Raw genomic sequence first — 108,869 nt, forward strand, 5'->3', positions numbered from 1 at the left:
TTAAAACCTTCGTATGGTAGCAGAGAGTGACGTCATCCTTGTAAAAATATATATATTTATAAAACAGTCACTGATATTAATTTGAGATTGTTTCAAAATGAATATGTGAGATTAAACTTTAAATAGTGTGAGTACACTATAATTTAACCGATAAGAAGTTGACTGATGACTCAAACACTAAGTCATCATATGTGACCAACATAAATTTAGGAAAGTTCTTGAAAAAGATTAAATCAAAAATTTTCAGTTTCAAGTAATACACAAACAGCAGGTATTAGCCGGCATGCCAGGAAATATAATCATGGAGCATGTTGGGATGTTGGGAATACATGTATTTTTCAGCATGCGAGGGGATTAGAGTCACAGAAAACTCTTAAATATCTGAATTCTAAAAACTGATTGAATTGGCTGACTTGTAGGTTCTCTGAAATTTAGGAACCTTTCTATTTCACAAACTACACACACACAATGCAGCTAGTTTGAATTTTGTTTGCTTCTGCTATTATAAATCTTAATTTATTTAAAATTTTGGATACTAAGCATATTAGTTTGCATAGGTTAGGCGAATTAAATAGAAATATAAATAGATTGTCTTTTCATAAAACTGGAATAAGTAGAGAAAAAAATTAAAGAACTGCACTGCAAAAAAATTTCTTAATACAAAAGCAACAGCATATTTCTGCAATTTGAAATACTCTTATCAGATGTTTCTTTTAGATTGGCTGTATTAGATTGTGATACACAGATACTCTATTTTTAACTATAATCAAATTACTGGAAAAACACACTTGCAACAGTGGAAACTATAATTAAATTTTTATTCACTTATTTACTCAGTATTTAATGTAAACTGATACCAAGTTTCTTAGACACTCATTGAACTTCCCCGTTCCTGGCATACCAGGAATGGACCAGACACCTGCATTCAAAAAATCTGGTGCCCCCTCCATTTTTATGGCATGCTGGCTAATATGAGGGAATACGATATTGGTCAATTGCATCAAACAACTGTGAATAAATTTTAACATACAATAAAATGTGAACCAGTAAGATATAGTCAACAGTTTTGACTGTGTGTGTGTGTGAAAGCATATAATTTTATTTCAAACTAAATCTCATTTCGTGTTTCTTTTGCACGCAAGTAAAATGAGGGAAAGTTAAAATCATTTTTAACTTAAAAATGAGGGAAAAAACAGAAGGTAACTTGGTTTTATGGTCTTTTTTAACTATAAAGCACTCTTTTTAACAGTTAACATGACAATATTTCAAAAACAAGAGCCAACAAAACTTTTTCATGGTGATATTAATGTTCAGCAGATTAAAATCATTCAGAATTGTATATTTTTGTGCCAGATGCAATTTCATTTCTATTCAGTGGTATCAATAATAAGATACTTGTATATGCATAATTTATATATTTCATTTCTTCTCCATTATTTTAATAGAACAGAAATAGTAAGAATAATTCTACATTAAAAACATAACAATCTAATAATAATTAAAAACATAACAATATAATAATAATTAAAAACATAACAATATAATAATAATTAAAAACATAACAATCTAATAATAATTAAAAACATAACAATCTAATAATAATTAAAAACATAACAATCTAATAATAATTAAAAACATAACAATCTAATAATAATTAAAAACATAACAATCTAATAATAATTAAAAACATAACAATCTAATAATAATTAAAAACATAACAATCTAATAATAATTAAAAACATAACAATCTAATAATAATTAAAAACATAACAATCTAATAATAATTAAAAACATAACAATCTAATAATAATTAAAAACATAACAATCAATTGCTATCACGTGTAACTATACTTAAATGTCTTTGGTTTCTAATAAAAAAATAGATCAGAAGTTCGATAAAATTAAGCAGTTCACAAACTTACTTCTGGCAAATAAACATAAGAAAGAAAAACCATAGTTTAGTTTTTATTATTTTGTAATATAGTTTTTATACTGTTATTAAAAATTCAACTATCTATGCATAAAAAGGAATGAAAATAATACAAAGTCAATAACATAAAATTAACATAACGATAAATGTATGAAGCATTGCATAAAATTGAACTTCTTGTAGCTACACAGAGTTCAATATTAACTTTATGCAAACAAAGTTAATTGATGATTACCTACAACATAATGAAGACGAATACAAATAAAATATGAAAAGAATTTCCTTCCACCAAACACACAGCATGCATTTCAAAGCCAATACAGTGATATACCCTGGCTTATCAATTTTTCGGCTAATGAAGATTTTTTTCACAATACTTTTACCTTGGCTAATTAACATGGATTCGGCTAATGAACATTTTAGTGGAAATAGATGCACACACTCATATAACGTAGCAGCGTTATGAGCCGAATTTCCGCACAATCATCATCAGACTTGTCTTTAGAGCATGATTAATGTATATCTCCCTCTCAGAATCACTTTCCATATATACTTCTATTTCTCTTCCAGAACGATTTTGAGCCGTTTTGTGTTCAATAAATAATTGATCAAAGCAAAAAATGCATTAAAAAATAAGAACTTAGACTCCAATTTTTCTATTGCACATGTTTTTTTGGTGCAAGACTTTTAATATCAAACTGATCTAGACATTCAAGGAAATTATTTTTTCCATCTGCATGTATGAGACAAAAATGAGCTGACTGCAACACAAAAGAACACTTATGAACCCGACTGGGTTGTGTACAGTGTTAAAATAATTCAATCTTCAGTTTCTGATCTTCTTGCAAATTCTCTTTCGTCCAATTGGAAAGTTAATTTTGTCAGCTTTGTCTTTTTTTACAATGCTTCTCATTTTTTTAGAACTTATCGTCAAATTTTTGGCCATACCTGGAACAAATTAAACTATTATATACAGAAACCTTGCTTCAACTAATGAATGTGACTCCAGAATTATCTTTGCTACTCGAGGTATGACTGTAAAAGGTAATGAAGAAATTGAATCAAAACTCGATACTGATTTTAGATCACTATAAACATCTATGATCCAGTACTGGATTTAAATCTAGCTTTGTTAAATGAAAGTTTTTGCACTGAAAATTTTGCTGCCATCTAGCAAACATAAAACGTAAAATCTATTTTTCATACTCTCTATAAAGAAGAAATTTCTTTTACATTCCAGTTAATAAAATTATTTCAGTCACATTATAAATCCTCCCTGCATCACATGAAATCAAAAATAAATACATCACAATTAAGGTCTCAGACTAGCTTGCTTGTCACTTTTCTATAAAATGGTAGTGGAGTGAACTTAAATAACATTTTTGATAAAAAGTGTCTCAAAATGGTGAAAACAATTATAAATTTTTCACTATATCATTTTCTATGAAAAAGTCTGTCAAATCTTAAACAAAATTCATGTAATATTTAAAACATGATTGCAAAAAATTCTATGAATGAAATGTTTTGAGATTTTCACAGTACATTTAGCTAGTAATGATGCAGTTTATGAACCAAAATTTAAAGGATTGTATAGTATGCTCATAAGAAACACCCAAATCTGTTGCTGTGTGTGTGTGAATTTTTTGAAATTTAATTTTACATATTGTATATAGAACACTTTAATTAGACAAATACATGTGATAAACCTTCGATTTTGGTACAAAACCTTAATGAAATATGGCAGAATATCATATTAAAATTTTGGAACGATACAATCAATAGATTTTTGGAAATTATGTTTCAAACTAAAAAAAAAGTCAAAAACAACATTCTTTGTAAAACATGTTCCGAGTATTTATTCACAGATTAATTGTATGTTAAAACAACACTAAAGTGGACATAACTTTGGTTCTAAGTATCAGGTAAAACAAAACAAGGTCTCAATATGTATGGAAAACTGGCTGTATGAAGAGATATTGATGTTTTCTGAAAAATAAATTCATCTCTTCCACAGGGATTTGAACCACGAGCAGAGATAAATTTTTCTTTCCTAAAACATCAATATTTCTTAATACAGCCAGTTTCTCGCATATATTGTACTAACATGGGAGAGGACGCTTTTCTCTACATAAAACAAGGCCTGTTTTGGAACCACAAAAATGGGGCTTCATAAAAAAATAAAAATTTATATTTCCTTCCAAAATCACATTTTAAATGTAGTTGAATATCTTAAAGTAACAAGGAAAATATTAAACTTTTCTTGGTGAAAAATTCATGGGATGAATGTCCCAGTTCACTGTTAAAACCATTTTTAAAAATTAATTTTGACTCTGGCTAATCTACTCGTAGATCACAATATAAAGAGATGTGTACTACACACATTTAACTCTATACAACTTTTTCTACACGGAATATCAAATTCTGTAAATGAAAAAGTGTTAAATGTTTGGTATATCAAACCAAAACATACGTGGCTATAGTTCCCATATACAGTACAAATGTGTGGCACATGTTGACATGTATTCAGCATCCATGATGAAATAAATGCCTGTATATATATATATTCATTATTATTTTTACTTCAGATTAATATACAGTCGCCACTTGAATTTACAAACTAATTTATCAAGTCTACTTTCGTAAAAATGAGCATAGACTGCATTTTGTATTACAGAGGTTACAAAATTTATCTAATTTTTTAATGAAAAGCCGTGTGATTGTAAATAAGGTATAACATCAAATTATATGAAAAATATATTAAAGCACAAAAAAAGTCAGAAACATTGAATAAATTCATAACATTTAATAATTTCTTTACGAATACAAACCCCTTCATACATATCTTTATATTAGAATAACATTTCCAATAGAGCCATTATTCTGTCAATTTCAATATAAAATAAACTAACGAAATATTATATAGCAAAAAAATAAACTTAGTTTTCCGATGGCAGGAAGTCTTTATGTATCCTCCTATGCGAACAGAGCTCATCACTGCTCTTGAAATAGGAAGTGCACATCTTACAATAAAAGAGTTTCTCATGGGGATGAGTAAGGTAATGACTTTTCAGACCGTCTCGTCTCTTAAAACTTTTGAAACAAACCGGACAGCCATGATTTTTTTCTGTAGAATGCACAAGCTTATGACGTCGGAAATTAGATGAATCCTCACTGGTATATGGACATTGTGGACATTTATACCCTCCTGATTTTTTGGATTTAGGAGAAACGCTGTGAATGTTCAGGTAAACTTCAATATCTAAAAAATAAAAAAAACACAGCTGAATATAGTCCATCTCCATCAGATTCAATTATATACTTTTTAGAATGATATACAAACACAAAATATAGGAAAATTCATTGACAGATTCAGAAGCTTGTCAAAATATATCTATACATAAAAAAAAATTAGCGAAACTTTGAATAAATGATCAAAGAGTGGATTTAATTCTTTTAAAAGTTTTGTTTTTTTTTGACAAAAATACTTTCTCTTATTAATAACAAGTTAGCATATGACAAGTGTCAAATCAATTGATATATAATGCTAATGAAATAAAAAAAATTCATTTTTCATATGCTACTTAAGAATGAAATAACATATAGGTCCACAATATCTTCAAAAACTAGTTTATTTCACAATTAACCCATTAACGCCGGTTGGTAGGAAAATTTGCCATTCTAAATTTTAAGTTTTTTCTTTGCCGATAAATGGTGGAAGTGGTTCCACTCATTATTTTTTGTTTTTAAAAAACTTGAAGTCGTCGTTAATGGGTTAACATCTAACACTCAAATTTTTGAACACAAATTGCATGTGTCTAAATTTTTCGATTCCAGTATTTCAAACAAATTAAAACAAACAGAATTAATGTAACATTGTCCTAATGAGCATCGATAATTTAAAATACTGTATATAAATGTACACATATATATAAACCATAAAACATGACCAAGATAATTATTCTCTGTAGGTAAAAGTGTAGTTGGTGTCAAATGTAAGTGAATTATAAATGATTTGTTTCCTATGATTTATAATCAAGTGAAATCCTATAGTTTACTGGAGAAAAACTTTTTAATTCACTAATGAAAAAAATAAAACCATTGCTCATAATTTTGTTGAAAATTCATTTGTTTCGACTGAATAAATTTAACCAGAATACTCAGAGAATATTAATAAGTTAAAAAAAAAAAAACCATGATTAGATTAAGCGATGAATTCATTTTCATTTCTATATAAATTTGAGCTTATCAATCATGCCCAGAAAGTTGACCAAAAATTTAGAATCAAATTAAATTGAAATAAATCTAGAATTTGGAATGATTTCTTAAGCCTTAAATATGTTGTGATATGCTTAATTTTATACAAAAATTGCCACCAGACTAGGCTCTAGCTTAATTTTGTTGTAATTAAAAAGCCATCAACACCCATTTCATTTTCAGGTCATTCTATATACAGGGTGTCCCATCAAGACAGCCGAAATTCTACACAGCCAGATTAAATGCTTGGAATACCTAAAACATGCCCAAAGAACTGTACCTGTATGACCTATAGTTTTTGCGAAAAATGTGAAAGTATGACGTCATATCCAATGCAAGGGAAAATTTTTTTATTGGAAATATGAACATCGGTATTTGCATATGTTTACATAGGAAGATGTTCAAAATGTCCACCTAGTATATCGAGATATGCATGCGCTCGCTGTGCATGTACTATATATAAATTGTTTCCAATAAAGTTTTTTTTTTCTTGCACCGGTACATCATACAGGTACATTGGGCATTTTTTATGTATTCCAAGCAAGGAATCTAGCTGTGAAGAGTTTGGATAATCTTGATGGGACACCCTCTATATATACCCACAAACTAAACTTGTTTTCAAAACAAGTGTTCATTACTTGGATTTATTTTTCTTTCAAAATATGTCTCTGGTATCACTCATTCACCCCCCCCCCCACCCCATAAGGAATTAAATGTATTCAAGCATCTGTATATTTCTATACAGGGTGCATAGGAAAGTCCCTTTATCCTGGAATAACTCTCATTCACCATAAACGCAGACTTCCAATTGGAAGAAGTAAGCAAATAGCGTGTGGATTTCACATACGTCATTCATATAACACTACTGGGGGGTAGAACTTCCAAACTCAAGCCACCTGCCAGATCAGGCTCCCAAAGTACCTGGGTTACATGAACACGGGATGGTTTGCAGCCCGTCATTCATATAGCAAGGGGGTTGTGCAGTTATTAAAAATATAAAAATCAACTTTCTATTTGGTCACCTTGCCCTCGTCTCTCCAAGCCTAACAAAAAGTTCCATGTCTCTAAGTGCAATATTCACCAAGATATTCAAATTTTAAACTCGCTGAAAGTGAAGGAAAGAATACATAAACTAACAGAAAAGCAAATTCTATGCTTTATGTGTTATTCTTTCCCCCATTTTTATCTATTTCTAAATTCAAATATTTCGGTGATTATAGCACTTAAAAACAATTTTTTATTGAGCTCAGGAGAGACAGGGCAACAACTTTCTAATTGGGTGTTTTAAGACCATCAGTATAAAAAGGTACATTTCGCTTCTTGTGTCCATCCTGGTAAGAAGTGTATGCGAGTGTCTTATTAGCATGAAAAAGTTTTTTTTCAGTTTAACATCTATATAACCAGTGCAATATGAATGACATGTCTTATATAATATATCTACATGTTGTTTGGATACTTTTAAATTAAAATGCTTCTATAGGATCAATGGTTTACGAGTTATTATAATCTATAGACTTTCCTATGCACCCTGTGCGAGTATAACAATACTCAAGGGACCAGGGAAATATATTATGAAGGATTTATCATTACAAATAGAATATATCAACAATATGAAAAGAGCGTCACACCCAAGAATAGAATATCATTATATGAGCAATTATCGTTATACAGGATATATCCGTTTTTTCCCCCCGTATACATTTAAATACACCATCAGATAGAATCAAGTATATTGTAATATGAATCAAATATACGGCTCTCACAATTTACACTTTCACCATTGAAAATATGAACTGAAATGTTCCATCAGAAAAGCAGTATAAAAATGTTTTATTGCTTTCTAAATATTGGGGAGTTGTTTCAACAATATAAAATTAATGCATGTGATTTTGCTTATGCTGGGACAATTGAGACAGGTGTCTGAAACTTTGAGAGCATTGGTCACATGAATATCCATGGACATCAAGGTGCACCATCCCATGAACTTTCAGATGATCTTTCCTCTTGAAAGACTTTTGACAAATTGGGCACTGATGTGGCCTTTCATTTGTATGTACCAGTTCATGTCGCTTGAAGTTTGTTCGATCAAATGTTTCGTAAGCACAAATGTTACACTTAAAAACATTCATAGGCAGTTCCAAATGGTGCAAACTCCAGTGGTTATCATATTCACCTTCATCATAGAAAACTTCTGAGCATAATGTACATGAATAAGTATCTGAAATAAACAAATGCAATAAGAGTCAATAAAAATATTGAATATCATAGTGGTACGAGAACTGGAATTATCGCTGAACAACCTCCTTTATCCTACGTACATTTTTCAAGAAAAATAAAAGTTCTGAAAATAAACTTAATTTTGAATCTGAAAAATTAAGTAAAAAGTGACAAAAGTAATGAATTCGGCAGTTACTATTCTTATCAGCATTTATCTGGACATGTATAATATTTGGAATTTAAAAAATGGGCTGTTTCACACATAACTTTCACAAAAAAAAATTTATGCGAGTGAAATATGAGAATACAGACAGCTTATTTTGCTTAATTCCATGACTTTACATTGCAGAAATGAATCAAGTACATATTCTGCCATTAGAAACATGTTAATTATTCTGAAACAGGTGTACAACCCCCAGCCCAAGAAATATATTAGTTAAAAAAAGATCCGCACACAAGTGTTTTTGATCAAAAACTTCTCAAAATATTGCACTTGTCGTTTGTATAAGTCGAGAATAGTTATGTTTTTTTAAGCTTACTTCAATCAAATGTCACAGGCATATATAAAATTATGAATCAATTCTAGGAGTTATCATATTCACCTTTATAACACATCATGTAAATTATGTTTTCCTTTCCCCTAAAAAAATAGAAATTTTAATGAATGAAATGTATGCAGCTTACAGGTTGCTAGGCCGTCCAAAAAACTTAAGTCCAAATGTTTTGCAGACATCGGTTGCAGAAATCTTCTGAGGTTTTTTTGTAACGAGTAGGTCTCTGCAGCAAGCAAAGAATAACGTCATACATCTTGGTGCCGAGTTGTTCTTTAGATACATGCTTGCCGTTAGATCAGGTTAAGGAGAGTTGCATTAGCTAGTTTGACTATGTGTGGCTCTTACCTCCCTTTTTGGCCACCAATCAGATCCAAAGATGCCCACCACAGACATAGGTGAAGCATCTTAGACAAACACATAAACTTACTGAACCATGACATTACAGCCCGAAAGCTGCAAATATTTCACTGAACACCAGACAAGAAATCCTGAAACAAGACAAATGATACAAAACTGAAAAAACTAGCAATAAAATTTAAACCGGGAAGGGGGAGGGGGACTGCTGATTGATAGAGAATAAATAAAAGAACCGAGAGAAAAAAAATTACAGCTGCAAAAACAATTAAAATTATTTTTCATACATATTATAGCTTTATTAATCAATACTTTCAAACACACAACCAAAATACTAATTACATATCCAATACCAAAATGCATGAAAATAAACAAAAACTTTTGTACTTCAATTAAATATATTGTTATGCAGGAATGCATACAATGAATATGGAGGTAGGGGACTAATGAAGGGGAAAAAAGGTGGGTGATGACTAGAAATAGAAGTTATTGAACCAAAAAAAAAAGAAAACTAAAAAAAAACAGAGGTTATTTCAGAAATCATAAACAAAACTAAATAACAGTTAAATAAAATTGCAGTACTGCAAATGTGAAATGTATATTGATGGTAAATTTAACAAGACATATATTGACAGTAAATTAGACCAAATGTTGATCAGTTGCAAAATAAAATATACTCAATAACACATACAGAGCAAAGATACAAATGAGTGGAGATTTCTATGAAAACTATAATATTAATTCCAGGATAAATTATGTTCAAATCAATGCCCAAGTCATAAATTTTCATGCAAAGAGCTGGTCAAAATGCAAGATTTATTTGAAACTTTTCACTTGATCGATTTCATGAAATTAGAACGAACCGTATGATACACGCCTCAAGAAGCAACATCGATTCATTACTTAGGCCGGTATTACACTATAAAAGTTCGATAAAAGTCCTATAATAAAACTTGAAAAATGCAACCAATAAGGTCAACGGTTGCATTTTCTAGAATGTAACCAATAACCTTATTGGTTAGATTTTTCAAGTTTTATAAAATGGATTTTATCAAACTTTTATAGTGTAACACCGGCCTTAGACATAGAGCAAAATCTCCACTTATTTCACACTAACAAAGTATTAAGCAAAATAAAATATCATCAATGAACCTATAAAGCAAAAATATACATTAATCATATCTTTATATAATCTTTTGTCAACAGACAGTAAATAGCCTATGTTATAAATACATATTGAAATGCATTCAGTTATTTTTGAAAATGTTCCTCAATACCTGTTTTTGCTCAAGCATTACAATTGATGGAAATTCTGCCAATTTCTATTTCACAAACCATGTTAAAAATATCAAAGAAAAAAATATAAATTAATGGCAAATTATTACTAAAACAAATTTTGCCTAAAACAAAACATATATATAAGGTCGTTCCAATAAGGGTAAATACATGATTGCATCACAAAGATAGACTTGGCACAAATTGATTGAAAATGTTTTCTTGCAATAAAGCCTTGATTAACTAGGTTAACATGATTAGCTTCTATCAAACAAGGAATGTGATGAGACAAAGTTTCACCATCATCTACACCTCTCAACGGCACATAAAGAGTAAGGTAACCAACCATTCAAACCAATTATCTGAAATATTTCTGCATAATTTTCATTGTTAATATTATATGTACTTTTTTTCCCCCCAACCATTCACATTATGTAACAAAGTTCAACAAGACTGTAAACAAAATCACCTGTGACTGACACTAATTTTCAATTTTCTGTGATTGCTTTTACTAACTGGGAATCTCATTACATGAGGCGACTTTTTCTCTCTCCGGACTCATTACCCTCAATTAATCAAGGTTCTACTACTCTGTATAAGTTTACTGCTCTTACAAGCAACATCTGAAGCAAGAAAAAGCATTCACATCAATATCAATGTTGTACTATCTCAAGAAAATGAAACTATAATACCAAATTATACAAAATGAACACAAGTTTGCAATGCATATATGTAACAAATAATTTAAACTTTTCAATTAAACGTGCAAAAAATAGGTTAACGGGAAAAAAAAACAGGGCTTTTTCATGAGTTTGGACTTTTTTTCAATTTCCTAAAATATCGCTCTCTACTCTGGTTCATATAATACAGAGCAACAGCCATATTAACCCGAGTTGGCATGTTAGCTCTCAGCCATTCGTGTACAGCACCTCTTATCTTGTGGGCATAATAACCGAAAGTATAAGTCTCCAGACCTACGGTACTAATTGCGCTAGAGACAAAAGTTTCGGCCGAAGGTATTTCCAGACTGATCCTGCGATTCGACATTTTCGTAGCGACATAACCAGGAAGAACAGATTGCACGACGATGCCTTTGTTTTTGTACTCATAGCTCAACGCCCTAGAGAAATAATCGACATACGCTTTGGTGGCGGAATAAACATTCAGTAATGGCATCGGATACAGCGCAGTCAATGAAGATATGTTAATTATTACACCCTTGCCTCTTTCCTCCATACCAGGCAAAACCATCCGAGTCATCATGGTACAGCTTACAACGTTGGACTCGATTAGTTTGTCCATAACATCTAGACCATCTTCAATGGCATGAAAATATTCGGTATGATTGTAGCTCATTCCAACGTTGTTTACTAGGACTCCTATCTCATACCCACCTAGAGAGCTTTTGATGAGCTCGTACACATTCGGGCCACCAGTGAAATCGGCGCAAATCACCCGGCTCTCCACCGAGAATTTCTCGCTTATTTCTTGGGCCACACACTCGAGTTTTTCACGTGTCCTACTGATGAGGATCACGCTAAAACCTTTAGCGGCCAAAGCTTCGGCGTAAGCTTTGCCAATGCCGTCCGAGCCACCGGTAACAAGGGCCCATTTACCAAGTTGTGACCATTTTATTGAGTCCAATTTGAGCAGCCTCCTAAGAAATCCAGAGACCGAATTCAAGATGCGCAACAGCCATACCAACGCCACGATAACACCAACGGAGACAAGCATAACTTTAAACTCAAAGTTCCTATCCATGTTTATTTGTTTGAAAGAGAGCAAAATTCAACGACGAATTCGGATTTATACAATAAAATTTAGCAATTGATTAGAAAAAAAAAGGAAGAAATTGAGAGAGAAAACAAAAAAAATAACCGTTTCAAAAACTTCTGACGAGGATTGCAGATCGCTTTTGAGAACCATTTCCATTTTTTGCATTTCCTGGGATATGATTCTCTTGCTCTATGTACAACGACGTCACGAACTTCTGGAGGAAGATTTGAGGTTGTTGTCAATCTTGCCAGAGAAAATTTCTTAACGAGCTGGCGTATCTCATAGTCAGGATTATTCTTTCATGGGCAAAAATTATCTATTTATCTATATCTGGAAAAAACTCAACATCTTTTCTGTATTTACGAAATTCACGCCAAAAAAAATAACACCTACTGAAGTTCATGGGCGGAGATACGGGGGGGTGTGGGACTACGTCAAAGGTGGAGTGGACTGATCTAATGTATATATGTATATACGAATTGACATCATCATCATCGTGAGCCCCCCCCCCAGACTTCCAAGTCTATCTCCGCCTATGCTGAAGTTGTCTATATTTTCGAATTCCGAAGGCAGATAGCAGCACTTGGCAAACAACAGTACCTTTACAGCTAGGGTTACCAGTTTCGAAAACTGAGGAAGGAAGACGCCTGCACACACCCTCGGTGACGTCTCTTTTCACAACAGATGGCGTCACTATTTCGATCATTAAAACCAGCCACAACAATATTTTTTCCCAACTCTAAAACAGAACCGCAAAAACAACAAAATTCTGTGAATTTTGACGGCTATTGGTCAATAAGAAAAAAAACACAAAAACACTGATGTCAATGAAGGGATATGTTTCAAAGGGGAAAAAAATTTCCTCAAGAAAAATAATTCCGGAACCAGAAGAGGACAAAAGTACGAATTTTCCAAAAAGTAGAACACTTGAAATTACATTCTATAGGACGTCTGGTGACCCTACTTACAGGGACAATCCTGAAATACCTAGTCTAACTTGATCCGCTTTATTTTGGCAATCCCGAAATATATCAGGTTCTTGACACCCTCTCATTGCGGCATTGACGAGCCTAGATGGGCGAGGATGTGAGGGGTATTGGAGCTGACTGATCTAATGTAATACGCAATGCATACGCATACATCTGAATTGACATCATCATCCTCATGATGCCCCACCAGACATTAGAGATTATCTCCGCCTATGTCAGATACCATTAAGTTTTCATCTCCTGATATATCAGAAGAAAACTTCTCAACAGATGGAACTTCAGTGGCATCCTCAGGAGTTCATTGCCCTTTGCCCTCTACCTGGTTATCATAGGCGGAGATACGGGGTGGCGTAGGGGGATTCCTCCCCCCCTAGCGTCAAAGATGGAGTCGACTGATCTAATGTATATATGCATATATAAATTGACATCATCATCATCGTGCCCCCTCCCCCAGACTTCCAGGTTTATTTCCGCCTATGCTGGTTGTAGATCTGCTTGCAGATTTTGCAAAATGTACTATATGTTCTTTAACAGGAATGAAGGAACAGATGTTCCTGCCCCCCATCTTGTCAAATCAACTGTCAGTGGGCTGAGTCAGCTTTTCTTCAGTCTGATAACAGAATGATGTTTTGCCTCTTTGAGGTAGTTACATGATTAAGCGTAGGGTATATAAGTAACAAAAAATCATAGCGTTTTCCTTTTCCTTGGTTTTTTATTATTATTTTGTGTTGGGGGCAAAGTGCATGCTCACACAATCAGGGAAAAAATATTCTTCTAGAAAATAGATGGCAATTTCAAGAAGACTAAGTGATTTCCACTGTTCGAGTTATATAATGGGTAGCTCGTTAAAGGGCTAATGAGATGGTGTTTCACAGTCATGAATATTCATTCTTGAGAAAGAAATAATACATTTCCTCTACTGAAGATGGAGGGGGTTTGGAGTCTGTAAACCTTTTCTGCAGTTTCCCAACTTCAAGGTGCGAATGTGAGCCGATCTTCCATTTAAAAATTCTTTCTACAGAGAAAAATCAGGACTGCAGCATTTAAGAAATCCACGCATGACAAAAATAAAAATTCTAATAATAACCTACCAAAGTTGTCTGTTTTTGAATTTGGATGACAGAAGGCAGCACTTATCAAGCATTCCTCAGAAACAAACTTCACGTTAGGTTCATAACACATACATGCGACATGTACCCATAAAATTCTACACAGGATTGATTACAAGTGATATGAATGTGTAGTTTAGTAGTAGTAGACTGTAGACCAGACAGTCCAATCAGGTAGAAATTCTTTAGAATATGAACTGGGCCACTGTTTGATTGGCCAGCTTGCTGCACGCTAGAGCAAGGCCATAACTGGCTTTTTTGGGGAGGAGGTGGAAATGTGATTCTGTCACCACCTCCACTAGAAAATTTGATAACTTCATAAGTTTTTTTGTTCCAACCTAAAATTTGGCACCCCTTAATTTCATTGCCCAAGACAGTTGCCAGAGGATTGATCTTGAAATTTTTACACTATAAATTCAGTAGAAAATCGATATAAGGGATCTAATAAAAAAAAAATTCTGGTTCGGTCCAACTCTCTCTCTTCCACTTAGAGATCTATTTTGGTCATGAAGAAACCCATATATATGTGTGTATATTTTTACTTTTTTTTTCAAACTTGGTACTCATATAAAATATCTTTGATGTAAAAATAAGTTCCCTTCCACTCCATTAACCCAGTACATATTTGGTTCAATACCTTCAATCAATACTGAGTGCTTGAATCACGAACTTTGAATAACTTTTTGAATGATAGCTTTAACTTTTTCTAATAGATATGTATATTTTATATTGCTATAACTCAGCACAAACCAGTTGAACAGGCAATCTGATCACCACAACCTTTTTTTGTCATTTCCGAATATAGTACAGAGAAATAGAAAATCAAATAGGCCATTATTTTCAAAAGGTTCAATTGATTGATTATTTTGTCAATCACTAAGGCATCCTTAAGAGCAGACAGCACTGTCAATCCCTATGCACTAAAAATAAAAATCAATGATTTTTCTTTCATCATTATAAAGGATAATTTCTGAGGATTGATCTGCTCCAAGGACATAATCTGATACCACAAACTTCTAACTTTGCTAAATATATTCAACAACAAGATTCTACATTGTATAACTTTACTCTCCTAGCACTAATTGAGTTCACCATTTATGTTGCGGGATGTTCATTCACCCTTAAATCTGAAAATTTAAATTATATTCTGCTATGATAATTTCTCAGTACAACAGAATAATAGGAGATATATTAATTTATATATATCTTGAGTGCACTTTATTTGCTGAAAGTACATTCTTCATCACCCTAAGGCAGTGATTCTTGAGCTCTTTATCAGGCAGCACCCCTCAGTCAAATTCGATTGAAACTCTCGAACACCCATGTACTTCCAATCAAAATATTTTGTTTCAATAACTTGCATCATGAAATATACATTTTCTCACCTCCCACTTCCATTAAGAGCAAATGCAATAAAAACATACTTATTTTGGGATACATCCGACAGGCGTTTTAGTTCTTAAGGTTGATACTGATGATATAATGCTATAATTATACTCTGAGCTTTGGCCAATAAATATTTTGTAAATGAATGTAATGGATAGTAATATTCCCCCCACAATGAAAGTGAGTAACACAGATGAACACCATAAATTTTGTTTCAAGCACAGTAAATATATACCATTTATTGTAACTGAGTCTTCATCTATTAACAAAGGGTTTTTCAAGATGAACCAGTTTGTGTTTTGCCAAATTGCTCGAATCATTGAACTGACGGGAACATATTTTACATTGAAATGGTTTTTCCCCTGTGTGGATTCTCATATGTCGAATCATATTAGATTTATTAGAAAATTTACGATGACAGACTCGACAATAAAAACAATTATTTCTAGCCTGAACAAATTCAGATTTTTTTGAATAAAGTGACCATTCACTGCAATCATGTTCGGATAAATCAGAATTTTCTTCACCAATCATTTCAGAGGACTCATCTCCATTCAGAACTACACAATCATCACTGTAATCCATACCTGAAGGAAAATATGAAAGAAAATAATAAACAAAAATAATAGTTGATTTAGAAGTTTTTTTTTCTTCCACACTATTTTCCCAGAAATAACAACAGCAACAACAATGAATCAAATATCAATTTTTGAAAGAAGAAAGGTATAATGATGACGAATAATCAATGAATGACGACATTTCCGATTTGTGGGCAAGCAATAATAATAATACTGTAGACTCATACTAATCCGGAACATATCAAACCAGGGCATGCTGGCTTACCAAAATCGCAGGATTACTGGAAGTTAGTTGAAGCCCATATAAATAATATAATCTGTGGCACAGACATGCAGTGGTACGTTTTCCTCCTTTATGCCCAAAGAAAATATGCCAGATTTATATATATGGACAGGACAGAGCAGCACATGATTATCAAGAGTCTTCTGTATCATGATTTGTTTAAAGTTTTTGTTATAGGAAATAGTCTTGATCCTGTCATGAGGTGGTTATAAATGATTGCATGAAAGATAATGATAAAGGAAAACTATTGTGTGTGTGTGTGTGTGCAAGTAAAACACATTTTTGATGCAAATATGTATAAAAGTATAAAAATGAAAGTATGCTGCAAAAAGATAATGACGTCAATAATGATAAAGACTCATTTAATTGATCATTAGTTATATATATTGTAATTGTAGATTTACAACAACAAAAAAATTCTAAGTTGATCTAAGAAGGTAAAATAAAAACATGAACCAGATTGAAACTTTTGTGAAATAAAATAAAAAATTTGTTCGAGAAACAATATATTAAAAACATTCAGACCTAAATTTACTATATCTATGAGATTATGCTTTGTAAAAAAACGTTTTGTCATTTCTTTATCATAGATAGGATTTCAACCAAGCACCACTGGAGTAATTACTAAAGGCCATGTCCTATGTCTAAATTTAGGCCAGTTTGCAAAATGGCTGAAACTCATCAAACATGCAATAGTGAAATCATGTTACTAAGAGAATGGAGTGAAATTAAGTATGTATAATCAAACCTTAAGACCAAATCGCTTACTGTGAATTTACACTTACTACAAAATAGAAGTTTTAAATCTAATCAGTTGAATCAGTCAGCATAAAAGATTTTGTGTTTTAAAAACTGCAATTTAGCAAGGTTTGGTTGCCATTTAGTGGTGCTGGAAAAAATATGTTTGTGACTGTTTTTCTGAAATTTTTGCTTCTGCTCACAACTTTTAATGACCATCTATGCATTAAAGTTTGAATTTTTTTTCAAATTCACAACAAACCACAATGTCAAACACTGATTGTGGCTGAATTCATAATTTTTTAAATGTGCTATGAACTTTTGCCTACCCTGTATGTTTTACAATAAAACTTTGGAGTATCTACAATGTAAATAGTGGTGAATCTCTAATGAAAAGTGGTGAAAATATTTCTCATAAAATACTGGAAATAAATATTTCAATTGATGATGATTTAACAATAAAACTAGCGAGAAAAATGTCTTACTACAGAGTATTTGTACTCGAATTTATAATGAAACTAAGTACAATAAGCTGACCGATTAAGCTAAATGTTAAATTATATATTGTAGGTTCATAGGAGAAAAATTGTTTTGTGAAATGTCGTTTGAATACAAGAACTTCTGAGTCAGCAATTAAAAAAAAGGATACATGCAACAATAGCACGGGGAACTTTCATATTTTTGTGATTTATATTATTACATTGACTGGATACTGTCGACGCTCATTATAATGACTGTCCATTCGTTGTAGTGATTCAATAGTATGACCCAAATATTTCCCTATTTCAACCCCACAATATTTTTTATAATATGACGACCATTAAATACCATTCAATCCATTACAACAATCAAACTTAATTCCCCCCCCCCTCCGTTTTATTAAAGAAATAAGCAAAAAATATTGTTGAGTATTTGACCTTGACCTTTATTTGATACTTGAAAGAAAGGTTATGAAACATAGATGGGTTTAACGATAAAGTGTTGTCACTTCTACGTAAAACCCTGTGATAAACTAGCGCCACCACATCACTAGAAACAAGGTTAACCATAGCAAGAGTCAAGTGGATTGTGTTGATATTTCTCCCCCCCCCCCCCCGATTGTGCCTCATTCCCACTTTACACGTGGTTGATTATTTTACCTTATTCTAAATTCCATTGCACAATTTTACTTGATTTCTCAATTGGAGACTATATGGGCAAGGAACATATTATTTTGCTGCATGTAATAAAAAATAAATGTAGGTTTTGGCTATAATACAGTATTTTTGCAAGAACAATATGCACACTGTATTTAAATTTTTTTCCAGCGAGATACATTTTATTGTGACATAATAACAAAATGAAAGAACTTGTATTTATTCAGTCAATACAATAAACAATTTTTCAAAGAGGCTAAACTTAAATTTTTTTTTGAAACAATGGATATAACGACAGCCAATATGATGTCCCTTTACCACAGAATGAAAGGGGGTAGCGTGACGAGCGTCGACTGTGCAATAATATATACTCAGGGCCTTAGTGTGCCTTCTCAGGGGCCCGGGGCAGACATTTTCCTTAGGGCCCTTGAAAAGATTATTATTATGGAAAACAAGTGTACACTTTTTGTGAGGACCAATTTGGCTTGAGGCCTTAGCTGCCCCGGCCTAGTTATGGGCCTGTGTATACTGCAGGGAAGGGCAAATCTATTTGCTTTAATGTCCCATGTATATTCTAAAAATGGTAATTAAAATACCCAAAAATTGCAGCTTGTTCACAGTATCAGAAATTAATCACTCAAAGTATACTAATGAAAACTATGTCTGCATTTTTTGTGATGTGTTCATGTATTACCACATCAAAGAAAGTTGCTGCAACTTGATTTACATGTAATAATGACTTGAAGGATTAACATGTGCTGTCAATCGATGTCATTATGATACATCCACAAAAAGTATTGAACAAAAAAATATATAGCAATCTGATTAATTAACCAAATCAAATTAAATCAAACATAAGATGATAAATGTTTTTTACATTATTTCAATCAAGTCTACCACGTTTGTTTCATATGGATCAATTTATGCCTTGACAAGGTACTTGAATCACTGAATTTCTTGTGACACACAGAACAACCATATGGTTTCTCTCCTGTATGGATAATCATATGCCTTAGCATGTTACATTTAAAACTGAAAGATCTGCCACAAACTGGACACTTGCAACAGCTGCTCTTATTGTTTGTGATCTCTTTATATGGGTTCTGCCTATGAATACTAACGTCATTAATAACCTGAAAGTTATTTTCTAGGTTGTATGATGAAACACTAACAGGTTCATCTTGTTCTTTATGTGCTAGGTCAAAGTCTGAAATGACATGAGAAACATGAATATTCATTAAAAGTCTTATGAAAAACTCAAGGCAACAAATGAAAAACAAACAACAAGGTACCCACTGTCATGAAAATTATCAATACAGAAAAAGATGTACAATCAAACTTATAAACAATTGCTATTATCAAATTAACATAGCATATTTTTCAAAATCTGCAAGCAGGTCTATAACCAAGTAGAGGACAAAGGGCAATCAACTCTGCGGCTGCCATTGAGGATACCTGGAAAGGAAGATAATAACATCCAGGCAACAGATGTTAATCTCCCTTGAAGCTGTCACAGCTCACAGTATGGTGGAACCTCAATTATCTGAACACATCTGGACTGAAGGGTGTTGTTTGGAAAAGTGAAAAGTTTGGAAAATCGATTTCGAAGCTAATTCGATGATGCAAAAGAATAAGTTGAATTTAAGATGAATTTGTTAGACAAAAAAAAAAAAATTACAGATAAATTTGCTACTATTCACACTTTTGCTTGCTTGTCAATCAATCGTTTATAACTACATACACTGTACCCAGATCTGCCCCCTACTTACATCTATAGCTCATAGGTACGGTATGTACAATTGTTTGGAAGTGAATTCTTGTAAAATAGAGCAAAGCTATCAAGTTGTGAGAAAAGAGGATTCAAGTTCCAAGAAAATACCAACTGTTGAGCATCATTGACTATAGAAAACTGAAAATGAGTTAGGTTGAAAAGGTGTTCGATTGACCGAGTTGTTCAAAAAATTGATGTTTGGTAAACAAGGTTCTATTGTACATCCCTGTCTATAAGCAAATAAAGTTTTGCTATAACTGCAAGATGCATCCAACAAATACAATGAAGATTTCAAATTATATTTAGAAAATTTTTAATATTCTTTGATAAAATTACATATTTTTCAAATGAGCATGCTAACACATATATTATAATCATAGCATTTTAGTGAGCAAAAAGAAAAAAAAATCACCTGAACTCATTAATTAAAAGAAACTTTCATTCATTAATAACAGAATTAGGAAACATGCAGCATGTGGAAAAACACACAGTTAAAAGGCAATTTAAAATCAAATGAATTAAGAATAATAATCAAGTTAGGGTCGAGATGATCACTGATATATCCACAGAGAACTGTGAACCCGGTCACCCTTCTTGCTTTTCCCCCCTCTCTCATCAGCAGACAAGGGGAACAGAAAAAAAAAATCTAATTCAAACACCATTTCTTTCATCCTATTTTAAAAATCTGGCAAAGGGTTCCACTCTTGGCAACTTTCTGCAGCTGAAAAACGAGTTTTAAATTCCAATCAGACAAGGTTGGACAGAGACATCAGTCCCCCACTTGCAATGTGTTAAACCTGGGTTCGACTGTATATATGTAAGCAAAAAACAACAAATTAATTATTTAAATAAATAAAGCACATTTAAATACAATTAATACATTTAAAATACAATTTAAAAATATACCAAATATTCTGAACTAGAACTTTTCCATAAGCATGTCCAGATGAACTATAAATAGATCCAATATCTGATTGATACTCCGATAAAAATATGTTTAAACTGTTCTTCTTGCAAGTGATTATTAAAATATTCATATGAACATGTTCAAAGAATCAAGCACTGATGTCTTTTTTGCTTGTTAATAAAACTGCAAATTTATTTTCACAATCACCATCTATAGCACTGGAAGTATGGCAATTTCCACAATACAAAAGTTATATAAACAAATATACATAAGAATGAATAAGTGGTTGGGACAATAAGTCATTAAAGAAAAACTATTTTCTGACAAACCGAACACTACAGACTCAGCATGATTTGTAATTTCAAAAATATATATATACCTAATGAAATATTGTTTCATTCGTATGTATTAACACATTGAATTATATAGCTACATATTCTCCCATTTTCGTTCTCCCATTACTTTAAAAGTTATTCATAAGTGAACAATTTTATGTCGTGCAAAGCTACTCGCATGGTTGAACCTACGAAAACACAAATTGCAACAATAAGGTTTCTCTCCCGTATGTATTCGCATGTGACGTTGCATGTTACTTTTGGAACTGTATGACTGATGGCATATTGGGCATTCAACTGATGCTGCATTCCCTTTGGTCTGAACATATCCTGGTTGACTATTATCATTTTCTTGAGCAGGGGCAAGACCAGAAAGAAATATGTCACTACCTTCATCATAGGCCAATAAAACAGTTCCTTTTCTATCACCACCACCCATGTTTTCTGAGACATTCTCTATTTCAACACCTAGAGAGAAAAAATGATTTATAAATGAAACCAAGATCAACTATGAACCTGTTGTTTTTTTCCTAAAAAATAACAGAAGAAAAAGAATCTGAATGACTGCAAAACTAAACAAGAAACAGTATCAGAAACTATACCATGATTTGTTCAAACTTTTGTTATAGGAAGTAGTTTTAATCACTTGACGAGGTGGTTATAAATGATTGTATAAAATATAATTTAAAAAACTGTTGTATGAGTGAAACACATTTTTGACAAAAATGTATATCTTTTTGTCAAAAAATATCTACAGTGAAATCTCGGTACAACGATACTCATTATAGCAATAAATTCCTTTACAACAATATTTTTTCAAGTCTTGTTTGAAAATTCTTATACTCTAATGTTAAAGTGCTGCCTCTTGACATAACGATAATCCCTCTATAACGATATTTTTTCATGGTCTGCAGAGTATCATTATGTAGAGGTCTCCCTGTATAAACATGAAAGCAAATTATACACCACAAAAAAAAAAAAAGATAACTTCAACAACAATAAAGACTCATTTAATTAGTCATTAACTTGAATAATACATATATACATGTAATCCTGGATTCACAAAAAACAGAAACATTTTTAAGTTGATCTTTGAAAGCAAGATCAAATAACATCCTGGACTATATTAAAACTTCTGTAAAACAAAATAAGAAGTCTGTTCAAAAACTATAATGCAACATTCAGATCTAAATTTATTTTTGTCATGTTCTTACAGAGAAATGTTCATCCCCAGAGATTCGCTTAAAAAAAAGACTGTGATAGGAAAGAATTAAGAAAATCTGGAAATATATTTCCTTTCTTTTCCCGAGGAGTTGGGGCATTATCATTGGAATTTTACCTCACCTTATGCTACCAGTGTTGGAACCAATTGTTAATGCAATTTGGGATATACTGTAATCTCCCTTGATACCACTACAGTTTGCGGTATGTCCCTGTCTATAAGCAAACAAAATTTTCCTATAACTGCAAGATGCATCCAACAAACTGCAATGAATCTTTAAAAGTGTGTTTCAAATATTTTCTATATTTTTTGATAAAATTACATCTTTTCCAAATAAGCATGCTAGCACATATATTGCGCATGTGGTTGCAATCACATATTGTCACAACATTTTATTAACCGATTTTTAAAAAAAATCACCTAAACTAATCACCTAAAAATTAATAAAAAGGAACTTTCATTCTTTCATAAAAGAATTAGGAATAGAGATGTAAAATTCTCGAGAATAATCTTTAGCAGAATATTCTCACTGAAGAGAATATTCAAGAATATTCTTTAAAAGGACTGCTAGTGTAAATAACTTGAGAATATTCTTATTATTCTTGATGTGAGAATATTCTCCAGTTATTTATAATAGTCCTTCCAAGAATATTTATAATATATATTATAATGAATAATCTCTATAAATAACTTTAGAATATTGAGATGTGAGAATATTCTTATTATTTTGATAAGAATATTCTCCAGTTATTTATAACAGTAGTCCTTCCAAAGAATATTCTCAATAATGTTCATAATAATATTATATTAAATATAAATAATTTCTATAAATAAGTTGAGCATATTCTCTGGAAGGATTACAATTATAAATAACTTGAGAATAATTCTTATTATTTTTGATAAGAATATTTTCTAATAATTTATAACAGTAGTCATTCCCATCAAGAAGATCGGGGGGGGGGAAATTAAAGTTTTACTTCCATCATAATATACGTAAATAATTCTCCGTCTTAACGAAACCCCGAAACTTTTCTCGAACGTTTGTAATCACCACAAAATTTGTTAATTGCGACAGTACCCATTTGTCCGGGGAAAATATGTTGAAAACATTTTTTTGTTCTTTTTTTCTTTTTTGACACAAAATAAAGTGTCCTAGACTTTGCCATAAAGCTGGGCTGGAAGAAATCTCGGCAACGGGATAACTCCAGTGGCAAAGTTCTGGCATTCACTCATTCATTCAGCTCACAATATTAAACTTTAAAAGAAAAATATAATATCAAGAATACTCTCAAACTAAAAGTTGTCGTTACGATGTGATTATGCTATAAATGGTTCTCGAAATAGTTTTGTTTTAAATGTTTCTGGCGATGAAAAAACTGAATTATATTTCATAATATAAACAAAATTAGTAGAATTTTTTTATTATATGAAAGAAAAATGAATATTCGATTATTCTGCAATTTTTACATCCAAGAGAATACTCTCGTTCTGTGGAGAACATTCTCACATCTCTAATTAACGCAAATACAGAACTTGGAAAAAAACAAACATAATCAGTTATGCTACAGGAAATTACAGTTCATAAAGGGATGAATAAGAAATATGGTGATAATCGAAGTGCATTACATAGTGCTGTCATTCAAATTTTTTTTTTTGCCTTTCTAGAAACTAGAACACAAAGCCAATTCAACATCTAATAAATTGAGGAAAGTCATCAAATTAGGGTTGAGATGATCACAGAGGGACTTTAAAAATTTGTTAAATCTGGGATCGACTATATGTGCTCACAAAATAACAAATCCACTATTTCAATCTATAAAGTATACAGTTTAAAAATAAACTGAATACTCAGACCTAGGATTTTTCCCATCTAGTACAGCAATAGCTTGTCTAGAGGAATTGTTAATGTTTAATACAATCATAATGGCAGTACATTGTTGCTCTCATATAATAAATTTTTGAACTTTTCTTTTAACCCTCTTTGTCGTATATACATTTAAGTACACATGGCTAATACATTATCAAACAAACCATTATACCAATTTCTTCTCTGAATTTTTTGTTATTTTAGAAATCACATTTTTTTAGTGCCATTTAAGTACGAAATATGGCTATATAAGTGCAATACTTTTTTTTTCAGAAAGAGTTTATTCTTTGTCAGTGTCATTTTTTTGAGAGCTGCTTAAATTTTACATGTTCAGAGATTTACAAAATTGAGGGAAATAAAATTCAAGGAAGCAGTTATTCAACTTTGCTAAGCAAGAATTTATTTGTTTATACTTTTACATTGAAATCAAGGTAAACTGCATATTTTACCTCTAACTATTTTAGCTAATTGAAAAAAATCCACTGCAATTAATTAAATTGCTGTTGATGTATTGTTTCAATTAAATATATGCTAACAGCATCAATTTACATCTGTTCATGTAAAATAAAAAATTTTTCTTAAGTTCTTATTGGGTGAACCATAGAGGGTTAAGTGATTATAAAAATATTCACATGAATATGTTCAAACAAGCAAGCACTGATGTCTTTTGCTTCTGAATGAACTTTAATATTTGTTTTCAAAGTCACCATTTATAGCACTGAAATCATTGCAATTTCTACTAGACAAAATTTATATAAACAAGTATAGTTCCCCCAACCACGAGATGAGACTTGGCTAGGTCACATTAGACAATTCAATTATTTTCTTCTATATAAAGAGACTGAGCATCAAGAATCACTCAACTTGGCTTCCATGTGTTTCGCTTCTCCTTCTTAGAAAAAATATAATTATTCAACGAGGCATGACATAAGGTCTCACCTCATACTTGGGGGGATTATATATACAAGGATGAGCCTCTTGCAACAATGAACCATTAAAAAATTCTCTGACAGACAAACCACTATATACTCAACATGATTTGCCATTTAAAAAAAGGTAATCTACCGAAACCTTGTTTCATTTCTGGGGGGAACAGATTAAATTATAGTTATATACACTCAATTCTGATTACGCCATCGCTTTAAAAATGATTCATAAGTGAACAATTCTGTGCCGTGCAAAGCTACTTGCATCATTGAACCTACGAAAACACAAATTGCAACAGTAAGGTTTCTCTCCCGTATGTATTCGCATGTGACGTTGCATGTTACTTTTGGAACTGTATGACTGGCGGCAGATTGGACATTCAACTGATGCTGTGTTTCCTTTGCCCTGACCATATTCTGGTTGACTAGTATCATTTTCTTGAGCAGGAGCAAGACCGGAAAGGAAAATGTCACTTTCTTCATCATAGGCCAATAAAACCGTCTCTTTTCCATCGTCATCCAGGCTTTCTGAGACATCCACTATTTCAACACCTAGAGGTAAAAATAATTTATGGGTGAAACACAAGATCAACTCATAATTTGTTTCAGTTGTGATCAAAATCATAATTTTGATCAACTCATAACTCGGTTTATTGCCTAAAAATAACAGAAAAAAATTTGAATGGAGTGCAAAAGTAAACAAGATTAAAAATAATCTGAAACTTATTACTAAGAAAAACGGATAGAAAATTCATAGAATCAGAACAGAGTTTTGTTTATTAAATCAAGAACCCCGTTAAATCTAGTTCAAGATGATGCTTATGGACTCATATATGTACTTGAAAAATTAGTTTAGTCAGGGAAATCATTAAACAAAGGGTTTTCTTGTAACATAAAAAAAAAAAATTGATCACTTTATAACATTTATTCTTTTGTTTTAGAAACAACGGAAACACCAATACAAGTGTGGAGCATTAATTAAAAGATTTAGAGAAATCCTTTCAAAAAATTATTTATACTCCCTTAATTTTATGAATCAAAGGTGACAAATAAAGTGAAACAAAAGATATCATCAAATTGAATTACTTAAATCAAATTAAACAAATAAAGTAAAAACATTAAATCAGAAAAAAAAATAATCAACAAAGAAACACAAAATAGCCAGAGAACTAGAATAGCCAGAGTTTTTATTCCATAATCATTTATTGTATATACATAAGTACATTCTGATATTGAACATTAAATAGCAATATAGGATGTGAACAGAAATAATTCAATTATTTCAAGATTTGATGACAAGACTTGTCTGTCATCAAATCAGGATATAAATGAAATCGGCAAATGACGGATTGCTTCATTCTAAGTTTTCTCCATAGCAAAGAGATAAAAGTCCAGAAAATAATGAAGCATCTGATACATAATCAATAGATGATTTAATAACACAGTCTAATGGCATTATAATGAACTTCAAGGATTTGGAAGTTTGGTTCCCTGTACCTGATCTACTATGGTCCTCAAACCATGAGATAAGAATTGTCTGCATCTCGCCACATCAGACAATTCTATTCTTTCCCAGAAAGAGAAGCAAAACATGAAAGAACAGTCACTGACGAGTGATTCTCGACATACAAGGTTTGTTCAAAAAGTATCCAACCATAATTTTTTGTATGTAAATCTATGAAGCTTGGGAAGCATGCTTTGGTGCACATATGTAGGTGATCCTAGTACCCACACTTGAATTTCTTCTAACCTGCAGAAGCTGCTAGTCTATGGCAGACCGCGATGAGTGAAGAAGTGTAACTGAGCGCCACCACATTGTTGTTTTTGACAAAATTGCAGGAAAAACTTGGACAGTGCTATTGTATTAATCATGATGAGGCTGTAAATTTCGACGTGGAACCTTCTTATAGTGTTCCTTGGTTGTGCCATGTGGTGCATACTCCATGCCAGTGGAGTCAAAGAAGAGAGGCAGCATGACTAGCATGACTTTGACATTGTATCTCCTGAAGACCAAATCGTCACCTTGTCTGCGAGTTCACTGATCGTGATTTGATAATCATTTATCACCAGAGTCCTCACTTATCAATAACAATCTCATTTTTACATGTTAAGGGCCTACAAGAACATGGTTCACTCTGCACTGATGTGCGGCTATCTTTCAAGCAGTTGTACCACTATTTTATTGGTATGGTACCCATTTCTTCATCCCCAAAGGTCTGTTGAATTTTGTGAATTGCTTCCTTTCTAGATTCACCAAACTCCACACAAAATTGAATGCAGTAGTAATGTTCACGTTATTCATGTCATTTTGTCAAAAAAAAAATGCAGCGACATTCACATTTTCTCATTCATCGGCTGTCTACTGCTGACTGGCAGCTTCTGCAGGCAGATAAAAAATAAAAAATTCAAGCATGTGCACTAGGATCACTTACATACGTGCATGCTTGAATTTTTTGCTGCTTGCAGACCGCAGATGAATAAGGAAGTGTAAGTGAGCACCACCTCATTTTCATTTTTGACAAAATAGCAGACCACAAGATTCATCAGAATCAATCAGGAAATATATCTGGTCCATCAAGCTATTAATATCAACATGTGTTTGAGAAATTTATGATGTTCTACTTTTCCCTTCCTTTATTTCATTAATCAAAGTTCCTATGGGGGGGGGGAAGAACAGTGTGGGCTCATTACTCTCCAAGACAATCAAAAAAATATTTTTGATGCAAAAAAAATATTTTAGTAAACTTAAATATTTAAACAAAATACCTTTATGTGTTATTGTGATCAATTTCTGTTAATTTCAATGTCATTTAAAGGCTGATATAAGTCAAAATTCATAGCGTAAGATATTTGTTGTCCCTCCCCCCCATGTTTTTTTTTTTTGTGCTCTCTCTAAAGGTCGATAATGCATGAGTCTGACTAACACCGTCGGACACTGCTGAAGTGAATTTCGCTATATATTTACAGGGATTATTTTTCACCTGTGATTACAGACAGAACACAATATAATTTTAGCTTGCATTTCAAGTTCATTAATTAATATTTTAAGCATTAATTAATAAAATGGTATAGATGGTCATTGCTAGTCGGTGAGAAGCACCAAGCTTTGAGCTCTCATCTTCATCATGGTTTTTCTAAATTCCAGAGATGCTAATCAGGTAATGGCAAAAGATGGTTACTTAGAAACAGCAATTTCAGTGATTCCTTTCTATTTAACCATCGATGTGATTTGATGGAATTATTGCATATGGTTCTAGTCTTGACTGGTCAATGATTACCAATATTTTTCCATCTTGTCATTTCTGTGTTTTGGAAAATTTGTCCTCTTGTCCAACTTTTTTCAGGTTTCCAGAATTTTTCTTCTGTTTCCTGTGGGATATTTTTTTTCTATTCTGAAACATATATCTCTTCATTGATACAAGGGTTTTTGTGTGTGCGTGTTTTTTCTTCACATTTACATTTGCTTTCACCAATCGCCGTCAAAATTCACAGAATACAAGAACCAAAGTTGTCTCCAAGCAAGGCAGATGTTATGGCCCAGCTTGCTCCAGTATGATATAAAAAAGGCAGTCTGCAAAAACTGCTCTCAACCTATAACGCATTGTGAATCGCCTCTAGCAAAAAAAAAAATCACCCACAAAGAAATTCCTAAAAGGAACCTTCTGAGGGTAGAGTTCATATATCTTAACAAAGATATATGAAAGCTTTCAGAAATGTAATAAAAGACAAGATTCTTGGCTAAAGAAAACATAGCCATGCTCCAGGAAAATGAAGCAAAGCAATAAAACTGATCAGACCATGGACACTATTCATTATAAGTGAAGGGAGAATGAGAATTTTTTTTTCTTTCTGTTTTTCCATCTTTTAAGTGGTTCTGTTTCAGTTATGAAACAGTTTATATGGTTTATGTAGTATACTGGGTTTTTTTGGCAGTATAGAGGCACCATCTGTTGTAAGAATTGGGAAAAGTGAGGTGAGCATGTGTGCAAGCGTCCTCCTTTCTGTTTGCAAATCTGGTAACCTTATGTAAATCAGAATATTATACAAAGTCTGAAAACACAGTCCTTGCGAACAAAACCATGACATGTTGGGCACACAGATCTTACGTACGATTCACTCACAGCACTGTCCTGATGTTCAACTATGGATATCAAATATTGCACAATTAATTTAAAATCATTAGCAAAACAACTGACGCTTTTCTGGGACACCATTCTGATCTGAACATTTTGGCCGTCAGTTAAAAGAAACCTTTATTAAAGTCTTGAGTCATTTTGTACCCCCACAGAAACTTTAATCAATGATATAAAAAGAAGGAAAAAGAAAAACATAAATCTCATAAATTTATCAAAAATAACAAATTTATGAGATACAGTCCATGCCGCTTAATGTAATCACATCGGGACTAACAATAACCGAATGATAACTATATCTGAAAAAAATCCTGTTCACAGGTGCGTTGACCATATATTCTGTTTAGTCAAACAGCACGTGTGATAAATAGGTATTGATAAAATGGGACAACTGTTTTTTTTCCACATAACTGGCTGCAAACTGTGTTCAGTCATTCTATTTTTTAACATTTTTTTCAGAAATGGGACTTCCCCTCTCCCCTTTTGCTAAAACCCTGCATTTTTTTACTCAGCCATTATGATGCATTAGAATGGAGCTGTCTAATGAAGGGAATTCTCATCCTGTGCACAGCGGAGCTCTTGGGGCTCCATGTGCACTTCCACAGGGCTCTGCAGCCACTCTAGGACAATAAACCTCAGTAAATTTGATAAATAATAGAAAGGAGCTTACGAGGCTCTGCCATAGAAATTATGCACTTATTAAAAAGGATCAACTCAAAGTCTGCCCGGGCTACAATTCCAGTTATGCACAGAAATCTCATAACGCCAGATAAGGAAGGATTAACCAATGGGATAATAATGACACATTCTCTTTTCTAAATGACAAAAAAAAAAACCAGTGAATAATGAATGGAAATAATCATTCAGTATACAGAGTGTACTGCATCATTTTTTTCGCATCAAAAATTATAGTCGAATCCCGTTACAACGAACTCCAAGAGACCAGAGAAATCACTTCGTTATAATGAAATTTCGATTAGAAAACTTCGTTAAAACGAGATTTTCGCTATAACGGTATTTGTTAAAACGGTGTAAAGTTTACTAAAATAGGTTACTTCTACCGTAATTTTCCTCACGTATTTACATTTTATACTTTCCTTAACATGCGCATTCAAGTTCAAACTAGTATTGTTTTGTTTCTCATTGATGTAGCATGCGTATATAAGATCATATCTAGGTTTGAGATTGCCCGGGCTATTGCAAACAGAGGCAATTTAATGCAATTGAGTGTAGCCATAACAAACCTAAACTTTAAATCAATAGTTTTTAATGTCGAAATTCCGACCGCAAGAAACTCGTGAATTGTTTACAGTTACCGTAAATTCTTCAAGACGGCTGTGACCAAAGCGGTGACTGCCAAAAGGAAAACATAAACTGATGAAATTGGCAACTAAATTATACAGGGCTTTGTGATTTTGAGCCATTCTCTGAAAGTGGGCAGACAGAGAAAATGTATAAACGTTCGCTTTTCTCCTCACGCGGGTGAACTTCAACTGTGCTGGTAGTGACTACTTTGTTTACACAATTTTTAAAAACGAATTCGTCCGGTTCATAGACAGTATTGTTACTGGTGTGTGTTTCGTTTATGAATTAAGGGAGATTTCGAGCACGTGGGTAAGTTATAACGATTCAATCGTAAAACAAGCATTTCAGTTGCTTACAAAGAAAGAAAATTTAAAAATTAATTGTATCGCATTACAGTTGCCACATGGGGAACCCACTTATAGTGAAGAAGTATTTCATCTACTCTTGGCAAAATATATAATATAGGATTTAAACTGGGAAAATTATAAATCAAAAAAGTTTTATAATGTACTAAAAAAAAAGCTCCAAGAGACGTGACTAGTTCAGCAAAGCTGGAACAGCTTTGGTATAATCCAGAGATTGGCGATTTTTGGTGCCCTTTTTTCGGTTCGGCACCAAACACGTCCGATGGTCCAATGAAAAGCCGCCAAGGACGACTACGGATGCCAAAAAAATCGCCGGCATAGAAAACACAATAACTGAAATAAATACCCCCCTGATTTGTGGATTGGTAATTTTCTCTGAAACAGAAGTCATGACAACAAATGATAGCAAAAAATAATAAATATAATGGAATAATACAACCTAACCTGATGACAAGAAGAATAATCAACGGCGACTCGAACTGGAAAAAAAACCAATGAAATGCAACTTCTGTTTCAAAAGACGTGGTCGAACAAACAAAGTAGGAACCCTGGTGGAACTAGCACCACCTGCATAGAAAGAACGAGTGATACAGTAACCTAGTGTTATTATGCCAGGCTTGGCAACTTATTTTGTCTAGGCCATAGGAAAAAAAAGTTGCTAAGCAAATACCTTGATTGTACTAAAGTTGCTCCGACCTATATTTCTCAAAAGTGACGGGAACCAAAAAAAAACTGAACAGATAAAGTGTAATCCGTTTCTTTGGCGAGAAAAGTGCCTGAAAGCATGACAAGAAGTTGCCAAGAGTGAAACAGAGTTATGCTTTCAGACATTTTCAACACTGTCACTGTTGAAAAAAAAAGAATGATGACAATAACAAAACAACATTCTTTGGCTAAATAATGTATGATGATTAAAAATATAACATCCTAGACCAGATACAGAATTGAAAATAATAATAACCAGACTCTTTTGAATAATATAATGGTCATTGCCAAAAAAAACCTCTGGGTTTGGTCAAAAACAATTGGGTTCAATAAAAACATGATCGTGGAACTAAAACTATAATAGCTAGTATGAAAATCTAATATAATCTAATATCTAATATAATCCCATCTAATAAAATGGAAATATGAAATGTACAACCTGAGAAAATGAGATATTCCATAAAAGAAAATATAACATGCTGGGAAAACTGTATATACCATACAACATGTCAATGTACAAATAAAAAGTAAGCTCTAAAATGCTAATGGACTTGTTTCAAATGCTGTGCTATATGAAGCTATAAAAAGGTCAATTATTCTATTCGTCAGACTATGACCAATAGTAGAAAAAAGAAATAGCAATCCTGAAGCCGAAGGAATAACAGTAGCTGGCAGGAAAAAAAAACAATTGAAGAAAATGGGAGACCAGGAGGAAAAGCGCCAACAGGCTAGAAAGAGAATCATCAAAATAAAAGTTGACAAAGAAAAAGGGGATCATAGCTGTTCGTAAAAAATTCCAAGATGGAGAGTTTTTGTGTAAAAAAAAAGAAACAGGAAAAATGACAAAACTTTTGATTAACAAAAACTAAAATACAGTGAAACCTTGCTGCACGATTCTCATATAATTATAAATCCCTCTACAATAACATTTTTTCTTGTTTGGAAATATTTATGCTCCAATGCAGTGTTTCTCAACCACCGGGCCATGAGTAATTCATCATTTTATATGTACCCCTATTTGTTTCCCATTAGTCGTGTTTATGACCAAGCCTTCTACCAAAAAGAAAAGAAAGAACCCTACCTTGCTGCAGGCTTTCAAAGGTTGAGAACCACCCAGGTCAATAAAATACTCTACCAAAGGATGTTTAGAGGTGTCACGAGTTTGATACCCTGTTCAACCTTGTCAGAAACTTTCCTGACGCAGGGGTGCAACAAAAACAGCAACATGACCACAGAAAAAAGATTGCTACCGCAAAGAGGGAGTTGACGCACCAAATCTCTCGGTGAGTATGAAAAAAGGCTGCTGCTCGGAATCGTAATAAATTGTAGGTCCCGGTCTAATTAGCCCTCGTGTGCAGAAAATAACCGGGGTGCCAAACAAAAATGAGATCAAATGAGAACCCATGCTCTAATGGCTAACCTGCTGCCTCTCAATATAATGATAGTAATCCCTCCACAACAATATTTTTCTTGGTTCGCAAAGTATCCTTATATCAAGGTTTCTCTGTACTAAATTTTACTGTACTATTTTTACTAATTCACACTATTAATGTTCATTTACACTATATATTTTGAATATTTTTTGAAAATATTCTTTGTTAAACAGCCCTGAGGAGCTCGCTCATAAGCATTGAGTAGGAAAAAGGATGCCACGGGTGAAAAAAGTTTGAGAACCTGTGCTATATGCTATCAGTTACATTGAACCGTATTTGATTTTTTTTCCTTCAATTCACTTTTTATTTGAGTTCCTTATTTAAACCAAGCTCCTGTTTACATGTATCAACTAGTTTAGTACTTAACTAAATCTTAATTCGCCAAATTCTCTCAAGTCCCAACATACGTAATCAAGTAGTCAGTGCTCATTGGATAATACGAGGCTGCTCCCACTGGCGCATTCTGCCTCCTTAGCCAAAAAAATTAAACCTGATCTATTTGTCGACTTTACAACTAAATCATGTGTAAACGGCCTTCAATGTCTGCATACATTTTTAAAAGTACTTCACAACTGCTAAATTACTTGACGTTGACTCATGTAAACAGGCATTAATCTGTAAGCTTAGATTGATGCACATTTTTTGCTCTTTGAATCTTCACAGAATCATCTATACTAGCGAGAGCCACGAATAATCTGGGCCCTATCTTCTCAGTTTGCTCCAGAAAATGGCGCAGCACTTTTACAGCATGTTCAGAATTCTTTTTCTAATTCCTCTGGATCATCTTTTGCTGAATTATCATTTGATCATTTTTGTCGACTTCAGTCATTGTCTGCACATGAGGGCTAATTAGACTGGGACCTATCATTTATTGCCGATTCCGAATGGCAGCTTTTTGATATTCACAGATAGGTTGGTACACTAAGCCCTCGATGTGGGATTCCCTTCTGTAGCAATATTTTTCTGTGGCCATGTCGCCAATTCTATTGTACCCCCAGGAAATTTTCTGATAGGAACGAATTGGATATCGAACTCACAACATCTCTAAACATTCTTTGGTATTTTGGGCAAATCTCTTATCGACCTGGGCTACTGCATCCATTCATGGTTTACACCTATGATTTACAAGTCAAAATGCGTGATCGCCCGCAGCTGACCAAGCCCCAGTGTACCCACTTCTCTGGGCATGTCATAGCTGAAATAAGAGTTTTAAAAAAGCATGATGCCCCGTTATTGCAGCTGAAAAAGGTTAAATAACAAAATCATGCACATTTTTATTTACAAGGTGGTTGTTTTGAAACTCTGGAATTGGAAACGAATTTCATGCTGTAAGTTCTATTCAAGATTATAAATTTGAGAGAAACTTGAAAATGATGTTTTAAGATGTGATGCGAGACTTGACAAATCCCAGGGCAACCAAGAAATTGTAATATTGGTACCTAAATTTTCTATGAGTGGTTGCTAAATGGGAATCTAAGAACAAGACAAAATTTTTTGAATTTATATCGGAGTATCTATCGATACCAAAGGTGCTCACTCTCCTGAATAAGCCTAAAGGTAAATTATTTTTGACCTGCTTTTCGTGGGGAAAAAATGTGGTGCGTAAAAAATTGTTCTTGAACCTAGTTTTTTTTGCGACTTGTCAAATCCTGATGTAATGACATATCAATAATGCATGTGTGTATGTTTCGTTTTTGGTTATAATTTCATTTTGTTTAATTTATAGGTTGTGTATGCTGTTACTGCGTGAGAAAAATTCGAAAAGTTTGGATTTTTATACAATTTAAATTAGCATCAGAAGCCTTCAGTTTCCAACATGGCTGCACCATTCAGTTTTGATTTGGATGTCATTGCGCATGATCTGCTGAAACTTGTGATAGAATGTGATAAAAGAGGGATTCGTAGCTCATCTTCTTGGGGAGCAGAACTGTACCATGCTTTAGCTTCAGAGTTTCCAGAAGCGAAAGTCCCGCCAGTTATACCATTTGTTGATAGTTTGGATAAAGACTACGGGAAGATTGCCCTAGCCAAGTGTTATTTCGATAATTCAGAGTATGACAGGGCTGCATTTTACACTGAGCAATGCACGTCTCAACATGGAAAATTCCTACATTATTATTCACGCTTCTGTTCTGGTGAGAAGAAACGGCTGGATGACATTGCTGACAGATCGTGCCCTCCGGAGAGGTCTAAAAATAATGTGCTTAAGGTGCTGCGAGCAAAGCTGAGTAAAGAGCGTACTCAAGGTACACTGGATGGATACTGTCTGTATTTATATGGATTGGTATTAAAAAAATCTAGGTTGGAAAAGTTGGCAATTGAGGTTTTCTGCGAAGCAATAGCAGCAGAACCTTTATTGTGGAGTTCGTGGCTGGAGCTCTCTTCTCTCATAGTAGAAAAGGAGATGTTACAGGATCTACCATTACCGGATCACTGGGTGAAAAACTTTTTCCTCGCTCATACATACTTGGAACTACAGCTGTATGAGCTTGCTTTGGAAATGTACTCACAGTTGGTAGATGTGGGCTTTTCAAAGAGTACTTACATTATGGCACAAGTAGCAATTGCATTCAATAGCATGAGAGACTTAGACACTGCGATTGCTGGCTTCCAGAAATTGCTTAAAGTTGATCCTTATCGGCTCGAGAACATGGATATATACTCGAATTTGCTCTACGTCAAAGAAATGAGGGTTGAACTAAGTCACCTAGCTCACAATGCTTTTGAAATAGACAAATATAGGGTGGAGACATGCATCATTGTGGGGAACTTTTATAGTTTAAGGAGCCAACATGAAAAGGCTGTCGTTTACTTTGAGAGAGCATTGAGACTGAATCCAAACTATCTTTCAGCTTGGACTCTGATGGGACACGAGTACATGGAAATGAAAAACACAGCAGCCGCTATTCAAGCTTACAGACACGCAGTGGAAGTTAACAGGTTAGACTACAGAGCTTGGTATGGATTGGGGCAAACGTATGAAATTCTCAAGATGTCTTTGTACTCACTTTATTATTATAAAAAAGCACAGCAATTGAGGCCTCACGACTCCAGAATGATGGTTGCTCTTGGTGAAGCATATGAAAAACTAGACAGGTTGAAAGAAGCCAAAAAATGTTATTGGAAAGCTCATGCAGTTGGGGACTTGGAGGGAACTGCGCTTGCAAAGTTAGCGAAAATGTACAGTAAGCTAAATGAAGACGATCAGGCTGCAGCTGCATACAGTGATTATGTGCGCGAGATGTCTACTCGTGGTGCATATGACAGAGAGGAATTGTGCCAGGCATATATATTTTTGGCGAAGTATTACTTTAATAAAAGTAATCTAGAAAAAGCTTATGATCACGCTCAACAGTGCCTTGAATTTCCAGAAGTGAAAGAAGAGGCTAAAGGGATACTGAAAGAAATTGCGGCTTCCAGAGCGAAACAAGATGAGAAGGGACAGAGTTCTTGTCCTCTTGCAGATACTTTTATATCCTCAGATTTCATTTCACCCATGAATTTATCTTTCACCCCTTGATTGAGAAGTTTTCTTGTATGTTATGAACATCCCAAGATGGTCTCTCTGGGCAGTCATGTCTGTCTGTATGTTATGAAAAGCACAAAATATGTTGATATGCCTGGTAAAAAAAATTTTCTATTTTCCTTATACTTATGATGTATTTTTTTTGAACAAAATGTGTTTCAAGTTTGCATAAATAAGCTTAATGTGCATGAATTGTTTAACATTTTTTCTTTCAATTTCTGTTAACCAATCTTTTCGGGCACAAAAAAGACGAGGGCCTATTTATTTATGTTACTGCCAAAGCCTGAAGTAGTCATTTCCCAAAGTGGCGAGAGGTTTGACAAGCCAATTCTTGAAGTGGCCGAAGATCCTTGACCGAAGTTCAGTGTGCTGATGTGAGGTACGGCAAGTGCCAGATCTTACCTAAGGTTGCATTCATAGTGACAAAGTGGTACGAGTTCCAAGAATTGGAACTAGGAAAAAAAAAATGCATGGGGTGGAGGATAGAGAAAATGTCTGTAGAGATTCTGAAATGTAAGGGTGTGATGATGAATCCTTCTCATAAGAAGGAAAGGAAAAAAAAGTGAAACGGACAAATCAGCAGATCAAAGGTGAAAACAAACTCCCAGACCTCGTTGCATGGCCTCTTTCTCTTTGCCTTACTGTTCGAGTATGTGCAGTGTAGAACAAAACTAGGAAATATATGCAATATTTATGCATATATGCAATTTTTTTTTGTCGCTAGTCTCTATTATGCATTCCCTTACCTCATGGTCACCTCACTATGTGCATGGCCTAAGGTTTATAGCTGTATTGGATTAGTTTTATTAGTTTCTTGCCACATCTCCATGTGACAAAAGAGAGAAAGAAGTATTTATAGAATAACTAGGGGGGCTCTGCCGCCTTTGGCGGCCAACCCCCCCACTTCTCTTCACAACATATCTTGTTTACTTCGTCCCACTTCATCAGCGTGCTATGGAAAGAGATGTGTGAAAGCACCAGCTTACTGAAGAAGCGAATTTTAATAAAAATAATGATAAAGCAAAAAAAACTAATGAGATTCATCAAGCACCCCCAGAAACTGGGGCCCCAAATTCAATTCGCTGAATTTTAGTGGGACCCACACTGGATATATCTCGTGCTACCGATGTGTTGCAAATTTTACTATGTTAAACAACAAAAATCAATTAGATACATCCAGGGGCCCCGAATTAGAACCTATCAACATTCCCATGGAGCACTGACCTGGAAGCTTGTCGGACACACCCCTGTAAGGGGCCACGAAAATTTTTCATTTTTTTCAATTTTGCAACGAATAAAATCCAGGGCCCCACATCCAGTAGCGGGAACACAATATGCAGATTTTTAGTGGGGAATCCAGACTGGATTTATCTCGGTCTTCCGCTGTTGCAAATTGTATAATGTTAAAAAACAAAAAGAATCAGATTCATCCAAAGCCTCAAAATGAAACCTGTAAACATGGGGCTCCCCGACTTGGAAGCTTGTCGGCCATTCCCCACTGCGAGTGAGATGAAAAATTTGCATTTGTATTCGTTTTACCAATGAATAAAAACTAGGGCCCCCAATCAGTTTCCCGTTGTATTCGCACACTTTTAGTGGGGCCCCAGACTGTCTTTATCTCGGGCATCCGCTGTTGCAAATTCTGCAACAGAAAATAGAGATTCATCCAGGGCCCCCAAAATGAAACCTGTAAACATGGGGCCGCCAACTTGGAAGCTTGTCGGTCATCCCCCGCTGCGAATGCCATGAAAAATTTTCATTTGTATTCGTTTTACCAACGAATAAAATCCAGGACCACCCACGCAACTACCTGTGACCGAATTCGCAAATTTTTTAGAACCCCCCAGACTGGATATATCTTGTGCTTCCGCTATTGCAAATTTTTCAACGTTAAAGCAGCAAGAAAACAATGAGATCCATCAAGGGCCCCTGGAAATGAAAACTTTTAACTTTCCCATGAAGGTATACGTACAATCCCCCACGGGTACCCCGACCTGTGTGTTGGGAGGGAGCACTGTTGTTATATGTATATTATACATACCTCTCGGCATGACCCCCCCCCCCATCCCCACAAGGGCAGGGCTGACAGGACCAGAACGATTCTTATCACTTTTTGATTTTTCACACTATAAATTAACCACAGAGGGGCCCTGAAAAGCTGGTTTGGGGGCTCGCCATCGAAATTCCAGCCTAAGGGCCCTGCTGTAGGATATGGGAGCCTCTCGGTACATGCACATAACATGGTCCCGATATGTGCTAGAGTTAAATGAATACTTGACCCAAAATCGTAACTGACTTCCGTAACACAAAAACGTAACAGATTTCCGTCACTCAGTTGCTTAGCAACAGGCCCTTTTGGAGTTTGTAATTTTATATTATAGAGTAGATATAGGTATACATTTTTGGAAGCCCACGGCTATAAATTTTTTTGCCACTCAAAGGCTGTCTTATACAACTCGAATTAAATAACGAAAAATGAATCTGCAAATCACTAATGGCCCATATTGACTGTTATCAGCGGTTGAGAAATACTGCTTTAAATTATATGTTTTTAATGCTCTTCCCTGAATTTGAAGTAATGTGAACAAAGCTTAGACTTGTTTAGTGATGCTACATCGATTACAAATGAGAACATCACTGAAACTTTAATAATAAACATTCAGTATAGACATGTTGCCATAACAACCGAGCCAACATTCGAATGCCATGCTGTTGCCATTCCACGACTTATAATAATAATGATAATAAATTAATAACATCTTCAACACTTTCCTCCCTTTAGGGGAAAACCATGTTTCTTATAATTTGTAAGAGTAAGGCCCTCCTCACACGGGGAAACTAAAGTTCGGCAACTGATAAGAGAAACCGTCTCCCGAAGACCAGTACGTATATCGCTCTAGACGCCCTCACACGAGGAAATTAGCGTCTTGGCGACGAAATATCGAACGCGACTCAGTCACTTGGCGACTGACATGCTAGTCGCCGCCAACTTTTGTTGAAGAAACTAGAGAAACTGCCTTTAGCATTCCTTCATATTTTCGTCATGCGAGTTTGGACTCATATTGAAAAACAATCCAGAGTATATATATAATAAATTATCAGTTGGAAGGATATAAGGAAATTTCTTCAGAATTTCAGTTCACAGGTAAATACACGATTTCTTTATTTAAATTGATATTATTTTGAAATTATAATGAAATCAGGGGCGTCGGAATTGTTTCGAAACTGGGTGTGTGTGCTCGTCTTTAGTTTTATATCGGAAAGTTTAATTTCTTAATCAACTCTGGGGTGCTCGGATCCATGCCACAAATTACCGTGGGTGCTTGAGCTTGCACCCCTGGCTCTGACGCCACTGAATGAAATGGTAAACCAGGACTGTCATTTCAACTTTTTTCGGGGGGGGGGGGCAAAGAACATATACTCACTGTATGTACGCATATATGCTATTTATAGTGCATTTTTGAAACCCCCGGGGGATGGGCAACAGCCCCCTGATCCCCCTAGATGTCGGGTCTGTGGTAAACACATGGGCCCACCCGGGCACTCCCCCCGCTGGGGCGATTTCAAAAGAAGATGGAGCGTCACAAAAATTATATCTGGTAAAAAATTTCAGGAATAACCAAATTAATTTGCCAAGTAGGATCTCAGGAAAAAAATACATGGCTGGGAGCCCCCATGTTGCTCTTAAGACGGCCCTGGATAAGAACCTGCAGAAAATTTCAAAATACTGTCTACTTTTACATGTACCTAAACAAGCACGTGTTCCATAGGGATGGTCCCTGATTTTCCCCCTTGCTTGGAATGTCTGTGATCTAGGTCACGTACACGCACATCTGTGTGTGGGAGTATTCGGGGAAAATCATTCCCTGAAACATAAACAACAATCCATGTGTTGTTTGTCTCTAGTTATGCCTATTAGTACTATTCGTTTCATCTCATGAAACTATTTAAAATTCTGCGTGACAATATTTTAACTAATAAACAATAAAAATATATTAAATCCAACATATATAGGTACTGAAAGGCACATTTATAGAGGAAAAACAGACATTTTATTGCGAATTTTTTTTCCGAATGAAACATGAAATTATACTAAAAAATTATCTAATTTTTACCATTTTATTGTCATTTCAAAATGATATCAATTTAAATAATGAAATTTTGTATTTACCTGTGAACTGAAATTCTGTGTAGCAAGTTCACGTATAATAGAAATTATTTTTCTTATTCATTTGTTTCGATTTTTCCTAACCCGGTTAACAAGATAGTACCGGAAGATAAGAAGGAAAACTATAGACTGTGCTGTTTTTACTCAGTTTCCCGGGCTTTGAATATTTTTTTAGTAGCGCCGTGTGAGGGAGAACGGGCAACTCAACTCGTTCTAGTCAACTCAACTCTCAAGTTGAAGCAACTCGAGCTCGATTTTAGTTTCCCCGTGTGAGGAGGGCCTAAGTCAGCCTGGATGGAGGCTTTACCAGGCAACCCGATCTTGTGACCATGTAAGATCCATTATCCCGGGTTGTCTGTGATGAAGGGGCCTGCGACCTGTTTCTGTGGTGTTGGAACCTGGCATTGGGGTGATACCTCATCTTTGGTTGCTGGAGATTTAGGATAATTTCTTTCTGGCTTGTACTCAGGCTCTTGCATCTCAGTTAGGGATGTCGCATTGTCTTGGTGGTGACAGACTGGCTGTGAAGCTGTTTGCTTGATTTTCATACCTTGTTGGACACATAGTTTAATGAATTGTCTGCTTCTCAATGTGGAGCCTTCATTTGTACGGATTTCATACGTGTGCGGACTGATCTGTTTTGTTACGAAGGCTTCTTCCTAAATCGGTCTCTGGTGTAGAAGATTCCGGTGCCACACTGAAGCTCCAGAATGCAATGGCGCAAGGTCTTGTAATACTCTATTATGTTGCTGAGCCATCTCATTTTGCCTTTTTAGCAACTTTGCATGGACTTCAGGAACATGCAATAGAATGAATTGTAGACACTGGCTACTGGTCGGCTACTACACTATTATGGGGATTTTTATTGCAGAACATCTCAGTCAGCCGAGGGCTCCTTGCAGAACAATGCAAAACATTCTGCTTTTGAGGGACAAAGTAATTTTGCTCTTTCAGCTGAAAAATATCAGCACCCAATGTAAGCCACAGGCCCGGAGAAATGTCATGAGCTATCATCGTTGGAGCTGGCTGAAGACAACTTCTCTTGCTCGTCTGAGACATGCATTTATGCCCGGCATGTATATTTTTTCTTCATTTCAGCTCGAAGTGTTGTTGGCACTACAATGCGGTCTCCTCTGACAATAATGTCATTGGAGATGGCCAATTCATCTCGATATGGAAAATATGCCGCCGCCATGGCACTGATATTCGTGTTAGTCTCTGCCCAACCTTCCAATATAAGGCATTTAACTTCCTGCAAAGTAGAATCACTCCATGTGTGCTGTTGCATGATAGGTAGGTAATGGTCAGGCACTGGTAAGAAACTGATGTTCTTAATCGAATCCACCAGATCTGCTGTATAATGGAGTCCCTTGAAGGAGCTCGTGAAAGAGCATCTGCCACAGGAATTTGCTTTCCGGGAACCACGAACCTCAAGTTGAAGTCATAGCGTCTTGCTGTTAGCAACAGATATGGTAAATGCCTTGGTGTTTTGAACAAAGGTTTAGACAATAGCCACCAGGTATTTGTGGTTGGTAACAGTGATATTTCGTCCATAAATGTAATGGTGGAATTTCTCAAGAGTCACAACAACCGCTGGCAGTTCTTTTTCAATCTGTGCGTACCGGCACTCTGACAGGGATCTGCTTGAGAATGCAACTAGGTTTATCCATCTCTGGAACATTCCATACCCTAGTGCATCACAAATTCAAATATGCTGCCTTTGCACCAGCCCAGCCAACTCCAACAAACCCCTTCCCGAGTACATAGGGACTTTTTTGTTTGTTTGTCAAGGAATTTCTTGGCAATAATGAAAGTTTGGCTGTGCTGTTTCATTACATGACTAAATAAAACTGTTTGGCTTAGTTGAGAAGTTTTTCGCAAGCAATAGCACTACTGACAGTGATGTCGGAACAGGTCTGAGAGAACAGATTTAAAAATCAAAATTTGGTGCTGCACTTTTTTATAATAATAAAGCAAGTACAAAGACATCTTGAGAATTTCATGTTTGCACCCAATCCATACCAAGCTCTGTAGTCTAACCTTTTAACTTCCACTGCAAGTTTGAATAGTGGTCACTGTTTTTCATTTCTATGTACTTGTGTCCCATCAGAGTCCAAGCTGAAAGATAGTTTAGATTTAGTCTCAATGCTCTCTCAAAGTAAACGACAGCCTTTTCATGTTGGCCCCTTAAACTAAAAGCTTTGTGAGCTAGGTGACTTTGTTCTACGTGAAAGAAATGAGAGTTGAACTAATTCCTACATGGAAACTAAAAATGGGCAGCCACAGGCCAGAAATACTTCTGGTGACCCATGGCCACCAATATATGAATATATATCCTATGCATAAATTTCGAACTGACTGTATATATATATTGTGATAAAGCAGAGGCAATAGAAATGCAATTTTTTATTTTGTTTGACATCAGCAAACAAGCCTAGGCTTTTGGAAACGAATAGACGTCCCTCGCTTTATGCAATTCTATAATATGTGTTTGTGAAATTTTATATGGATAAAAATAATTTTCAGCAATTTTTTTAAATGAATTAGGCCGGGATTACACCAAGTTTTCTAAAATTTGAAAGTCAACCAATAAGATTATCGAATGTAACCTACAAGCTTTATTGGTTGGATTTTTAAAAGAATTTTATCAAACTTTTATAGTGTAATCCCTGTCTTAAATTTATTCACAAGTTTGCCGCTTCTTTCTTGAGAGAAGTGCAATAATTTTTTAAATTTAAGCATGTCTCGCCTTCAGTTTTTGGCAGAAGTGATATGTATTTTGTTCCAAAAATATGTAACCGCATGCAAAATCCAATGACACTGTATTCTCCGTAAGCAATTGGATTCATAAGCACAACTGCTTCAACAGCGCAAGTATTATCCACGGCCAATAGATCCATCAGGACAGCATTGTTTACCAGATGTTCATTAGCAAGATAAGGCCATATGCACCGGCAACCAATTACACTTTGCTCGTAGAAAGACTATTACAGGCAGTGCCACCACAAAGCATTGCTTTAATAGCTGAATTCCAAGTCTTTGTTTTGGTCTATTAAATTTTAATTGCAAAAACATTAAATGTGAAGGCAGATACCTTATCACTTGCTCCAAGTATTGTGGAACCGTCTTCACACTACTTTAGAAATTGTTACCCGTAAAAAAAAAAATTTGCCTATTCAAGACGAGCATCAAATTAAAATGGGACGTTGGATTTGAAAAAGAAATACCATCTCGCCATAAAAAGAGTTTAAACTACAAATCACAGGTTAACGGATAATCCGTTCCAATCCTTTCACTTGTGATTGTAGTTTAAAATGTTGAATACGGCTACATGACTTGGGGGAAATCATAGATGTGAATCCACCTTGTGTCATGCCTCCACCTATACAGTCACCATAGATACAAATAAGTTTGTAGATATCAATACACTCTTAAATGGGAGATTGGTCCACATTGTGTTTGTGAAAAATATCTTGTGATTGTAGTTCCCCTCCCCCAGAACTTTGCACAAACAAGTTTGGTAAACAATTTATTCTGCAAATGAATGCTATAATACAAATTTTACACACAGTTCACACATTATCTTCTAGAAGCACTACCAAGGCCACGCTTTCCTACAAACAGATGTCTCGGTTTCATGTTAAAGATTTTTCTGTCACCTTCACCCTTCCTGCTCTGAAGATTCATTTTCTTCTGACTCTTCTTTGCCAATTTTCTGACCTTAGTTCTCATCTGCAAAAATTAAATATTAGTGTCAAATATCAGAAACCAAAGAACATGTAATTATATACAATCATAAATCAAAAAAACAAAAACATACCACTTCATCTCGTACACCAGAGCGATCTCTAGGAGTTTTAGAGCTGCTGCGAACCCTTCCTTCACTATCCTCTCTTTTTCGTTTCACACCTCTTATTTGCCTTGCAACTGCAGCCTCCTCAAGATGAGACTGAAACAAAATATTAAAAATCAAGCTAGAGTTGAAATGTTGCTTTACAATACAATACAATAGTGGTATATAAAATCCAGTCTATCAACCCATTGATAAGTCTTGTTTTCCAACTCCTCAAACATGTTTGCCCACCCTCAACGTGTCTATCAACAGCTTCTAACATTTCGATTACACAGAAATGTGCGTACACAGTACGAATAACAACTAGTTTCCCCATCACATGTTTATTGTTCCCAGAGTAGATTATTATAGATGGGCAAATTTGCCTAAGCTCTTCCCCTATGGGACGCCAAATGATGATGAGATTATTATAGTCAGAATTTCAATGGGTTGGAACTCTGCCTTCAGGGGTTGGAACTCTGCCTTCAGGGGTGGGAAGTGACTAAGTCCATTTTGGAGCAGTAAAATTCAGGATTTGAAGCAGCAAAATATGAGATTCGGAACAGATATTTATAAATTGGAGCAGTGAAATTAACAAGAATATTTTCGTTAACCCTCAACCCTTTTCAAAATGAAACTGCACTGTCTTTTGTTATCAAACATCTTTTCGTCAGCTTGATTTTTGTTTTAGGTGTTTTAGGCTTTTGACACCTTGTTTGAAAAAGCGGCTGTCAAAATTTTTGCACCTGTCTATTTTAGATGATTTTTGCTTACTAAGGGCACTATTTGCTGCCTTGAACAGCAGCACTTCAAATGAGCTAAAAAGTTTTATAAGTCTAATTTTTTTATACCTTGAAAGAAATTGTTACAAAATGGGAGAAAATTTCGGAAGAATCAACCCAATGTTTGGCGATTCAGCACTCATTATCTGGCGAGATTGGCGATCTGACACACTATTTGGCGATATGGACGATTTAACGCTTGTTATTCGGCAACGTTGCCGAATAACGAGCGTTAAATCGCCAGTCTCTAAACTAACATTCGTAATTCATCGGAATTGGGCTTTTTACTCCCGGAATGAAAATTTTTTTCATGAAACATCGGGATTTAACACAATGACAATCGACTACAGTAATTTCTGTTGCTTCCAGTGACAACTTTTTTTTTTTAAACGGAAACACTCAAATTTACACTGAAAAGGGATTGCAAACCATTTTCAGTTCCACGATCACAGGGTATCGCGATGGAAAGCCTGATCAGGTGCCGATAGTTTAAGTATAGTGGGATAAAACACTCTTATGAAGAAACGTTTCGTGGCTAGCAGGAACAAAAAATTGTTGGCGTCCTTTCCGAAATTCCGGGCATACTGAAGCAACATTCGCTATTTGGCGCAGAAAAATACGGAAATACGCTATTGGAGCAGTGCAAAGTTCCCATCCCTGTGCCTTTGATTATATATAATTATATAGCTAAAAAATTTTCACAAACAAAGCACCAACCAAAAACTAAACAAACATACTGTATCATTTTCACCCAAGTCCACACCAACTTCTCGCATTTCAGACTTGAGACGACTGATGCTACGTTCCCTCTGTAAGATAAATTTATTTATAAAAACAAGCTATTTTATAAAGGCATATTTGTCAAAATACGGTAAGACTCAAAAATATTATATCTATATTAACTTATACATACCCTGCGACTAGGTCGACCAAGTTTTGGCTTGTTACTCTTTTTTTTAAGTTGAGATTCACATTTTCTAAGTAGCTTCTTTTCCCTTATCCTGTAAATAAAACTTGACTTGAAATCATTGTTGTACAAGCTATATTGTTCAACCATAATAAATTACCAAGAAAAACCAAAAAAAAAAACATTATGGCATAAAGCGACATTGTTCTAACACCTAGAGACAAGCTCCCTGGTTAGATCACAAATACGCCCGGTCATTTCTTTTCCACACTGGCACGAACAGATTTTCCTTGAATATTCGAGGGAAAATAGACTACTTAACGACGTTGCGAGCAACGTGCCAAGGCCTATCTCTAGGTGCCGATTGTTCACATCTGAATTACACCTTAACCAGGTATGAAAGCATCTCTTACAAGATTATCAGTATTTTAATGAAAAATTGGCTTAGATGCAGACAGGCCGATCTTAAAGCACTTCAGATAGGAGCGAAAGACATTATTCAGCATTATTTCATCAGCTGAACTATAATTTCATCATTAGCGCAGAAATATGTTGCCCATTAAAGTTTTTATACACAGCAATGAAATCTTCAAAATTCAATACTTCATGTAATAGCATCACATCTATATTTGCAATAAAATGAAAATTACAAATAAGTACATATATAAACAAAATGTTATTGAGATATACCCAAAGCAGAATATTTTGTATGGTTTTGCAATGAATCCTTGTCTAACCAAAAATGTTTTGAAGTAACTTGCAATTTTTAACTAGTCCTCCCTTGAACTTGCATCATTAAATGCCCAATTTATTCAAACTATAAAAAAAATGAAACCACCAAGAGACTTGAATATGATTACGATTAAAAATAAATAGGTGCCAGACATATTCCATAATAGTAGATTTCTCATATTTAAATTCTAATTTCATTATCCCTGAGAAAACAGGGTTAGTCTGGGATTGCAAAACTGTTTTCTTGGGGATTTTTTTTAAAGCAAACCAGTTTGAATTTTTTCCAACAAAAAAAATCTAGGGTTCTAGGTAAATTGGAAGAATTGGCACACATGTAACACCATACCTGGATAAAAAGAGCTACTTTATTTTGCTCAGAGATCTTGGTGGTGGATATAATCATAATTCATCCAAACGTTCTCATCAAAGCAAAAATAAATATTACTATTAATATACCAATGTAATATATTATTACCAAAGAAATTCAATAAACATTTCCACATAAGTCAGAGCAAAGACTTATGACATGGGAATACTTGCCAAGCTAAATATACAAAATACTCTCAGAATATTAAAATAACTTTTGAACCAATAGATACAGGGCAAAGACATTCTTATGGTCAAGAAAAAAATTCTATGCATAATTGTCCCGATTTGAGAAGTTTTACTGTATTATAATACTAACCAATTAGGTTTTCTGAGTGAAATCAGCCCACCAGTTTGCATCCGTAATAGAATATTGAACAAACTCAGTGCAACCTATTGATCACACAATGGGACAGAATTACCAGTTAATAGGCACTACTGACATTACTCGACACAATGGAATCTACACTGCTGGCCACCGTAAATGCAACACCCTGAAGGAAGCATGCAAATAATATGAAATTTACAACATGCATTAGTGGAGGTGAGATATGCAAATGATTAGAATTTCAGCGCAGACGCACATCACGCGCGCCTGTGGCGCCACTTCAAAGCGCTATTTAAGGCTTGGAGATTTCGACGATTTGAAGTGCGGCAATTGTGTTTTTCTTGTGGTTTTTTTCAAAAAAACGATCAATTATGCCTCGTAGAAAACAGCGATCATCTTTTGATCAAGTATCCGAGTTCGACAGAGGAAGGATAGTGGCCTACCGAGATTGTGGATTATCTTTCAGGGAAATCGGTAGTCGTGTTGGACGAAACCAAACAACTGTAATGCGGATATGTGATCGTTGGATGCAGGAGGGTACGACGGACCGACGTGTTCGATCGCATCCACCTCAGTGCACCACTTCACGTGATGACAGGCGTATTGTGCGTATGGCAGTGACGGATCGCTCAGCCACATCACGAACCATAGCACAGCACATTCAGTCTGTACCGCATCATCCAGTGTCTGCGCGTACCATTCGACGGCGTTTACAGCAGAGTGGTCTGTCCGCAAGACGTCCATTGCTTCGTCTACCCTTGACGCAGAACCACAGACGTCTCCGCCGCCAATGGTGCGATGAAAGAAGGATGTGGACGGCACAATGGAATGAAATTGTCTTTACTGACGAGTCACGCTTCTGTCTGCAACACCACGATGGTCGGATTCGAGTCTGGAGACACCGTGGAGAGAGGATGCTGAACAGCTGCGTTATGCACCGCCACACTGGTCCTGCACCGGGTATTATGGTATGGGGCGGTATTGGATATCACTCTCGCACTCCTCTAGTACGCATTGCCGGTACTTTAAAAAGCCAGCGCTACATCTCCGAGGTGTTGGAGCCAGTTGTCCTTCCTTACCTTCAGGGCTTGCCCACAGCCATATTTCAACAGGATAATGCGCGACCACACGTGGCACGCATTGTTCAAAGGTTCTTCGTCAATCGCCAGATTGAATTACTTCCCTGGCCAGCTCGCTCTCCGGATCTTTCACCGATAGAAAACATGTGGTCCATGGTTGCTCAACGATTGACCCAGATTACATCCCCAGCTGCCACACCAGATCAACTTTGGCAACGCGTGGAAGCTGCTTGGTCTGCTGTACCCCAAGAACACACCCAAAGTCTCTTTGAATCAATGCCGAGGCGTGTGGCAGCGGTGATCTCCAACAATGGCGGCTACTCTGGCTACTGATTTTGGCAGGAACCACACTTCACAGAAGTCTATAAATTTAATCAATCGATGCTTGGTCAACATGTTATCTACAAAATAAATATTGTTGCGATATCTCTTGTCTTTCTTGGTGTTACAATTTGGGTGGCCAGCAGTGTAATTCAAAATGTTCAGTTGAGAGGTGCTAACAATTCAGAATGGGTAATCTTTACTGAAAGATTAATACATCAAACCCCTTTGTTAAAGGTATATCCCGTAACAGCAAAAATACCATCAAAATAAATCAGAGATCTTGGTGGAAATTTAATCATTGATTCATCCACAGATTCTCATCACATGCATTTGATATAGCTGTTTATATTGCAATCAACAAACTGAAAATACTTGTCTGCTGATTAAAATTAAATAAAATGCTCAGAGTTAAAAAGCTCGTTTTTTGAATTTAGCAATTCATCACGACATCTGACAAAGCAAACTCATCATGGCATTTTTTCAAATTTAATTTGTGTGAACATACCATTTATACAAGAATGATGTTACTCTCCGCTACCATACGAAGGTTTTTCAACAACTGGCTGTTGCGAAGATATATTTTGGAAAGAAAATTCAACTGCCCCTGCAGGGAATCGAACCCACATCCTTTCACTTTCCGGGTGAACACCCTAGACTACAGAGGCACTGAATCTCTCAATCTTTTCTTGGAGCTCGTGTACAAGAGACCCCTTTTCAGTGTACACGAAAAGACGTGGGTTTCATTCCCCACAGGGACAGTTGAATATTCTCTTTCCAAATATATCTTCGCAAAGGACAGTTGTTGAAATACCTACATACCATTTACCTTACAGTAAAGGATGTTTTAAAAACCAAATATTTACTTTTCTGCTAATCTTCTTATGTCCTTTGTTTCTTCATCATCACTTTCAGAATCATCATAAAAGCCTGCTTGTTCACGAAGCTCTTCTTCTTTCTCAAGTTCTTCTAATTTCTATACAAAGTTACATAATATGATAAGGCAAAGTTGGAATATTTTCAAAAAATTACATAATGCATCACGAACTGATCGATAATTTAATGTAACAGAGCATATATACCTTAAAAATATCTGGATCTACATAATCTGCAATATTATGACCTTGCCACAATTCGGGTATTACATCATACTTCTCATGATCGGGGAGATCATAGTTTTCTACGAATGATAAAAAGAAACAATCTTATTATTTTTATTCATAACCATATCTTGACCAATTAGTATATTAACAAAGCTGTTGCATAACCCAATTAACTCTTGAATCTAATTTATATTGCCCCACTAGAATGTGTTCTAGTCCCTTGGGGTCAAAGAGTGTTATTGTAATGTCTTTTTTACGTTTTTGTCTTTCGGTTATGTTCAGTGCAATAAAAAACAAATATATACACACATATACATATTAATCTACCTTAGTAGAAAAACTAGCTAATAGGCAGCATCAGACAAGTTCTTGGTGGTTTGATTCACATCATAGACATCAAGAGTAGCAAATAAAGCATCATTTGCTGCCATCACTTGAAATTACTCAATATCATAAATAAAAAATAAACTCACTTTTTAGATCTAAAATATAGTCATCGCCAAGTTCCATTTCAATTTCCCTTTCCTAATAAAAGATTTAAAATAATTTCCCATCTTAAAATATTTCTAAAAATTTACAGAAACATATATACACTGAAGATTATAGAAGTTGAAGAATTATTAGAGATCAAGTCATACAAGATAATTCTCAAATCAAAATGTCTATTTAAAAAACATAGCTTACAAGTTTTCGCTTCTGTTTTTGATCAACATCCATTTTGAGTTTTTTATCTAGTACTCCGGGCGGAATATATGCAGGTCTGTCCTAACCATAAAAAGGAAAAAAAATTACTTACACAAATAAATTAACTGAAATAAAATTTATCAAATCTCAATATTGTTAATTTTTACCTTTTCATCTCGAGGTTCAGGAATGGCTACTCTAATACGATTCAAAATACTTTCAGCCTTTTTCCCTTTTAATTTGGTCTCGACACGATGAGCTAAAAGCATATCACAAGCTTCATTTTTGAGTTCAATCACACCATCATCAGTCACTGTACTCATCTCCATCACCGGTATATTATCTGCAGCCAGGGATTCTATTAATTTCTATAAAAAGAAAAAATTATAAACATATATACAAGCCACAATATTGAAAACCAAAAAGTTTACAGATGGTGATTGCAGTGCCTAAACAACCAGAGAAAGACAATTTGTAAATATTATCGTACTGTATGTTTATTTATAGCATTGTTTTTAAATTATATTATGTTGCATTAATAAATGACGTTTTTATCAATCGCTTTCATTTCAATGAGTAAGCTTCACTTCAATAAGCACAATATTTTTTTGTATTTGCTCAAAGTTGCCAATTTTTTATTTTAATGTAGTTTTAATTTTGCCATTTTTCATTTTTTTCAAGCGGCTGCGGAGCACTGATGCAGAACCGCTGGTATAGTCATTCTAATACAGTCCCTAACCTGCGTAACATGTAATGCTAATGGCAAAATAAAATTACCTTTTTTTCATCTGCTAACTCTTCCAATTTCAGAACATCAGACTTATTGGCAACGACAACAATAGGCTGCAAATTTAAAATATTACATATGAAATATTCAATTTCATCTAAATACATTTATAAATTTCCAAATTAAACTGAAATGTATACCTCAAAATACAAATTTTAAATCAGAAAAATACAGAAGTATGAACAGTGTTCTCACCTTGTTGGCAAACAATGGCCTGATGCTATGGAACAAATTTATCTGAAAAAAAAAACCTAATTAAATTTTCATTGTATTGCAAGTTTTATCCAAATAATTACATAATCTAAATTCATAGAACAATGATAAGACTTCCTCAGAAACGTGTGGGAGTAAATCTCTTCCTATACAATCAGAATGGTGCATGGTACGTTTCATCACAGGAAAACTTATTCAGCATTCCACCTCAAAATCAAGAGCTTAACATGTTACAAAATATAAACATGATATTGTTTGAATACTATACTAATTATAATTAGTCTATTCATAAGTGAAATGTAGAAAAGCCTTCCTCAGAAACATGTGTGGGAGTAAATCTCTTCCTATACAATCAGAATGGTGCATGGTTTGTTTCATCATAGGAAAACACTTTACAAAACAAAAACTTCTTGAAAATTTAATATCCAAGTGGAACAGAAAATTCAATATGAACCACACCACATACGTACGAAATATTAGAAAAATTTAAAGGACCCCCAGCGCAGTGCAATACCCCCTTCTTATGACAAATTTATTCCAAGACAGACTGCCTATAAAAACTTTTTAATAGATAACATCAATCTCCTTCAAAAAAGATGTACAACTCTAGAGCAGAAGTGGTTCTTTTCACATCCATGGCTTACCTGGCCTTGTCAGTCTATCCGCAATTGTCTAGGAAAGGATCATTTCACAAAGCTCACAGTCAAAGAAATCAGTCAAATTTTATTGTAAAAGTCTTTCAATTAATGATCATACTTTTTCCCTCTTGTTCATAAATAGTAAATTTTTATTAATAACTATTTCATGGTTTGTTTGCATTGGCACTTCTTGTTAACAGCATGTGTTGTATCAAAGAAATATTAGTCGTTACAGCTGGAGCAATATAAGAACTATTTAATAAATATTTTTTCTAAATCTCAAAAAGAGAAAATAAAAAGTTTTTTTTTTAAATTCAAAAATGAAACTAATTACATATTAGCCATAGCTGAAAATATATGAAACAATAAACCAAAACACAAAAGTAAAGAACACTTAGAAATGAATCATTGTAAACTTAACGTAATCAATTATAGAAAAATCTGAATTTTTTAAAGATAAATATGCGTTATCCAAGGGGGGTGCGGGAAAGAAAGGTTGAGAACCACCATTCCGAAAGGAAATTCTCCTCCAATACATGTAGATTTGAAAAATTAATTTCAGGACAAGTTGACATAAGTTGAGATATAACCCTACAGCAAAGATAGTTTACTAGTACATAATAAAAAACTTCCATCCCGTATAATGTCATTAGATTAAAAACATTCAAACCGATCAAAATAAAATAGTCAACAAATGTTAGCCAACATTATCAGTGATTCAAATAAGATGTATGTTAAGTTTATATACATATCTATATTAAGATATAATCATTAAAAATCAATAATTCAAAGGAATCAGATAACAAGTCAATTTTCAACAAAATGATTCTGTGGCCCGGACAATCATCACATTGCAATGATTTTAAAATTCAGATGAAATTGAAGGATTTAAGCTTTGACAACAGTCAGACAAAACCACATTAACATTAATTTTTTAACATTTTTTTTACTGTGGCCAGGACAATCATCACAGTAATCGAACAAAGCATTATGTCATTTTTACAGATTGAAAGTAATACAATTATATTTAGCTGATAATTTTCAAGTTTTTCCTTAGGGAAAATATTTTAAGATTCCAAAGTGACCAAAATAATTAACAGCCTTGCAATGTTAGCATCAGATAACCATTTCATCATAGGTCAGCGTTGGATCTAATCTCATCATTTGCATCAACATTACAATTTTTTATTGATTTCAAAATCAAATTTTTTAAAAATATCTAAGTTTTAATAATAAAAAATATTTTAATGCAAAAAAAAAAATGGATACTTCCTCAGAAACACATTGTGGGTTAAATCTCACCATTTACGATCAGAATGGTGCATGGTTTGTTTCATCACAGGAAAACAATAGATGTATTAAATATTCTCACCTGATCCTCCACAGCATAATTACATTGTTCCGATGGATCTATAATGAACACTATGCATGCTCTAAGATGAGCAAGAGCAGTTATCGCTTGCATTTCAATAGTATTTCTGTTCTCTAGGGGCTGATCTAAAATACCAGGTGTATCAATGACCTGCAATATAAATATTTAAACCAATTATCAAAATATTCAGGTCCAAATTACTGAAAATGCATTGACGTTTAATAAAATATTCGAAGCTTGTGTACAATATCAGAATTGATTTAAGATGTCTGGTCATCATGGTAGCATGGAACATAATTTGTCAAATAACTGGTTAAACCTTACATACACATCACAATAGAAAAATTTTAAATAAAAATACCTGCCATCTTAAATACTTGTAATCTGTATGACCGACAAACAATGATTTAGTGGTGAAAGCATACGGTTGTACATCGACATCAGCTCTAGTTATCTAAAATAGTTGAAAATTGTTTTAACTTTTATTTGTCATAAATGAAACTAGAAAATCAGACAAAAATAATTCAAATACACCATACATCCTTTATACTATAAGTGTCCAGCAACTGACTGAAGGGTATTGCATTTGTCACAACTCCTTTAATTAATTGCTACAATATTTTAGCATGTATGTTGAGCAACATCACAAATGATGGTGATGAGGCAGGACAACATGCAGAAATAATTCCAGCTTTAGAATACATCTCAAATATAATCAGTATAACACAGATAATAATTTCTACTTTGGTTAGTTTTTTTTTAAGGTTAGTAAAAATATACTTTTCCACGACAAAAACCATTTGAACTGAAAAACTTCCACTTCATAGTTTATAACTCGTAAAAGAAATAGCTTGTTACAATAACCATTGACATTGCTAGTTACAGTTGAACCCTTTTAACACAGTTATAACAAAAATCTTATTTTAAGAAACACTAGTAATCCCCATAGATATGTTTATATAGGAACAATGCAAAAACCTGGAATTCCTTTATTGTGGAATTTCGTTATAACGAAGAGATTTCTCAGGTCTCTTGGAGTTTGTTATAATGGGATTCAACTATTTTCTCATAAAATTGAGATATTATTTATATATATTTAGTTCATGATATATCCATAACATAAATGCCACTCTCAGATAATAAAAAACTTTCCATCAACTATTTCTCAGTCGGGGGCATTAATCATCACAGAATGGCAAACTTCTACCAACCTAAATATTTAGTAACGTTTATTATATAGATAATATTGATAGAAACTATAACTCTTCTCTAGATGTACAATAGAATTTTGTCTGGTGTTAGTTACTGTTGACCAAAAAATACTAGATGCTAAAATTAAAATATTGCACCAAAAAATTTACTCAGTCAAAATTATTTCGCACAGTTGTGCAAGTTGAGCAAAACATATCTACTCAACAGAATATCTGTGCATAAGAATTTTTGCAAGTGCATTGTACATGTCAAATTCAAAAAATTCTGTCCCAATAACCTTTACAAATCACCATTACAAACATAACTTTTCTAACACAATATGCATAATACACAAAAGTGCATGGAAATAATTAAATTCCATTAAAAAACTAGAAAAATTAAAACACTAGAAAGACTGGTAGGAAAACTTATAAATTTCCCAACTTTCTGGGTTGTAGAAGAAACTAACTAGCTTACCAGTCGCTGCGATCTAAGAAAAAAAGAAATTCAAGGAAAGGAAAAAAAAACTATGCCAGAAATCTTCGCGGGAGTGTACTCGAGTGCAACTTCTCAGTTTCATGGAAATTGGATGAATGGTGTAGTAATGCATAAAAGACAGGCATACATTCGTGTGTGTGTATATATATATATATATATGTTTTTATTAAAAAAATTTCAAACCCGTTTGATACTCTGACTTGCACACTGATAAGACCAGTATACAAAACATAATTTGCCCATTTAAGAGACTGGAGAAATTTGTTATACTTTTCAAAGAAGCTTGCTTTAGTTCTCAATCTTGTGTAACTCTAATCTTATAAATTGTGTTATAAGGGATCCTTCAAGTATTACGTCAGCATCAAGGGGGGAGAGGTTTTGGATTTGCTGACGGGGGGGGGGGGGGGGGGATTAAAAGGTTGCTTATGTTACCAACCACCCTATATAATGGTATAAGATATGAAATATATTAAGCTGCTGACGAAATTTTGCTGGGGAGGGGGATTCAGTGTTTCACTAACAAGGGGGTCAAAAATAGCTGAAAATCTACTTACATAATACTTGATTGCCCCTTATGAGTGACTATTCATCTTGTACATTTGCCAAGCTCTTTCCCCCTAGTGAAACACATTTAAGCACTTTCTAAATTTTTTCCTCAGGGTTTATTTATAACCAATATTTGATCATTTTAACATTTGGCAACATGTTTGGTAAAAAACAATTTCCTCACTATTAATTTTATCTCAAATTTCTATTTTTCTTGATCAAATTGTCACTAAGAAAAATTACCAAGCAAAGAATTTGATATTTATCAGAAAAGATCTTAATATCTTGCTTTATGAACATTTTGTGGAATCTCATATTTAGCATGTCATATATATAGCAAATATTTTTCAAAATAAAGTTAAATTATATGGATTGACAAAACTTACTTTGTTAATAAAACTTGATTTTCCAACATTAGGAAATCCACATATCAATAATGTTCTTGTGTTGGGATCAATCGATGGCAACCTGGAAATATGCTGTCGAACTTGCTCAAGATATTGCAAGCTTTTGTCCTGCCGCTTCATAATCGATGCCATTCTAAAATGTGAAAATAAACATTCATATTAAACGGTAGACATTTTGTCAAATTCACAATACTTCAATAGGATAATTGCAAGGAACAGATTTTTTTTCCCGCTAAGCACAGGTGTGCTTAATAAAAAAAGTTCCATCGCCATAATGTATAAATTATGTAACGATCTCTTATGTAATTGAAATACAGTATAAATCACTTGAAAACAAACTTATGTATATGTACATAAATATATACTTTATACTCTATGATTTAAATTTTGGGTTTTCACATCTATATTTCTCATCATCGTTTATATAAGCTTCAACATCAGGGCCGTAACTAGGATTTTTGTTAAGTGGCAGCAACAGGATTCCCTTCCCCCCCGACCACTAAAATCTGATGATTTCCACCACGTACTCAATTTTGCTGCCCCCACCTCTCTCTAATTCCATCACTGCTCAGCACTTGCAATCACAAAGCAATTTGCATACTATTATTGTCATTGTATATCATTTTATAAATCTAACCGGTAAACTGATTTCTCCCGTAACCTGCTTTACAAAAAAAAAATTTATAATTCCAGAAAGAAACTGCTTTACTACACAATTTTCAAAAACCACAATATCAAGTATGATAAGTTTTACAAATCTAAGGGTGGGCGAAATAGAAATCTCATTGCGAGCAGTCATTGTATTAAAAATTGTGATAGAAGTACCAATATGGTATGCGATGGTATATGGTATACGACGATTTGGTCGTGAAGCAATTGAAGTGTGCAAAATTTTCTATTAAAGGATAAAATTTCCCTTTCTGCTTCAGTGTTGAACAAGTTCAGTTTAATCCAGGTTTTTTTAATTAGGTATTTCGTAATTGAAACAACGGGAACAATTTTTTTCTATTAAAGACAGGTTTCCCCTTTATACAGGTTTTACTGTATTTAGGTGCATGCCCAAGGCTCGACAAATCTCATGCAACCGGCAATTGAAAAATCTATTAGCAGCTAGAATTTTCTATCTAAGACTTAAATTAGTTTAACGTGAAATTATTTCACGACAATGAATTTTTATCACATTTTTCTAAAGCAAAAAAACATGCATAAATGCCAAGAAATTAAACTTGTGCCTTATCCATTGATTTCTTGAGCCTTGCGAATGTGTACAAACTCAATTATAAATCGAATTAAACTAATTAAATAAAACTTAACTAATGGCCGTTATCGAAATACAGGCATTCAAAGAAAAATGCAAAGATTAATACTGTAGCCAAATTAAAACTGTAGCCAAAAAGCTCTCAAATTCACTCACCTACCCAAAGCAGCTTTCTTTAGTAACTTGCACCGGTACAGACTGTCACCATATTTCATCAATCGGCAATAGTCCTTTGCAACACTAAATTAAAAATATTCAATAGATTTCTCTTTAACAAGAATCAAAACAATACTAATAATTTAAACCATGACTGCAAATACTGAATTATTTAATTTTAACTTTTTTGTGAATTAAATTGTGCGATAAATATTTTGAAAATACTTTAGAAATAAAAAATATATAACATACTTGTCAATAAGATGGCGAGCAGTGTTGAGTTGTCCAAGGGCTAGCTTATAATGATCTTTATCATAAAGGACGTTCATAAGATCAGCAAAAAATGGATGTATTTCCTAAATAGGAATGAAAATTGGAATTTAACAAAATTTGTAATTTATGGTTTTATTAACATAACCTATCAATCATTTTAAACCATACAAACTGGACATTTCTTGTCCTGCTAAACTTTTTCCATGAAATCGTAATTGACAGGCCTCCAAATTTCCTGCCCGTAATGAATTTTAATAAATTAAAAATTCCGGTCACAACTGGCCATGTCCTGTGTTTCACACCCATAGACTGGATCGAATATTAAAATTTCAAATTTTTTTTAAATAAAGTTGCAGAACCTGCCTCGGGGGGAATGAACGTATTTCCCAAGAAAAATATAATTCCACGTCAGTCTTTCCATGCAGAATATAGAAACCACATCTGCATACTGTTCATAACATATGAGTCTCCTTTCGTGGATGCTATCAGTGATTGATAATCTTGGGTATATGAACTCATAAAAGCTTTTAGGTTTTATATTTTATTTCTGAAGACATTTAAACGGAAAAAATGTGTTTACTACACATTACTGTTAATGGAATACAATAATTATACAGGAATTTCACAACCAAGGTCATGCCCCTGATAAATGATTGGCGCAGCTGTCCTCTATAGGCATTTTCCCTAACGAGACTAATCATTGACACCACAACGTGAAAGCTCGCGTAAAATTTTCTGCCGAAATCGGGAGAAATTTTAACAAATCTGAAGTGCGGGAGGAAAGATGAAAAATCAGGAGAGTTGGAAAGTCTGAATATGGGAAGCAATGAAGATCTAATTTCATCTTTTTATTATTGCTCATCTACTGGCAATTTCACGATTAATACAAGTTCACAATATGAACAGGCAACCATGTCTGTTTACATTCACAGATAAAATGACACTGACCACCTTTCATACAGGCTATCACACCTGGCTAGATGGTACAATGTCTTTCCTATATAATGTTATAAGGGCAAGACTTTTTCATTGCTATTTCATGTTGCAATAATTAAAAAAACAATGGCACAAAATACACCTGACAGCATGACAATAATCTTACATTGACCTTTAACCTCCTTTATCTAGCAACTTTTGGAAGTTTGTTGCATTTGAATTTAATCCATTATATCCTACTGTTTGTATTTGGACTCTGAAACTAATTATATTCTAAAGAATATTCATATATATCAGAAGGGATGGTTACTTAGGAGTCCTGGTTTTTTTTTATTTTTAATTGTATCTTCAGTCATTATATTTCAATGTTTTAGTTTTAACAATTTATAATTCAAAGCTCATTTATATATTAATACTGTTATTTTTTCTGAAGTTGGTCTACAAAGTTATGATTGTTGGTTTCCTTGTGTTTACTGTGTTGGCCCTTTTTCCTTGGAGACTTATCAGTGGGCTGTTAAACATAATTACCACAAAAAAAAAACGAATCTGGACATATTCGAAATAAATCTGATAAGCATACTTCTAATTTTGGAAAGTCTGTTAGAATTTGTGTCAAGCGATCATGGAAATTTTGCTGGGTGAATTTGATTTTCCTCATATAAAACTGTCGTATCCTAGATATCTTGTACTGCTTGTGGACTACAGTTGGAGTCTTTCGCTGGGTTTTTGATAGTATTATGTCCGTAAAATCCTGGAAAAAAAAAAAAGGTATGCTTAATTTCGCTATTTTTCAATTTTTCTTAAAAAAGTAATTTATTTATTACTAAAACAATTCAAATTTATCACTACAATTAGAAAAACTGATACAGTAATATGTACAAACACACTAAATAAACACCAAAAAAGATTGAAATTTATTCACAGGATTCAAAATTTACTGAACATTGGATATGCATGATCTAAAAGCTTTAGCAAAATGTCACAATGCTAATGATTTATGGTTGGATGTCTTCTGGTTTCGTACCTCACGTACTACTTTCACATTCTGCAAAAAATACAAACCCTGATTGTCTATAGTATTTCAGATTGATTACATCTGTGGAACATGACCAGGCAAGTTACAAGATAATTGTCAATACACATTTACAACATAAGATTGAAAACAATTTCATAATGTTGACAGACTCCAATTTAAGAAAATTCAACTATATAAAATTTTCGGCACCAGAATAAACTTTTTAATCCTCGGGGCAACCTGGTCCCCGAGATTTGTCAAGCTCAGTTGTAGAATAAAAAATTTATCAACGATTTATCAACAGTTAATTTTCAAAAACACAGGAAACTTATGCTGTATCCCAAACCTGTTACAGGTGCTGTATAATCCAGATCGCCAAGGGCGCCACTTGTTTTGCCGGGTTGCTGTTATTCTAGATTGTTCCTCTATAGCTTCTAGGGTTTTAATTTTTTTTTATACCTAGAATATACTTATTTATACAACATGCAGGACCTTGGTTAATTTAAATATACTATTATATTCCTTTTATGTTTCATATTTGAATGGGATTTATTTTCTATGCTGGCGATTTTACTTTTTGGCGTTCAGTGTCCAACGGCCTTGGCAACTTTTGGTTGGGTAGTCAGACATGTTTGGCGCAGATAAAACTAGTCGCCATAATTTGGATTATACAGCACCTGTTCCAACTTTAAATATAGACCACTAATCTTAAAGCACTTCAGATAGGAGCGAAAGACAATTATTCAGCACTATCAATCAGCTGAACTATAATTTCATCATCAGCACAAAAAAGAATACTGGTCATAAATTAATGATTTTAATAATAATACCCAACCATTTTAAAACATGGCTTGACTAATAGAGCAAAAATAGACACCAACCAGATATTTTGAGCCAAAAAGTTTTATAACTTACTGCCCTGCTAACCCTGCTTTATAACTTATAGCAGATTGTATCAAGCACTTATTTCACAATCAAAAACTATAGACTTGAGTGCATAAATTAACATTTAGCAGCAATGAATTCATATCTATTGACTAGATTTAGGCCACCAGTAATGCACTTCAGATAGAGGCGAAAGACATTAACAAATTCTACAGAAACAAATCAGTTGAACTATAATTTCATCACCAGAGCATTATGTACTGGAAATGGCCTACACCTCAGCTACATTAAAACAGCCATTCAAATATAAAATTATGTAATGCATTTAATGCTTTAAGTCATGCCTTCTCAATTTCCCTCAACAGTTCCAACCCGAGAAATCTTTCCAACACACATTTTTCCACAACTTGCGCCCGCAGGATCATTTTCACACAGTAAAACCCCATCTTAATGGACACCCCTCTTTTTAAGCAAATTAGTTGCCTATAAAAAGAGGATGCATTTCAAAACAAATTTAAGGTCACCCTCCTTAATACACGAATTTCTTTCGCCCGCGAGTGACCGCTGGTTTTACTGAACGTACTATCATTGCAATGACACACTGGGAAATACTATTTCTTTATATGCAAATTATAAGATATATTTTCCATTTAATGGAATCAACCTTTTTGATGATACAAGGGGATATGTGCAACACATTTTTACTGAAGGGTTTCACAAAGAATTAATCTAGTACGAGGAGGGGGGGAGCGTCAGACATCAAAATGGTTGGGAAACACTGCTTTATAATATAAATTCTTAACAGGGACAGATCCAAGATGTCCCTAGGATGCAATGGATTAAGCACATATAGCTCTCATGGAACCATGACTTTCAAACAATGGCCTATGCATCTACCCTCGAATTTGAATTAATAAAAGTAGTCGCATTTAGCAAACAAATAAAAAATAGTTTTTGTTCAACAGTTAAGACGGCTAGCATGTTCAGCTTCACAATTTCATTTGAACACTGGACCATATTGGTGTAAGCCTAACCACGTGGCCAGTCCCATACTGATCTAAGGATAGAATTAATCTTTCGAGATGATCTACTAGTTAAAGGAAGAGAAAGGAATAACTATTTTCCGCTCAATATTGGGTTTAAAAATGTAATCTACAATCAGACACATAAAAAAAAAACTTGGGGGAGAAAAGAAATGGCTAAGCCACCACGAACTAGATCGGAAGCACAGATTAAAACTACAATGAAAGAAAAATAATACCTTCGCAGAAGGAACAACGGTGATTTTCTTGAAATTGTAATGAGACATGATTAATTAATATGTTAATTATTAAAACTTAAAATGAAATCAACGATACAATTTCAAGGACGCGATCTCACGACGTCTACTCATGACCAACGTGTCTTCCCCAAATGAACGACAACGAGGACGACCGGCGATTACGATTATTAAACGTAGCTAGTCACACGCTGCCACACGGTGAAATTCTATAATTAAACGACAATCATCATTAAATAAATAATTTTAAATGAAGTACATTAAAGGGAGACATTCAAGGAAAAATAAATAAAACAATTTTTCATTTATTTTTTTAATACGGATATAGTCAGAATTCAATGACATGTTTTTAGTGGATTTCAAAAATAAATGAATAAGGGGTCATTAAAGTATTACGTCAGCATTGATGGGGGGGGGGGGTTCGGATTTGGTGACTTTTGATGACGGGGGGGGGGGAGATTGAAGGTTGCTTACGTCATCAACTACCCCTTTTTGAAGATATGAGATATTCTAAGCTGCTGACGAAATTTTGCTGGGGGGGGGGGGTCGAAAATGGCTGAAAATCTGCTTACGTAATACTTGAATGGCCCTAACTATAGCCACTAGAATAGGGGAACCCTTATCAAGACGCCTTAGCCCTAACTACAGTACAAAGCTGGTTAAAGAGTCATTTTTACCAGCTCTCTTTACCAACTCTTTTTTTTTTAACCAGCTTTGCTACAGTACGAGTTTAAACAACAACACCTATATTAAGTGATGGTACGTATTTTTGCGGCCCGTATTATAATGAGAAATCGAATTTTTTTGGATATCATGCCGAAACTAATATTTGGGGAAAAAAAGTGATTTGTCTCTTCTCTCCGGGAATCTTAAAAACCCGGGTTCCCTTGAATCTAGAAAATTTGATTTCTCAGTATATTTCGGGCCGAAAAAATACCATCTTTTAATACAAAACGCCAACTGGAGTGAAAATAGCTGTAGTTAAGGAAGGCTGATATGTCTCCACTCAGCGCTTCACGCTACTAATGCGTGTTATGAGCTATTGAAGAGCGTGTCTCTGGTGTATCGGTTAGCGCACTTTCCCGGTATGCAAGGGGACAAATCACTTTTCTTTCCAAATATTAGTTTCGGCATAACATCCAGAAAATTCGATTTCTCAACACCACCTATAGCACTATGTTCTATAGATGGTGTTGGTTTAAACTTTTTTCGGAGTTGAAAAAAATCCCTGGTTCATCGAGCCGTCACATAATATAAGCTTGATGCCCTGGTTATATTAGCTGAGATTTTTGTGTTGTTTTTTTTCCCCCTATTTTGCATCATCTACCAGTTCTTTCTTTGTTGATATCGAGACTATTTTCACTTTTCCCTTTGGCTCCCTCTCGCCATAGATCCACGCCTGTCCTCAGGTCAAGGAGGTGAAGCCAAAGCTCTGTGGTTTGGATGAAGCTTGCTGTGTGATGTCCTGCTTTGATTTATTTATGTAGCTGTTTTTTTATATATACCGGATCTCACGTTTTCTTCCCAAATATGCCTGGTGGAATCTGGAGGTATAATGGGGTATATACCCCATAATACGTCCATGGGTGGAATCATCGAGGAGAAATAAAGTATGTATTTCTCCTCTAAGGGTGGAATGAGGCTTTTTCGATCACGCGATATTTCCCTTGAGGGACATACAAAGGTAACCAATATGGCGAGTTCCTGTGCGACCATGAAAGAAACAAATCTAAATTAAAAAACATTGAAATGAATCGTTTTTTTTCTTTTTAGTGGGAGCTAGATATTTCGAAATCTTTTTTTAACTTCAAGTTATCGATCTGCCTGTTTTTCCTTAAAAAAATGGTTGATTAAAACTGCGGAACTTCTTCAATGTAATTTATATGGGCCCATAATTAATTTCAAAACAACATAAACTATATGGATTGATGCAATCGGATAATATAAGACAATACGAAGACATTCTCATTTTTGCGCTTGTGAAGATATAAATAAAAAGTTGAAATCAATGTTATTGCATGAATATCGAACTCAAAAGTGGGTCTGGCTCATTATTTTATATTTAATTTTCTGCGCTTTGTATCTATAAGCGAGCTCTATATTTCGAAAATCAAAAATTCAATTCTATTTTTAAAATGATCGATGTCGCGGAAGACCTTACTAAATTCCCGCATTACTACAATAAAATCAGCAATTTTAACATTGATCTCTATGGGGATCATCCAGTGCATGTCCATCTTCTAGAGCTTGCTTTAGGTGTTGGTATAGCCACTAGAATAAGGACCTTGTTTAGTCGCCTTAGGTGTTGGTATGTCCTTCAGGAGTGATGCTGATGATGACGTCTATTCGAAAAGCCTCATATGATTAAAGTATTTGATTTGTCAAAGCCGCAGAGATGGTCAAGGGCGTCCGAATTCTAGATGGAGAAATAAAACAAACACGCCAAGATTTAAAACTTCGAATTTCAAACATAGCGCCCGGAAGAGGAATACATAGCCAGGTTGAATCGCTGATATTGCCTTTAATTTAAATTTTTCACTGCAATAAATGATTACTACTTATCGCCAGCGCGACGTGCCGTCCACTCATCAATAGGAAATGCGGTACGACTAGTTTCCTACAGAGCGCAACGCACCTGACGCTAGCGCTCAACGTCGGGCGTGATTTGCTGATTGCTTCCGGAGGAGTCAAATGCGTCTTGCGCCACGTCCGACTTGAGCGCTGGAGTGAAGCATGTTTCGCTCTGTAGAAAGGCAGTCGTACCATTTTTCCGAATTGATGAGCGGTTGGCATATTGCTTTGGACAATTCATAATGGATGTGGAACAAAAAAATATGATCCTAGGAAAACCCGGCTTTCGTGTTATCACGCTACACGATTGTGTTTTCTCAGCTGTTATGTCATCTGCATATCTCCAATGATTTCGCACAGGTTTATGATTGCGGTTTATGAACTTGATTTGTTCCTGTAGTCTGTTCGTAAACCAAATTAAATTATGAGCGGAAGAATTGGATGAATTTGATTGATTAATCAAATTAATAGCGGGTCCACTCTGCCTATTCGCCTCAAACCAAGTCAAGAAAATGAAGGGGGGCTTTATATCATGTGGCCCCCCCAGGGGTATTTGCGCAAAACAACATATATAATAAGTCTATCTCTACTTACCTTAAAAAACCAGGAGCTCGTTTTTCTTCTCTTGCTTAATTTCTTTGCACCATTTTCTTCTAAAATAGTGTATTTTTGTCAGCGTTAAACACATGCTGAGGTACATAACCCTTCTCTTCAATAATTTTCTAGCTGCCTCCTGGTTGGCAGAAGCTTCATCACCAGTGATTTTTACATGCAATCTGAATTGTTTCTTAAACCAATGAAACCAACCTTTACTTGCATAAAATTCTGATGAAATATACGTTTCACCAGCCTTTTCCTTATAGAAGAGTGAAATTTTTCGCCTTTTCTGTTATATAATAATATTGTGATTGTTATATTAATAATATTACAATCATTTGAAATACCTTTTTGTAACAGCAGTCTTGTACCCATAAAAAACAGTATTTTCTGTACAAAAAACACATGGGTCGCGCAGGCGATACAATGTTTTCACTGCCACAGGTGCAGCTACAGCCAGTGCTAAAAACTAATTTCAGATTCCTTTTTCTTGATATATCACCGTAGATTCCATAATGGTGGACCACAGCAGGTATTGACTTATTTTCGTTAAGCATAGTCAATATATCCAATTTTTCTTGTCAAGTTTTTACTTTTTTGTCTTTTCAAAGCAATATCAGTAGCACGAGAAGAATGAGCTATCCTAAACACGCACAACTCAAATTTCGTAAACAAAACATGCAAATCATGATTGTTTAGTGTTGTCAAAGAAAATCCCAATAATGGGGAAAAAACCGTGAATACGAGGAGGCGACTGTATAAGTAAAAAAAGAACGGAGAATAAGTAAAATATATATGTCATATTAAGCTGGAAAATTTTTTAAGTGGGATCCACTATATATTTTCTTTCTCTCGCGCTCTCTCTTAGATATTTATCTCTATTTATGCATACAATTTTGTGAGTACTGATACATTATGAGTAGAATGACCATATTTCCTCGAGGAAAATACAGGACATCAATTGTCACCAAATCACATTGCCAATTGTGACATATTCATGACAAAACTAAAAATTTTTAAAATACCAACCACAAAGAGCGGTTTTCAATCCCCAAGATTTGAAAAGATTTTGTTTCTCACTAATTGATCTAACCTTTTTCCTTGAGGGACTGCTACTGGAACATTTTCTCATGTTTGTTTACATTTTCACTTTTGACACTCAAGCATTTGACAAAAAAATGTTTTTTTAACATACTACTACATGGCTTATGTATGTTGAGAAAATTACTCACTTTATATTTCAAAATCTTTCAACTCATTTTAAGAGTGTTGCTCTCAGATGTTGCGTAACTCAAGTATTGCAAATACGTGTAATATTTGGAGAAAATAAATTTTTATCACTAGAAATAATGTCAACTCGTCAAATCATTGTAACATGGAGCTATGAAAATTAACTGAGTTAAAGTTTTTGATGAAAATAAAAAATTCAAGTGAACTACGTATAAAAATTTTTGCAAAAAAGTTAGGACGGCCAGAAATATAGGAAAAACCAGGACTGTTCTGGGAAATACGGGATATATGGTCACCCTAGTTATGAGGATGATCACCATTTTGTGATCAAATAACCAGCCAAGTTTTATGTCATTGTTTCGAACGTTAAAAAAAAGTCGCAGCTCAAATCACAAGCACAAATAGGAACACTAAGCTACCATGGAAAAAGCTCCAAATTATATCAGTTTGAAAAGGTGTGCCTATATGGTCATTCTGATAACTGACCAGTAACATTTTGTAAGATATGACTCGTTATTGTAACCGCAGTATAACCTCTTCTCCAGAACCAAGGGCCAACTAGTTTAGAAAATGTTCAGGCGATTTAAACTAGTACCTATACAAAATACAATAATTGAATCTGTTGGGTACTTTATAGAAAAATATTGCATCTTGAAGGCTATGTGAAATTAGCCACTATTAAAAAATTTGTATTTTCTTTTATAGAGCCAATAAGGAATTAATCCATCGAGTTCCTCAGTACAGTGATAAGATAGATGCATCAAGTAAGGAAGGGTCCAGTTAAAAGAGGAATGGTTGAGGTTAAGATTGATTGAAGATAGCGCAGTTAAGGTAAATGGTATGTCTTCAGGCTCTTGTGGAAGGGCAAGAGAGAAAACAAAAACTTAGAATGAGAAACACGTCTACAATGTTCTGAAGTAGTCAACATTTGGACAAGTCCACCTTAAAGATGTCATTGCTTTCATTAAAGAATTAAGAGAAAAGTTATGCTGTATTCACGTTCAATTATTGATAATATCACACTCATTTTTGGTTTATTTTTATCTTATGCATTTACTGTGGGTTCCTCAATGTCAACACGTTTTATTCTTTTTTTCAAGGAAGCTTGACGTAGTAATTAACTCATGGAAGATTCAAGAAATTTGAGCTGGTGAGCCATTTAGAAGAAAAAAAGACATTGAAAAAGAATGAAGTTCAGAGTGATCATAAAATAACATGTATATTGGTCTCATATTTTTGCTAAGCTACCTAACTTATGACACTATAAAATACAATTTCTGGAACAAATCTCGACTAATGATGTTGTAACCTATCTTAATGACCACATAATTGATTATAATATCGTTCGTTTTTTTTTCCCATGCCATTTGTAGTTTCCATTCTTTGTTTGACCGATGTATTGTTCACACAATCTTCCAAATGTATTTACTTATGATTTTAATTTTATTTTGCATATGGTGGTAGTATAAATAGTTGACCAATTTATATTTCATTCTTTGTGTTCAATATTCTTGCATAATCTAATTGCCACTACATTTATGTTGTTATGGGTCCATGCACCCAAACAAAAATTGATTGATAAAATAACATGTATGTGTGAAAAGCCAACAAATTTTTTTTTTTTGGTATTTTTACTATATTTCAAGTGCAAATCATTTTTAATGATGAATTAAAAGAATGCAAAACTAATCAAATAAATAGAATATACTAAGTGATTTTTTTCTCATGAGGACTAAGATGCAATTGAAGTGACCGCCAAACTCTGTGTAGTGATGAAGTTATAAAAAAATAACTGATCATATTTTAGTTTACTAGGTGGCTAAATGGGAAGTCTTTTAAAAACAATCTGTAGGCCTAATTACTAAAATTATTAGTGAAAAGTTACGTCTTTTTTTCCCCCCATTAGCTCCTTTATGTGTGTATACTAAACTAGCTCTTGTCTATTTTCTATTGAATTTGCAAAATACTAATGAGTTACAATTAAACTTTATGAATTTGAATTTTCTTTTGTTCCTCAATTCATCAGCCGATCTTGTATAATTTTCAATAACTTGAAGTCATCTTTTTTTCACTACTTTATATTGGTAGTTTATATTATTTTTTTTTATGTATTAAAAAAATTATTTTATGTAAATGATATACTTTTTCTCTTGTGGTCAATCTTTTAATGGAGGAAAAAAATTGATTACCTGAATTCTGAAATAAAATAGATCTCAGAGCATCCGACATGTTAAGTACATATTTAAAAAAAATTCAATGTAATTACAGGAGGGAGTTTACTTTCAAACCGTGAAGATCACAACCATTCTGGAAATTCAAGATGAAGCTTGAAAAATAGCTGAAGTCAACCCAGTCAAAAAGAGAATACATATTTGGCATTTTGTAGTCATTGATTGTTTTTATTGTGAAAGAATTTTTTTTTATAATTTTTGTGAATATATGTTTGCTTGCTTTTTTTTTTTTTTTGAACAAATAAAATTACAGAGGAAAAATTATTTTAAACATTGATTATATATATGTTGTAATAATTGTACTTTTATAAATAAGTTATTTTCATGAAAATAGCCTATGTACAGTAAAACCTGTCCAACAGAATTGCAAGGGGCCAACATTTTTCTCAGTTGAACACAATTGGTATGAGTAAAATTATGCAACGATCTTGTGATTGAAATAAAGTAAAAATAATTGAAGATAAAGTAAATAATTTAAAAATAGATAAATAAATAGTCTATAATTATTAAACACTGTATTTAGGTTTTGACAGCATCTGTATAAAATTTCGACCTGTACTGCTTTTCGTCTAAAATAAATATATTTAAATTTTTTTAACTTTCTCAAAAAAATTGTCAATAACTGTCATGTCATGTCAGGTTCAGTGTGTACATTATCATCAATGTTTATGTAATACTTAGCACAAGGGCCGTCACATCTGATGGACTAACGGCAGCAATATTTGATGCTGTTTCGAAACATAATTTTTTATTTCTATCAAATGCAATTTTTGCAGCCATTGACAACAGAAAGAGAAGTTTTGAAGCAAAAGGCTGATGCTGTGAGTTTATTCTTTTCAACACCAGTGGTTTGGCAACATCAGGAGGTGTCTTAAGTACTAGATACTGAATTTGAAGATTTCTAGCTAGATGTATTCATACAACCAACCAATTGGAACAAGCAGTGTCTGACAGGTTGGAAAATCAGAAGTAAACACTGTGACATTGGTCGCTCAGCTGTTGGAAGTTCTTAGACTTCTGGCTAGAAATGAATCTTTGAATTTAGTGCCCAATTACACAACTTAGACACCTCATGATGATGTCAACCACTGGTGTCGGGAAATGTTGAGAAAAATTAACTTGCCACTTCAGCCTCACAAACTTCTCGATCGATATCAATCGTGTGATTGTGTGTTCACAAAGTTCATGTTTTCACATAAAATCTAACTTATGTTCCACTATCAATGACAGCCACACAATTTCATGAACATGAGACCTTCATACTGTAATTTTTTAAGCAACAAATTGCTAAAAACTTGAGTCAAAGCAGACATTGGCTTGTTTTATTTGCATATTTTGGTTTTCCTTAAAAATTGAACTAAAGAGACATGTTTTATGTGTTAAAGATTTTTTCAAATCTATTTGCAAGTTTTAATAAGGGTAAGGTTCAAGCTGGAAAGTTAGAGAATTAGAAAAGCGCTTGATTCAAGTAATAAAATAGATGGAAATATGAACAAGACATTTTAATAAAACGCCATATCAAATCTGTTGAATGCAAAGTGTCTGAAATCATCTTGTTTGTTTTATAGCTCACATGCAAGTTTTTATTTATAGATTTCATTCACAAAACTTTTAGTTTCATGCTCAGTAACTTCTTTCAATCAAAGTAGAAAATTAGCGAGTACATTGATTTATATACATAGTTATTCGTGATACCAATTGATAATTTCTTATTCAAGTTTCTCACAGTCAACAATATGATGTCGCAGTGAATGTCAAGGAAAACTGGTCCAAAACCAATACAGCTGAACGAACATGGATTTGTCAAGTATGCAACCATGGCTTTGTGAAAAAGGTTCACTTGAGAGATCACATGCTTATCCATACAGGTGAGAGACCTTATAAGTGTAATTACTGTAGCGCCTCATTCAGACAGAAAACTCATTTGAATAGGCACACAATTCAACATATGTGAGAATGAATTTGTTGTAATTCTTTTTTTGGCCTTTTCCTCCCCATTAACAAAATAAAAACAATATTAATATGATACTAATGGCTTATTTCATTTCATTAAAGATGATTGATTTAATGAGATGTGAATCTCTTACTTCAAAGCATGGTTTCCTACCCATAACTGAAATTTTTAAGATGCAGATTTTATAGCAGAAACCCAGAAGTTTTAACCACTCAAAATAGAGCTACAAATTATGAAATTACAGAAAAAAATTTCCCTCCATTAAAATGTTTGCAATAATTTAATTTCATTCATACAGAAAATGATTGGAAAATGCAAACAAAATACTACAATTTGAAATTCAAGTCATCAATTTTGCAAATGGAAAGGTTGTGGAACTAAGAAAAAAGTTATTGTCTCTTAGTTATTTATAAAAATTACTGTATTTTAAAGTGTATAAGGAACATCCTGATTTTTTGGGCTTAAAATCCTTATTTTGAAAAAAAAAGTTGAAAAGATATTCGAAAATACTATCCATGAATAAGAAACCCCTCCTATTTTTGGGACCCAATTTTCGGTGAAAAAGGGTTCCCTTATACATGTTAAAATACGGTACATGGTTTATCAGTGAGGAATCTTGGTCTAACAATGAAACCCTATGTATAATACTTTCATCAACTTTATGTATTTTCTATTGGGTTGACTGCATTTGTCAGGTTCACAGAAACTGAAAAGAAAATATACAAAAAAAAAATTAATTCCTCTACAAATTGATGGAATTTGATTTAAACACAGAAACTTAATTTCCTACTTGTGTCAGAGGAAAATAAAAATCAATAAATTCAACTCTTAATCTGTTCAATACAGAGCACATTACAATACCGTAGAACAATACTATATAACAGTATTTCTCAACCTCTGGTCCATGATGATGTCACAGGTAGTCCATGGGGCAGACTTGATAGTTTAATTATAAAGAAAAAACATTTTTGTGAAAGCTAATATGCATGTATACCTTTACACAGTCGACTCTCGTTATGACGATCCCCCTTCGTTCCACAAAAAACTGATGTTATATCGGGAGATTATATCAAACATTTTAAAAAAAATCAAAAAATTTAGCTTTTCTGGAAAATTGCGTGTAGTATTAATGGAATTGAAAAAAGTTATTTCATTTTGTTACAATATTGCAATAAAAATGAGTTTAAAAAAACAATTTAAATACATAATACAATATGTACATTCCACTTACGAAAATACTGTAGTATGGCCAAAACTTAAATTTATTTTTTACTACATCCAGCAAAATAAGTTTAACTGCCTCTACATTTTCCTATTGAGAAATTAAAGTTGTGCAATAAAATTTAGAATATGATAAAAAAATCAATCACATGGGAAGTGGGAGTGAGCCACCATATGAGCGTAATAAAACATTCTGTAAGGAAAGTTTTTAATTTGGGGGGGGGGGGCAAGGCAAGTTCATTCGTAATATGGATTGAATGATATTTACCAGTCGTCATATTGGATAAAAAAAATAATAAGGCTGAAACAAAAACATTTGGAACCTTCATCATGGTGGTTATAACAAGTGTCGGCTGTATATGGTGATTCTTTAGCTTTCCCTAACACAGTCCTGCTCCTTAACTGGAGCAATATGGCTTAAATTGACAACAGTCAATATAGTTTACACTGTGTATGATTAAAAAGTAAAAAAGAAAAATAAATTAATTATCACTGAGAAATCACTAAAGGATGGACAAGTACAGGCCTGCAACTAATTGCTGTAAAAAAAAACATATTCCACGAGGAAAAATATTCATCATGACTATATGTGATCATATTTCATCAAGGAAAATCGAAATCTGAAATATGGCAAAATACGTGACACTGCCAATTGCTTACCAATATACAATATATAACAAATGAAGGGCTATGAAAATTGAAAACTACGAATTGAAAAGTAGCTTAAGGAAATAACATTAAACATGACAAATATGCAAAGTGAATTATAATTTTTCAAGTCATGAAAATTAATCGCATTTCCAATAGCTGCCTGGCAGTCGAGTGGTTAGGGAACTAGTTTCTCATTGTGCAGGTCTGAGTTCGAATCCTGGTTCGGGCATGGATGTTTACTAACACCAACAAATTCCCTGGACGGATCATGCTGATCCCTTGGGAATACGTGAGGATCATATTATTATTATTTTAGTAAAATTCATATGAGTTCCAGAAAGGGAACTGATAATTGTATAAAATTCAGGAATGTCACATAAAATATGGGAAATTCCTGTGTTTTATGTATTTGGTTCCTGCATTTTTATGTTGTCTCGCGCTGTAAGTTAGTGGTCTGTGACATCATTTCAGACATTTTACTGTTCTTTGGGGTTCAGAAAAGTTGAGGAACGCTGCAATAGAATATCCTTTCATCCAAAACAGAAAAAAAGCCCCTTCTGTTCACCAAAACCAGTTTCGGTGAAGCAGAAATTCCACTTATAAGAATCTTTATAGAGCTAACAGCTTATAATAGAGCTATGGGATAAACATTGTACTAATTTGCTCTTGTTCTTCCCTTTTGCTGATAGGTTAGCTTGTACTGTATCTCGCACCCCCACCCTTTTCGATTCTATTTGACCTATGCAAGGTCTGAATTTGAGTGCCACCTATCTTTCACAAAAGAAAAATAAATTCTAAACTGTTGCTTGAAAGGAATATTTGTAGAGGAAGAAGCGTATCTCCAACTATTTACACAGTAAAAAAACCTGTTTTTGCCTAATTTGAGAATTCTAAAAGTTTGGGCATTGTTTTACTTTTTTGCAATGCTCAAAATCCACAAAATTGTGTGTTCAAAATCTATACTGCTTCAAATTGACCTTCAGTCAGTCAGCATAATGAACTGTCACTAATCAGGGTTTGACAAATCTCAGTCGCCATGGCAACTAACAAATTGATATTAGTGCCCAAACTTTTCTCTATGTGTTATTACTAACTCAGGCAAAAGAAATATGCTTGGCTTCCGAAACATTTGGTTGACATCTAGGTTTTTTCTCGATTTGTCAAGCCCTGTCACTAAACTTTCAGCTGTTAACGGTTCTCTTGTATAGTTTAGGTCAGTGGTTCTTGAGACCCGTGGCTTTCTTGCCCAATTCATGGTTCATCTACAGCTCCTCAGATCAGTACATATTTTATATTTTCACTTATAAAGAACTACTTCAAAGCAAAAATAAGCACACAAATCAATATCTCCAGCTCGCTGTGATGCCTCCCTGATAAAGGTTGTCGATGCACGATTAGGAAATAGGGTGAATGAGAAGGGGGAAGACAGATGAAGTGTTGAGTGTTCTTTTGTTGCAGACCACAATCTTGAGTAATTGCCAGGGCCATCTTAAAAGCATCATACCCCACCCCGGGCCAGGTGATTTTTCTGAGGCTCTACCTGGCAAAATTCTCAAAAATTTCAACCAGTTTTCATTTTTGTAAGGTACTTGGGTGGGCCCATGTATTAAATTTTTCTACCATTATTTGTTCTCTGGGGACTAAGTAGATAACTGGTGAGTGAAAAAAAATCCTCCTCTTCTTTTGTTCACAGTTACTTTGAGTGATCGTTTATCAAATTTAAAAGGGTCAACTGTTTTTCTTTGCAGACAACTGCATAATTATTGAATTTATGAAATAGTTATTTTTTTTAAATTTCATACAAGAAAACACCAGTATCAATTTGGTAAGGAAATTTTTCTAGGGTTGTGGATAAATGGAATAGCTTACCCTCGGCGGTTGTGAATTGTAACAGAATCGAAACGTTTAAAAATAAATATGATAAACATATTGGGATGAACGAAGAAGCTATCCATACTTAGATAAGACAAACCATAAAAACATTTTATGGGCAGTGTATTATATTTTATCATAATTATTTGTTTTTTATTGCTCTTATTCGGTTGCTGTATTTTTGATGTATTTAGTTCAGATCCATATGGACATCATTTTTCATCTTGAGCATTTTTCCTGTGTTATATTTTTATTCGTAAAAAATTTTATAGCATATAACAAACTCCTATCCAGCAATACCTTTTATAATGATAATCATCTATGTAACAATGTTACTCTCTGGTCCCTGCACACTTCCCATAATGTATCCCATTTATAATGATAATTTTCTGTGGTCTCTTGAATATCTAATACCCTTTATAATAATAATCATCTATATAAAGATGTTACTCTTTGGTCCCTGCATACTTCCCATAATGTTAATGCATTCCATCTATATATATAACTAGTTGTAACCATGTTTTCTTCATGTACTGGAAGCATTCGGAAAGTGATATACCATTGCAAAGGCATATACGTGTCTGAAACTCATTGTAACCAAAGTAAACATTACGAAAGTCATTGTTGATGCCTATGTTGTTGCCTAACCGTTTTTTCCCAGCTCTGGCAAACTTTTAAATTAGCCTAGCCATCCCCCCACCCCCATCCTAGATCAGGGGCCCAGGTCAGACTTTTCACGGGCCCCTTCTATAGCTACTTTATTGAGTGAAAAAGCCAAAAAGTTATGAAAATTATCCCGGGCCCCAGGGCTAGAGTCTTGCCAGCCCCGTTCTTGTGGAGGCCATGAGCCTAGTGTTCGAGTCAGGTTCCATTTGGTATACATACAAAATTTGGTGACGATCGGCCCAAAATTTTATATTTATATATAGAGAACATACACACATACAAAATCACATTTATATATATAGATCGATGCTACTTTTTTCTTTCTCTGGTCTTTTGAATATCGTTATGTAGGTGTTTCAGCCAATAATGACATGTTTTCATGCAATGAATAACTTAAAATTTGAAAGTGGTGTACATACCTAAATGCTCAGTATGCCTGTAAAAAATATGAGCTTCCAACTGATTATTTCGGAAAAATTTTGCAGGACATTTTTTGCAGTAATAGTATAATGGTTCCCGCTTCACTTTACTTGACAATCGATTATCTACTTTACGAGTTTTTTTCTTTGGCTCTTCATAATTGCTTTTCTTTTTGAATGAATTAATGCATCTATTTTCTTTCTCCGCACTTTTCTGATGGAAATTGTTACGATGAATCAGAAGATTATAATAAATGTCTGTAGCATATTGGCACCTCTTACATTTGTATTTGAAAATCTCGGTTATAGAGCTATTGCAAGTACTGATATCTGAAAGCTTCCGTTTTCTCTTTTTCTTTTTGGATTTTTTCTTGCAAGATGGTAATGAAACTTCTGCCAATATCTTCCTTATAGCTATGCAGGGGAAAAAAAAACCACAATGTTACAAAAACTGCATTCAAGACAATTTTTTCGAGACCTGCAATTATTTAATTAATACACCGGCCTCTAAAATTAAAAAAAAAAAAAAAAAATTTAAACTGATTGAATAATAAAATGTAAAGCAACATATAGATTTGTTTGTGTATTAAGAAAATAATGTTTAAAACACCATAGCACTAAAGATAAATGAAGTTATTACAGTATAACCCCTCTTAACAGACAACCCCTCAGATGTGGTCACCCCTCTTTTACGGCCAAATAATAATTTCCCCTTATATAATATAAAAGTATGTATTTCAAACCCCTAATACAAAGGTCACCCCCCTCTTTTACAGACGAATTTTTTTTTTGTTCCATCGGTGACACTAAAAGAGAGGTGTTACTGTACTGTATCACTATCATAGGCATACGCAAAATTTTCTCAATTGGGGGGGGGTGTGTGTGTTAAGTTTTACCCGGCAAAATAAAGCTATAATCTTGGCTTTTGGGGGGGGGGGTTAGAACTCCAAACACCCCCCCCCCCCCCATGCGTACACCAATGATCATAACTGAAGCAATCAGCCATTTCTTCATATACGCTTGAGATTTGATTTACTAACCCTCCCATTAATCAATGCAAGAGCTGATAAGTTATATATATAAATCAAATTCTCTTTTCCATGATAGTTTGTCGAGTTCTCAAACTAATTAACAAATAGTCATCTTGAAGTTCATGGATATTAAAATGTTGAGTATCAAATTCAGAAGGAAAAAAACTAAAAATGAAAAAAAATTATTTTAATATGTAAAATTCAATTTAATATGTATTGCAGGAATGTTTTAGAATCTTAACAAGAAATTAAAACTAAACATTGTTTCCTGCGTAAAAGTATCACTATTAGTACTAATAACATTGTCAATGATTTATGCGAGTTATGGAACAAATTGACACATGGAATTCATAGCATTGCATACATATGATTAACAAGAAAGCTACTTTTTATTTGTTTGTAATCACTGCTGCATTCTACATTATTCTCACTGTATCAGCAAACTACAGAAAAAACTTTCATTTTTGCATCACATTTGAAATTTCTTGTAAATATGCGCATTTGAATCAATGTCAACTTTTTGAAAACTATATATCAATATATAAATATTAAAGAACCTAGCAGATATGTTAAATGCTGATTTAGATTTGACAGTACAGATTAATATAGTTATACTAATACAAGGCTGGACAAATCCCAGGCAAAAAAATTGGTATCGGCGCCTGAAATTTTCTTTTTGTAGTTGCTAAATTACAGGCTGAGAGCAACACAAAATGTTTGGAAGTAATATCAGCATATCCGTCAACTTGAAAGAGGGTAACTATGTCCTAAATAAGTCAAAAGATGTATTATTTTGAACTTTTTTTCTGGAGACTACATTTTTTTATGCGATTTGGCCAGTCCTGTACTAATTAATGACTAGACATTTTAAATTGCGATTGTGAAAATTATTTCAACATTCAGGGTAGCTAAATACATGACACAGCTTTGTTTCCATAGGGTTAAAAGTTAACATTACAGCAATTTCACAAGCAGAAAAAAACACTGAGAAGTTCCTGAAAGTATTGGATGGTTTTGAATTCAAACTATTTTAGTCCTAGAGCATAATGTGCACAATAAAAAAACATTCTCATATTGTCCATTTTGATTTATTTTAAGATCTGCTTACACACATTTCTTCAAACAAAATTTCATTTGTTTTAATTAAATGTGAGAGAAAGTACTATTGCTACGATCAGCTTCTATGAATTCCTAAAAGCATATATATTATGTGTGTATAACAATTCTTAGTCTCCATATGTGATACTGTTTATTTGCATAGCTATAGAGTTTTTTCACACATAACTAATTGTACAGTAATTTTAGATTGATATGATTCATGATGGCAAATTCATATGGAGGGAAAAAATAAAATCACACATAGTGCTGACTTTTGCAAAGCCTAATGCAATTTTCTGTGCGATTATTGCATTAGATTTCCAGCCTTTCTTTACCAGTTCTAACAAGTCAATTCACAAAATTATCACTCACTGATTTTTTTTCTAAAATAGAGGTGTCGTTTTTCTTATAGAAATACTCCTGCCAGTATTTATTCTGTTTAGTTTGGCACTTTGATTAATACTGTGAGCATCAAAGAAAGAAAAAGCATTGTGAAAATTCACACCCAATGTTATAAGTATTTAAATAACATTAAATGAGAAAATAAAAGTTGAAACATTAAATTACTATAGGACTTGAAAAATTTTCTATGCAATATATATACAGGGTGATTCAGAAAAGATAGGAAAAAGTTTAAGAGGTGATAGTGCACACCAATACAAATAATAGCCCTGTGAAGTTATTCTAGCGTACAACCATTCTAATCTTTTCTAAATCAACCTGTATACAGAGCGCATAGGAAAGCCCCTTTGTCCTGGTATAACTTACATACCATTAATCTTAGAAGCATACTTCCAGTTGCAAAAAGTATACAAATAACATATAGATCTCAGATACATTTATACCTGCATAAACTAACAGACAAGCTCATTCTACACTTCATATTTGCTGTTCTTTCCCTCATTTCCAGTGATATATATATATATTATCCAAATATCTCATCAAATATTGCACGTGAAAACTTTTTTATTGTGCTCAGGAGAGACAGGTCAACAACATTCTAATTGGATTTTTTAGGACGGTGACAAATAAAAAGTTAATATTTTTATTCTAATATTTATACAGCCCCTTGCAATATGAATGATGTATCTGAAATCTAGACATTATTTGGGAGACTTTTTCCAACTGGAAGCATACTTCTAGGACTAATGGTTTGTGAGTTATTCCAAGCTAAAAAGACTTTCCTTGCACCCTGTATATATACAGTTAAATTCTGTTATAGAAAATTTGGCTTATAACGAACAAAGTTTTTTGTCCCCATCTAAGCCAGTGGTTTTCAAACTTTTGCCACCTGTGGCTCCCTAAGAATGGTCTAAAAAAAGAACCATTTCAAAGCATGTAAGAACAGGTAATCATCTGTGTTGTTAGCTCGCCACTATGCCCTTGACAAAGGTTGGCAGCCCCTAGGAGCCATGATGCACACTTATCTAAGGCTATACAGTGATACCTCGGCTTATGAACCAAATCATGTTTGTTAGCCAAAATGCAATTCCCTATATGTTTCTATGGAAAATTTTTTCATTCGTTCTAGGTACTGTCCAAAATTTAAAGATAAGTTTTTATTTTCAAACACCCAGGAGTGCTATAAAAAAGATAAAAACTTAACAAAGACTAAAATCAACAGCTTGAAAATTTGATAAATGAGAATTTAGAGGAAGATGAGAGATACTGAATATCTTTTTATTTTACACAATCAACACCTTTAATCTACTAAAGTTTGTGTTGGCACAACCCAGTCGACTTCGTAGGTGTCCACATTTCTGTGTCTCACACATGCAGATGAAAAAGATATTTTTCCTAAAATGAACAGACTGCTCAGTTTGATGATAAGAGTCTTGTACTGAAAGAACGCATGCTCTGAAAACATTCTTTTTTTTTCCCTCAATGCATTTTCTGTTAGCTGAGTCTTTCATTTGAAATGAAATGGTTCAAAAAATTTCAGAAAGAGAAATGGAAGTACATATGGGGGAAAAAAGATTCTGAGGCGAACATGAGTTAATTGGGCTCGAGTAACAATAGTTCTTATGATAATTGGCACTAAAATTCAGCTCACAACATGGCAGTTTTATGCTACTGCATGCATCCATATGAATAAAAAAACTCTGTGAGCCAAGGCATTCATTAGCGAGGTATCACTGTAGTAGTCTTGTGCATACACGCAACTTGTTATCGTTCGTTGTCTAGTGGACAATGTGCCTTATAGAATATCCACTTATTTAGATTGGATATAAAGAACCACCAGCTACTACAAATCATTGAAGTTCATTATAACAGAGTTTGACTGTGATAGTACATGAAACTCCTGCGTGATTGTACATCAAGTTTTCATGTAAAAAACAGTTGCAAGATATGGAAGTTTTTTTCGTTGGGGAATTGTCCATAAACATTTTTCACACATGGAAGGCAAATATAAAATCCATAATCATGCTGCAAGTAATACTTGAAAAAAAATGCCTAAAAATTTATTTCAAAAATAGACATTATAAAATTCTCCCCAATGGCAGTTATTAAGAAAAAATTTTACTTCGACACCAACTTAAAGAGAAACACATCATCTTCCTTTACTTAAATTCAATAGTGAAGAAGATACACCTTATTTCTATATACCTTATGAAGCATGCACACCTTACATTTCAGCTGCAAAAATATGTATTATTTCATATCACTCAAATATGAGAAGCAAGAAAGGCAAACTTATGAAACTTGGGCTTGAATTTAGTTAAAGTTACTCACTATTCCAAATTTAGAATCTGCAAAAAATGCAAGGCCAATAAGAAATATAGAAAAATATGTACTGTGAAGTATAGACAAACATTTGTAGGACTCCAACATACCTGGAGGGGGTCAGAAGCAAAGTGATCCAAGCGACAAAGTTTGAAAAATTGAGTTAAGTGCTAAGAGGTTTCTTCACCAAACATCTGACTACTACTACTAAACCACACACGCACCTCGTCCATAATCCTCTGTGGAACTTTTAACAAATTGATACATGTTGTAATCTGCGTGTCCATGTTGTGAACCTAACATGAAGTTTTTTTCTGTGTAATGCTTGTTATAGTGCTTCCATCTATTTTTTTGAACTACAAGTAAAATAATGATTAAATATTTCACCATTGTAGGCCTGTTGCTCTCCGTGGTGAGACTTTTTAATGGGGAGATCGGCTGGCATTTCATCTCAAAAATTGGGAACCACCCAACATCTGACTATTGGTAGACGGACAGACTCATTTTATATAGTAGGGCTGCTTTCTAGCGGGTACTAGTTCGTTGACTACTACATAAAACATCAATGTAGTAGATTAACTTTGAAACATTTTCGCAAAACTTGATTTTGATCACTTGCATTCCTTTGCTTCTGCCCCCTCCCCCCAAATATTCTAACATGCAGCCATATAAATTTTTATAGGAAATTGTCATATTTGTCCCGTTTGATTTTATAGGAAAAATGTCATGCTCGATTTTGAGTAAACATGGCATATACGAGCACACTACTACAAATAAAAGAATTTAGGTTAATAATCTTTCAATAAAAAAATTAAAATAAATAAGATCTGAGCATATTACATAAAATACCCTCTAAAATAAAATGAGAAACACGATATACATAAAAAAATATCACACATTTATCAATACTAATAACATAATTCTACAGTAACCACCAATATGATTGAAAACAAACTTGATTGATTTTTCTTTCACTGGATTTAGATACAAATATATATTATGGTGAACTATGGCACTGTCCGAGGATGATGTCACTCTCCGCTACCCATACGAAGGTTTTTAACAGCTGACTGATGCAAAGATATATTTTGGAAAGAGAAAATTCAATTGCCTTTTCCCGCAAAGGCAGTTGAATTTTCTCTCTTCCCAAAATATATCTTTGCATCAACCAGCTGTTGAAAACCTTCGTATGGCACACTAGAAAAAGTTATAAATGACTTAGAAGACTTGAAATCAACATAAATTACAGAAAAAAAAATGTATAAATAAAATCAACTCATAATTATATGTGATGTTAAAAATATGTGCACGTAAATAAACATGAATAAATGGTTTGTATTATAAACAACCAAACCTCAACATATAATGAACATCCAGGCACAGGCGTATACAACAGTACGTTTTTAATACTTTTTGAAGGTTAGTAACTCAAAAAATCTCAAATATATTTATTTCTTTTACCCCCTCCCCAACCCTGCCTGCTTCTTCCAAAGATCGATCCTGCTCTTGCTTCAAAAGTAACAAACATTCGGTTCACTATATCTAATAAGAAAATATGGATCCTATCACATAAAATCAGAAAAAAAATATTAGTGTAATCAGATCTATTGCCAAGGACATAAATATATTAACTATGATTTAAAAAACAGTATTATGAAATAAAATCATCCAAAAAGCCTCATTTGAGGAACATCATTTATCGAAACAAACACAAATAAGATAAAAAAATAATGAATTACAATATAAGTTTATTTAAACAAAATCAGACAATTTGATAGATCGGCAAAAAAAGTTTATAATATTTTGAAATAGAAAGCCCAATTTCATAGAATGTTCCAAATTTTCATTCCAATTTTATAGATTTATCTCGAACACATCAACAGCTGCATGTACACATCATCCTTTAACAAATTTGAATGATCAGTACTTGAAGCATCTGCGATAAAACTCAAAAACTACTGTTACTTTACCACACACCAACTCCATTCGTATCCCCATACAGCAATTTAATACCAAATGAGTTGTGTTAGAAATGAACACACCATCTATCGTGGTCACCTCAGGCCCTTTAGGGAAAATGATGTTATTTGTGGCTTCCTTCAAGATCGAACCTGCAGACTTGACAGCAACCTTCATGGTGGTAGATGAGCCTCTTACCACTGCACCACTTGGACATCAAACTCAAAAACTGGCTTCCTTGTTTGCATGTTAGAAATGGAAGGGGGAAAACATTAGTGCAGATTTCTCTTTTGTGACCTCACCTTTTCTTTCTCACCCTCCCCCATTTGTTCTTTCCATCTTAGAAATATATAGTAGAAAGATACATTATACAGATCATACAGGGGGAAATCACTGAGCAAGAGTGTAGAAAGAATGGAGAAGAAGAGAAAAAAACTTGTCCATAGGTTCACAAGGAAGTTTTTGCAAAGAAAAGAAAAGAGGTAAAAAAAAAAACTGAGAGCTGGAATGAATTTCTTCAATTTGTTTTTGGAAGAGACATCTTGTCTCTGATTGTTAAGGCGTTAAGCACATGCAAAATCACTACTTACACCATTGAAATGCCCAGAAAAATCAAGTCGGTGTACATAAAAAAAAATTAGAGGGGATACTGCACATTAATATCATAGACTTGTTGCAGTTCTTTCTGACAAAGGCCAGTGATGCACCTAAGAGTTTTCAATTGCTTGCTTAAAAAAACTAACTTTTTTAAACAAACCTGTACACATTTCAAACAGTTATGAATCATATTGCTGATACAGTTTTGGTTCCACATGACTTGAAAATTGGAATTGTTTAATGAGCAGAAATACTTTTATACAAAACACACACATAAAAATTTGTACTTATGCTTTTCCCAATGTATCTCTAGAACTACTGCAAGAGACAAATAAATATCACAGAATAAATTAAAAAATTGCTACATTTGTGCAGTTATTGCATAGTATTTTGATATATTTTGTCATTCAATTATGACTATCACAAGAAACTTCCTCCTCCTCTATAATAAATATTTCTTTTTTGGCACAATGGGAAGGAAACAGGTACTGTTGTAATACTCAATTGCTTTCATCTTCACTATCTAAAATGAGTAGATATATGAATTAAAAGATGTCTTTTCAATCTGAATGTTGCGGAACAAATATTGCATTTATATGGTCTACCTCCAGTATGTATACGGATGTGAACATTCAAGTTGCCTTTGTGGGCAAAACTACGACGACATAAATGACATCTATACGGTCTCTCCCCAGAATGGATTCTGAAATGTGTTTGCAGGTTCTGTTTGTAACATGTTGCATAGGAGCAGATAGTGCATTTGAATCGCTTCTCCGAACTGTGATCAGCTGTAAGGCTATCTTCTGTTGACTTGAACACTGAGCCAAATAAACTACTGTTCAAAATACAAGCAGGAGGTTCCCAGACACCTGAAACTAAAGGTAAATAACATCACCCAAAGAAATATAGGCAATTTATTTTGCATAAAAATATAACATTGTAGAAGTATAGTGTAAAAAGATAAGGGTGTAAAAAAATATCAGGTAGTAAGTAACAAGTAATACTGCACAGAATTTTAAGAAATTTTTTTTCAATGATGGCAAAAAATATTAGAAAAATTTCATGTTCACTGCAATAAAACCTGTAGATGACTTGGAGAAATGTGAATAACAAGAAAGATAACAGTTTGAATAGACAGACTACTTTGTAACCATACAAATTATTACAATATAATAACCATATCAAACAGTGATGCACACACATGCAAATATTCACTTGAAATGCAAAGAAATTTTAAAAATAAATAGGAGATAAAAGTGTATTTGATGATTTAATGTTGATTCATAATGATTATGACAACCACTTTCTGAACAACAATCAGTTTTGCTTTATTTTTAAATCCCTTCATCCATAAATTCACAGTAAAAATATATATGTAAGCTAGCATATACATGTTTTTGTGCTTCTCAATATCCCCAAAGCAGAATGTTTTGAATTGTTCTGGAACCTGCAACAAGTCCTCAGCCAAAAGAAAATATTTTGTGGTAAAAATTTATACATAATTTCTACCGCACTACCATATTTAATTCATAATTATTTTCAATATCCTTCATATATATGTTCATTAAGGTTTCTAAAATTTTCATAGCATCAAAAAAAAACTGATGTGCTCTTTTTTCCTCTTCTTATATTTTTTTTTCAGAAATTGACTGTTCTTGATGTAAGGCATAGTTTCAGATAGAGTCGAACCCTGTTATAGAGCCCCCAGTGTCACAACAAGCCTGCTTAGTGCCAGAAATTTTCAGTGAACAAACCTTTCATTATTAGGCTTTACGTGTGTTAAACTGTGATTCAATAGAACACCAAACTCGCTATAATGCCAAAATTCTGCAAATAAGTGGTGCCGTTAAATTGGGGTTCAATTGTATATTCTGCTTTGGGACTAAGGTTAAAAACTTTTATACTCTTCTTTTGTGTCAAAGCTTCAGCTCTGAAACAAAAGAGAAAAAAAATTAGTTGAAAATTCTAAAAAAGAGCATAAAGTAAAACTGAAAATTTTTACATACAGAAGAAAATAAAGTATTAAGTGTTATATATACATATTTTTCAACACTGAAATTAAACCAAACAGTTTTTATATTTATCTAATATTCATTCTCATGATCCCCCTTAGAATGTTTTCCAGCTTAGTATAACTTATTTTTATGGTCTCAACTCTAATTCTCATTAAAATTTTTCATTTGAAGTGTTTTCCACTTATGTTTTAAGCAGGATCCACTGTACATGAATATTTCATTCTCAATATTTTCAGTTTGAATAGCTTTTTAAAATCATTTTGTTTGCTAAAAATGTCAATAACAATGGAAATCAATGAAAAAAAAAATATATGAATGAAATTGTAAGAAAGTTTTGATTAGATGAAAATAATCTGAACTTACTTTGTGAAAAATAAGCAACATTTCCGGTGAATATTTCAAATAAAATTCAAGCAAGTTGATGATACCCTATACACAGATTGCGAAAAAAATACATATTTTAAAGAATTTCTCTGTGATATCAACATAATGAGCAAATGGGGAAACAAAGGCACTAATGAGAAACTGAAATTATCAAGAATGACTTGGTACCTATAACTACACTTTATTGCAAATTTTGCTTCTCATTGGCCTCTTTTCATACATAAAAGGCTCATTGGATTTCAATGATTATAACACTCTAGATTATGTATCGTTACGATATCATAAAATATAATCACATAATTCAGTAACTGCATCATGACTTAGGTATCTTCAAAAAAAATATCACACACCACTTTCTTCCAAGAGAATTTTGTTTTTCAATCTGGTCAAAAGCGAAATTTCTGCACTATGAAATAATGCAAGAAAAATATAAATTTACTTCTAAGCATTAAAAACAAAAATTCCTTCAATAAAATTTAACTACTTTATTACAATATGCTAATATTAATTACAATGTCATCAGTTATTGCTTGACAATCTTGATTGTACTTGCATATTCATTGTTTTCAAAGTTTTAATATCAACATAAAATTTGTCTGAAATATTTCAGAAACATGAATAATTACATTGAGTACATTATGAACATAGTCCTGAAGAATAATATGAAAACTCTAAAAACACAAATAACAGGAAATAATAATAAAAAAAAACAATGAAAATATATATCACCTTTTATCACAAAAATGAGAAACTTTGCCTAAAGATGCTAAAAAAAATGCTAATGCTTGATTGTTGCTCAATTCTATATTGACAGGTTAATTTTTTCTTTACAACAATACTGGATGATATTTGCCATAGCATGCATGAGGAATGTGTGAACAGGGCTGCAACTAGATACTTGGTCTGCTGGGACAAGCATTTAGTCACCCCCTTTGTAATTTATAAGGAGAAGTTAAAGAGTGAAAGTTGCGCCGCCTTTTGTCTGCAGCGCCAGACCAGCTGCACACTACCCCTAGTTGCAGCCCTGTGTGTTAAATCAACATTTTTATCACCATCAGTTGTACATAAACAAACAGCCCTATTAAAGATATTACATGAACAAAATTAAAAACTAGCTAACATGAATCAAATTTTACTATATGTTGAAGATCATCATTTTTTGATAAATAAAAACATTGATACCAAAAAAAAAAAAAAAAAGAGGCGACTAAGATCTGACATTAAAGAAAAGCTTTCATATTGCATTTACGTATTTGGATTTTTAAAAGCTTTCAATAGGGTCAAAAATTTCTAAATCATTTGAACTGAATCAGGATGAGAAGGAAATAGCTGAATTTACTAATTTCTTTGTTACAGAATAAGACAGAAATAATTTCCATGTTTATGACAGTTTGCTGATCAGTGAGTGAAAGATTTCTTAAGCAATTTTTTCCAATAAACTTTAAATGATGCTGCTGTCAGCAAATCTATGGATAATGTAAAATTCAGGATAAAGCTGAAGACCTTGGTGACCAGACATAACTAGATATCAATTTCAATTTGATCACAGCAATGAAAGAAGAGGAATATAGCATTAGCTTCAATGTTAATTGGCCAACCAAACCTTGTAAAAGAGAAAGGTTTTGAAAAAATTATTTTTTTATAATTATTTTAAATTATTCCATAGCATAGCCACCTCGCTGGAAAAAGAATGCATCTTCACATGTTTTCCACAATCATACTAAGTAGTATTCACAAATGATTAAAATTTGAAAAATCAAATTGCTAAAAAAATATTGATTTACTAATAATTAAAACTAGCATTTTTCAAAAAGATGTAGACATCAATTAGTTTAAAAACACATTTGAATTTGATAAAAACTGCAGAAAAAAAAATAAATTGCTTCAATGTCAATTGACCAGAGTTTTGGGTAGACAAGGAAATTAGAGAGTAAAACAACAATTTTACAACTTCTGTAAAAATAAATACTATGTCAATGCAGGTTTTACAAAATTTGACAGTTAACATGATTATGCACCCAAGTGGCATGATGCTCATCTACCACTGTGAAAGTTGCTGTCACAGTTCCAGGTTCAAACCCAACAGAGGATAAAGATAAGATATTTTCCCTAACGAGCTTGAGGTGACTACCGATAGACAGTGCTTTCATTTCCAACCCATCTCATTAATTGCAGTAAATTGCAATATAGCAATATGGCCAGAGTTGGTGCTTGGTGAAGTAGTTAACATGATTACAAAACAAAATGTGTGTTGCACAGATTACCAATCTGCATAATATTTAACACAGATACTTTATAAAATTATTTATATCAATAAAATTTATCTGTATTTGATAAACAAAAAAAATTATGCTGCTACATTCCAAGTAAAATAAAATTACTTCTAATTTTTTTCCCTATGTTACTTAAAATAGAAGTCACATCATCTGCATAACATTTTTCATAATTATAAAAAAAAAATTCTCGTTTCACGACTTATGTGAAACACAATGAGCCAAATACTCAAACTTAGAGGTAAATTTTTTGTTACATTTTTGGCATTCATAGATGAAAGAAGATTTGACTACTTTTCTCCTCATACGGTGTTTGAGAATGTGCTTATTGTGTTCACTACTTTCAGAGAATTCTTTACTACAAACAGAGCATTTGAAAAATGCGGACTCCGAGTCGAATGACTTTGTCTTGTACGGATGAACATCTTTGCTTGATAGATGACTCGGCAATGGAAGTATAGCAATAGGTATTAATTTCTTCACATTCATATCTTTTCCTTTGATACGCTTTGGCTTAGAGTCTGAAATTAACAAAAACAAATTTCAGTACAAGGATTCAAAAACTTTTTTTTTCAAATAAAAAAACTGAAGCACTTCTAAATTATAAAAAGCATCATAACTTGTAGCAGGGTTGGGTTTTTGACATAACATGCATCAAAAACTGGTTTAAACTGTCAAAAACTGCCAAAAACCATCAAAAACCTAAATGAATGCTTTTTGATAATGTTTTGAACACGACAGGTATATAACATGATGAAAAACTTACTTTTTTGTATATTACAATGTTTTATTTTTAAACACTAATTTATTACAATAATTAAAACTAAATATTAATTATAATTTGCAATTTTGAATTTTTCAACATAAGAGTCTAGAACATATAAAATATAGTTTTGTGGCTCATTTTAATCTAAGCTACTGATTACCCGTGTTCAATTTGCTAAGCGGAATAGAGCTGCTTATTCAAAATATGTATGATAGGGGCATCTCAGAGTTAGGTTTTAAACTTCAGAAACTATAAATCAGTATTAAAACAGTAAAAAACTTATTGCCAATGCTGCCAAATAGTTTTTTTAACCTGATAGATATGCTAAATAAAAAAACACTTTTATGTAAATTAAAGGGTTTTATATTTGGAATTATAATTGCTGAGAATCTATTTTGATATTTTAAATTTTCTGATCTGCCCAAAATTTTATTCCACGTAAAAGTTTTCACACAGAATCTGTTACTACACTAATTAAACTCATTTATTTTCATCTAAAAATTTCTTAGAGCTTTAGAGTTTTAAAGAGTATTTTCAACCAAAGCAGAGCTGACGACTTGGTACCCAAAACATTCGTTTTACACGTTTAAATACAGCTTCAATTGGAAAACCATTGCATTATAAATGCTAGTAAATATACGATATCATAGTGCATAAGTAAGAATAACTAAGTTTGACTAAGGATAAGTTACAGGAGTTTCTTAAGATTCATGTACAAGCTAGCATTGTCAAATTAAATGGCATTTCAGTTCTACAATTTAGTATTTTGATCGCTAGATATATTTCAATGTTATGCACAATAAGAGTATCTCAGTGATTATCCAGATAATTTAATAATAACAGAAATCAACATTAAATATATGATGTAATAAACTTTTTTAAACACTTCTGTTGTAAAAAGAGTACAGCAGATGGTTTATATCAAAGCACATATATAAGAGTTGAAGAAATTTTGGAAGGTGAAGAATCATCTTGAATCAGAGAATGTCAAATCATTCCATAGTTTTCCCTTCAGTGTTTATGCTATGATTTATTCAAATTGTATATTTTATAAGAAAAAGAACCATATATATATAATTTTGTCCAAAATAATTCTGTAGAGAGTAGAAAATTAATTTAGAATTATAAGGGGACGTCGTGTAGGAGGTGCGTCTCTTTTCCGGGAGATGGCGGAATATCCCCAATCACTTGATATTGGAGGGGTGTCCAATTAAAGGACGAAACTGCGGAACTTAAAGAAGAAGCCTTTATTTCGAAGCACACTCAAAACAGACAACCGTACAGAACGGAAGCCACATTCCAACTCACGTTCTCTTCTCTTGGAAGATAGATTTTCTCTTCTCACCTTCTTTAACAACGTATAAATAAACAAAACGCATTAAGTGCTGTAAGGCCACAGAGAGTTAGTAAAAATATCCATACTGGGAAAATAGATTCGTTACAGAATCATATTAAATATTTATTCTTTGTATAACATAGTCACTTTAAACATTACATGCAATTAACGTGTGCATTTCCAATCTGAATTTTTATATTGAAAAACAATATTTGAGGTTTTGACAGTTTTTGACGTGACAGTTTAAACTGCGGGTTAAACTGTCAAAAACTGCCATGCGTCAAAAACCTGCCAACCCTGACTTGTAGCATGTCACTAAATAAAATGTTGATATAAAAATACAGTGAAACTCTCCTGTATAACGATACTCAAGGGACTGGAAAAAAACATAATTCAAGATGGAATATATTAACACTATGAAAAATCCATAACACCAGAGAGTTATATGGTTATATAGAATTTGCACTGCATCAGTAGTAAAAAATATGTGCATGAAAGTAAAGTTCACATTCATTAGAGTTCCTTCATCCCATTTTCAACCATTTTGGAAGAAAAGTTTTTCTTCCTGGTGTTCATAAATAAAACTCTCTGCATATGTTTATATCCTTAAATAAAGTTTTCACAAAATTTGAAGCTGTAGCTGTCTTAATTCCAAGTCTGCTTTAACAAAAAAGAACATACTCAAACCACTCTATTCATGTGCCAGGGAATGCCAACTTTTTCTTAACCCATGAAAATATCAAGGCCAGAAATTTCAATCATGCTACTCTCCAGCAAATACAATAAAAGTCTGTTATAACGAGTACAGCGTATAATGAGAATCTCCTTATTACAAGTAATTTGAAGGTGATTGACAAATGAAGGCTCATTTAAAGATAAAAAAATATTCGCTTATAGTGAGTTATTTATGAATGAAAATCAGAACATATTCGCTATAAAGACAACAAAAATTTTCAAAAAGCAAGCTTTCTCTTTCTTTCTTCTATTATACATAAAATATTCTGAAAAGAGAGAGGAGAGGCATTTTTTTTTAAACCTCTTCAGCCTATTCATCAGTGTTTATAAACAGTGCATGTCAGTACCTCCTCATATAGTTAAGAATATATGCTTTATCTTATCTTCTTGCTATCTATATAGGAGATGGAAAAACTTGTCATTTTATCTGTAGGTGTGTTGGTTGAGCAGGTGGGGCACAACCTCTGGTTTTTTGACATTGTTATTTCCCTTGAAACCCCCCCCTCTTGGAATGTTTCAAAACAGGACACCGGACAAGCAGGTCTTGATAATTTCCTCTGCCAAAAATGTTATTGGATGCTGTTATATTGCAATGAATACTCCAGTTGAAGAAACTGCTGCATTTCACAAAGTGCAAAATTCTGCTATACAACCAACATGGTGTATGCATAAGCAGTTAACTCTAGATACATATTTCAGCAAAAGTGGTTCAAAATAAAAGGGAAAAGAAAGATAAATTTATCTACAATCGATCCTGCTTATAAACATTTTTTGAAAAACTACCATGGAAAAATGCTGTAAGCAGGAAAACGTTTTAACCAGTCATCTGGCTACGACGACATTTGCAGTCACTGACATACATAATGGTGGTGCCTACATTACACATCCTTCTACTTTATTATGTCACCGCTAGATGGAGTTGAGCAACTATATTTCTAGGTCTGGAGTTGTTATTGCTATTATTTTTGGCATGCTTTGCAAGGCTGCATCCTCATGGGTTTTTATATATTCTTCCAGATAATTTTTCACAAGACTTCAAGATTGCAAAACAAGTGGTTCGACGGACAAACACAAATTTATTTACAGAACAGCAATTTACACGTATTCACAAGCTAACAACTTTCTCGCAAAGTTCAATCACAACTGACTTTTCATTGAGTCTCTCATCTCTATCCTAGAATCTACCCTCCCTCTTGCGATTGCCTCATACTTATAGCTCCGGTCGAAACTTTGAGAAAAAGAACATTCCACAAATTTCTATTTCATAGTACCAGGTTTGTGGCACCACTGTCTGGATCGGCATAACCTACTGGAAGCTTCTGTCCAACCCTTCACCAGTTCTTAGTGAATCGCATTCCTTTGCGCAATACCGAAACTGGTATCAACAGATTTTGATATTTCTGAGAGCCATCGAACAAATCACGCCATCTATTGTCTATAGATTGTAACAATATATATTCTATCTTATAATTAATAACATACAAGGAAATAATATTAGATTTATAAACTTCACTACATTAGTTTATAAATTTCAAGACATCATTTTGAACTTGAACAACCCATGCTGTCATAGCATTTAATTAAGAATTCAACATTTCTATTTAGAATACTGATTAGTTTTACTAATTAACTTTTATTATTTTTCATTTTGAAACTGATGTTCTTTGCTATACATTTAATGTTTTTATGAAAAATTCAATCAAAAAATACATTTTAATAGCTTTAAACTTCCAAAAAAAGGGAAAAAGCATGCACATCATAAAAAGGAACACCGCAAGTAGCACACAGAGAAATTAATTGGCCATATGACTGATTAAACTGGTAATCTTAATCAGTATTAGTAAAAGTTAGGATCATGATTACAAGAAATTTTTAGAATTTTTTAGAAATATTTGTATGAAAATTTGTTTATAACAAGAGGTCCCTTGTAACAACCATTTTCCCTGATTGCGAACTGTCATCATAATAGACTTCAAATAAAATTTCACTTATTTTTCATCATTACTGTTATTTAGGACTGCCGGACTTCCCATAATCGTCTCGTGTTTTAAGGAAATTTCTAGTTGTCCCATAAAGGTTTTGATCAAACTTAAAAATATAAACTTTTCTTCTTTTTTCTCTGAAAATTACTTTATTGAACATTGCCACTGATTCATTATATGGCTTTGAAACATGTTTATATGATGGAGGCTCTATCACACAGAATCACACAGATCAGGAAACGAGTTTTAAAAATGAGAGAGAGAGAGGAAAATAAGTGGCAACAAAAAATTCTCTCTGATGGAATAATACAAAATAAATAAAATGTAGGGCTGTATGACTTGTGCAGCAACGTGGGACGCCACTACAGATAGGACGCCAGCTCTCAGGTAAAGAAGGAAAAAACAATGCTTTGGAAAAATATTTTACATGCAAAATTCAAACTAGGAATGTCTTGGATGAAATAATTACCACAGAAAGTTCTAATTTTTTATACAATCCACATCCAGCTAGGAACACAGGTGTCAGTATACGTAGGGAAGAAGTGTAGGAATATAAAGCCTCCCAGGGTTCCACCTTTGATGACTAAATTGCCTGTGTTATCTTCTTTCAGAACAGTGGTTCCCAACCTGGGGCCATATGGCCACCTTGTGGTCCTGGTGTAGCCTAAGGGAGCAACAGGTGAAAATTTAAATAAAGGGGAGGTATGACGAATGTTTTGGGGCACAGCACAGAGCCCTATAAGAAAATTTAGATAAAGAAATCAGAAGAAATAAAGCTTTCAAATGAATTGAATACAATGAGGGGAAAAAGTGTGATTACAGTCGGCCCCCCGTATTCGCGGTTTTCTTTCCTTCATTATAAAAATTTTTTTGACAGCACTCAGCAATCGTCATTCATGTGTTTTGTTTACAAAATTTGAGTTGTGCTTGTTGGCTCATTCTTCTTGTGCTACTGATAATGCTTTGAAAAGACAAATAAAAGTGAAAACTTTTGACAAGAAAAATTAGATATATTGACAAAAACTATGCTTGGCGAAAGTAAGTCAATACCTGCTGTGGTCCACCATTATGGAATCAACGAATCTTCAGTGAGATACATCAAGAAAAAGGAATCTGAAATTCGTTCAGCCATGGCTGTAGCTGCACCCGTGGCAGTCAAAACTTTGCAGCGCTTACGGGATCCATGTGTTTCTCATACAGAAAATGCTGTTTTTTGTGGGTACAAGACTGATACAAAAAGGTATTCCAATTGATTGTAATATTATAACAGAAAAGGTTAAAAATTTTACTCTTCCATAAGGAAAAGGCTGGTGAAACGTCTATTTCATCAGAATTTTATGCAAGTAAAGGTTGTTCATAGGTTTAAGAAACAATTCGGGACACGCAATGTAAAAATCACTGGCGATTAAGCCACTGCTTGCCAAGAGGCAGCTAGAAAATTTCCAAAGACTTTGTAGAAAATTATTGAAGAGAAGGGTTATGTACATCAGCAGTTGTTTAACGCTAACCAAACTGCACTATTTTGGAAGAAAATACCACAAAGAAGTTAAGCACGAGCAGAAAAGCGAGCTCCTGGTTTTTAAGGCAAGTAGAGATAGACTTACTATGTTGTTTTGTACAAATATGTATGGGTACATGATAAAGCCCACCCCCATTTTCAAATATGCGAATCCATGAACATTGAAGAGAAGGATAAGTCAAAGCTCCCAGTATTTTGGACGATCAATAAAAAGGCTTGGACAATGAAAACACTTTTCTGGATTGGTTTAAACAGTGTTTCGTTCCAGACATCAGGAGGTACCTTGAGAGTGAATACATGCTATTCAAAGTTCTTTTGATACTAGATTGACCGAGGAGGAATTAATGCAGCTGACTGATTCTGAAACTGAAGTGGTACCAGATGAAGATCAAGATAAAGTAGTAGAAGACAAGTTCATCACAAGTAACATAGCAGAAGGGTTTCGCAAGCTCAAATCAGCAATAGATTATTTTCATGGCATAGATCCTTCTATTTTACATATTTAATTGCATATGTAGAATTACTACAATTACATATGTAGAAAAATTGGTAGAGGAAGCCTTGTCAACATACTCCAACAGAAGAAATGACAAACAGAAATCACAATGTTCTTTCAGAAAGCATCGCCAACAGTTGCTGCACCCTCTTGTATATTCCCTTCTACCTCTGCATCACCCTGCTCTTTCTCATGACGTTCAATAAACGAGATATACAAAAAACTCATGGTTTCGGTTATTAGCGGATTTCCGTATTCTTGGTCACCCCTGGAATGTAACCCCTGCGAATACGGGGGGGGGGGGCGACTGTACTTTCAGAATCCAGCAGAATCAACCCATAGAATCAGGCAGTGCCATCTTAATTCAAGGGCCCATTTGGGAAAGTGGGGGGAACCCTCAAGAGAGAGAGAGAGAGATCTGGAAACAATTTTCAATAATAAGCATGTAAACTATTAGGCAAGTATATCTAGCAAGGTAGGAGCCTCAGAAAAATAAATTTGCTCTGGAGCCACAATGCTCTTAAGACAGCTCTATAACTAGGCTCATCTCAATGCATCGATTACTCCAAGTATGGCGGATTGGGAGGGGGGGGGGGGCTCATAAAGATAGGGGACCCACATGATAAAATCTGATACTATGATGTTCTAGTATGAGTATGAAAATGTGTAAGTTGTAAATTTCAGCTATGTATGGGGGTCACAGAACGTCTTTTTGCCTGGGAGCTAATGATGATGAAAGGATTGGGCCCGTCATTTCAACTTTTTCCCGGGTGCAGGTGGTGCAAAGAACATATACTCAATATATATGTGTGTGTGTGTATCACCTTGTTTGTCAATTTCTAATATTCTTTTTAAAGCCAGGAAAGGACTAGCACCCCCCCCCCCTCTCTGACTGCCTCTCCCGACGTGGCTGGAAAGGGTCTTTAACCAGGAATTTTAGTACATGGGTCTGGAGACCAGAGTTTCTCTGCTGAATAAAGTTGGGGCTGTGGATATGACAGGAGGTCACAAGAAGAAATCACAGTTTGAAGGAGTTAAAAAAAGGTCAAGAAACACAGCTTCAGAATATCACACATGGCATATAAAAATCCTGGAGTTTTTCAAAGCACTCTCCTGGGGAATATGCCTTATATGCCAAAAGGACACTGAAAAGATGTCTCATATGAAAGGGAATTTTGTTTTGAACCACTCCTAATACAAACTAGGGTGTGCCATTCAGTGTCATGTGTACTGCAGGTTGGCTACCCTTGGTATATAAATTAGACAGTAATTGGTTATACAAACTGGAAGGAAATGGAGGGAAACTAATATCTATGGGGAAATGCCAAAGAGTTAGTTTAAACAAAACAGAATAACAAAGTTTCCAGAATTTTTGTGTAATAAAATTCTTATTTTTTTTTGTCTGACAGAATTCTTCATTGTACATTCTTCAATAATAAGTTCATCTTGAAACAAATTACTAACATTTAACTATTTGCTGACTTTTAATTATATCCATAACATGTACCACACATGAAGACTGAAAAAATATTGAAATACTCTAATAATTTTGTTATGAGATAAATCATTTACAGTTGAACCCTGATTCAACAAATCAGAGATAAAACATTTTTTTTAAATTAAGGAGATCGTTTAATCGAGGATTTCATTAAATCAGAGTTGGTTATCTCAGGATATGACTGGATAAGATTACTGCAAATGAAACGAATTTCAGCTTAGCAAACTAAAACCTACCCTGAGCATGCTCTATCGCCATTGGATCACTCAGAGAATATGCAACTTGCAGGATGCAAGGCACTGTAATTCAATAGAAAATACTTTATATCAATGAAAACAAATAATAAAAAAATAGTAAATTATTATTTTTGTTTGAAAACACAAGTATGATTATTTTCATTAAAATTATCATTCAATTTTTGCCTCAAAGGTATACCCCCCTCAAAAAAACTTATGAAAATACTGTAATTTCCAGTAATAAGGTCACATTTTAAATAACTTTTTAAGTTAATTTTTAGTTGCTGGTGATTCAAAACATCAGCTCATCCAATAACTTTTCAATTTGATTTTAAGGGATTTTAATTTTTATAATTTTTTAATGTATATCTTTCCACAATACAAATTTAAAAATTAAATTCATACCCAGATTAATGTCTAATATCATGTAATATTAAAACATTTTCAAAGAAAACTTGTATTACAGTTCAAGTAATTATTCGATTAATCCCAAAGGGCATCCGACTTGATTGACTTCAAGTACTTGAATGACAGGTCAAACATATAAAATTAAAATTTGATGATCCCCCCCCCCAATCTTGAATGAAAAATTACATGCAGCTTATATGAAGCTGCGATTGTGTTCAATAAGCCACAGCACTTCTACAAAAACTTTTTTTTAATTATTTTTTTACTGCCAGAAATTATAATAATTTAACTATAAATTTCCATTCCAATATAAAAATAATAGACTTATGAAGTTTATAAATAGACATCAGTGAAGCTGTGTAAGCTTAATTTCATATAAACTATGAGCAAAAGTAATTCAATCTCCAATTCAAAACATTTCTCTAGCATAAATATTATTTCAAAAATATTAAATACGGTGATTGTTTCCTCCAATAATTGTTTTATACAAAATCATGTAATATTTTTTATCAAGATATGCTATAACACTGTTTTATAAATTCTTATAAAAATTGATCCATGATAATCAAAACAACCCCACACACAAACACAAAAAATTCATTACATACCTACAGTCCGTTTCAGGTTAACTTTGCAGTAGAGAGAAAGGTAGAGAGTGTATTCCTTCGCCGTAAAATAAAGTTCCCATAAACCCTAGTTTTATGATGATCATTTATACAGAATATTTCATTTTTTTAATGACTTTGAAAAAATATTGTTTTGAAGCTATGTTTTCTTCGCTTTAAATTTTTAAATTAGAAAAAATATATTTATTATCATTATCAAAAAATCTATAGCAAGCACGACGACATTTTGGTGCGATATCCTAGAAATCGTCCATACCTTACCGAGGCCACGCATCGATACATTGGTTAAGAGGCTTTTGTTGCCATAGCAATGAGTGATGAGGTTCCCTCGTAGCTTCCTCTTCACTGCAAAGTTAACTTGAAACAGACTATAAGTACAACCAAAATCTTAACTTATCGGACATAGGAGACATTATAGTTCATAGGAGGTAACCAAAATATAGAAGAAAATAATTGATACATAAAAATCACTTTTTTAGAATTAGCAAATTACTATTATAATGAAATCAGACCGTGATGTATAGTCTGCTTCCAATAATATGAAGTACAACTGAAATTTTCAATATCCCTAAGGCAGGGATTGCACTCTAGAATTTTGATAAATATCTTTTACAAAATTTGAAAAAAATAACCAATAAGTCTGTTGATTACATTTGCTTGGATAATGTAATGATTTGTTTGGCCTGGCGTTCAGCCTGACTGTCATCCGTGGGCACAAACCTGTGTCCAGTGCCAAAAATCCAAAGTTCATTACATTCATGTTGACATAGTAGGACCATTGCCATTTTCAAATGGTTTTCCATACCTACTGATGATCATTAATCGATTCACAAGATGGCCTGAAGTCATCCCCATAAAATATATCCAAACAGAAACAGTGGCCAAAGAGCTGTATGCGAACTGGATAGCTCATTTTGGTTGTCCAGCTTGAATCTCTACGTATTGTGGTCGGCAGTTCGAGTCAGCACTTTTCAAAAGTTTGGCTCACCTGTTGGATTGCCAACATCTTAAAACCACGCCATACCATCCTCAAGCAAATGGCATGATTGAATCGTTCCATATGCCATTGAAAACAGCAATAAAGTGCCTAATCCATAAAATTGGTGAACATCCTTCCAATGGTACTTCTAGGACTGTCCACTACCATTAAGCTGGACTTAGTCTTTAGCTTTACCAGCAGAGCTTACCTACGGAACAGCTCTGAAACTGCCGGGAGAATTTTTCAATGTCCTTAAAAGCACTATCTATTGCCAGTGAGGATTTCATCTCTCAACTGAGATAAACAATGGCTCCACTGCATCCTCAACCTCCCATGCATCATAGCCAAAAATCTATTTTCGTGCCACAACAATTGGACAAGTGCTCACATGTGTTCGCACAGCAACCAAAGACTGACTCTCTCAGCCAGCCATATAAAGGACCATATCCTGTGCTGGAGAGATCGGCCAAAGCCTTCAAGTTTCTGGTCAACAACGTGAAGAAAGCCATTTCCATTGACTGAATCAAACCAGCGCATTTGTTGCAGACTTTCTTTCCTTCAATCCGAGCACAACTCAGGTCTATCACCATCTATGAGCAATTTACTACCTAGTGAGTTGTGCCAGAAGAGCAACTGTGTGTGTACCTAACAGTCGGAGTTTGTATGTAGTGTTGTGTTTGGTTTTTCAGTGCTGTCATCTATATTTCAGAAGTGAAGTGAGTGATGTGTTATGATTGAATTACATTGGCAGACTACTAGGTCTGGCTGAAAATAGAAACAACCAGTAATAAGGTTCGCACAGTGACGAAGCACTGTACTGGGAGGGGAGTGATGTGGTGTGGTCGCCAATAACATGAAGGTTGCAAAGATCAGACTAACAGAAAGGGAGAGTCCCTAGAGAGAGCTTGAAAAACACATTCATAGTTATGTTCTCTCCCTAGTTTGTATATATATATATATTTCTATATTAATCGGAATATATTTAATATGTGAAAGTAAACAGTTGTCTTAAAGGGTACATTAAAATGACCATCTCTTACACACAACATAAACAACTGAAAATGTAACTGATATGCTAGTTGGTTGCATTTTTAAAGTTTTGTAAAAGAATGTTTATAAAACTTTTATAGTGTAATCACGGCCTAAGTGATTTTATGATTTTTGCGCAAATATATTTTTTACAAAAGAGTTTGACATAAACTTCATTTTCAATAATTAAAAATAATATTAATAGCAGAAGCTTTTTTGAGACAATACAGTTTGACTGTGTGTATGTATGTAACATGAATTAAAATTTTGATAGTTCCACTGAATAGGGAACTAAATTATAATGTGACATTTTATGATGAAAAAAATGCACGATCACTAATTAATTAATATCAATTATTCTTTTATTCACTGTTTAAAGAAATCAACAAACTATATAATATATAATATAATTTATTGAATAAAATTGCCTACTATCAAAAAAACAAATCTATCGGCTAATGATTTCGGCCATTGATTCGTGAAAATTTTCAAGCAGCTTAGAAAAATAGCAATAAAATAATTTCAATTTTCTTTTCATACAGATCTGTTTTTATGTCCCCAAATCCAGAATAGAGCATTTCAAATTGGTTTGATAAAATGAAAATTGAAATATAGAAATGTTCCTCAAACGTTCTATTCATTTTCCTTAATTAGTATTCTTCATACAAAACTTATAGAAATAAAATCTTTTTTCTGATGAGCATTTGACTGATAACGATTGAATTGGTAATGTAAAGTTTCTAAAAATGCAAGAAAAAAAATCTTCCCTGGTTATTATGTATGTTACAACCAATGTCTAATGTAGGGGAAGGGGCACAACTTCCTGTCTGCAGGCCATATATGTGAGATGGCTACCTTATGTAGGGTGCAAACTGGCGAGTTTATTATGTTGTGCAGATCAACCTACATCTACTTCACAAGACGACGAGCTGTAGTAACTAGATGACATTCACGCTCAAAGGACCAGTCTTATGAGCCAACAAAAGAGGTAGCATAGAAACCTAATGAAAAGTATAATTTACAGCCAAGACAAGAGTTGCCAGTTTCACCAACACTTGATAAAAAATATAATCTAGGCCCAAGAATACAAAAATCAGATGTTTTATTGACTGCTGGCATGAATAAAATGAAAGTAGCGGTCATATGGACGACAAATTATATCTTATCCCCCCGTGATTATTGAGAATCAATGAGATTGGTACATTCTAGATTAGACAAATTGAATTTCAGATTCTGTCATATACAAGACAAGATTATTGTGCAATTATCTACCCAAGGGCAGTGGTAGAATTACGGACTGATTAACTGTGGATTATGTATGATTACAATTTTCATTCCAGATTTCTTATTGTATACATGTATATATGAAAAAACATTTATTTTCCCATAAATCATCAAATTTCCAGATACATCCATCCTTCGAGAATGCTTAGATGTCTCTGAGATGGGAAGAAAATGCATGTCTGGCCCTTCAATGTTCAACATGCAGATCAATACTTTTTTTATAGAACCCATATGCAAGCCATAGGTTGTGCATTTCTAGTCTAAAGGGTTACTAGTTTGCAGATTAGACGGACATGGAAAATTTGGTCTTACTGAACTTTCAAATACATCTGGTTTCAACCAGTCAATGGCCAATTTGAGAATTCTACAAAAAAAGGAATAGTAACAGCTAGAAGATTTACAGAGATAAGTTTCAGAGTTGGCTATGATTCTGAAATAAAGGTCCCCATTTGGTTGGCAATTGCAGAAAGCCGCAAAATATTGAATCTTCTGTTTGTCATTCTATACTTTCGCTCAAGTGGTTTTTAATGGTTAAATGCAAATCAACCTATATGTAGTGAAATTTTACAGCATTCCCCCATATTAGCTGGCATGTCACCAAACTTGAGGGACACCAGATTTTTTAATGTTGTGGTCAGGTCTATTCCCAACATGCCAGAAAAAGCTAGGTTTAATAAGGATCACAGTATGCATTCAGCAAATTCAATGGATTTTTATAAAAAAGATAATTAAGAATTTTCCAGAATCTGCGAATCAAATTTCTCAGCATGCAGGGAAATATGGGTGCGCCCCAGCATGCTGGCTAATGCAGGAGAATTTGGTAGTTACATATGCATATCCAACCAAAAAATAGAAAAAAATATTCAACCTTAATAAGCCCTCTTTCTGTTCAATGGCCATAAAAGAAAGCAGTGGGTAGGTAGTGCACACTGACTGTTGGGTGTATCAGAAACTGCCAGCCAAACCCCAAAGTAGTCATTAACTCGAATATTTTGAACTCGACTCTTGGGGGTCGTCTGCGAGGGACACCACAGAACTTCGGCTAAATGATAAACAATAAGTGAAGTGTCCAGCTATTTTGCAGACTGGACAGACATTGGACAATGGTAGTAACATACATATTGATAACAAATCACTGTAATTTATAGTAATTCTAATAATTTTTGATTAATTTCTTATTTTATATAAAAAATTTTATATTAAAACTTTACAGCTCTAAATAACTGTTTTCTGGCAAGAATATCAAAAATTTAAATCGCCTAACATTTTTTACATAAAAATACTCGACTTCTTCTTGGCCTACAGGATAATAAAAAATTTCATAAACAAAAACATTAGTAAAATAAATATGCATTCAGAAATGTTTCCTCTAAGCTGCATGCATGGGTGACTGCACCAAGTGAAAATTCTTTTGCATCTCACAATTTACCATTGGTGAATATCGCAGATTGTCTTACCACAGGAAAACCTGGTCAGCACAGGTAAAAAATTAGAGGGAATGTTGGCACTTAGTATATCCCAGCACAAGAACACACACACACAACCATGTTATAAATAAAATGAGAAAAAACACAAAGCACTGGTACTCCACATTAGTCAATTGCATCAGATATTCTTAGTATTACACAGGGTGGTTTGCTACAGTGTGTAAAAACTTCTGGGAGGAGTGGGTGACTCAAAGATGAATCAGAATCACATAGTAAAAAATGCAGGGTCGAAATGCTTTTTTGAAATGTAAATGGTGGCATACAGGTGTGGGAGTTCAGATCGTTCAATTTATCAGCCTATCAGCCAACTCAATCACTGGATCACAACCATAACTTAACTTCTTCTGAGGCCCCATCAAAACGCTAGTATATGACACCCCTGTTGGAAGTGCTGAGGAGCTGGTTGCACACATTTAAGGGAAGTCTGAGTATTTCAAGTGGATGTTTCACTTGAAAGACTTTTTTTACTTGTTACTTTTGTTGATGTATATACATTATTAAAAGGCATGATCACCCTTACGTGGTGCCCCTTCAGTTTGCTTTTCTGGTGTGTGCTACCACATCAGCGAAATATTTCTAACCCAGCATTGCTATGTGATTAAGATTCATCTTTGAGTCACCTACTCCTACCAAAAGTTTGTACATATGGTAGCAGGATCGGATGTATGGGAGCTATCGCTATTCCAAGCAAAATCTGATAATTCATGAAATTTTCAGAATTTCTATATGGTAATATCACATTCAATCAACGTTTTGATTAAATAACAAATTCAAGAAAACTTCAACTAAAAAACCTTGAAATTTTTTCAAAGTCGGGAAAGAGAAAAAAACAGAAAAACCAGGCCTATCCCAGAAAATGTGGGACGTATGGCCATTATATTTACATCATTGCTATTAATTTTTTAGCAGTTTCTAAAATCACCCCTCCCAACAGAGAGCCCTAGATCTGTCCATGCATTGTAGTGAATCACCCTGTATAATACCACAATAAATGTATATTTTCTCACACAAACTTGTGTGATACAAAGGCATAAAAGAAATAAATAGAAAAAAATTTTAAAAATTTCTCTGAACAATCAAATAATTTTTTACATTACGTACACAATCTACTCTCAAATTGATTAAAAATTCAAATGTAATGCAATCAAAATTTTTTAAACACATACTCAGTCATCTGGACATGCTTATAATCTTAATATAAGGCCATGGACATGCATAGATATCATACCTGGATGACGGGTAAGTAGATTCAAGGATCTTGCAATTCCCACCGAACAAATAAAATGATCTCTTAGAACATGAAACCACCACACCAGCAATTTAAAGTGGCTTTATCTTCTTTGAGTTCTGTTTTTACCTTGTGATACACACTCATGGGGTGAACAGGGGGGAGCCCCCCCCCCCATTTCTCCCAGCGTCAAAAATGAGAGAGGGGAGCTGACTGATCTAATATACAGGGTAGACACTAATTACTCTGACAATTTTTAACTGAATAATTTGTGAAATATTAAATGTAAGACACCAGCTTGTGAGACAAATGAGCAGTAATGTATCCAAGTTTGGGGATAGATGGTGATTTACAGTGACTTTTCATTTGAGTGGCAAAGTGAAGAGACAAAATAGCAGGATTCGAGAGACCAGCAATTCCTCATACTTCCTAGACCACGAAACCTTAACAGTTAATACAGTCCAGGCCACATTTGGCACTTTTATGAGTCTTGCAAGTCACTAAGCTATACTACACACGTTACAAAAGAGCTCGGCTGGCCATAATTGTCCAGCACGCCATACATTGAAAGCATGTTTGCCTAGTTGAAGACATGATCAACATGCCTAGACAGTCTAGGAAATACGAGGATTTGCTTATCCCAAAATTCTGACATTATGTTTATTCCCTTGCCACTCAAATGAAAAGTTGCCTCATCATTGAAAATCCCAATCTATTCATCAACTAAACATAAATTACTACTCATCTGCCATTGAACTGATACCTCACAAATTATTCAGTTCTTAAATTGCCTAACTAATTTTTGTCCACCCTCTATATGTTTACTGGCAACATAAGCATGTGCTGTTACCTCCCTCAAGCCTATAGCTTATGCACTTGCAAAGTTGATTCAAGGCTATAATTTTTAGTTTTCATGACCAACAATTAGCGAGACTTCTGTCTGCCGTACAGATAAATTTTCAGAAAATAATTTAATTCTTTCACACATCAATCTAATTGAAAAAACCAAAAGCATCAGTTTCAAAGTTGATATCTTGATGTTTCAAACTTGTATGTAAAATATGTGATCCACTGCTCCCATTCTCCAAGAGATAACCAAATGCTTCATGACTTAGGAACACAATTCACAAATACCAGAATTATGTCAACACTTTTGGCAATAAAACTTGCTCAGAAGCTGCCAGGGCGCTTTACAAAATTGGTGCTTAAATAGAATCAAAGCTTTTCACTCAAATTGGATTCATTTGTTCCGATCAATGGGATCAATCCGACCTCTGTAGGTGAATCCAGTAAATGGGTGGGAAGTTTGAATGCAGTGATGTTTTAACTGAGCCTGCCTTTGAAAGTGTTCTCCACAAGAGGAACAACCAAATGGTTTCTCTCCACTGTGAATACGAATGTGAGTTTTCAGGTTGCCTTTTTGACTGAAATGTCTGGGACAAATGGGACATTTAAATGGTCTCTCACCGGTATGAGTTCGTTTATGAGCTTCAGCAGCATGCCTGTTACTACAATGAAAATAACAATGAACACATCTGTAAATGCTGCCCTCGATGATGTTGAATCCACTAACAGGAGCTTGTGCTATGCTGGGTGTATGAATTACTTGAGATTTCGGAGAAGTAGGCATTTGTTCCAATAAGATTTTGGGCTTAATATCTGAGAAGAAAAAAAAAAGTTTTTTACGTCAAAATGCAAAAGAAAATTTTAAATTTATTCCAGCAAAGTATTATATACAGTAGAACCTTGATTGTCTAGGGTAATGGTGGGAAAAGAGCATACCCCTTCCCACGTTCTATAGGCTTGGCAGTGTCCCCATGGCCAACTTTTTCCAGAATTCTCCGGTAATAAATTTATAATGGGAAAAAAGAATTGTCTTAGGGCTCCAGGCTTTTCTTCCTTTCTTTCAAACCAAGAACAACTCTGGTCCTATTGCTATGGTAAATTTCCTACAGAGTATGTACCTAAAGATCTGAGTGCGTATCTAGCGATGTCTCTGATTTTTCAGTGATATAGGAACCCTGGACTGGAGCCCTGTAAGTGCCATGGGAAAGAGGATCACAGATAACCAAAAACCACAAGTTAAACTGCTAGATTAAAGCAGTAACATAACAGCAATTATTAATAGTTAAAATAAAAAATATATCAATCGTTTATTATCTGCTTAAAATAAATATTCAGTGTATATTCTCATGCTATTCATTTAAAACAATCACAATTTAAATTAAGGAAAGTGAAATTGCACAAAAAACTTAAAGATTACATGGTCACTCTACACGACAGACCCGATTTCAGCATAGAGGAATTCGTCCAGGCCCTTATAATTTTCTAAATTCAAACAGAATAAGTAATCATTAATAAGCCAAACAACTTTGACCCTGGTCGGGGTTTAAATACCCATTTTTTCAAGACCCCGCATCTTGTTCTGACTTCAAGTAAAAAAAGGAAAATCGTGCTTCATAGACGTGGTCATTAAAAACAATGTTTTCAGTTTTTATTTATTTTTTGCTTATTATGCTGTTAAAGACTGCTGTTTAAGCATAAATTGTTTGAATAATCCAAATAATAATACTTTCCTCTAATACAGAATAATACAGTGAAACCTGTATAAAACAGAAGGTCAAGAGACTGAAATTATTTTCCGTTCCAGACAGATTTCCATTTTATAGAGGTGCACATAAAAATATATGCCGTGATTTATTTCTATCATTTAAAAAACTTGTTTTCAGAACACACCCTAACTTCTATAAATCAACGAGAGTTAAACACAAAGACATGCATATTATTATTTTGAATTTTTTCATGCTGGCTGTGTCAAATAACTATACATTCGGAATTTCATATTTAATGCTCTAATACAGTGAAACCTGTCTAAGACAGACACTGTATGAGATGGAAACCTGTTTAAAACAGAATCAAAATATAGTCTGTTCAATGATTAGTGCTTTGATTCGCACCTTTATGAAACGAAATCTGTCTAAAACAGAACATTATTTCAGTCTCTTGATGTTCCGTTTCGTACAGGTTTCACTGTAGTTAAACTTCAACATAAGACGTTCTCCTGAATAGCAATAAAATGAAACACTTATTTTTGTGAAAATGAAACTTTTTTAATACAGTGAAACCTTGATATATGATATATCAAGATATGCTGACCAATAAAAAATATTGTTGTAGAGGGATTATCATTATGTTGAGAGGCAAAATTATCCTTACGTATGATCAAGTTTATGCGGTTATCTTTTCTACATTGACATTGTTAATATCATCAGAAAATGTACTTTTATGCATTTATTTGCTGCAAAAACTTTTAATGGATTAATTTATTATAAACATTCACTAAGACGCATTACCTTTGTAAAGAAGTTTACCACATTGCACTTTCTTGTCTTACACAGAAAGTAGCAATACTAATAACTTACTTTAGCTTACTGATTTTTTAGTGCAAAATATTGATGTTATCAGATGCCTTGAGAAGGAGGAAAACAAGTGACAAAGTTAAAATTAAATTAAAAACGATTTTGAGCAAAAATAAAAAATATTGTTATAGTGGTTTCAAAAATCTTCTAAAAATGGAAAAAACAAAAGGGGGATCAGAATGACAACTTTCCTCTCATCCAAAGGACAAAAACTTGCACTTGGCCAAAAATTCTTTCCGTTTTAGCAGGTTTTCTATCTACAAATAGACTAAATATGTCTTCTGTTTCCACGTTAGACATTTTCTGTATCAAGGTTTCCTATGAACAGTTTCCGTCTCAAGGAGGTTTCCTATGAACAGTTTCCGTCTCAAGGAGGTTTCCTATGAACAGTTTCCGTCTCAAGGAGGTTTCCTATGAACAGTTTCCGTCACAAGGAGGTTTCCTATGATTGAAAAAGCAGGTTTCCGTCTCATACAATGTCTGTCTTAGACAGGTTTAACTGTAATAGAGTGATACCTCAACTTACTATTTCTGTGGTGTTTAGTCAGAACATGATAACTCCAAAAACACAGTTTGAGATATAAGCAGGGTTGGTAAAAAAACCGGTTTTTTTGAAAAAAACCAAAAAACCGGGTTTTTTTGGTTTAAACCAGGTTTTTTGGTTTAAACCGGTTTTTTTGTTTTAAATAGTATTAACATTAAAAACAATGAAATTTCTGAAAAATCATTCAAACTTCTAATAATTAACTAAAATGAAATGGTTATTAATGTAATAAACACTATTCCCATACTAATTAATCAATAAATATTTCTTACATTTTAACAAAAACCAACTTTTGCAATTTAATTATTTTTTGCTCAACTCAATGGATTACTGTGTGTTTGAAAATTCTTTCAATGTTATTATTAATCATATAATATATAAAGGTTTTTCTCCAATTACTTTCAGTATGCTTAATTAGGAAGCTATTTTGAAAAAAATAATAAAAATTAAGTGAATATAATGTATTTAATGAAGCATAAATAATGCAGATTAATTAGCAATGATTTACGATATACAGGGTGATTATAACTAAGGTTCTGATTTCAAAACACTGTAAAAAAAAACCGATTGTCAAAATGACTTGAAAATTGACATGAATATTCCTAAAAAATGCAATTTTATTTGGTAAAGGGGAAAAAATACTTAAAAATATAAAATTAATGACATCATCCAACATGTGGGAAATTTGCTCGCAGAATGGAAACGATAGCCAGTCATGGCAAAATGATACCTTAATTATAGCATTGCATGATTTCATAATTCATGGAAAAATCACAAAAAACGAAGTAATTGAACAAATAACTACAACTTACTTAAGAAATGTTAAATATGTTGTCCAACCTGAGGTTGAAAGCACAAAAATTGTTGTTCAACAACAGAATCGGAGTATGCCAGGGTCATGATGTAGATGTGCTTGCAATTCAGCTTTATTAAACCAAATGCCCCCCCCCCCCCCGTTAATATTCCTGAGGAAC

General features: G+C 33.7%; 5 protein-coding genes, 1 long non-coding RNA gene and 5 other non-coding genes across 16 annotated transcripts; 2 read left to right on the top strand and 9 right to left on the bottom strand.

Annotated features, from left to right (window-relative positions):
* Positions 1 to 7,997: 7,997 nt before the first annotated feature.
* On the bottom strand, positions 7,998 to 12,468 carry LOC149076877 (very-long-chain 3-oxoacyl-CoA reductase-like). 3 transcript variants are annotated; one of them, XM_089244602.1, is made up of 3 exons: positions 11,979 to 12,468; positions 9,086 to 9,443; positions 7,998 to 8,402 (listed from the first exon to the last, which is right to left on the bottom strand). In XM_089244602.1, the coding sequence occupies exons 1-2, from the start codon at positions 12,343 to 12,345 to the stop codon at positions 9,379 to 9,381; spliced, it is 432 nt and encodes a 143-aa protein (XP_089100728.1). In that variant the 5' UTR covers positions 12,346 to 12,468; the 3' UTR covers positions 7,998 to 8,402; positions 9,086 to 9,378. The 3 variants fall into 3 exon arrangements, with proteins under 3 accessions (XP_089100728.1, XP_089100727.1, XP_089100726.1); XM_089244601.1 differs by having other exon boundaries at positions 7,998 to 9,443; XM_089244600.1 differs by having other exon boundaries at positions 9,086 to 12,468.
* A 3,581-nt stretch (positions 12,469 to 16,049) lies between these two features.
* Positions 16,050 to 31,082, bottom strand: LOC149076878 (uncharacterized). Of its 4 annotated transcripts, none has more exons than XM_089244609.1 (5): positions 30,985 to 31,068; positions 25,887 to 26,159; positions 21,983 to 22,060; positions 19,457 to 19,786; positions 16,050 to 16,431 (listed from the first exon to the last, which is right to left on the bottom strand). In XM_089244609.1, the coding sequence occupies exons 2-4, from the start codon at positions 25,945 to 25,947 to the stop codon at positions 19,473 to 19,475; spliced, it is 453 nt and encodes a 150-aa protein (XP_089100735.1). In that variant the 5' UTR covers positions 25,948 to 26,159; positions 30,985 to 31,068; the 3' UTR covers positions 16,050 to 16,431; positions 19,457 to 19,472. The 4 variants fall into 4 exon arrangements, with proteins under 4 accessions (XP_089100735.1, XP_089100734.1, XP_089100737.1 ...); XM_089244608.1 differs by having other exon boundaries at positions 30,825 to 31,062; XM_089244611.1 differs by lacking the exon at positions 25,887 to 26,159 and having other exon boundaries at positions 16,051 to 16,431; positions 30,985 to 31,082.
* A 144-nt stretch (positions 31,083 to 31,226) lies between these two features.
* On the top strand, positions 31,227 to 37,262 carry Cdc23 (cell division cycle protein 23). The gene is made up of 2 exons (XM_089244604.1): positions 31,227 to 31,354; positions 35,275 to 37,262. The coding sequence occupies exon 2, from the start codon at positions 35,365 to 35,367 to the stop codon at positions 37,066 to 37,068; it is 1,704 nt and encodes a 567-aa protein (XP_089100730.1). The 5' UTR covers positions 31,227 to 31,354; positions 35,275 to 35,364; the 3' UTR covers positions 37,069 to 37,262.
* Positions 37,263 to 44,758: 7,496 nt separating this feature from the next.
* Non1 (nucleolar GTP-binding protein 1) lies at positions 44,759 to 62,999 on the bottom strand. Its single transcript, XM_089244603.1, has 18 exons — positions 62,813 to 62,999; positions 60,232 to 60,402; positions 58,695 to 58,798; positions 58,443 to 58,526; positions 57,008 to 57,161; positions 54,748 to 54,840; positions 54,387 to 54,536; positions 52,359 to 52,400; positions 52,154 to 52,219; positions 51,544 to 51,744; positions 51,377 to 51,457; positions 51,166 to 51,217; positions 50,672 to 50,769; positions 50,456 to 50,565; positions 46,770 to 46,857; positions 46,594 to 46,665; positions 45,063 to 45,191; positions 44,759 to 44,974 (listed from the first exon to the last, which is right to left on the bottom strand). The coding sequence occupies exons 1-18, from the start codon at positions 62,858 to 62,860 to the stop codon at positions 44,822 to 44,824; spliced, it is 1,896 nt and encodes a 631-aa protein (XP_089100729.1). The 5' UTR covers positions 62,861 to 62,999; the 3' UTR covers positions 44,759 to 44,821.
* LOC149076881 (small nucleolar RNA snR60/Z15/Z230/Z193/J17) lies at positions 47,231 to 47,309 on the bottom strand. The gene has a single exon (XR_016194236.1). It is a non-coding gene; the product is annotated as a small nucleolar RNA snR60/Z15/Z230/Z193/J17 (small nucleolar RNA).
* On the bottom strand, positions 49,990 to 50,068 carry LOC149076882 (small nucleolar RNA SNORD36). The gene has a single exon (XR_016194217.1). It is a non-coding gene; the product is annotated as a small nucleolar RNA SNORD36 (small nucleolar RNA).
* On the bottom strand, positions 51,046 to 51,118 carry LOC149076883 (small nucleolar RNA SNORD24). The gene has a single exon (XR_016194233.1). It is a non-coding gene; the product is annotated as a small nucleolar RNA SNORD24 (small nucleolar RNA).
* Positions 61,377 to 61,455, bottom strand: LOC149076884 (small nucleolar RNA snR60/Z15/Z230/Z193/J17). The gene has a single exon (XR_016194237.1). It is a non-coding gene; the product is annotated as a small nucleolar RNA snR60/Z15/Z230/Z193/J17 (small nucleolar RNA).
* Positions 61,723 to 61,806, bottom strand: LOC149076885 (small nucleolar RNA snR60/Z15/Z230/Z193/J17). Its single transcript, XR_016194238.1, has one exon. It is a non-coding gene; the product is annotated as a small nucleolar RNA snR60/Z15/Z230/Z193/J17 (small nucleolar RNA).
* Positions 63,000 to 65,256: 2,257 nt separating the features above from the next.
* Positions 65,257 to 71,487, top strand: LOC149076886 (uncharacterized). Its single transcript, XR_016194117.1, has 2 exons — positions 65,257 to 65,330; positions 67,934 to 71,487. It is a non-coding gene; the product is annotated as an uncharacterized LOC149076886 (long non-coding RNA).
* Positions 71,488 to 86,063: 14,576 nt separating this feature from the next.
* Positions 86,064 to 107,920, bottom strand: LOC149076887 (uncharacterized). The gene is made up of 3 exons (XM_089244606.1): positions 105,400 to 107,920; positions 96,892 to 96,954; positions 86,064 to 88,844 (listed from the first exon to the last, which is right to left on the bottom strand). Exons 1-3 carry the CDS (start codon positions 105,560 to 105,562, stop codon positions 88,519 to 88,521), a joined length of 552 nt encoding a protein of 183 aa, XP_089100732.1. The 5' UTR covers positions 105,563 to 107,920; the 3' UTR covers positions 86,064 to 88,518.
* Between the last annotated feature and the right edge of the window lie 949 nt (positions 107,921 to 108,869).

The sequence above is a fragment of the Pholcus phalangioides genome, unplaced genomic scaffold (genome assembly GCF_987345545.1).
Source record: "Pholcus phalangioides strain wild (caught in Gottingen) unplaced genomic scaffold, Ppha-v1.0 ptg000015l_1, whole genome shotgun sequence".
Taxonomy (NCBI): Eukaryota; Metazoa; Arthropoda; class Arachnida; order Araneae; family Pholcidae; genus Pholcus; species Pholcus phalangioides.

Bases quoted from the DNA above. Each gene is read 5' to 3' on its own strand.
- Non1 (XM_089244603.1), bottom strand. From the start codon at position 62,860: ATGTCTCATTACAATTTCAAGAAAATCACCGTTGTTCCTTCTGCGAAG. The intron at 58,799-60,231 runs GTATGCTTATCA...ATTCCTATTTAG, and splicing joins CAGACTTTCCAAAATTAGAA to GAAATACATCCATTTTTTGC. The intron at 51,745-52,153 runs GTAATTTTATTT...TTCTTTTTATAG, and splicing joins AGTTAGCAGATGAAAAAAAG to AAATTAATAGAATCCCTGGC.
- LOC149076877 (XM_089244600.1), bottom strand. From the start codon at position 12,345: ATGGATAGGAACTTTGAGTTTAAAGTTATGCTTGTCTCCGTTGGTGTT.
- LOC149076878 (XM_089244609.1), bottom strand. From the start codon at position 25,947: ATGCAACGTCACATGCGAATACATACGGGAGAGAAACCTTACTGTTGC. The intron at 22,061-25,886 runs GTAGGTTCAATG...TTTTCTCTCTAG, and splicing joins CTGTTGCAATTTGTGTTTTC to GTGTTGAAATAGAGAATGTC. The intron at 19,787-21,982 runs GTAGTGACATAT...ATGTCATTTCAG, and splicing joins TTTATTGGCCTATGATGAAG to ACTTTGACCTAGCACATAAA.
- LOC149076887 (XM_089244606.1), bottom strand. From the start codon at position 105,562: ATGCCTACTTCTCCGAAATCTCAAGTAATTCATACACCCAGCATAGCA. The intron at 96,955-105,399 runs GTGAGAGACCAT...ATTGAATTACAG, and splicing joins TCATAAACGAACTCATACCG to TGCCTTGCATCCTGCAAGTT. The intron at 88,845-96,891 runs GTAGGTTTTAGT...TGTTAATTTCAG, and splicing joins GGCGATAGAGCATGCTCAGG to ACTCTAAGCCAAAGCGTATC.
- Cdc23 (XM_089244604.1), top strand. From the start codon at position 35,365: ATGGCTGCACCATTCAGTTTTGATTTGGATGTCATTGCGCATGATCTG.